General features: G+C 35.6%; 12 protein-coding genes and 2 pseudogenes across 26 annotated transcripts in view; 6 read left to right on the top strand and 8 right to left on the bottom strand.

The window, feature by feature from the left end:
* Positions 1 to 8881: 8881 nt before the first annotated feature.
* On the bottom strand, positions 8882 to 9858 carry LOC141812941 (uncharacterized; annotated as a pseudogene).
* A 6481-nt stretch (positions 9859 to 16339) lies between these two features.
* On the bottom strand, positions 16340 to 18822 carry LOC141813700 (syntaxin-61-like). Of its 2 annotated transcripts, XM_074701674.1 has the most exons (5): positions 18258 to 18821; positions 18043 to 18157; positions 17249 to 17905; positions 16876 to 17059; positions 16340 to 16615 (listed from the first exon to the last, which is right to left on the bottom strand). In XM_074701674.1, exons 1-5 carry the CDS (start codon positions 18338 to 18340, stop codon positions 16590 to 16592), a joined length of 1065 nt encoding a protein of 354 aa, XP_074557775.1. In that variant the 5' UTR covers positions 18341 to 18821; the 3' UTR covers positions 16340 to 16589. The 2 variants fall into 2 exon arrangements, with proteins under 2 accessions (XP_074557775.1, XP_074557774.1); XM_074701673.1 differs by lacking the exon at positions 16340 to 16615 and having other exon boundaries at positions 16623 to 17059; positions 18258 to 18822.
* A 6613-nt stretch (positions 18823 to 25435) lies between these two features.
* Positions 25436 to 35525, top strand: LOC141813368 (protein ROOT INITIATION DEFECTIVE 3-like). 5 transcript variants are annotated; one of them, XM_074701328.1, is made up of 10 exons: positions 25436 to 25628; positions 26606 to 26675; positions 31934 to 32151; positions 32233 to 32346; positions 32559 to 32695; positions 32784 to 32931; positions 33506 to 33705; positions 34016 to 34143; positions 34341 to 34552; positions 35173 to 35525. In XM_074701328.1, the coding sequence occupies exons 3-10, from the start codon at positions 31939 to 31941 to the stop codon at positions 35332 to 35334; spliced, it is 1314 nt and encodes a 437-aa protein (XP_074557429.1). In that variant the 5' UTR covers positions 25436 to 25628; positions 26606 to 26675; positions 31934 to 31938; the 3' UTR covers positions 35335 to 35525. The 5 variants fall into 5 exon arrangements, with proteins under 5 accessions (XP_074557429.1, XP_074557430.1, XP_074557426.1 ...); XM_074701329.1 differs by having other exon boundaries at positions 31924 to 32151; positions 32559 to 32656; positions 32835 to 32931; XM_074701325.1 differs by having other exon boundaries at positions 31924 to 32151.
* Positions 35526 to 37668: 2143 nt separating this feature from the next.
* On the top strand, positions 37669 to 46056 carry LOC141813651 (protein PLASTID TRANSCRIPTIONALLY ACTIVE 12, chloroplastic). 5 transcript variants are annotated; one of them, XM_074701620.1, is made up of 11 exons: positions 37669 to 37702; positions 38650 to 38747; positions 38844 to 38914; positions 39127 to 39804; positions 40033 to 40145; positions 40827 to 41086; positions 42395 to 42516; positions 44025 to 44093; positions 44312 to 44371; positions 44556 to 44663; positions 45746 to 46056. In XM_074701620.1, exons 2-11 carry the CDS (start codon positions 38714 to 38716, stop codon positions 45845 to 45847), a joined length of 1617 nt encoding a protein of 538 aa, XP_074557721.1. In that variant the 5' UTR covers positions 37669 to 37702; positions 38650 to 38713; the 3' UTR covers positions 45848 to 46056. The 5 variants fall into 5 exon arrangements, with proteins under 5 accessions (XP_074557721.1, XP_074557719.1, XP_074557720.1 ...); XM_074701618.1 differs by having other exon boundaries at positions 38844 to 38923; XM_074701619.1 differs by having other exon boundaries at positions 38841 to 38914.
* Positions 46057 to 52017: 5961 nt separating this feature from the next.
* LOC141813612 (putative receptor-like protein kinase At1g80870) lies at positions 52018 to 54613 on the bottom strand. 2 transcript variants are annotated; one of them, XM_074701565.1, is made up of 2 exons: positions 52702 to 54613; positions 52018 to 52381 (listed from the first exon to the last, which is right to left on the bottom strand). In XM_074701565.1, exon 1 carries the CDS (start codon positions 54611 to 54613, stop codon positions 52712 to 52714), a length of 1902 nt encoding a protein of 633 aa, XP_074557666.1. In that variant the 3' UTR covers positions 52018 to 52381; positions 52702 to 52711. The 2 variants fall into 2 exon arrangements, with proteins under 2 accessions (XP_074557666.1, XP_074557667.1); XM_074701566.1 differs by having other exon boundaries at positions 52018 to 52225.
* Positions 54614 to 55796: 1183 nt separating this feature from the next.
* Positions 55797 to 59748, bottom strand: LOC141813220 (transmembrane 9 superfamily member 8-like). The gene is made up of 7 exons (XM_074701148.1): positions 59589 to 59748; positions 58089 to 58253; positions 57899 to 58008; positions 57710 to 57818; positions 57502 to 57614; positions 57270 to 57423; positions 55797 to 57171 (listed from the first exon to the last, which is right to left on the bottom strand). Exons 1-7 carry the CDS (start codon positions 59727 to 59729, stop codon positions 56014 to 56016), a joined length of 1950 nt encoding a protein of 649 aa, XP_074557249.1. The 5' UTR covers positions 59730 to 59748; the 3' UTR covers positions 55797 to 56013.
* A 1048-nt stretch (positions 59749 to 60796) lies between these two features.
* LOC141813312 (transcription initiation factor TFIID subunit 5-like) lies at positions 60797 to 73593 on the bottom strand. Its single transcript, XM_074701253.1, has 20 exons — positions 73377 to 73593; positions 72420 to 72501; positions 71970 to 72048; positions 71737 to 71834; positions 71579 to 71635; positions 70167 to 70254; positions 69910 to 70019; positions 68858 to 68956; positions 67987 to 68138; positions 67398 to 67508; positions 67240 to 67309; positions 67080 to 67118; positions 65929 to 66082; positions 65767 to 65843; positions 64063 to 64179; positions 62535 to 62800; positions 61862 to 61957; positions 61695 to 61770; positions 61533 to 61616; positions 60797 to 61163 (listed from the first exon to the last, which is right to left on the bottom strand). The coding sequence occupies exons 1-19, from the start codon at positions 73505 to 73507 to the stop codon at positions 61566 to 61568; spliced, it is 1953 nt and encodes a 650-aa protein (XP_074557354.1). The 5' UTR covers positions 73508 to 73593; the 3' UTR covers positions 60797 to 61163; positions 61533 to 61565.
* Positions 73594 to 73964: 371 nt separating this feature from the next.
* On the bottom strand, positions 73965 to 78118 carry LOC141813584 (ER membrane protein complex subunit 7 homolog). The gene is made up of 7 exons (XM_074701546.1): positions 77949 to 78118; positions 77819 to 77862; positions 75772 to 75880; positions 75500 to 75563; positions 75293 to 75409; positions 75109 to 75217; positions 73965 to 74264 (listed from the first exon to the last, which is right to left on the bottom strand). The coding sequence occupies exons 1-7, from the start codon at positions 78071 to 78073 to the stop codon at positions 74179 to 74181; spliced, it is 654 nt and encodes a 217-aa protein (XP_074557647.1). The 5' UTR covers positions 78074 to 78118; the 3' UTR covers positions 73965 to 74178.
* A 360-nt stretch (positions 78119 to 78478) lies between these two features.
* LOC141813769 (ubiquitin C-terminal hydrolase 22-like) lies at positions 78479 to 82755 on the top strand. The gene is made up of 3 exons (XM_074701753.1): positions 78479 to 79650; positions 80151 to 80272; positions 81691 to 82755. The coding sequence occupies exons 1-3, from the start codon at positions 78752 to 78754 to the stop codon at positions 82476 to 82478; spliced, it is 1809 nt and encodes a 602-aa protein (XP_074557854.1). The 5' UTR covers positions 78479 to 78751; the 3' UTR covers positions 82479 to 82755.
* A 1742-nt stretch (positions 82756 to 84497) lies between these two features.
* On the bottom strand, positions 84498 to 98186 carry LOC141813211 (flowering time control protein FCA-like). Of its 2 annotated transcripts, XM_074701141.1 has the most exons (20): positions 97823 to 98186; positions 96081 to 96151; positions 95438 to 95516; positions 90963 to 91045; positions 90827 to 90878; positions 90045 to 90115; positions 89465 to 89531; positions 89292 to 89371; positions 89157 to 89221; positions 89008 to 89070; positions 88162 to 88321; positions 88007 to 88084; positions 87801 to 87921; positions 87355 to 87722; positions 87006 to 87176; positions 86619 to 86918; positions 86509 to 86544; positions 85783 to 85845; positions 85662 to 85707; positions 84498 to 84776 (listed from the first exon to the last, which is right to left on the bottom strand). In XM_074701141.1, exons 1-20 carry the CDS (start codon positions 98139 to 98141, stop codon positions 84757 to 84759), a joined length of 2313 nt encoding a protein of 770 aa, XP_074557242.1. In that variant the 5' UTR covers positions 98142 to 98186; the 3' UTR covers positions 84498 to 84756. The 2 variants fall into 2 exon arrangements, with proteins under 2 accessions (XP_074557242.1, XP_074557241.1); XM_074701140.1 differs by having other exon boundaries at positions 87355 to 87921.
* Positions 98187 to 99734: 1548 nt separating this feature from the next.
* Positions 99735 to 100501, top strand: LOC141813806 (ESCRT-related protein CHMP1B). The gene has a single exon (XM_074701790.1). The coding sequence runs from the start codon at positions 99815 to 99817 to the stop codon at positions 100424 to 100426; it is 612 nt and encodes a 203-aa protein (XP_074557891.1). The 5' UTR covers positions 99735 to 99814; the 3' UTR covers positions 100427 to 100501.
* Positions 100502 to 102962: 2461 nt separating this feature from the next.
* On the bottom strand, positions 102963 to 109173 carry LOC141814021 (uncharacterized). 3 transcript variants are annotated; one of them, XM_074702020.1, is made up of 5 exons: positions 108810 to 109173; positions 106091 to 106173; positions 105910 to 106002; positions 104516 to 104934; positions 102963 to 103453 (listed from the first exon to the last, which is right to left on the bottom strand). In XM_074702020.1, exons 1-4 carry the CDS (start codon positions 109126 to 109128, stop codon positions 104869 to 104871), a joined length of 561 nt encoding a protein of 186 aa, XP_074558121.1. In that variant the 5' UTR covers positions 109129 to 109173; the 3' UTR covers positions 102963 to 103453; positions 104516 to 104868. The 3 variants fall into 3 exon arrangements, with proteins under 3 accessions (XP_074558121.1, XP_074558120.1, XP_074558122.1); XM_074702021.1 differs by lacking the exon at positions 104516 to 104934 and having other exon boundaries at positions 102974 to 103453; XM_074702019.1 differs by lacking the exons at positions 104516 to 104934; positions 105910 to 106002; positions 106091 to 106173 and having other exon boundaries at positions 102973 to 103453.
* A 1352-nt stretch (positions 109174 to 110525) lies between these two features.
* Positions 110526 to 117169, top strand: part of LOC141813212 (ESCRT-related protein CHMP1B) — a 10580-nt gene continuing 3936 nt past the window's right edge. Inside the window, exons 1-2 of one of the 2 annotated variants that reach the window (XM_074701142.1) lie at positions 110526 to 111218; positions 113562 to 113806. In XM_074701142.1, the coding sequence (XP_074557243.1) occupies positions 110605 to 111216 (612 nt within the window). In that variant the 5' untranslated portion in view covers positions 110526 to 110604 and the 3' untranslated portion in view covers positions 111217 to 111218; positions 113562 to 113806. Of the gene's footprint in view, positions 111219 to 113561; positions 113807 to 117169 lie in introns of those variants that run through there. The other variant, XM_074701143.1, reaches the window with a different exon arrangement.
* Positions 114882 to 116779, top strand: LOC141813215 (large ribosomal subunit protein eL6-like; annotated as a pseudogene).

The following is a 117169-nucleotide window of genomic DNA, read 5'->3' as shown; positions in this document are numbered from 1 at the left end:
CTTCCAAAGCTTCTTTCATCTTAGATAATTTTTCTGATCGCAACATTTTTCTCTTTGAAGACGAACTTGATACTGAAGCTGAAGTTGTATTAGAAACTTGGTTCTGAGTGGATGTAACAGAAGTGGGGGTAGAAATTTTATTGACATTTAGTTGAAACGCTTTTTCTGCCTCCTCTCTACTCTTAAAGGACTGGTGTATAGCGCCCTTAAAGCCATTAACTTGGTGAGATGCTTCTAGCCAAGTGTCATATACCCCCGGTTGACGTCCAACAAAAACAACATATGTTTTTCCCTAAATCAAAAAATACATTCAAATTATTATATAACCAAGATATTAAGTCAAAATTAAAATGAAATGACTTACCATTCTTACGTGTATAAGTTTGGAGAACACTTATACCTGTGACAACACGTATAAATGAGATTAATGAGGAAAAACATGAATAAGGTTAGCAACATAAATAGAAGTATAAATTACATTGTATCATATTTCTATAAAGAAAAGGAAATGAGCATGCTCCATTGTACCGTTCAGGAAATGCTGTAGAATATTACTACAAAAAAATCTTACAAAACTTATAGAGGGCAAGATTAAACGCTAAGTTGATCCTTCACTAACTTTGCAACCTGGGTCAGATCAAGTGTGTAAACATATTACTACAATGTAATTGCTTATGGATGATTCACATAAACAAGGCAGAAGCATATGTTTATGGAAACAAACTACGTTGCACCCTCATATTCATTTAATAATCAACAGCATTGAATTTTACAAACATGGTTGGATAAATTGTTTATTCGTTTGTTGGATGCAAGCTGCCATATTAAGCGCGTGAATGGAACTTGCCTAAATTGCAGACTGACACGTAGCCACAGTTTTTCAGTGAACACCAGCAATTCGTAAATAAATTCCTAGATTTTATGTTCGGCTTACAAGTTGCAAGTTTCAGCTTTATTCCTATTCAAGCAGTGGTGGGTAGGCAAAGATCAAAGTGATAGCATGAACATCAATGGATACTCTAAAGTCACTAACACAAACAAACCCAGATCTACGAAACTAGTTAATATTGAGATCATGAACATCATCAGAGATATCAAAGAAAAAAAATATAAGAGGAAATGATCGACTTAAAAACAAGGTCTTTCATGGAAAAACAAATAGTTCAAGCTCTAAGACCTGATCGAACTGCTCCTAAACTCATATGTCATGAACGTATATTAAAGCTTAGGCTAATTCTAAGGAGCGTAGCCAACCCAATTGGAACTGATTCAACTCAACTCTTTCCTCCGCCAGTTGCTTCAAGGTGGTTTTCTTTCCCTTCTGCTTCTGGAGAGTTTGAGCGCGTGCAATTTTCCATTCACAACTATCCGTTTGCGTGCCATGACCTGAACTCTCCCCTTACTGCCTTATCCAACCCAACCGAACCTAAGGGCTAAGCCCAAGACAGAAGCAAATTCTTGTTTTCTTCCCTAATCGAATGGAAGGGAGTCCGGAACCAGAACCAGAACCAGAAATGCAAGAAGGCACTGAAACAATAGATCTGATTGATACCTGGAGGGTCCGGGTGGCAGAAAGGATCGGCGAGCAGGGTCGGCGCTCACGGACGCTTCGGCGCGCTCACGGAAGCTTCGGCGAGCAGAGACGGTCGGCGCTCACGGACGCTTCGACGAGCCCAGACTCGTAGCGTCACAGAGCTCGGGGCCAAAGAACGGCGACGGCGGAGTGGACCAGACGAGGAAGAAGAGGGTCGGCGCGGGTCTTCGGCGGTGGTCGAGGAAGAAGAGGGTCGGAGGCGCGTGGAGGGTCCGGAGTCGAGGAGAGGCGGGATTTCTTGGGCGAGGAAGAAGAGGGTCGGGGTGGGATTTCTTCGGCGAGGAAGAAGAGGGTCGGCGCGGGTCTTCGGCGGCGATCGAGGAAGAAGAGTGACGGCGGCGAGAGGAGGGTCCGGAGTCGAGGTTTAGGGCACGCGACGGGCGGCGGTCGAGGAAGAAGAGGGTCGGAGGCGAGAGGAGGGTCCGGAGTCGAGGTTTAGGGCACGCGACGGGAGCTGCGGAGGAAAACCTAGGCGCGATTTCGATTTCTCTATTTTGGGTTTCGGGGTTTCGGGGTTTCGAAATTCCGCCGCGGTTTCTCGCTGCCACGCACGCGAAGACAGCGCCGAAGGCCGAAGACCGCCACGTCCCTCGCGCCACGTCAGCAGGCGCGCACCTGCCGCTCAGGCGCCCATCTTAGCAAAACTGTATATATATATATATTAAAAAGGATATTTTGGAAAAGGAATATATCTGTGAAAAATATAAATATACAGGGCGCTTTAAAAAAAATCTGAATCAAGGTACGTCTACGTCTTTAATGAATTAATTATATAATTTTTTTTTTTTATAATTCTTAAGGAATTATTAGGAGAAGACAAAACTATAACAAGAGGGATGGGGGATGCTTATTCCGGCTCCAAACAGTTCAAACAAAAATTTAATTAAAATGTAAAATTAAATTATTTTTTTTCTCAATTTCCTCTAAATCCAAATCGATATGGAATTAAATTAAACACATATCGTCCCTCCACGGTTAAATCAGTGTTTGAATCATTATTTTAAAATTTAAATTAAGACTAATCGATTCAATTATTTTTAACTAATTGAATTGGTAGATAGATAAAAGCCATAAAAAGGTAAGATCATGACTATTGATGTATTTGTTGTGCGACTCGTTAAAATCCTAATTAGACTGAGATAGTGCAACTTGAGGAGTGGCATAAACCTTCGGAGCATAGTTGAGTTAGTTATGATGAAACAGTGTTGTTGAAGTGGATAAGGATCGAATCTCGAGGAAGCCGAGGCAATGTCCTCCGTTGCAACCAACTATAGCTTCTCGATTTACCTCCTCACATATGGTCATGAAGTCGACCGTGTGAGGCTGTTAGAGTAACAAATTTCATCTTTTGTGGAAGAAGAGTGGCACATGCTTAGTCCTAAGGGTGTCAAATTGGATAGATCGGATTGGATGGATCGGATCGAAATAAAAATATTATTAAAAATCTCAATTAGAATTCAATTCGAATTTGAATTCAATTCAAAAATCCTAAATCGGAATTCATATAATCCAATCAATCCGAATAACTCAAATAACTTTTAAAAAATTATTTTTTATTATTTTCTTTAATAATTCTTTATTTTGATCTTAATACTTCATTGCTATTATACTAATATTATGCTAAAATATCTTAATTTTTAAAATAACATTTAATTTAATTCAAAACAACCTATATATAAACTTTAAATTTAGGTCAACTTAACCCGATTTGAACTCCATTCAACCCAAAAAATTTCAATTCAAATTCGACCTAAACTCAAAAATTCTAACCCATTCTAATAATGTTTAAATCGATTTAAATTAAATTGACAAATCGAATCCATTTTTGTCACTAGTAGCCGATTCAATGCATAAGTACGATTCAAATCATGTGCAATGCATGAACTATTTCTGGTAGGGTTGACTTTGGATCAATTTAGGGTTAAAAAATATTTTAATATAAAAAATTATTAGAAGGACTACAAATTCTTTGATTGACTTTGATTCCACCACCTTTTTTTCCCCTTAGATTCCTTGGAAATTTGATCAAATTTGTTTGTCCATTACAATCAAAATCAATCATTTTCAATCACAAAAAACATTATATTATTCAATATTCAACTTAATGTGTTTTTTCCATTTTGACAAAATGTTGAAATTATTGCCAAAATAATGGACCATTATTCATCATCATCCATTTCTACCCAACTATTCAAAAGATGATTTTAAATATCATTTTGACTTATTACTTTTCTTTAAGAATCTAGAAAATGGGCTACTATTCGAAAAGATTGAAAAAAATGATGGTCATAGTAGTCGACTTGTGACTAAAAGCACAAAGTTAGGTTGAAAATTATATAGATTAGGGTTAGAATTTGTGAGCCATCGATGTTCTTAGTTGGACTACTTGCTTAAGTCTTTAAAATGGTGACGTTAGCCATTGATGAAGGTGAAGGCAAAAATGTATAAAATATAGTTATAGTTGTTAGTTATATAGTTGTCCTTATTTCAAATTTTTTAGGGCAAAAGTAACAAAATGAAGAGCATTATGTTGATTTTTTATCAAAAGGATATCATATTCTTTTATAAATTAACATAATTATTCTATAGTATTATTTTAATTATTATTCTATCTCCTGTCTAAATGGAACGAGTTGTAGTAATTAAGAAATTATAGCTACTATGTAGTTGTATCAACTATGATTTCGTAACTATTACAACTAAATTGCTACACAGTCGTAGTAGCTATAGAATACTATGGTTCGTTCTGTAGCTGCTATATAGTTGTAGTAACTATAGTTTCATAGCTGATATAATATAATTTTTTTAAAAGATTAAAATTATTTGAAGCCTTCAAAAAAGATTTAAATAATATTTTTTGAGTTTGAAATCAGGTCGTAATTATGAGTTTCACCCCATAACTAATTGTAGATCTCTAAACGAGTTTTGATTTGATATATTATGTATTTTATGATTCAACCTGAGTCGAAAGTTATAATATCTTAAAGTTTAAGATTTAAGTTTCACGTGTAGCAGTTACAATTTTGTAGACGCTACAACTGTATAACAGTTATAGTTTCGTAATTACTACATAGTTGTAGTAGTTACGAAACAATTATAGTTTTGTAGTTACTACAACATAAATGTTAAATCATAAATTTTGAGAGACCATAACTTTTGACACGGATTGAATCACGCGATGCATAATATATCAAATTGAAGTTTGCTAAGAGATCTACAACTAATTATTGATGGAATTCATAACAACCAGATTTCAAACCCAAAAAATATCATTTAAAATATTTTTAAAGTCTCCGAATAATTTATCTTAAAAAATTTATATTGTAACAGCTATGATTTCGTAGTTGCTATAACTGTATAATTGTTACAGTTTCGTAGCTGCTATAATGTAACTATACATCGGTGGTTTGAACTGTCAATTCAACTTATTTAATGAAGCTACTCATTCTTCACAATATCTCTCAATTATTATATTTAATTTAAAAAAATATAAATTAAATGAACTTAAATTTATATGTTAATTAGTCTACTATTGATGATTATTTTTTCATATTTATTAATTATACCTATTATGTTTTAAATTTATGTGTGTTGATTAAAAAGTTTAAAAAATCAAAGTAAATCAATTAAAATTATTATTTTTTAAATTTATTATCACATCCTAATATAATAAAATAATAAGATATATAAATTTTATAAAATTAATAAAATAAAATTTACATATTTATAAATGATGCACTAATATATTAGAATTAATATATCAATTATTACAAGATTTATTTCAATATAAAAAATATTAAATTATTTTTATATAAAATAATAATAATACTAATGTATATTTATTTCACACTAATGAAATATATATAATAGTATTTATGAAAATTTAAAAGTATTTAATAATATAACTGAATAGCTCTTTTGTATTTATTATCCTAACTCTCATTTAGTCATGATCAATTTTTATAATATAGTTTTAATTTTAAATGAATATATTACAAATAAATTTAGTTACATTTATTTTAATTTTAATTTCAAATTAGATATTTTATCTAAAATATTATTTATGTATTATATTATGATATTTTAATTCTATTTAAAGATATAAAATATTAGTAATAATTTAAAAGATTTTAATTTAAAATATACATAAAATATTAAGTAGTGAAAGTAATTTAAAATATATAAAAATATAATTTTTATTAAAAGAATGGATAAAATATTTACGAGGATCCCCAAATTTTAAATAGAATTTTGAAAATTATTTTATATTTTTTTTATTTTAGTAAAATAGATAGTGAATCAGATTCTATAATTCAACCATAGTAATAGTAGAAGACATAAAGTTTTTCTATCTTCTCTATCATAACAAAAAAAATTTTAAATTGTTGAGTGTCAATCATTGTTGTAGAATAGTTATTTATTTTTAGAGATAATATATTGTATGAAAAATGGTCTACTTTTGATGATTAAAAAAACTATAAAAAGAATATAAGAAATTAATTTTCAAATGACAAGATAGAAAATTTTAATACCGAAGGAACTAATATTATGGAAACAGAAAATGAAAAAGTGAGTAAAAATGTCACTTTCTAAGATACCTTAAGGAGTACGTAAATAACTTAAATAAATATAAACACTTATATATATATATTTATTATTTTTATAAAATAAAAATTTTTTAAATAAAAAATAATAACTTTGAATGAATCATGAATCGAACAATAACCGATGATTCCGAACCGTAAACTAGAATCACCAATTAGAAAGTTAAGATTAAAAATTGATATTCTTGAAACAGTTGAACTGTCAGCGAACTATCAATTTTGAATTGTCGGATTCTGAATCATAATTGGATCTGACCAAGAGTGTATAAACAGTGAGGTTTTTGACAAATGACGATACCAAGGGCAAGTGTACAAGTGGCCAAATTTTTTATAACCGACCCTAATGAAAACCACAAGTGTGCAAGTGACAAAATTTTCAAGCAAAAGAGGATCTAGCAGTAAGGTTTTCAATGAGCAACCATACAAAGGAGGATTAAGAACACTGACAATGTTGATCAGACACTATCGAAAGGCGCATATCATAGGGGAAGCACAAGTATCACATGTAGAAGAAACTACACTTTCATAGTTCAGTATAAAGATATCAATGTTCTCTTCGTAGTGATCAATTGTAGTTTCTCAATTTACCTCTTCACAGATGGTCGTGAAGTCGATCGTGTGGGGCCATTAAAATGACAGAGTCTACTTTCTATTGAAGTATAAAGATATCATACACAATATACCCACAAATTGAAATAATATACTTGAGTATCAAAATACGACTAGAAGACATGTGATAAATCAAGCTTTAACAACCACATCAATCAAAATTGAAAGCTCTCACATGAATTCATAGGCGTCACAAGAAAAAGAACCACCAGTTTAGAAGAGCAATCAAGTAAAAGCCATGCCATTTTTCAAACACGTGAAAAGAGGATGACTTTGAGATCCAATAGAAAAGAAAAGAAAAAAAGTTAGGTCAGAAATTTCACATGGAAGAGGGGGGGTCACCATCTACTCAAGCTCCATCCCTATTTGTGCTAATCACTTTTGATGTGCAAAATACATTTCTCACTAGTCTCATGTTTTATTATTTTAATCCAATTTGACCACTTTTTTGTTGCTTTATTAGGGTTCTTCCAACCTTTACTTTTTCTCCATGTTTTGTTAACTTAATCAAGTCTACCACCTTGTATTGCTGTATTAGGGTTCTTGCAAGTTCTTCCAACCTTTTCTTTTTAGTATTTATTGTAGTGAGACATAGGATTTCAATCATAAAAACATTCTCTACAATACAAGATAAAGAACTACGCACAATAAATCCTTCTCTAAGACCTCGCATAGACAAAAATTTCATACACCAAACTGTCCTTTGTTTATTGTAAAGAGACAAGTAGGATTGACTGAGTAGAGGAAAACATTGAGACCTATTTTGAAGAGTGCACTAAGTTATGATAGTGTTAATCACAATTTTAGATGTAGAAACTATTCTTTTCTTTATGTAATACTTCATCTATGCCTATCTAAAAGTCAACAACTACAAACATCATAGTATATCGATGAGGAGTATCGTTTATATCCACTCGCTTATCGTTTGCCTCCTCACCTTCTTGTTCTTATTAACAACCATGTTAGCTTGCTTCGCAAACGAACAGAAACCAAAAAACTGGAGCATCTTATATACACACAAACTTTGTACAATTTTTTTTCACCTAACAACACAATTCTCTATCAATGCTGATGAAGTTTTTGACACACAATGGCAAGAATATTAATGAGATTTTGATTCAGTTACAAGAATAACAAACCATAAATCATATGATCCATCACTTGAATGTTTGATAGCCTTCATAGAAAAATAAATAAATAAATCATCAAGAAAAACATACAAAACAACTTGAAATACATTCTAAAAACTAATCATATGTTTTAATGACAAGTATGAGAAGTTGATCCCAAATATTTGAATAAAACATCCAAATTCAGGCATCATCTATATTTTGAACTACAGAAAGATTTGAACCAAATCTTTTGAAGTATCACTCGGAAAGTTGGATGCTTACCCTCTACTTTGAGCAGCATAAAGCGGAAATCTTCATCCGGAGAAGCGAACGAATGATACTGAAAATAATGCGCAAGAACATACTTAGTGTGATTTAAAAAGAAGAGTTGTTTCTTATCGTTAGGTAAAGTTCGAGCTAGATGTTTTTCGGAATACATTAGAATCATTCGGTTTCTTGTCACTTAGATCCAGGTTTGTGCAGGAAAATAAAATAACATTAAGATAAGGCATATCATATTTTCCATAGTTTCACTGGAATTATCTTGTGATAACTAGACATTAGCAATCACTGAAGAGTAGGAATGTGATATCAAACTTACCGACCAAAACAACACTCAACAAGAACAAGAAAGTTATCCATAGATAACGGATAAAATGCATTTGCTGTCGAGATCCACCTATATGTCTGCGGAGTGTGCCAACATTACCAGCAAGATATTGAGAATGAGTTAGTTTAGTCTCTTGGTTACTATTGCTCAAGCAATTTCGGTTTCCATTAATTGCCTGAACAAACACATCAGAAACACAGAATCAGTTAAAGACTTTGCCAATCCAAAATAGAATAGTCACTAAAATTAAAATCCTACAAAGATAACAACCCTAACTGCTCCCTAAATCATCAAAGAAGATTGGAGTGCAGCATAACAAGAAGATACAAATTTGTGATATTACCTGACTGAATCAAGTTATTCCCTTTAGGTCGAGGTAATGAGATAATCTATGCATTCGATGAAGATGGCCATCATCATCATTCTTAGCTTTCCAGATATTGTTCATTAGCTGTTTCCACTTCGATGTAGATACAACATTGCGTAGAGCAACATGTTGACCAGATTTATATCTAAGCCTCTCTGATCTAGCTTCAACTGACCCTTTTTCTATATCATCGTCGTCAATGGCAACTTTACAAGCACCGATACCCGGCGAACCTAACAACCCCTTTTGGCCACAAGACTGCTCTAACTCAGAAGCCGTTGCATAATTTTCCCGTTCATAAGGTTCTTCTGCCTCAGCTTCAATCACATATTGCTTGTCCTTATTTAACATAGCAGAACCTGGACTACTGCTACCATCAACATGGTTTGCTTGGTGTCGATCTCGGGGCACCCCAGAAAGAAAATCAGCAAGATCTTCTCGTTCTTCCTCATTCAATTGAACCCAACGCAGTGGCTGCTTCCCTTCTTCAATCAGTGAATCATTCAGCCCTTTCTCCACTCGCAAAATTTGATTCCCAATAGCAGAAACAAATTGCCTGTGCCTAGTGATTGCATTGCCCTCGGAAGAAAAGCTTCCATGGCTTAATTCGACAGCCTTCAGAGACATAGCAAACAGTATCGAATTACTAGGGAAGAAGCCAACCTGCCATTTAGCAGTTCCAAGGGCAGTTTGAAGCTCCCTAAGCAGTTCATCTGAAGCTTCTAAATCGAACCCATCCCTGCAGTTTCTCATCCACATCTATAGAATGATTCCATCCTGAAAAAAGTACATAGGATGATAAATAGAAGAAAAACCAACAAATTAGGAGACGGCTTGACAATCAGTAAACCCTAACATGCCCGATGAGGTTACATACGTATCGGCCGATTTCCTGGACCTCCTCCGCGGCGGTAAAAAAACACATCTTTCTGCCACTGATCGAAGCTTCCGCCCGCAGCCATGAAGAAGGGTTAACCAACAGCTCCAACACCTCGCTTAATAATCTCCTTCCGTAGCCTAAAAACAAGGACGGCACAGATCGGAGATTCCACTAACAACGGCAAGAACATCCGCAAGATGAAACCTTTGGTATCTCGGTAAGCAGCAATGATCGGAAGAACAAGCAAACAACCAGAGAAACAAAGCAATCCGCGGATTCTATGCGGTTCCTCGCCGCGTAGAGAGAGGGAGAGGGAGGAAGAGGAGTTGGGTTACCAATTGGCGGAATGAAATCTCTAATTTCTTCCGCTGCGCCGCAACAAAAAAAAAACCGCAAGATGAAACCTTTGGTTCCTCAGCAAGCAGCAAAGAAACGCAGCAATCCGCGGATTCTCCGCGCTTCCTCGCGGCGTAGAGAGAGGGGAAGAGGAGTTGGGATGCGATTTCGCGGGATGAGAGCTCTAATTCTTCCGCTGCGCCGCCGCAAGGAAGGAGGCGGATCAACACGGCGTCTGCGGTTGGAATCGACTGCGGAATGGGCGTCTGCGTGTTCTCTTTTACAGAAAGGTACGTAATGTTGTTTACTCAAAAACATCTTCCTCACGTAAAAGATCAGTGGGTCCGGGATTGAAGTCTGGATTATGCATTGATGTCTACGGGAGACCCACGGTTAAGCTTTGTGGAGAAGACAAAACTATAACAAGAGGGATGGGGGATGCTTATTCCGGCTCCAAACAGTTCAAACAAAGATTTAATTAAAATGCAAAATTAAATTATTTTTTTCTCAATTTCTTCTAAATCCAAATCGATATGGAATTAAATTAAACACATATCATCCCTCCATTATTAAATCAGTGTTTGAATCATTATTTTAAAAATTAAATTAAGAGATCAACCGTGTGAGATCGTTGGGGTATAGATTCCAAAGTGTTTGAATCATTTTTTAAAAATTAAATTAAGACTAATTGAATTGGTAGGTAGATAAAGGCGATAAAAAGGTAAGATCTTCTATGACTATTGATGTATTTGTTCATGGGGTGACTCATCCTAATTAGGCTGGGATAGTGCAACTTGAGGAGTGGCATATTAGTTGAGTTGGTTACGATGAAGTAAAGTTGTGAAGTAGGTAAGGATCAACTCGGGAAAGCCAAGATGAGGAGGTTATGGCACAAATCGTTGCGAATTTCATTTTTTGATAAAGAGGAGTGGCACATGTTTAGTCCTAAGGGTGTCAAATTGGATAAATCGGATTGGATGGATCTGATCGAAATAAAAATAATATTAAAAAATCTCAATTAAAATTTAATTCGAATTTGAATTCAATTCGAAAATGCTAAACCCAAAGTCATATAATCCAATTACTCGAATAACTCAAATAACTTTTAAAAAATTATTTTTTTTTATTATTTTTTTTAATAATTTTTTATTTTGATTTTAATATTTCATTATTGTTATATTAATATTATGTTAAAACATCTTAATTTTTAAAATAAAATTTAATTTAATTTAAAAACCCTATAAATCTTAAATTTAGATCAACTAGAACTCGATTTGAACTCCATTCAATTCAAAAAATTTTAATTTGAACTCGACCTGAATTTGAAAATTCTAATTCGAATTCAATAATTTTTAAATCAACTTTGATCAAATTGACATATCATATTCATTTTTGGCATTAGTAGCCGGTTCAATGCATAAGTACGATTCGGATCATGTGCAATGCATGAACTATTTCTGGTAGGATTGACTTTGGATCGATTTAGGGGTATAAAAAATATTTTAATATAAAAAATTATTAGAAGGACTACAAATTCTTTGATTGACTTTGATTCCATCACCTTTTTTTCCCCTTAGATTCCTTGGAAATTTGATCAAATTTGTTTGTCCACTACAATCAAAATCAATCATTTTCAATCACAAAAAACATTATATTATTCAATATTCAACTTAATGTGTTTTTCCTAACCATTTAATACCTTTCCATTTTGACAAAATGTTGAAATTATTGCCAAAATAATGGACCATTATTCATCATCATCCATTTCTACCAAACTATTCAAAAGATTATTTTAAATATCATTTTGACTTATTACTTTTCTTTATGAATCTAGAAAATGGGCTACTATTCGAAACGATTGAAGAAAAACGATGGTCATAGTAGTCGACTTGTGACTAAAAGCACAAAGTTAGGTTGAAAATTATATAGATTAGGGTTAGAATTTGTGAGCCATCGATGTTCTTAGTTGGACTACTTGCTTAATTCTGTAAAATGTGACCTTAGCCATTGATGAAGGTGAAGGCAAAAATGTATAAAATATAGGTATAGTTGTTAGTTATAGTTGTCCTTATTTCAAATTTTTTAGGGCAAGAGTAACGAAATGAAAAGCATCGTATGTTGATTTTTTATCAAAGAATATCATATTCTTTTATAAAATAACACAATTATTCTATAGTATTATTTTAATTATTTTTCAGTCTCCTGTCTAAATTGAACGAGTTGTAGCAATTAAGAAATTATAGCTACTACATAGTTGTATCAACTACGATTTCGTAACTATTACAATTAAGCTGTCACACAGTTGTAATAGCTACAGAATACTATGGTTCGTTCTGTAGCTGCTATATAGTTGTAGTAACTATAGTTTCATATTTGCTATAATAAGATTTTTTTTTAAAGATTAAAATTGTTTGGAGTCTTCAAAAAAGATTTAAATAATATTTTTTTAGTTTGAAATCAAGTCGTTATGAGTTTCACCCCATAACTAATTGTAGACTTCTGAACGAGTTTCGATTTGATATATTGTGCATCCTGTGATTAAACTTGAGTCAAATATAATGTTATAATATCTTAAAGTTTAGAATTTAAGTTTCACGTGTAGCAGTTACGATTTCGTAGACGCTACAACTGTATAGTAGCTATGGTTTCGTAGCTACTACATAGTTGTAGTAGTTACGAAGCAGTCATAGTTTCGTAGTTACTACAACATAAATGTTAAATCCTAGACTTTGAGACACCATAACTGTTGACACAGGTTGAACCACATAATGCATAATATATCAAATTGAAGTTTGCTAAGAGATCTTCAACTAATTATTGATGGAATCCATAACAACCCGATTTCAAGCCTAGAAAATATCATTTAAAATCTTTGTAAAGTCTCCGAATAATTTATCTTAAAAAAATCATATTGTACCAGCTATGATTTCATAGCTGCTATAATTGTATAATTACTACAGTTTCGTAGCTGCTATAATGTGTATGATAATGATTTAAATGAGAGATATACATAAAATAATAATAAAAATATTATTGGAGGATAATTATATTAGAGATTTGTCTTTTAATAAAAAAATAATATAGAAACCCCATTGACTGACGATTTGATAAAAAAAGGAGCACCTTTGACTTTTACCCTTTCTTTTATTTTCTCTAGCAGTGGATTAATTGTTTTTATTGAGATTGTTTGACTACACAACGAAGGTCGTTCAAATGAACTGTCGATTCAACTTATTTAATGAAGCTACACATTGTGAATCACAATGTCTCTCAATTATTATATTTAATTTTAGAAAAATATAAATTAAATGAACTTAAATTTATATGCTAATTAGTCTATTATTGATGATTATTTTTTCATATTTATTATACATATTATGTTTTAAATTTATGTGTGTTGATTAAAAAGTTTAAAAAATCAAAGTAAATCAATTAAGATTATTATTTTTTAAATTTATTATCACATCCTAATATAATAAAATAATAAGATAGATTTTATAAAATAAATAAAATAAAATTTACATATTTATAAATGATGTACTAATATATTAGAATTTAATATATCAATTATTACCAGATTTATTTTAATATAGAAAATATTAAATTATTTTTTATATAAAATAATAATAATACTAATGTATATTTATTATATTTCACACTAATGAAATATATATATATAGTAGTATTTATGAAATTTTAAAAGTATTTAATGATATAACTGAATAACCCTTTTGTATTTATTATCCTAACTCTCATCTAGATGATCAATTTTTATAGTATAGTTTTAATTTTAATCAATACATTATGAATAAATTTAGTTACATTTATTTTAATTTTAAATTTAAATTAGATATTTTATCTAAAATATTATTTATGTATTATATTATGATATTTTAATTCTATTTAAAGATATAAAATATTAGTAATAATTTAAAATATACATAAAATATTAAGTAGTGAAAGTAATTTAAAATATATAAAAATATAATTTTTATTAAAAGAATGGATGAAATATTTTCAAAGATCCTCAAATTTTAAATAGAAATTTAAGAATTATTTTACATGTGTTTTTATTTTAGTAAAATAGATAGCGAATCGGATTCTATAATTCAACGGTAGTAGTAGTAGAACTCTTTAGAAACATAAACATTATTTGATGATTAAAATAAACTATAAAAAGAATACAAAAAATTAATTTTTAGATGACAAGATAGAAGATTTTAATATCGAAGGAACTAATATAATGAAAACAAAAAATAAAAAGTGAATAAAAATGTCACTTTCTGAGATACCTTAATGAGTACGTAAATAACTTAAATAAATATAAACACTTTTATATATATATATATATATATTATTATTATTTGTATAAATTAAAAAAAATTTAAATAAAAAATAATAACCTTGAACAAATAGTGAATCGAACGGTAATCAACGATTCCGAATCGTAAACTAGAATCGCCAATTAGAAAGTTAAGATTAAGAGTTGATATTCTTGAAACAGTCGAACTGTCAGCGAACTATCAATTTTGAATCGTCGGATTTTGAATCATAATCGGATCTGACCAAGAGTGTACAAACAGTGAGGTTTTTGACAAGTGACGATACAAGGGCAAGTGTACCAGTGGCCAGATTTTTGATAACCGATCACAATGAAAACCACAAGTGTGCAAGTGACAATTTTCAAGCAAAAGAGGATCTAGTGGTAAGGTTTTCGATGAGCAACCATACAAAGGAATTAAGAACACCGACGATGTTGATCGAACACTATCGAAAGGTGCATATCACTAGGGAAGAAGCATAAGTATCACAGGCAGAAGAAACTACACTTTCATAGTTTAGTATAAAGATATCAATGCCCTTCCCGTAGTGACCAATTGTAGTTTCCCGATTTACCTCCTCACAGATGGTCGTAAGACCGACCGTGTGAGATCGTTAAGATGACAGATTCTATTTTTTACTGAAGTATAAAGATATCATACACAATATACCCACAAATTGAAATAATCTACTTGAGTATCAAAATACGACTAGAAGACATGTGATAAATCAAGCTTTAACAACCACATCAATCAAAATTGAAAGCTCTCACATGAATTAATAGGCGTGACAAGAAAAAGAACCACTACTTTAGAAGAGCAATCAAGTAAAAGCCATGCCATTTTTCAAACATGTGAAGAGAGGATGACTTTGAGATCCAATAGAAAAGAAAAGAAAAAAAAGTTAGGTCAGAAATTTCACATGGAAGAGGGGGGTCACCATCTACTCAAGCTCCATCCCTATTTGTGCTAATCACTTTTGATGTGCAAAATACATTTCTCACTAGTCTCATGTTTTATTATTTTAATCCAATTTGACCACTTTTTTGTTGCTTTATTAGGGTTCTTCCAACCTTTTCTTTTTCTCCATGTTTTATTAACTTAATCAAGTCGACCACCTTTTATTGCTCTATTAGGGTTCTTGCAAGTTCTTCCAACCTTTTCTTTTTAATATTTATTGTAGTGAGACACACAGGATTCAAATCATAAAAACATTCTTTTACAATACAAGATAAGAACTACGTACGATAAATTCTTCTCTAAAATCTCACATTACGAAAACTTCATGCACCAAACTGTCCTTTATTTATTATAATGAGTAAAATAGGATTGACTGAGTAGAGGAAAACATTGAGACCTATTTTGAAGAGTGCGCTAAGTTATGATAGTGTTAATCACAATTTTCGATATAGAAACTATTCTTTTCTTTATGTAATACTTCATTTATGTCTATCTAAAAGTCGACAACTACAAACATCATAGTATATCGATGAGGAGTATTGTTCACATCCACTCGCTTATCGTTTGCCTTCTCACCTTTTTATTCTTATTAACAACCATGTTAGCTTGCTTCGCAAACGAACAAAAACTATCCCCTACAGAACTGTACTTCATTTACATTCTCATAGATGGTTGTGGGACCAACCATGGAGAACTACTGGAGTGACTTTCACCTTTTACTGAAGCAAACGAATAGAAACAAAAAACTGGAGCATCTTGGGCGGCGATTTTGTATACACACACAAACTTTGTACAATTTTTTCCAGCTAACAACACAATTCTCTATCGATGCTGATGAAGTTTTTGACACACAATGGCAAGAATATTAATGAGATTTTGATTCAGTTACAAGAATAACAAACCATAAATCATATGATCCATCACTTGAATGTTTGATAGCCTTCATAGAAAAATAAATAAATAAATCATCAAGAAAAACATACAAAACAACTTGAAATACATTCTAAAAACTAATCATATGCTTTAATGACAAGTATGAGAAGTTGATCCCAAATATTTGAATAAAACATCGAAATTCAGGCATCATCTGCATCATCTACATTTTGAACTACAGAAAGATTTGAACCAAATCTTTTGAAGTATCACTCGGAGAGTTGGATGCTTACCCCCTACTTTGAGCAGCATAAAGCGGAAATCTTCATCCGGAGAAGCGAACGAATGATACTGAAAATAATGCACAAGAATATATTTAGTGTGATTTATAAAGAAGAGTTGTTTCTTATCGTAGGTAAAGTTCGAACTAGGTGTTTTTCGGAATACATTAGAATCATTCGGTTTCTTGTCACTTAGATCCAGGTTTGTGCAGGAAAATAAAGTAACATTAAGCTAAGGCATATCATATTTTCCATAGTTTCACTGGAATTATCTTGTGATAACTAGACATTAGCAATCACTGAAGAGTAGGAATGTAATATCAAACTTACCGACCAAAACAACACTCAACAAGAACAAGAAAGTTATCCATAGATAACGGATAAAATGCATTTGCTGTCGAGATCCACCTATATGTCTGCGGAGTGTGCCAACATTACCAGCAAGATATTGAGAATGAGTTAGTTTAGTCTCTTGGTTACTATTGCTCGAGCAATTTCGGTTTCCATTAATTGCCTGAACAAACACATCAGAAACACATAATCAGTTAAAGACTTTGCCAATCCAAAATAGCATAGTCACTAAAATTAAAATCCTACAAAGATAACAATCCTAACTGCTCCCCAAATCATCAAAGAAGATTGGAGTGCAGCATAACAAGAAGATACAAATTTGTGATATTATGTACACAATGATATGATTTACCTGAGTGAATTGAGTTATTCCCTTTAGGTCGAGGTAATGAGATAATCTATGCATTCGATGAAGATGGCCATCATCATCATTCTTAGCTTTCCAGATATTGTTCATTAGCTGTTTCCACTTCGATGTAGATACAACATTGCGTAGAGCAACATGTTGACCAGATTTATATCTAAGCCTCTCTGATCTAGCTTCAACTGACCCTTTTTCTATATCATCGTCGTCAACGGCAACTTTACAAGCACCGATACCCGGCGAACCTAACAACCCCTTTTGGCCACAAGACTGCTCTAACTCAGAAGCCGTTGCATAATTTTCCCGTTCATAAGGTTCTTCTGCCTCAGCTTCAATCACATATTGCTTGTCCTTGTTTAACATAGCAGAACCTGGACTACTGCTACCATCAACATGGTTTGCTCGGTGTCGATCTCGGGGCACCCCAGAAAGAAAATCAGCAAGATCTTCTCGTTCTTCCTCATTCAATTGAACCCAACGCAGTGGCTGCTTCCCTTCTTCAATCAGTGAATCATTCAGCCCTTTCTCCACTCGCAAAATTTGATTCCCAATAGCAGAAACAAATTGCCTGTGCCTAGTGATTGCATTGCCCTCGGAAGAAAAGCTTCCATGGCTTAATTCGACAGCCTTCTCAAACTCCTCAAGCTGCACCACACCGAAAACACTATTTACGAAATTGATTGAAATAAGCAACTGAAGGCAAGTTTCGTCATCAAATCATCATAAATTTATCTACAGAGAGACATAGCAAACAGTATCGAATAACTAGGGAAGAAGCCAACCTGCCATTTAGCAGTTCCAAGGGCAGTTTGAAGCTCCCTAAGCAGTTCATCTGAAGCTTCTAAATCAAACCCATCCCTGCAGTTTCTCATCCACATTCTATAGAATGATTCCATCCTGAAAAAAGTACATAGGATGATAAATAAAAAAAAATTCAACAAATTAGGAGACGGATTGACAATCAGTAAACCCTAACATGCCCGATGAGGTTACATACGTATCGGCCGATTCCTGGACCTCCTCCGCGGCGGTAAAAAACACGTCTTTCTGCCACTGATCGAAGCTTCCGCCCGCAGCCATGAGGAAGGGTTAACGAACAGCTCCAACACCTCGCTTAATAATCTCCTTCCGTAGCCTAAAAACAAGGACGGCACAGATCGGAGATTCCAGTGACAACGGCAAGAACATCCGCAAGATGAAACCTTTGGTATCTCAGTAAGCAGCAATGATCGGAAGAACAAGCAAACAACCAGAGAAACAAAGCAATCCGCGGATTCTATGCGGTTCCTCGCCGCGTAGAGAGAGGGAGAGGGAGGAAGAGGAGTTGGGTTACCAATTGGCGGAATGAAATCTCTAATTTCTTCCGCTGCGCCGCAACAAAAAAAAAACCGCAAGACGAAACCTTTGGTTCCTCAGCAAGCAGCAAAGAAACGCAGCAATCCGCGGATTCTCCGCGCTTCCTCGCGGCGCAGAGAGAGGGGAAGAGGAGTTGGGATGCGATTTCGCGGGATGAGAGCTCCAATTCTTCCGCTGCGCCGCCGCAAGGAAGGAGGCGGATCAACACGGCGCCTGCGTTTGGAATCGACTGCGGAATGGGCGTCTGTCTGCGTGTTCTCTTTTACAGAAAGGTACGTAATGTTGTTTACTCAAAAACATCTTCCTCACGTAAAAGATCAGTGGGTCCGGGATTGAAGTCGTGGATTATGCATTGATGTCTACGGGAGACCCACGGTTAAGCTTTGTGTAAGAATTATAGGGGACACATATTTAGGCCTCCAAATTGCTGTTATATGAAATGGAATATACCACGTTGGACGATTAAAAATAATTTTTATATAAATAAATCAAATTAATTAAAAATAAGAAATAATTTATAAATTTTAAATAAATAAATTTATAAATCCCTACCTACCTAATTTTCTTATAATATTTAAAAATTTTAATTAATTTAATTTTTGATATTATTAATTGATATTTTATTGATTTAATTTATTTAATTTTTATTTAAAAACTTGATCGATTTGTTTGAAAAAATTTAATTTGATTTGATTTTAATGGAATTTTCAGCCCTACCTCCGTTAGCTCTAACAATTTTCACCCCTAATCAATTTCCTTCTAAATATTATTATTTATAATAATTATTATAAACATTTATTAGAATTTTTAAACATATTATTATTTCGCTACATAATATAATTCATCGGTCCGGTTTAGGATTTAAGGTTTAGAGTGTCGTTTGTCTATGTTTGTAGGAGTTACAAGGAGTTGAAACCCTTGAAATGAGTTCTCCAACGATGAACGGCGATGGAAGTGATGATCACTTTGTCCGAGTGGATGCGGGAATCAGTTGTTAGGAATTTCATTTTGGTGCTGAGCAGCATTAGTACCGCTGGCACTCCTTTGCTCTGCATGGTCTTCTCTCCGTTTTCAATTGTTAGATTTAGCGATCAATATCTTATTTGGTTGTTAAATTAGTTATCGAATATTCATTTGATCGTTAATTTTAGTGATCGAATATATATTTGATCTCTAATTTAACGACAGATTTATATTCGATTGTTAATTTTAATGACTGAATGAGAGATTGGTTGTTAACCAAGTATATATTGGATCGCTAATTTAGTAATAAAAAATTTTGCCACTAAAAATTATGATCGCTAAATCAATCATTAAATCGATCGTTAATTAGTATTATTCTTGCGGTGGCAGACGGACAAATCGACAACTATAAACTCTAAATATTTAAACTGGATGACGAATTACATTACGTAGCGAAACAATAATATATTTTAAAAATTCTAATAAACTTTTATAATGATTATTTTAATTAATAATAATATTTAAAAGGAGTTAATCGACCGATCTAATTTAACAAACTGTACGGTTCACTTTACTCAATCTGGTTTAGCTTGGATTCGAACATGATTTAGGATCAAATTTCACGTGAAACAAACGTCAAAATCAATTTGGGTCGTCCAATAATGAATTTTTATTGAACTCTACTGCCCCGGGATAATGGTGCAACGGTAAAACATCCGGGTTGTGACTCAGAGACCTGCGGTTTGATTTTCAGCTATGGCATATTTGCAAGAATTTTCTTTCAAATGGAGAATGCAATCAAAGGATGCTGGGCATCTGGATTGGCCGCCGTATGCGTTTTCCGATTTACCCTGATGGTCGGTGGGAAACTTCCGTGGGATCGAACCAGCCACCCCCATGAGACTGACTGAGATTTATTTATTTATTTATTTATTGAACTCTACTAATTAAAGCATGAATAGAGCGACACTATGCATGTTGTGACCACTGCATCCGCTCATTGGCTAGCATACTTTGTGAGTCGTCCTCAAATGCTAATATAGCAGGTCGTCGTCGTCCTTCGATAGAGAGAGCCAGTTAACAGATCAGTAGTGAGCATGCCACTTCTTGAGCAATTTTCCTATAAATACCTAGACAAAAACATAAGGAAAACAACTTCATGGACAGACAAAATGAGCATCATCTTGAGAGAAATCAAGATGAAAGAATGAAACAAACTTAGCAGCTACACATGAATAGTATTCTTCCGGTTGGATGCCACAGATGGTCAAGCCACCAATTAAAGATATGCCATCTCAACTTTCGTTAATCTGTCGGCGAAAGAACCTGAGGAGGAAGAACTAAACGAAGGGGTTAGCGAGGCGCTGAAAATTTCCGACAGGCCATTCCGACGCTCAAGTCAGCAAAGATAAATGAAGAATGAAGAAGAAGCAGCAGTATGTGAAGTTAAAGAGAATTCAAGAGAGAGCCTCTTCTTCATACCTGCGAAGGGTTTATATACTAACCAGCGGGAACATTCCTGCTGCTAAGGGGTCAGGCTGTGATGGTATCTGAGGAGACAGATTCTACAGATTAATGACAAGTAAGCAGGTAATACAGCATCTAAGGGACTGAGTCTGCCAACCTCGTAACTGCTCGATGGATCGGTCGTGCGGATTGTTCTCATCTATTAGCTGTGAACAGAGGCAGAGAAGGATCTAGGGGATCAGACCTGATAACCTAGTAACTGCCCTAATCCTTTGGCAAAGTTCATACGCTTGATTGCCCTTTAATACTGGGGTGGTCGGGAGAGACCAAGACTGAGTGGTCGAGCTAATTGAGGCCAAGACTGAGTGGCCGAGTTGATCAAGGGCGAGATTGAGTGGTCGAGCTTGTATAGACCAAGGAACCGAAGAGACCAACTGGTTGAGAGCGATCAAAGTTGAGTTGGTTGAGGTCGAGCAAGGCCGAGTGCCTGAAGAGCTCGGGTGGGCCGAGTGAGGCTAAGTACGAGATGGAGTGGTCAAGGCTGAGTGATTAAGGAGATCAGATTGGCCGAGTGAGGTCGAGTACGAGTAACTAAGGAGATTGGATTGGCCAAGTGAGACTGAGTATGAGCAACTGAGGAGATTGGATTGGCCAAGTGAGGACGAGTAGTCGAAAGTATGGTCGGGTGGTGGCCGAGGACGAGGTAGAGTAGCCGAGACATTTGAGAATATGGCAGAATGGCCGAGATCGTAGCCAGCTGGTTGAGACGATTCGAGAGCGAGTGTCAGAGTGATCGAGGCGTGTGGCCGAGTGACGTGGCCGAGATGATGAGCGTGAGTAGTCGCAAGACTGAGCCGACTGAGGGTCTTTTTGGAGCCGAGCCAAGTGAGACTGGACTGGGTTGAATGTTATCACGATTGAGCCAATCAAAATGTGGTTTGACCATTGACCTATTGTCTTACTAGGTTGGATCGATCATTGACCTCCCTTTGTCATGTTAGACTAATAAAGATCCGTTGTATCAAGTATCAAAATAATCAAGCCTGAGTAATATAAGCAAAATGATTTTCCAAATAGGAGAGGGCAAAAATCAAACTCGGGAAGGAAATCTATATTAGAAAAGTGAATAGTTACCTCCCACAGATAAATACTTCCTGATGATTGGTAACACCAGTATTTGTCGACGATACGAAATCAAATAAAATTATTAAAATCTCTCTCTATACTAATTTAATATAAGATAATTCAAATCGTCTCTCAAAAATTACAGTCGGTGAATTCTAATCTTTTTGATCAAATTATTCACAACTAGTTTTGGGTTTTAAACTGTAAATATTAAAGATAACCTGACCCAAATTAAACTACAATTGTAATGAACTAAAGAACACAAAACATTCAACGAACTTAATCTACTTTAACTTATGCATCGATTAGAAAATAAAGGAAACTAATGATGAATGCTACTTAACTCATGAAATTGGAAAAACACGCAATTAACCTAATCTAATCTACTGAATTAAATAAAATTAAAATGAATAGTGATAATTCAATTGACTAAGATCAATTAATCAAAGTCTAACTTAATCGAATTCAAATCAAATATAACTAGGAATTGAGACAGAGCATACGTCTAACAATTAGATCAAATGGGAAGGATTACACATCAACAATGAAGAAATTGATAGATCAAAAGAAGCTTACAATGCAATCCAGGGCATCCTCTAACTTTCTCCATCAGATCAGATCTATTCAAGGCTCGATAGTGATGATAGGAGTGTTGATGATGATCGCTGTTGGGGCATAGCTGAATTGGTTACGATGGAGCAGACTTGCAGAAGAAAATAAGGGTTCGAATTTCGGTGAAATTGAGCAATACCCTCATCCGTCGTGATCAATTGTAGTTTTTTGATTTACCTCCCCATATATGGTCGTAAGTTCGGAACTTGATAAGCAAAGGGAATCCCCTTGAACTTCTTAATTAGATCGATGATGCTGATGGGAAAAGGCCGGTGATGGATTGTGGAAGAACATAATCGGATCTTGGTGATGGAATTGGATGAAGACCGTAGATGATTGAGAAAAAAAAAAAAACCTTAAACCTTGGTAGTTGACTAGGGGTGGGAAAAAATACCGAATTTTCGGTATACCGTAGATACCATATCGATATTTACCGTCCATATCGAAAATTTCGGTATACCGAAAATTTCAGTACGGTATAATACCGTACCGAATTTTTCGGTATCGGTATCAGTATGAAATTATTATTTTTCGATATTTCGGTATACCAACATTTTCGATATAATACCATACCGAAATTATCAGTATATCAAAATTTTCAGTATTTTTGATGTAATATATCGAAAATTTGGTATATTCGGTATATCGAAAATTTCGGTATACCGAAATTCTGGTATACCGAATTTTCGGTATGGTAACGGTATAGATTTTTTTATGTCGAAATTTTCGGTACGATATACGGTATCGTATGCAAAATTCGGTATACCGTACCGACCCAGCCCTAGCTACAAAGAAAAGCCTTAAGTTCAGTGTGTTTCCTGGTGGCTAGAGAGAAGGAAAGAAAAATATGTTTAGGCAATCGTTACTGTCTGTTGAGAAAAATACACTAGTGAAATTGCGAATTTACTAAAAATTACCTATGCTTTTCAATTTCGCGGCGAGAGAAGATTTTCAACTAGTTATATTTGTTCGAACAATTTGCTGATCTTTCTCTGACACTCTGTGCCCCACACGCGAACAACCCGCCAAGTTATTATTATTATTATTGATTTTTTTACTAATTTCTAGAAATACTCTCCAAAATTTAAAATTTTAACATACAATTCAGAAATTGCAAACGGTGGCAATTTTCTGCCGGGTGCAATGTGATATTTTTTTATTTAAAATTTATTTAAATATTTATTATATCAGAAATCTATTAAGTAATTTATCAGTGATAGTGAATGATATCAGTTTTCAAATTCAAATGTCTTTTTTATGGCATTTTCACAAATTCTAATATTTATCAATATTATCTACTTATAAAAATTATTTTTAATGTACCACTGAAATATTACGTGGCTAATACTGAAAGTAAGAAGATACATAAGTTAAATATGAGAAAATATAAAACAATGGGTGAATATTTTTAAAACTATAAAAACATTAAAGAGTGCTTGTAAATGGATGATTAAGTTAGCAAGAGGAATATCATAGATTCCTAATAATTTTTACAATTGTAATGATCGATCTACAAAATTTAAATGAAGATATATAAAATAATATTTATGATTTATGTACAAATTTAATCTTTTTTTTATATGAACAAGAAGTAGTCAGTGATTAGTAGAAGAAAAAAATAATTAAGAAGAGATTGTGTTGTACTGTAAAAGTTATTTTATGAAAGTAAATTTAAAAAAGCATCAATACGATAATGGGGTGGTGTTATTTGTAAATATCTTTTATTTTAATAAATAATTTTTGCATTTTTTATAAAAAAATAGAAAAAAATAAACATTTCCGTACGTTTTTAATGGCATGGAGATGTCTTTTACCTCAACCCTACAAAAAAAAAATCAATGAATCAAAATAAATAAAAGGGGTCGATGATAGCGCACTTTAATAGCAATAAATAATAAAAAAAGAAGCATACTAATTTTGGATTTTTTTATAAAAAATAAATCCTTTTATTTTTACCCAATTTTTATTTTTTTAATAATTCAAATATTCAATTTTATAGATGACTAATCCAGTTTCACAAAACTTTCCATAACCATCCAGATAAATCAAAAAGTACAAATGACATATCACTCCACAACTAGGATAGTTAACAAATCAAATTAAATGATATTTAAACTTATAATATAGCCGAGCTTAAATGAATCAAACTTTTGAAATAATTATTTTTTGAACTTAAACTAATTTAATTTCTTTTTATAAGCTTGATTCAAAGTTTACGAGCTTAATTCATTTAAATATTATCAAACGATTAATTGAAACTTATTTAATTATTTTTTAAAAAAAATCTTAAATTTAATAATATAAATTTATTTATTTAAAAACATTCTTAATTTATTTAATATATCAATAAAAATTTTATTAATAAATATGATTCATAAATAATTTTCACGAATATTTTCCATAAATATTGTTCAAACTAAATACATATGTACATTCAAACTTTTTTTATTTAATTTAATAAATTATTTAAATTTATTTATTTAATTAATCTGGTATGTATTAAATAAACATAAACAAACTCATGGGCGGAGCTTACATGGGCCCAGTGTGATTGCCCACACTGGGCCTGAACAAAAAAATTTATTAATATTAATATTATATAATTTTAAGGTTTTTTTTTGCCCTAGTTGCTGTTTCGCCCCTTCTCATCGAACGAAAACTGGACCTCCCTCCTCCCGCTGTTGCAGCCGAAGCCCTCCCCCTGCAAGCCTCGCCGGCGCCGCCTCTGCTCCGCCCTCCTAAAAGACAACTCCGCTCTCGAGGAGCAGAAGGAGAAGCTACTGCAGCAAGCCAGCAACGCCCACGTGAGGTCGCCGCGTCGGCGCTGCTGTTGAAGAAAGGCCTGGTGCGTACCGTGCGTTCTCCCTATTTCTACTAAACCCTAAGCTCCGCCCCTATTTCTACTTTTTTCTGCCACCGTTGCGCGAGTAACTTTTTGATTTCAGCTTTATCTTGATTTATTCCGACGATTTCGATGGGCAACACTGTCTGGAACACTGGATGCTACTACTAGTTGCAATTTTCTTCTACCTATATTACCAGGATATGCTGGTTGATTGTAGAAAGTATTTTTTGTTAACTATGTTTGGAAGGTTAAAAATCTGTTTGCTGATAATTGTTCTTTGTATCTTTATCTTGTGTGGAGGAGATGCCTTTTCGTTCTATAACACAGAGTCATCTTGACCTCTGTTCTTACCACATGATGCTCTTATTTACCTTTTTAAACTGTTCGAGAAGATTTTTTTCCCTTCTTCAAGTTTTCTTCTCTTAGACATCAATTAATTATATTACCAGGATATGCTGGTTGATTGTAGAAAGTATTTTTTGTTAACTATGTTTGGAAGGTTAAAAATCTGTTTGCTGATAATTGTTCTTTGTATCTTTATCTTGTGTGGAGGAGATGCCTTTTCGTTCTATAACACAGAGTCATCTTGACCTCTGTTCTTACCACATGATGCTCTTATTTACCTTTTTAAACTGTTCGAGAAGATTTTTTTCCCTTCTTCAAGTTTTCTTCTCTTAGACATCAATTAATTATGTTGTTAACAGTTTAGTTCATTGCTTACAAATTGCATCTGATTCCCCCCCCCCCTAATATATGCTTTGCTACTGACTTTTTGATGAGACTGATTAATTTTTATTGCATCTGACTTGAGATTTGCAAATTGCTTCCATTTAATTGCATGCATCTCAGCAGCTGCATGGATGTGCACTGTAACTGTTCTTTTTCGTTTATTAAACTGGCTAATTTTTCCTTTGCTTCAATGTTTAATTTTTCTAACTATTTTTTTCTTCTTCTAATTGTGGGTTTATGTTTGCTAGATTGAATCTTGGAGCAACCAATACCGTTAATTGAGTAGCCATATCTTGGGAAGCAAGCTGGCCAATTGAGGTAGACTCTTACCCCTTTTTCTAATTGTTAATTTATTATTTATTTAAGTGTGAATTATTATTTATTTATTTATTTATTGATCTTAGGAAAATATTATGTCAACAATGCATAGATTTTTCAAAAGGAAAGCTCTAGAATTAGAAGAACAAAATATTGGAGATGTCACAGTTAAATTTGATTTTTCACAATTACCGACAGATCCTGGATTAAGGATTCCAATTTGTTCTTATAATGTTAACATTAGAGATCAAGTTCGAAGGATATATTTGCAAAAAGGTCCATATCAACTTTCATGTTATGAATTCCCAAAATAAAAATTTGGAGTGAGTCAATTTAGACGGTTCAATCCTTCTTGGTTTAAGGAATTTGGTGATTGGTTGGAATATACTATAGAAAAAGATGTCGCATATTGTTTATATTGCTATCTTTTCAAAACAACTAAAGGAAAGCAAGCACGAGGGGAGACTTTTGTTAGTGAAGGATTTGAAAGATGCCCACGCTCGATCAATATCCTAGCTCCGCCCCTGAACAAACTCTTATAAAATCGAACATCAAATTTGTTCATAATGTTAAATTATTTACAACCTTATCCACAACTAACATTCCAAGATTATCTTCTCAAATTAATCCATAGTATGTGATGACTGAGAATCAATCCATGATAATTATGGAAGCATTTTATCGTTGCACCTAGCCAGTAGCCCCCGCCATAATCCCTGAGGCCCCAATGTTTAACAATTGACAGTATGATAATTCATTCTGAAACTGATATATAAAATTGAAAACATTATCAGAAATCCAAAAACAAATTTGAAGGATCCCTGTACTGAAGTTGGAAATCGATATATCATACAACATTGTTGCTATCTAAGAAGAACAATTCAAGAGGTAAGCAAGTAAATGGTTGTGTTTTATACATTCTTCAAGAGTTAATTCTATGACACAACACTGTTGCTATCTAAGCAAGTAAATGGTGGGAAAAAATACCGAATTTTCAGTATACCGTAGATACCATATCGATATTTACCGTCCATATCGAAAATTTCGGTACGGTATAATATCGTACCGAATTTTTCGGTATCGGTATGAAATTATTATTTTTCGATATTTCGGTATACCAACATTTTCGGTATAATACCGTACCGAAATTATCAGTATATCAAAATTTTCAGTATTTTCGATGTAATATATCGAAAATTCGGTATACCGAAAATTTTGGTATACCGAAATTCCGGTATATCGAATTTTCGGTATGGTTAACGGTATAGATTTTTTTATGCTGAAATTTTCGGTACGATATACGGTATCGTATGCAAAATTCGGTATACCGTACCGACCCAGCCCTAGCTACAAAGAAAAGCCTTAAGTTCAGTGTGTTTCCTGGTGGCTACAGAGAAGAAAAGAAAAATATGTTTAGGCAATCGTTACTGTCTGTTGAGAAAAATACACTAGTGAAATTGCGAATTTATTAAAAATTACCTATGTTTTTCAGTTTCGCGGCGAGAGGAGATTTTCAACTAGTTATATTTTCGAACAATTTGCTGATCTTTCTCTGACACTCTGTGCCCCACACGCGAACAACCTGCCAAGTTATTATTATTATTATTATTGATTTTTTTACTAATTTCTAGAAATACTCTCCAAATTTTAAAATTTTAACATACAATTCAGAAATTGCAAACGGTGGCAATTTTCTGCCGGTACAATGTGATATTTTTTATTTAAAATTTATTTAAATATTTATTATATCAGCAATCTATTAAGTAATTTATCAGTGATAGTGAATGATATCAGTTTTCAAATTCAAACGTCTTTTTTATGGCATTTTCACAAATTCTAATATTTATCAATATTATCTACTTATAAAAATTATTTTTAATGTACCACTGAAATATTACGTGGCTAATACTGAAAGTAAGAAGATACATAAGTTAAATATGAGAAAATATAAAACAATGGGTGAATATTTTTAAAACTATAAAAACATTAAAGAGTGCTTGTAAATGGATGATTAAGTTAGCAAGAGGAATATCATAGATTCCTAATAATTTTTACAATTGTAATGATCGATCTACAAAATTTAAATGAAGATATATAAAATAATATTTATGATTTATGTACAAATTTAATCTTTTTTTTATATGAACAAGAAGTAGTCAGTGATTTGTAGAAGAAAAAAATAATTAAGAAGAGATTGTACTGTACTGTAAAAATTATTTTATGAAAGTAAATTTAAAAAAGCATCAATACGATAATGGGGTGGTGTTATTTGTAAATATCTTTTATTTTAATAAATAATATTTGCATTTTCTATAAAAAATAGATAAAAATAAACATTTCCGTATGTTTTTAATGGCATGGAGATGTCTTTTACCTCAACCCTACAAAAAAAAAAAAATCAATGAATCAAAATAAATAAAAGGGGTCGATGATAGCGCACTTTAATAGCAATAAATAATAAAAAAAGAAGCATAATGATTTTGATTTTTTTATAAAAAATAAATCCTTTTATTTTTACTCAATTTTTATTTATTTTTAATAATTCAAATATTCAATTTTATAGATCACTAATCCAGTTTCACAAAAACTTTCCATAACCATCAAGATAAATCAAAAAGTACAAATGACATATCACTCCACAACTAGGATAGTAAACAAATCAAATTAAATGATATTTAAACTTATAATATAGCCGAGCTTAAATGAATCAAACTTTTGAAATAATTATTTTTTAAACTTAAACTAATTTAATTTCTTTTTATAAGCTTGATTCAAAGTTAACGAGCTTAATTCATTTAAATATTATCAAACGATTAATTGAAACTTATTTAATTATTTTAAAAAAATTCTTAAATTTAATAATATAAATTTATTTATTTAAAAACATTCTTAATTTATTTAATATATCAATAAAAATTTTATTAATAAATATGATTCATAAATAATTTTCATGAATATTTTCCATAAATATTGTTCAAACTAAACACATATGTACATTCAAACTTATTTATTTAATTTAATAAATTATTTAAATTTATTTATTTAATTAATCTTGTATGTATTAAATAAACATAAACAAACTCTTATAAAATCGAACATCAAATTTGTTCATAATGTTAAATTATTTACAACCTTATCCACAACTAACATTCCAAGATTATCTTCTCAAATTAATCCATAGTATGTGATGACTGAGAATCAATCCATGATAATTATGGAAGCATTTTATCGTTGCACCTAGCCCCCCCGCCATAATCCCTGAGGCCCCAATGTTTAACAATTGACAGTATGATAATTCATTCTAAAACTGATATATAAAATTGAAAACATTATCAGAAATCCAAAAACAAATTTGAAGGATCCCTGTACTGAAGTTGGAAATCGATATATCATACAACACTGTTGCTATCTAAGAAGAACAATTCAAGAGGTAAGCAAGTAAATGGTTGTGTTTTATACATTCTTCAAGAGTTAATTCTATGATACAACACTGTTGCTATCTAAGCAAGTAAATGGTGGGAAAAAATACCAAATTTTTGGTATACCATAGATACCATATCGATATTTACCGTCCATATCGAAAATTTCGGTATACCAAAAATTTCAGTACGGTATAATACTGTACCGAATTTTTCGGTATCGGTATCAGTATGAAATTATTATTTTTCGATATTTCGGTATACCAATATTTTCGGTATAATACCGTACCGAAATTATCAGTATATCAAAATTTTCAGTATTTTCGGTGTAATATATCGAAAATTTTGGTATACCGAAATTCTGGTATACCGAATTTTCGGTATGGTAACGGTATAGATTTTTTTATGCCGAAATTTTCTGTACGATATACGGTATCGTATGTAAAATTCGGTATACCGTACCGACCCAGCCCTATAGTTGACGGTGGCGGCCGGTTGAGCACTCTCAATTCAATCCCAGCCTTTGATTTCCTTTGATCTTAGATCTACGCCAACGGCTATGATTATTTCGGATCTGAATGTGCGAATGAGATGGTTGGATTTGGATGAATGGTTAGGATAGACCGATTTGAATGAAGGGTCTAGGGTCAGTCAGATCTCAATCAACAGCTAAGAATTCTATAAATCTTGATCTAGGGCTGAGATCAATTCAAATCTTAATCCAAGGCTTCAAATCTTTATCAACGGTAGTGAATCTACTCTTCCTTGAGTGGGATGGATCAGATATTTAATGGATGGTTTAGATCGCTCTTGATGTTAGATGAATGGTTCAGATTACTCCATCTCCTTATTTAAACCCATATTTAAAAAAAATCTTAAAACCCTCCCCCAACCTGCGATCCTAACTCTGACCGCCCGCTGCCCTCCCTCTGCCGTCGCCTCTCCCTCTCGTCGCCGCCCCTAGAGAACCCCCATCCCGTCCCCATCTCATCGCCGCCGTCCCCATCTCGTCGGCTCCCCGTCCCGAGGTTACGCGTCGCCGCCCGAGGTTGGGTTTTCTCGCCGTCGCCGTCGCCGTCGCCCTCCCTTTTCAGTCGGCGACACGCCGTGGAGACGCTGTCGTTTGCCGTCATCCGGGCAGAGCTCTCACTTCTGCGCATCAACTACAAGCGCCAAGCTTTGAGGTTGATTTGGCACTATTAAATTTCATTCTTTTGATATATAACCAGACATCCATATAGATTCATATCTAATTGAAATGTGCAGGTTCTAGCAGCCTAGTATTTCCTTCTCTCCCACTTGCTATCAAGTGGCTCAGGGAAAGTCCTCAACAAAGCATATCATTCTGAATTGAGGTATGGTGTTAACACTGCTCTAGGCAAAAGCTAACCTTTCATAATTGTCCTTGTAGTGTCTAAAATCCACAAACCACAAGTTCATTCAGTTAATCTCAGTTCTACCTTCAGAAATACTTGAAGCTACATGAAGATTATACACCGTGCATAGAAGTGCCTGCTTGTATAGGACTACACATCTTTGTTTTTCAGAATATGAATATATTTGTTTTAAGAATTTGACAATTTTACGTAAGCCAATTCAGCACACATAAAAAGGAAAAAATGAACAACCAGCTTTCTTCAAATGCCATCAACGTCTTCAATACTTTAGCTAATTGTATATTATGCTTTTCTAGAATCTTTTGAATTTGTTTTAATCACCGGAAATCTGCCACACTGGCGAGAAATTTTAAGTCGTGTACAGTTGCACTAATTTTTAAAACATATTATTGTTATGCTACATAATGTTATTCATCATCCTACTTTTGTAAGATCTCGCCAGTGGCAATGGAAGTGGTGATAGCGTCATCTGCAGTGGATGCGGGAATCGGTTGTTGGGAACTCTGTTCTGGTGCTGAGCGGCATCGGTACCGTTCATGCTCCTCCGCTCCGCATGGTCTTCTCTCCGTTTCTGGTAGCTTCTTATTTCTAGCTGCCTCGCAAGTTCGAGATGCACCCTCTGCAACTTCAGCCCCTATATTGTTTTGGTCCTGGGATAAGGTAAGTAGTAATGGGAAACTCTTATCTTATTCTGTATATTTCTTTGAGTTTCTGATCCAATATGTTCTCATTGTGTTTCAGCCACAAGTTGAAGTTAGAAGCTTTCCCGCTGAACCAATTGGGCCACTTATTTCCAATGTGGAAGGCACTTACATTATTGGAGGAGGATCATCAGGAAATATTTATCTGTGGGAGGTGACTACTCACTTTTCTAATATTGATTTCCTTTGCAAGTTTGATTTTTGCCTTCTTTGAAAAATCACTTTGCTTACAATACTCAGGCTTGATTATTTTGATACTATTAATGCATGACTACTAAGTTTGTTTCATTCTTTCATCTTGATTTCTCTCAAGATGATGGCCATTTTGTCTGTCTATGAAGTTGCTTTCCTTGTGTTTTTGTGCAGATTTTTACAGGAAAATTGCTCAAGAAGTGGCATGCTCACTACCGCTCTGTTAACTGTCTCACTCTATCGAAGGACGACGAGTCCTTGCTAATATCAGGGTCTGAGGATGGCTCTGTCAAAGTTTGGTCACTTATAATGTATGCAATTTCTAATTAGTTTCGTTGTCTTTCTCCTATATTTCTTTATATTATAAAATGCTAATTTTTTGTCATGCTTCATTCATAGGTTGTTTGATGATATTGCAATGGCTTCTGCTGGCAATCATTATATATATAGCTTCCCTGAGCATTCTCTGGGTGTCACTGATATTGTTTCGGGGCATGGGTTAAGCAACTCCATTATCATCTCATCTTCAAAGGATCGTACATGCAAGGTTCATTTGTTTTTTAGATTATGGTTATTTTTATAGAAATTATCAGTTGCAAGCGATTTTAATTGACACAAATTTAATAATTTTGTGTGTCACTGATATTAATTGTGTGCCAATTAATTTGATCCAGTTGAATTGATATTTATTACTTTTGATTGAGATCAAGGCTATCTAATTCTACTTCTATATGATGCTAAATTTCCTTCTTGTTGTTTGTTATGTCTTTGTGGAGTATAGTGCTAAACCTAGTGGAAGTTATATGTAGCAAAAGAGATTGCATGTGTTTTTTTTTGGTATTTGGATATAGTTATTCCATTATCTGACCTGTACTTCTAGTGCATCCAGAGTAGTTTGACTAAACATATTACAGTTTATTTGTGTTGAAATTTAACTTAATTTATTTGCAAGCCAGATATGTCATTTATAATTCTTTAGGTGTTTTGACCAAAGATTTAGTTTACTCCTTTTGTGTACGACCATGCATAACTAAGTAGCTATAAGCTGCTAGAACAACAAATTATTATGAAGTTTTTTGATCAATTGTAGATTGTTCATATGTCTGATACTTTTGTTCCAGGTATGGAGTTTGTCGAAGGGTGAACTATTGAGGAACATCACATTTCCTTCAGTAATTGATGCTGTTGCAATGGATCCTGGGGAGCATGTCTTTTATGCTGGTGGAAGAGATGGCAAAATATATATTGCGGCTCTAAATGCTGAAGGCAACCCCAATAGCTCTTATGGGGTGTTCATCCTTGATACCTTATATGATCACAGGTCTCAATGCTGTTAGTTTTGATTAGCATGTCTCTTTTATGTATTGTTGTGTCAACATCGTTGTCATGCCCATCATCATCTAGAGGTGAACTCTAGATATTGTCTTTTAATGTCCAATTGGGATCCTATGTAGGATCAGGATTGTTTAAGTTAGTTTGGGTCATAAGATTGTAAGATTATAAGGTCTAGACTGCAATCTTGACAACCATGATTGTCGGTGACAATCTGGCTGGTTTTCTCCTAAGGTAGTTCATCTTTCCGAATTCCTATTCTATTTCATATTTAATTTAAGTTGGTCTTCCTGTTCCAGCAAAGCGATAACAAGCTTAGCCTTAAGCAAGGATGGAGTCACTCTTGTGTCTGGATCTGAAGATGGCTCTGTGCTAGTTTTGAACACAACAACTAAGCGTGTTACTCGTGTATTTAAACACGGGAAAGGTACACAAAGACATTTATTTCAGTACTAAATATAACTTTTGGACCTCTTGTTTTTCAATGAACCTTTTAATTAGGGAACAAATTTACCATGCTTTTTTGGAAGAATAACTAATTACCAGTTCAGTTTTATTAAAAAATCCTAGCGGTCAATATTACATATTATGAAGCATAATATATATCCTTTACATGCCATTCAGGTCCTATTAATAATGTGGTTATAGCTAGACAGTCGCCGTTATGTAGCTCTGCATCGGCGAATAAGCCTCCTCCGTTGAGCAAGTACACAGATTCTGCAGACGGAGAAGTTAAAACCACGGCTGTCACTATGGTTGAATCTCCCTCGCATGGTCATCAAAATTCTAGATTTCTCAGTGCAGATGTGATGGGAAAGCTAATTCAAGAGCTCCAGGTTTGTTATTTATAGCATGTACATCCATCTTCCCTCCTCCATCATTGGAAACACAACCTTAATGAATTTATTTGCTATGGATGCATTCTTAATTGTTCGGTGTATCTTCTTTTCCTTTCTCAATCTGAACCTTGAGTATCTTGCTGTAAACTGAGCCATATAACTTTTCTCTAGTTTCTCATAGAAGAATTGTTATGCTGCAAGAATTATTATTATTATTATTATTATTTATGTTTAGGGTATTCTGAACATTTACTAGTGATGTGCCTTGCTTAGTGCTCCATCTAGTCGACCCCAAATAACTGAGACAAATGCGATTTGGTCGCAATGTATTTCAGACACTTACTGCACGGTTGGTTCTGTAGCAAAATATTCATGTGAGGTTCCGCCATAACTTGTTAAACAAATAAAAGAAGTGCGACATTCTTATTTGGAGCATGGTTTTGTCCATTCCCTTGGAGAATTTATCGCCAGGATAATAATGGCCTCTCAGTAAGAATTTTGTTCTACATGAATGGATAGTTCGACCTAATGACCTAGATCAGATGAAATGCCACATTCTATGACTACAAAATTACTAATCTTTGATGTCTGATTCTTTTATTTCTCCTTCAATTCAGAAGCAAAATACTTCAAGTGCTGCAGAGATGGAACTGGAGAGACTTAGACTTCAATCTGAAAGATCGACACATCTAGTCAGGCAATGGAGGAAACGATACGAGGACATGCAATCTGTCTATGTGAGTGAGCTGTTGGATGGAAAAGAAATGAGTAGTAGCTAGCAAAGGGATATCCTATCTTCTTCTTTCATTTTTTGTTTAAAATAGTTAGAAATAGTTCATGATCCACGTACATTTTCTTATATTGAGTTTTATATATGGTATTTATCTCGTAACATAGATTTTTCATAATGACTACATTATATAATGCTCTGATTCTGGTGTTCTTTGATATTGAATGCTACTTTTGGATATGATGTGGGTTCTTGCTCTCAATGCAAGAGAGTTTATGCATCTCATAGTGACTCAATTGCCAGTAGCAAGGAAGCATAGACCTCAATGATTTTTGGCTCAACATTTGTCAAACAGAGCAAGTACATCGAGAATTTACTCGACGGAGGCTCAACTCTGATGCTCAAGTCTGGTCCATGTAGAATTCGTGAGATATGAAGTAGTGTCGACTCATGCTTAAATTGGCCTTCTATGGTAAGAATCTGTATGATATGAAGTGCTTGGGTTTGATCTTGATGTTCAAATCGACATTTGCAGGACATGGAGGTTGACTAATTTGCAGGACATGGAATTTGCGATACATGAAAGTGTGTAAGTTCGAGTTTGATGTTTAAATCAGCTTCCTAAGGGAAGAGTTCTCAAGAGAAGAATTTGTGGATGCGACTTGTATAAGTGACGAATGCTCAAGTCCACCAAAACTTGGGATACTATCTTTGAGGTTATGTATCATAGAAAGGCTCGATAATAATGCTGAGTTTTGTGAGATGTGGTGGAGTCTAAGAACAAATATGAATTCAAAAGTAAATAAAAAAATATATAAACTTTGATATTTCTATCCCACAATGTTAGATGTCACATTCAAGTTTTCTTTTGTCAGAGATGTGAGCAACGGAATTGGAAATTTGGATTATCCAAAAAGAATAAATTTGTAGTACTTTAGTAAAATTTTGATGTGTGATTAAATAAATTTAAAATTAAATTAAAATTATGTTTAATGCGTATATCTAAGTGTATAGAGATTTAGGAGGATACATGTATTTCAGATGGTGGTTTTTGTGGAAGACATAATTGAGCGAGAAGGATAGCATGGAAAAGGAGTTGATATGCTCGGTGCGTCTAAAGTACGAGAAATTGTAGAAGAGTACTCTAACGGAGTGAAAAGAACGTATGAGAGTGAATTGGGAGGACTCAGTGCATCCGAGGGATGAGAAGTCGGAAGGAAGACAATGCAAGACGATCAAGATAGAACAGAAGAGAAAAATAGTTAACCCAAGGTCGACCATTCTAGATGCTTGGAGTTGTTCTAGGTGCTCGTACTCTAGCCAGACTCCTTGCATCCGGATACCCAATTTAGCTCAGCACGACTGTTGCCGAGACGAATCACTATGGAATCCTTGTTAGTAGAATCCAGATGTCCGGATCGCTTCTAGGCATTCGAATTTCAAAAGTCATCTAGAGTCATTAGTAAGTGGATTGAATTCGATGAATCTAGGCACTCGGAAGTGTCACATTAGCACAACGGTTGTAAATGTTATAAATAGACTAAAGTTCGAAAAAGGAAAAACACATAATCAATTTTAATTATTGCTCAATTTGTTCTTTAATTTTACATTCAACTATTGTACGAGGTTTCTTTGCTTTCGGATCATTTTCGATGAGAAGATTTTTAGATAAATTTTCATAGTTTTTGGATTAACAACTTGAGGGTTGTAACAATATAAATTTGTATGGTGTAATTTTTTTTATGTTATATTTGTGTTCCAATTAGCATGTGTCCTTATTAAAACGTTAGTAAGAGAAATCAATATTATTTTTACAGGTCGTTATTCCCTTTTCCTTTATTGATCTATGAACTACTCCCGTTGCACCAATATAAATAAATAGGAGCCATTCTTGAAGTATTAAATAAATTAATTTATAAATTAGATTATAAAAAAATAAATAAAGTAAATTTGATTTATAAATTAGTAAAAAGTCATAAATATTAGCAAAATTAAATGTAACGAGAATTACTATATAAATATAATTGCATATTTATTTTAATTGTGAATGATATTAGAAATTATTTAAAGGTTGGAATTTTTAAGGGGTGAAATGAAATAATCCACATGACCATCGTCTCGCCCTATCTACTGCTCTGGTAAGACACTCTTGAATCTCTGTCGTTCCTCACTGCTTTCCGCTGCGGTGAGTTCGATCGGCGGGCGCGAGCAATTCTTCCTGTTGATCGGAGGCTCGTCGAGCCTGCAAGACGGCGACAACCATTGCGACCTTCATCTTCTACCGCATCTTCCCACCACCACGTCCTCCACATTCGACATCGTTGCTGGGCCACCACCAGTGGTCCTCCACCTCGTAGACGTTGGGTTACTTCGCGATATTGATCAGAGTAAATTGGGGCTCTTTTGACTTCCGAGTGGTAAACATTTAGCCTCCACAGGTTTTCTTCCTCCGCGTAGTCGCTGGGTTACTTCGCGATAATGATCGTTCCTTCCGTTTATGGGGGAAAAGGCAAACCTTTTCTTTAGGATGTGCACGTGAGCCCAATTTATCGCACAATCTAACTCAATTAGCAATCAATTCTAACTTGTTCTGTTTGCTAGAGATGTGGAGGTACTAGATTGTAGTGTAAAGAAGGCTAAGTTGTGCTAGCGCAGTGAGATTACCATTTATCATTCATTGTACTAAAAGAGCAATAGGATATATTCTGTAGCGTGTGTTGGGGTTAAGGTTGCTTTAGCACCTTTTGTTGGTATCTGCACTATGCAATGATCACCTGTAGCATTAATTCCAACAAGAGAGATTTTCAAATCAATACGAAGCAATTCACTCAACAAAAGAAAAAGAAGAATCACACAATGCAAAAAATGAATATAAATGAACTGATATAAGAAATTTTAGTTTTTTTTTAAAAATGAACAGAATGTTGATATTAAAGAATGGATAAAAAAATAACTGATATAAGAATTTTTCTTTTTGTTTAGTGAACTGAATTCCATAAAATGTCATCTAGATAGGAATCACACGCACAAAAAATATGAATCTCATAGGAGCGAAAAAATGTCCTTAAGCTATGATAACCATTTTAAATATGCAGAAAGTCATAGCCATATCTTGTAGAGAGATTGTCTGAATTGAAATCTTTTTCTTCTGTTTTTTTATTCTCTTCATCTTGTAAAAAATGACCTTGTAGATGAGGTTTACGAACAAAAGGGATGATTGAGATTCTCAAGGCAGAAAAATTATGTCATTGAATGTTTCAATACAATTTTTCAATGCAATGTTAGTGAAGCTGCTACATGAGAAACTCAACAAAACCAAATCTGTGCTAAAAATACTGCTGACGTTTTTGTTTCTTGGCTACAGAAAGGTGAACTGAATATTGATTTGTAAAGATTTTGAGCACTGTAAGCAGGAACATTAACAGAAAATGACATCTTTCTCACATTCATGGCTTTTTCAAGGTACACATTCTCTAACATATAAAAATAATAGCATGTGTTAAATTTGCAAATCTAGACAAACATTTTCAATCACCTTTCTCCTTGTTTCTGCAGCAGATCAGTTTGTCAGGAGGTTGAGATCTGATGATTGTGGTGTGGACGGGAAACTATGTTGTAGAAAGTTCCACGTATGTCAAGTAATGAATAATTGCATGTGCATGTGACTGAGATCATAATCTTCAATATGCTTGAATGCTAATTCTACACTTCTTGATTTGCTGGATGTTGAATTAGTCTATACTGGAAACCTGTTGGAACAAAGGGAAATTTCTTAAATTTATGTACTACTCATAGACACCATGTTAACCTTCTCTCTCTCTCTCTTTTTTGAAAATTCCAGAGACAATTTGTGGGGGTATGCACTTCGAGTAAGCAAAGTGTTTACATTGGATCAAATCGAAGCCCTCAGAAACAGGGCAAATCTTTTTATATAGTTAACTGTACCAAGGAGAGGGATTTTGACCCTTCATCAATTGAACCACCACCATACTCTAGTTACATGGATTCAACTTCTGGTCAGCTTGAACCAGCATCTGGTGCTAGAGCAAGTATACCTGGAAGGGAGTATTGGCCTGAAGGAACAGCTAGTCGGGTTGCTGCTGCCAGAGCTCCTGAGCCTGTTGGCAAATCTGATGGGAAACCTTCATATGGTAAAAGTCCTGGAAGCCGGAGGAGGAAGTACAAGGGGCAGGCAACTACTTCTGAAGTTACAGAAACTAGTGGAGATATGAGCAACCAACCTGTTCTTGTGACTTCAGAATCAGATGATAATGCTGATGGGCCTATAGACCCATCTGATGAATATGTTATATATCAGACAGAACCTGAACCTGATGAAGAGAACATGAGCCAATATGAGTTAGACAAAGCAATGGGACGGCCACATCCATTCGTAGATCCAGCCATAAATAAGCCCATAGAAGAGCCTCATTCAAGTGAAGATCTTTGGTGGAATTGGCGCAAACCAGAAAAGGAGCAGTGGTCAAGGTGGCAAAGGCGGCGCCCAGATGTTGACACGGTTAGTTTTGATAAAAAAAAAATTATGGCTTTGATTTGGGCAAATACTAACCCCAAGAAATGAGTTAAAAAATCTTAGATGGCATTATTTCATTTAGGTATACAGTGTTGACACATTATCTCTTGTGCAGACAATTGTAGCCAAGTTTGGTCGTCAAAATTGATATTGGAAATTCTTCCGTCCAACTTCTATGGCCACATCTTACAATATTTTTTACTGGCATAACAGGTTTTTGCAAAGGCAATGGCAGAAACTGGACAAATAAAATTGTTTGGTGACTACCCAACAAAAACTGAAGCTGCTCTTGCAAGAGCAAGACGACATATCTTCAAGGAGGAAAGGTAGATTTTCTTGCATGCAGGCTTGTGAAATCGGAGGTTGTTGTTTCTATGCTTTTGCATCGAATAAATATTATGTAAAATTTCTTGCTTACAAGTTTCACAAGAAATACTTGTCCTCTCATCATCATCACAGAAGTGCTAAACCTTGCAGAGTTCTTTATTATTTACACACATTGGAAGTTAATAGAAGTTCTGAAATTATATGAAATAATATACTCTTTTGTATCTAATATCTATCAAGTTTCTCCCTGAGAAGATTCTTAGTTTCTTTGCAATGCCAAATATTGAATTATTTCTTTCTCTTAGACAATCTACTGTTGTGTGGATGTTTTAAAATTTTAAAATCCTAGAGTAAGGTCTATTAAAGAGGAATCAGGGTTGTCTGCTAATAAGGTGTGATCTGGTTTGAGATTTGTATTTTTCAGGTGCCAATTAAATCTTTTTGGTACCTAAGTATGAGATATGATCAAACATTTAACTATTTAGTGGTTGATGAAGCTAATTATTGTGAAGCTCAGGTAGAGTAATGTGATGGCATCTGAGATGTTGCTCCTCTTGATTTCTTAGTACTACACTAACTGCTCGTGAAATGATATTTAGTTTCACCAAATTAGGCTTTTTCGAGTGATCTGTTTTTGTCTCTGTGATGTTGGTTTCAGTGTCTATTGTCTGATGTTGTAGGCTACAAGAAGAGCAGAGGAGATTGGAGGAGGTTGGGCCACTAGCATATTATTCAGAGTGGGTCAAATCATGGGATCGGGATACTTCACAAGAGGCTATACAGAGACACTATGAAGAAACTGGCGAGGATGAGATCACTCAACTCATAACAATGTTTGAACATCAAACTGCTGAGGAGTACCGCATCATGATGGGAACCGACATACGAATTAAGCGGGATCCTTTGGCAATGCGAATGCGGGAAGATCTAATCAAAGAGAGTATGACATAATTTTCAGTTTATTTTTGATAATTCACTAACTAATCCTTCTCTCTTGTTAATTGTATGCAACTTGTTTTTCATTCTAGCTGTGTGATGTGACAATATTGTGGCAAAGGTGACCTCACTGGTTGAATGGCATGTTGGTTGGCATGTATGACAGTCTGCATGGTTACCCTTTTAAACCTAAAAGAACATAAAATATTTTTTTTAGATACCACAAGGATTGAAGGAATGCAAATATAAATTTAGATTCAGTTAAGTTTCTGGTGTAAGTGGTGACCTAGTTAATCTTCATATGGTATCTAAGTAGAACACGCTATTTGAATCGCTACACTGAATTATTTGTTTTTTCCCCTGCCAATATTGATATTTTTGATATACATATATAGGCAATAATTAAATCATTCCATGTGTTTCACTTGTAGAATTCCAGCAAAAATAAAAGACCTCTTGCTTTGACAGTGGATTGATTGGGTGCCCTCGTCTAACATTTAAATGGTCACCTATTCAATCACAGGGAAAATAAGGGAACAATTATCTATCATGTCATCATAAGAAAAGAAGCTAGCGAGCAATTAGGATGAACATGAAATTCCTTTAAGAGGTTTAAATATCTTAACCTATTATTCAATAAGGAGATATCATATTTATAAGGAGGTGGTGCTTGAAACAGAGGATTGATATTTCCTCTTAAGCTGTTTGAAATGTGTAGGTTTCTACTGTGCAGAGTTTAATGCTTCAAAAAATATTTTCTAATGATCTGGAAACATAAGCTCATTTAATTGTCAAAACATGTCCAAGTCTGATGCTTCGCAGTTTTTTTTGGATGAGGATCCTTGATGTGTATATAAACAAAGAATTTCCTTACTGTGTTTTGGTGTTATCTAACAATTGATAAGCTGAAGGCACCAACTCACTTCTTCTTGAGCTTACCTTTAAATGTGAAGCATGACATCACCTGTGCAACTTATAAGAAAGGCGCACTTGCAATCACTATATAAAACAATGAATTGAAGCAGAAAATATGCAGCAATAGTTATCTATACAATGTGATATATAAATTACCTTTTTTACAATTTATAAGGAAACTTCTTTTCATTAATCACTACCTGTATTTTTGGAAGTTTTCTAAGGTAAAGGATTGGCAAATTTACAATTTTGCCATTTTGTAATACATTCTATGATGTGAACCTGTTGCTTTCTTTTCTTTGATTCGATGCTTTTCTCTGATTATCTTTCTAGTTTTAGACTTGGAGAAAATTATAGGTTGGCTAATCTCTTCTTTTTTTCTTTTTTCTCCCTGCAGTATGGGGTGGTGATCCTGTTTATCCAACCATCAATTATATTCAAGACCCCAATGAAGTAATTGATTATAGGGGGCCAGATTTTCATGAACCTACACCAAATATGTTGTCTTATCTCATGGAGGTAAAATTCAGTCTTTCTGCAAAGTTACTACAATATCAAAGCTAGTCAATATTCATCTACCTCCTCTTTACACCCATGATGTTAATTATATTTCTTAATTCTTAACTTCATGGTCTTTTGCTCCTAATGAGCATGGGTATAAATTTATTGTGATCTTGAACCCATAACTGATATTTCAATTTTGTATGAATTGAAAGAGAAAATATGACTGCCATTACTGAATAGAGCTCTTCTAGTACAACGTATGAAATGAACAACTTGGTAAACTAGTTTTAACAACTAGCTATAAATTTAATTAGTCTAACAAAAAGGAAGAGTATTTGGTGATCAAACATAACATAAATGTTTCTATCAGCTACATTTTATTTTCTGCTGAGAATATCGTGTATTGTTTGACTTAACTATTTATATTAACCTCATAAATTTCCTAAAAAACTGATCATGTTATAAGAACATATAATATGTCCACGTTTAGGTATAGTATGAGATTATTCTACAGCCTATGTACTGATTTGGAAGAGAAATCGTGGTAAACCAAATAAAAAGTTTCTTTTTTAACTGTCTATTGAGATCATATTTTGTCAACTTGTATTGTCTAGTTTCGAACTGATTCATCTTCTACATCTTATCATGCTAGTGTATTTGCTCTGTTAACATGCTATCATGCTCTAACATGTCGACATGCCATGTCTACAAGTTATCATGCTCCTGTGATGAATTCTGGTGGCAAAATTGCTTGGTGGTAAATAGTATAGTAGTTGTCATCTATGCTTAATGTGACAACACTTATTTACTCAAACTCGGTCATTTTATGCACTTATTTCCAACGTGAATGCACATCTTGAGATGGAAAATCATCGTTTTGATCCTCTTTCTAGTGCACTTAATCTTCTAGCAGTGTACTGTCTTCTGATGTTGTGTTCTTGTCATTTTCTTTTGTGGAAAGATTGTTATTTGTTGTTGGTTGATATTCCTTGAGATGCTGCTACCACGTCAAACACTCTTTAATGGAACTTTAACTTTAGTTGATTGTGACCAAGAAATCATAGATTTCCTTCAGTGGCCAGGAATGTCAAACTTATTAATTTGGCTGGTAAATTATTTGGAGCTCGGATAGTTTATGTTGGATTAGTTGTACTTGGACTGGAGCAACAAACCTATTTGAAGTGACTCTTTTGGTACGAGAGAAACCCATGTATGAATAAAGATTGATTTTATTTCCACACTAGCTATTCTGGACAGTGGCTTGGTTAAGGAAATCCACCATAACTGTAGGGAAAGTGTCTTTGTAGGGTGATTGCCACTACTTATGGACCCGAACATGGGGAGGTCTGAACCTTCTGCTGGACTTTGGTTTATAGCTTAGCAACACGCAAACCTTTTTTGGAACACAATTGGACTTTCTGCGACTTGATTTATTTCATAAAAATGGGGCTGTGAGTCTGGAAAAAATGTATTAACCATATTCTGGTATTCTGTTTAATGGTTTGTTTGTTTGTTTGTTTCAGCATGGCAAAATCATATCAAGGGAGGAGCTTGAGAAAATTTTGGCCAAGGAGAAAAAACAAGAGCTAGAGGTAATCTAACTTTTTAGGTTCGCAATAACAAGGATCTGTATTTGATTAAGCTCACACGATCTTTGAGCTGAACAGATACATAAAGATGCATTTTCTTAATATATTTTTGCTTGTCAAGTATCTCATGATATAGCTGCACATAGAGCTCAATGGTAGGATAACTTCAATTTAATCAACCTCAAAAGTTGCGGCTGATTTATTGTTGTCTCATTTTGCAGATCACTGACATGGATGAAGCTTTGGCAAGTGCTGTTGACATTGGGGATGATGATGATGATGTGAGCGGAACTTTTTAATTCTATGGACTCTCATTTTACTCTCTTTTATGGGTCTTGACTGATAGATTGCTATTTCTCGGGCTACTATCCACGACTGTTTATTAATTCCAAAGCTAAAATATTTTTCTTATGCTCGTCTCTTTTTAGTTTTGGATTGTTTGTGACACTGCTGCTTTTGGGTCAGGATGAAGAAAGTGAGGGGGAAGAAGACAAAGAAGATGATGAAGTCGAGGAGGAAATTACACGCAACTGGAGTGTTCTGAAGTCTACCCCTCAGCTTCGTAAATCCAAGGTACCGTCACTGCAGATTCAATGAGTCATGATATGAATATGAAAACTATTATTTTGTCATAAACCTTTCATATCTCTTTCGTGAACCAAACTAAGAAATAGTTATTTTTATTCCGTTCTCTAAGAATAGCTACTCACTTTCCTGTCTCTTCTGTTTCGTGAATCAAATGCACCATTATTTTAGGTTCATGTTATATTTCCCATAGACTGGAACATGTTTGCGTGCCATGCTAATATGCTCATATTCATTCTTCCTTACTGACTTCCAGTTTCCATTAAAAGTTGATGATAGTTGTAAGTAATTTTGACATTAAGGCTTACCCCTGGAATCCCTGAGAGGAGGACCCCTCTGATTTTGAGGAGCTTTGAATTCCTCTTTGAAACGAGATTTATCTCCAATCTCTACCAAACTCGGGAGATGAGTTACTATAGTGGGGGATTGGTGATTTTATCTTGATTTGCCCACGAGCTTGGGAGATCTTGGGAGTGGTCAGCGGACACTCAGGAGCGTTGTAAGGTCATCAATAGAGTCGAGGAACATTGAGTGGTCGGATGAGGTTACTCTAAGAGGTATGACAAAACACTTAGAACAAGGTTGTGAGGTAACCTTATCAACAAGTAGTCCTGAGGCAAGTCCATGCTTCTAGTTAGGTAGATCAATCCTGGTGTTGAGCTCGGTAGGTGGTGTTGAGGCAGGGCTTGGCTAGTAGTGTTGAGGTAAGGTTCGCGTGAGGGGTGTTGAGGTAGGGTTCAACCGGCAATGTCACGGCGAGTGGAGCTAACCATGGAGGAGACAAGGATACCCCTCATCTTTTTTACACTCTTGTCTCCTCTCTCCCTTCTCTCCTGGTCAACAAAGATGAGGCAAGCGAATTACTCTGAAACTCTCTTCTCCCATCCAGTCTTCTCCTCTTCCACCTTGCATGGATACATATGTTCTAAAGCCTTTGGACATAAAGGAGAAGCTTTGCAATAGATTAGATAATGGCATGGTTTCTTCTTAGGTTTTGCTCAAAGATTTCATTTTCTTGTTAAGTTTTTTTCTTGTAACTTATTATTCTTTTTTTTTTTCGATTACCAAAGGAGCAAAAGCCAAAGAAGAAAGATGCCATGTCTCTGGAAGAGGCTATAGATGATTCAGAGAACATAACTGATTTTCTTTTGGACTTTGATGAAGAAGAGTGAAGACTATGAATCACTGGTGAGTACATAGTTATCATTTCAACATGTTATTATGATGATGTAGCATTTTGCATCTTCAAATCCACTATAAATACTTTCATAGTCAATGAATTATTTTTTTATTTTTGGTAATTCTTTTTTGGTACTTAATGGAGTTGAATAAACCTGCAAATTGAGCCTTTATTCTGAATACATATTGAGGTGAGTTTTAAGTGAATGATATTATGATGGTTGTAAGATGAGATGTTAAGAGTTCAAAACTTTTAAAATGTTTTTTAATAATATTTTTTAAATTCAAAGAGCATTTTGCAAAGGAGATAACTTTGATGGGCAAAATGAAGACTTTGTCTGTGCCCTCTTCCTTTTTTGAGCACATTATTTTTAATTATTATTCATCTGCTTTTTACTTTTTCCATCATTGTGTTGTTGGTTATTTCAATGCATTTCATCATCATTTCTTAGTCTTTACTCCTTCAAAAGGATTACATATCATGATGCATCATGTAATTTTAGTTTTAAATGATGAAAAAAGAATAATCTATCATATAATTATATTTATTCTTTAAAAATTTATTAAAAGACAATTGATCCAAAAAATATGTATTTATGGGTGCCAATTGTGGGCCATTATTTTTCACATGTCACACTCTTACAATTGCTAAATAATGCTTCTGTCAAAATATCTATTTATTTTTTGCTAATATATTTTCTCTAACAACAATGGCCTTATCCATTTGAAAAGGGGAAAAGAGAGGAAAAAACTCATTGGAAGCATAAAAAATTGCTTGGTTCAACTACTAAATAACATCTAATTTGTCTATTTCAAAGGATTAAAAAAAAAAATCTAGTGTTCACTTTCATTTGATTGTTTTTTTGATTTTTGTCCATTTCAATAAGTTTGTTCCGTACTAAACAACTCAATTATGTTCTGAGGGTAATATTTTTTTCTGTAGTGATCAATTGTAACTTTTCAATTTACCTTTTCATATATAGTTGTGAGATCGATCATGTGGGATCGTTGGGATGGTGGATTTTATTTTTTTTTGTTAAAGTAAATTGAATTAAATTCTATATGAGATTTGGTTGTTGACTTATAAAAAAAAAGAAAAATCCCAATCAGTCTCATGGACTCAATCCCTGGGGTGACCGATCCGGTCCCACGGAAGTTTTCCACCGACCACCAGGGTAAATCGGGAAGCGCATACGGCGGCCAATCCAGATGCCCAGCATCCTTTGATTGCGTTCTCCATTTGGAAGAAAATTTTTGCAAATACATCGTAGTTGGGGATCGAACCGCGGATTTCTGTGTCACAACCCGGATGTGCACCATTGCCCCGAGGACGGTTGTGGACATATCAAGAAACTTAAATGTGAAGACATTATTATTCAAATCAATCATGGGCTTTCCAAATGAGGAGGCCATTTGGACCCCTCATGTTTCCATGTTTTCCATTGTTTTTATTATTTGTACAAATTGGTAGCTTATCACTTCTTTGATTGGAAGTTTAGATTAGTCCAATTTACAAAATATAAAAGAATTTTTTTACTAAATCAATTTAGATTTGGTAAAAATATATATTTTGGACAAAATTTTGATATAATATTATTTAAAAATTTTAAAGTATAAATCTTAAATTCATCTTAAATATATTGTAGTAGTTATTAGATAGTTTTTATACTATATAAATTTTAAATACTAAATTCACTCTAAATACGTTGTTAGTAATTATTGAATAATTTTTATATATTGTAATAGTTATTGTATAATTTCTACATGTATAAATTTTAATTCTGAATCATAAATTCACCTTAAATAAATTATAACAATTATTGAATAATTTTTATACATTATAATAGTTATTTGATAACTTTTATAAGTTATAATAGTTAATCCAGAGATATTTTTGAGATAAAATTATTAATAAGATATCCATTTAATTTTTATTTTTTTGAAAAATAAGTGTCTATTTGATGTTTCTCTTTATTTGGGATGTCTCTTTTATTTTTTTTCTCCTAGAATATACTCATCGCTAAATTTAGCGACTAATTATCTATGTTTCGTCGCTAAATTTATATGATTAGCAACGAGGTTTTAAATTATCGTCGCTAAAATTTAGCCTAAAATCCCTTAACATATCCGAAACTTAGCGACGATTTTTCTTAAATCGTCGCTAATATTAGCTACGAGTTTTGTTTTTTCGTCGCTAAGACTTCGCTGGTTAGCGAAAAACCCCAACGGTTAGCGACGAATTTATGTAAATTCGTCGCTAATGTATATAGGTTAGCGACGAATTTTTCATGATTTCGTCGCTAACCTACGTGAACCCCCCAGCCCGCCCCTCCATTAACCTGGACAACGATTAAGCTGTACAACAGAACAACAACCAGAATAACATTCACAAACAAACACAGATTTCACATTCACAAACAAACACAGATTTCACATTCACATTCACAAATCCAATAACATTCACATCCAACATCCAGAATATATGAAACTACAGAAGTTTGATACAGAATATATAAAAGTCAAAACATAAGTCAGAAGTTGTTAGATATTACACATATAGTGCTTGAGATTGCTTGGGATTGCTTCCATAATATATTACACATATATTAAACATAAGTCAGACTTCTGGATCTTCCCCGTTTGCTTGGGATTGCTTCCATAATTTTTCCTTTATGACTGACAAAAGAAAAAAGTTATCAGGGCATCAATGAATTTTAATGATAAGACAAACACAAAAAACATTAGTCAAAAGAAATGCACATAAAAAAATAATGAAGTACAGTCTAATGGCAAACTGAATCCTTGTCATTGGCATTACAAAGAGTCACCTTGGCTTAATGTATCACTAACAATGGGGCCTTAATCCATCATTAACAACCAAGAATTTGTTGTTTGGTTAAACCCTTCAACCATAAATTCTGCCCTACAGATTTTTTTTTTTTAAGATTTAGATATATTATCATGAGAGTAGAAAAGTGACAAATTGACAAACCCCCCAAAATGACCCATCAACTTATGTAGCCGACCATTATCCAAAGATGTTCCCAATATGAAATAGTTCAACAAACTAAACCTATAAACTTCAAACAGCCTACAATTTCGCCGCAAGCGCATGAGGGGGCAGCACAGGAGGCAAAGGGAGCCGGCGGACTCGGGCAGGCGGCGGAGGGGGAAGAGGCGAGCGGGAGAAAGGAGACGGAGGCTCGGAGGGGAGAAAGGGCGCAGAGTTAGGGCACGGGGGGCGATCGGCGGTTTAGACGAAGATTAGCGACGAGATTAATAAATTTCGCCGCAAATATTTATTGTTTAGCGACGTTTTTTAATTTTTTCGTCGCTAAATAATTTTTTTCCAACGAAAATCAAAAAACAACGCGGGATGGGATGGGGCTAGGGCTTTAGGGTTAGCGGCGAAGGTTTAGTTTCGTCGCTAATATTAATGTTTAGCGACGAATTTTAACTATTTCGTCGCTAAATGTTTTTTCCCAACGAAAATTAAAAAACGCCGCGGGATGGGGCTAGGGCTTTAGGGTTAGCGGCGAAAGTTTAATTTCGTCGCTAAGAAAGGGCTAACCACGGTTTTTATTTTTTTTCTCGATAAATGTTAACGACGAAAATCAATTTTCGCCGTAAAAAAAAAGTTAGCGACAAATTAACAACTTTCGTCGCTAATATTTAGGGACGAAATAGTAGTTTCGTCGTAAAATGGTTGTTTTAGCGACGAAAAAGTTTTTTCGTTGCAAATATCTGCATTAGCAACGAAAATAAAATTTGTCGCTAATATTTCGTCGTTATTTTTATAGTTTCTTGTAGTGATTGAAACCCCAAAGAATTCTTTCTTAAATTTTTAGTAAAAAAATTTAAAATATTTAAGACTAAACCAAGAAATTAAAATTCAAACTCGACCCGATATGTGTGCACCCATAGAAGTTGAAGCATGACCCACGAAATAGATAATGTTGAATTAAATATATTCAAACCCTTAAAATAAATTACAAAATCCATCTTGTCTTGGTTTGAAATATTGAAGAAATTGGAAAAATTAAAAATCCTATAAGTTGAAGCATAGCCACACCACAAAGAGAATACCCCACTAAATGGATAATGTTGAGTTCTTTTCTTAATTTTTAAATGACTAGTGGTATATTCAAAAACCTCACGGGCATCCTGCCTTGAGTCCAAAAAGATTGAAACTCTGAACCGCGTAAACAATTTTTTAATATAATATTCAAATCAAATATTATATTTTCAAAATATCTCTTTTTTTATCCATCAATCAATTTCGGACGAAATAATTGATGAATCTGGAGAATTTTAGATCATTTCAAATTAAAATTAATGTACTTTTGACATTTTTAAAAATATATTTATACTTTTAGATTTAAATTTAATAGTATAAATTGAGAAGAATAAATTTTTAAAGCTAGTTGAAATTTATTATAAGACTTAGGATAATGATATTAACTCACCAGTATCAATTCTTAGGATTCCTCTTATTTAAAAAATATTAAATTTTTAAAATTTTAAATGGTGTAAGTCCATTATCAGTTTTGTCTAAAATTGACTAATGGATATAAAATTTTTTTGAATCATTTTAAATTAAAACTAATGTACATTTGAAAATCTCTTTAATATATCTGTTCTCGTTCTAAATTCGATAATATAAATTAAGAGAGTGAATTTTTAAATTGCTAGAGTAAAAATTTAGAGATATACTTTTAATTTAATTTTCTATTGTCAATTTACACTATCAAATTTAGATATGAAAGTATAAATATATTAAAGTGATTTTCATGAATATATTAATTTTAATTTATAATAATTTAGGATTTTATAAATTTAATGGCTTTCATTTAAAATTGATTGATAGACGTTATAAGTAAAAGAGGAAGGATATTTTAAAAATTTCATACATGATTTGAATAATAGTGAAATTTGTTAGATTTATAAGTGGATTTCATTTGTCCTTCGGACATAGTTGGGTTGATTACGATAAAATAAAATTGTAGAAGTAGATAAGAATTCGAATTTCAATGAAGTCGAGATAATAACCTTATTTATCATGATTAATTATAATTTTTTAATTATTTTTTTTTATAGATGATAATAAATTTGATCATTTGGGATAAATAATAATAAAATTTACTGTTTGTTGTTTCTTGTTTATTTTATCAAAGTGGTAAAGCTTCTCTCTCCTCTTGCGCATACGAAGAAAAAGGTTAAAGTAACTAGAATCCCAAGTCCAAAGGCAAAGGTCAAAAGATGTTTCCTTTTTCCAAGGCAACGGTGTTAAAGCAATTGCAAAGTGTTGGGACTCAACAGGAATTAATAATAATAATAATAGACTTGCAAGTAAGGATGATAAAACTTTTATTCAATCGAATTAATTCAGAAATTTAATTCAATTCATTTAAAAGTTTATTTTTTAAATAAAAAATTAATTATTTCGATGAAATCGATTCAATTTTACTTTTAAAATTTAAAATTAATTAAACTAATAAAATTAAAATTTTAATTAAAAAATAAAAAATTAAAAAATATATTAAGATTTTTAAAAAATTTATCAAACGATTAAATTTTTATTATTTAAAAAAATAATTAATTCTATGACCAATCCAATTAATTAATTTTATATTAATTTGATTTTAATATCAAATTTCAATCAATTCTATCAGTTCAAAAAACTAATTAATTCAATTTCAAATAGTTCGATATGATCAGCCTGATTTTAATTTAATTTTAACTAAATATTCAACCGACAAGTAGAACAATGATATTGGTGTTCGCGGGCAAAACGGAATGTTTTACCCATGCCAATCGACCTAGAACAAAATTATAAAACTTGTTCTAGTTTCTAATCGTGAATACTACCCAAAAAACAGACATTTTGATCTTCAACAGGGGCAAACAATATATTAAAAATTACTCTTGGAACCTTAACACAATGATAAAATTGATATAGTGTGATTTAGAAATCATGAGTTTGAATTCACGAGATAAACCTGAAAACTTTATGTACCGAACTACTGTCTTTTTTTTTTTAATTAAAAATTACTATTTCAAATAATTCAAGAATCATTAAATGTAGGACTAATCCCCTACAAATATCTCTTTCTTAAAAAAAAAATCAAGGAATAACTTGGAATTTGCTAATATTATACTGAGTTGATCCAAAAACATTCATGATTCAGACAGCAGAGCTGCTAAACTCCATGTGACACTCTTCCACTCAACGACAGAAACCCCCACCCCCTTTAAGCATGTTGCATGTGGTATCGACCATCAATCAATCAATCAATCTCTATCTTGTTAAATATAAACGCCAGTAAGATCTACTTTTAATCAGGGGCAAGATGAAGCTTGGCATCACCACCCTACCAATTGAATATAATACAATTCCAGAATCAGAATCTGTAGAAAATGAACCATGAGATCGAGAAGTTGGTTTGCCACAGCTGACTAAATTGATGCCTTCAAATTGTTTATGACTGCTTTCTCAATCATGAACAGCTGCTACTTATTGTTTTTATCTGAATTTTGAAGCTGTAGGTCAGCTTCTCATTGCATGTTTAATCAAAAACAAGAACAAGAAGTAGGTTCAAGCTCTACATAGATAAGTATAAAGCAATAACATCATCAGCTTTGAATCAGAAAAAAAAATGGGAAAAGAAGAAGAAATCATATTCACACAGAGGACAAGGATACAGAAACAGTACGAAAAGGCTCAGATCAATGACACTAACCCTCAACCCAATTTAAAGAACTTTAACCAGGAAAAAATTTCTCAACTTTATATTGATTTAATTTTTTTTTCTGAACTGGCAAAGCAGAGTGAAGAAAGAAAACAGACCTTGACCTTCTTAGTCTGCATCCGCTGAAGCTTTCCTTCTTGACTTGATGTAGTGTTTAGCAGTAGGGGGAGAAGGAGAGAATTCACATGGAACAACTGGGAGTTCCATCTCCCCCGTGAGGATCTTGACGATGTCGCCGCTGTCGGGCCTCAGCTCGGGGATCCTCTGCAAGCACAAGAGGGCCAAGTTGATGCAGAGGCTTGCCTGATCCTTGTCGTATGCGCCTTTCAACCTCTCATCCACCAGGTCGAACAGGTTGCCTGCCTGAGCCAACTGCCTGCACCAGCTCACGAGGTTGGCCTTCTCGAGCTTGACCGGCGACGGCAGCACGTGCAATGGCCGCCTTCCCGACACAATAACCAGCATCAGCACCCCAAAGCTGTACACATCAGCCTTCTCCATCAGCTGGTCACCGCCATGGCACTCTGGAGCAACGTAGCAGACTGTTCCTCTGATGCTTGTCGTGCTGCTCAGCTCCTTGCTGAGCAAGTCGCAGCTGAACATCTCGCTGCCCGCCGATCGGCTTCTCTTCTTCCTGCAGCCCTTCCTAAAGCTTACATCCGCATTCAAGTCCCTACTACGGTTGGCATACTCTTCGCCGAGGCTACTAATCGTTCGGAACCACCGTTGTCGATCTTTCTTGCCATGGCCTTTCCTACTAATCTCTGCGAAGTATTCTTCCTTCCACCATTCCCTCATCTTTCTGTCGGAATGGAGAACACATTTCTTCTTCTCATGCTTCTTCTCAGTATGAGCACCAGTGAAGAGGGCATCATCCCCGACTTCTACACGACTCGAGTTCCTGAAGTCAAAACACTTATCGGAGGGATTCCCTGAGGTGCAAATTTGGCTACCAATCCATTCGGTAACATAATCTTTGCTGCTCAACTCCCTGCTTCCATCCTGCTTCCACCACCAATGGTTGTCCCATTGATCAGCGGACTCTGTTCTTAAATCATCCACACTGGCACTCAACTCTTTGCTATGTTCGAAGCTAAAGGTTTCATCTTGGACGGGAAATGACGTGGTGGCCGCCGTCGCGTCCTTCCGGATCGGCGTATTACTGGAACTGAGCTTAATGGAAGAAGAGGAAGGGAAGGTATGGGCGAAATCTACCTGCGGGCTCTCCTGAGCGAGGTCTCGACTCTGGAAGAGATCTTGGCTGAAGAAATCGTAACCGAGATCGGGCTCAGTCTTCATCCGAGACAGCCCGAAATCGGAAATCTTCGCCTGGAAGTCGAAGCCGAGGAGCACGTTGCTGGGCTTGATGTCTCCGTGGACGACAGGCGGATCGCACTCGAGGTGGAGGAAGGCGAGGGCTCGGGCGACGTCGAGGACGATGGAGAAGCGGCGGTCCCAGATGAGAAGCGAGGTGGAGGAGAAGAGGGCTTCCTGGAGGCTCCCATGGGGCATGTACTCGTAGACTAGTAGGCGGCGGCGGCGGCGATGGCTGCCCTCGAGGCAGTATCCGAGGAGGGAGACGACAAAGGGGGAGGGGCGGATACCCGCGAGGACGTGGAGCTCGTTGTGGAACTCGCGATCGGATGAGGAGGACAGGGGGAGGAGGAGGCGCTTGATGGCGACGGACTTGCCGTCGGGGAGGACGCCGCGGAAGACAGCGGCGGAGGCGCCGCGACCGAGGGAGCGGGAGGGGTCGAAGGAGGCGGTGGCTGAGCGGAGGCAGCGGTAGGAGAATCGGCGGAGGCGAGGGCTGGGAGAGGGCGAAGGGGAGGAGAGGGGGAGGGTAGGCGGCCGGCGGTGGGAGAGGTAGAAGTAAAGGAGGAAGAGGAGGAGGGCGAGGAAGATGAGGAGGACGAAGGAGACGGCGGTGGCGGAGGCGAGGAGGATAAGGTGGTGGTGGTGGGCGGAGGCGGCGGCGGAGGCGGAGGAGGAGAGGCGACGCGATGGCATTCGGAAAGCGAGGGTTTTGGGACGAAGAGACGGAGAAAAGAGGCGCCTTTTTAGAAGAGAGAAGAGGAAGAGGACGAAGTGAGGAAGTGGCAGTGGGACTGGTGGTGGTAGTGGTGAGTACCGACGAGTGATAATAAATTAAAATGGGAAAAAAGTGAGATTAATAATAATAAATTTGATTTTTTTTTCTAAAATATTTTTAAAATTTTAAAATTATCAAATACATATATATTTTAATTTTTTTAGACTATTTTCTTTCGACAGTGACAGGAACTTAAAGCGCGTTTTAATAGTTTTAAAAGCCAAAATATTTATGAATAGATATAGAACCGTCAATTTAGATGAAGTTCATCGGATTGATCCATTCTGTCGAATAATTTAAGCGACATTCTCGCTTCCGCTTCGTCCACACCTGCTTGCGCAGGTGCTTCACTCTGAGGCAGAACACTTCCCTACCAATGCATTTTTGACATCCCATAATTTCGGCAGATCGCTTAGCCCGTTCATCTTTGGCGCAAGAGTGCTCGATCAGTGAACTATTACACACTCTTTCAAGGGTGGCTGCTTCTAGGCAAATCTCTTGGCTGTCTCTGCACCTCAAGTTGAGTTGAAATTTTATCAACACATTAGGCCCGTGATCCGTGTGGATCGGGTCTCGATCCACGTGGATCGGGCCACGACCCTTGTGAGTCAGCCTACGACCCTTGTGGATTGGTCCGTGAGTTGAAAAAAATTATTTTTCTTCCAAATTTAAAATTAAATAAGAAAATTCAATGAATTAGTGAACCTGATCCCGTCTAAATTGCAATCCAAATTTAAAAATTTTATTTAAATTACAATTCAAATTTAAAAATTTTAATATTTTCTATTTTTTTAATTTTTAGATAGACATGTAGATTGACTCACCTAATCCACAATCCATCTTAAGTTGGATTAAGTTAAAAATTTTCTAACCTGCCAAATCAGTGGACCGGTCCGCTCCACCCCACTATATGATGGATTTTACGGATTGACTTGCTCCATCATAGATTATCCCGTTTGACAACTCTATATATAGATATATAAGGGCAAACTAAAAATTTCCCTAATAATAATATGATTTTGTTACCTAAATAATTAATTGAAGGGCAAAACTTTGATACAAACAGAGCCACACTGATGCAATTGTTCTACAACAGAGATCTACAAGTAAACATGCCTTTGTATTGACACCAATATTGAAGAAAAAACATAAAGAGGATTCGATATGACAAAAAAAAAGTTGGATTTTTTTTTTCTTCATCCAAGCAACTAAAATGGATAGATAAATGAGGCCTTCTCTTCTCTTGAATCATGTTGATTAGTAGCATCAGAAGATAAGAAAGAGCAAAATCGACTTTGCTACTTTGTTATGTAATCAGTCAATCAATCTTGACTGATGAGTAGATCAACCTTGTGAACCATAAGCAGGCATAGAAGCCGACCGTGCCTGTCAGCACGAAGAAGGCATAGGAGGCAATCAGCATGTAGCCAAAGTACATAATGGCCGATACGAGCTTGGTAATATTCAGCTTTGTGAAGAAGTAAAAGGTTGCATATAGGAAGAGGTAGAGTGCTGATGATCCTGATGTCAAATAGGATCTCCACCACCACTGATAATCCTCACTGCAGAGCTGGAAGTAGCATAGAACGATTGTGATTTCAGCACAGGTCACAATGAGAATGAGAAAGATGAGGAAAAGGAATCCAAAGATGTAGTAGAATTGGTGCAGCCAGATTGAGGTGAGAATGAAGAAGAGCTCCACGAACACAGCTCCGAATGGAAGTATGCCTCCGATCAGTATCGAGAAAACTGGGTTCATGTACCATGGTTGCTCTGGTATCTGTCTGGGAATTTTGTTTGTTTTCACAGGATCCTCGGGTGCAGGCTTCTTGAACCCCATGTAGCTGCCTACAAACACTAGGGGCACTGAGATACCGAACCAGAGTAGCACGAGGGCGAACATTGTGGTGAATGGCACAGCACCAGACGACTTCTCGCCCCAGACGAGAGCATTCAAGATGAAGAATATGGCAAATACAATGCCAGGGAATGTGAATGCTGTCCTCAAGGTAATCATCTTCCATTCTGTCCCCTTGAACATCTTGTAGAGACTAGTGGAGGAGTAACCAGCAAACAAACCCATGAACACCCAAAGTAGGAGCATGGCTGTCATCAGTCCTCCTCGGTTCGATGGAGAAAGGAAGCCAAGGACTGCGAAGAGCATGGTTACGAGTAACATACCAAAGAATTGGATGCCCGTGCCAACATAGACACACAGCAAATCTGAATTAGTTGGAGGCCTGAAGACATCTCCATGGACTAACTTCCATCCTGTCTCTTCTTGAGCTTCTTCTTGAGTTTCAAGCTGGTTGTACTTGGAGATATCTCGGTAAAGAGTCCGCAGCATAATCATGGCTACCATTCCAGAGAGGAAGAGAACAATCATCAAAGAATTAACAATAGAAAACCAGTGTATTTGGTCATCTGTCATTAGGAGATAGGTATCCCACCGAGAAGCCCACTTTACATCACTTTCCTGTGAAGTAGAGCAAACAAAAAAACAAATTGAAACATAATATATAACAGAAAGATTTTTTTTACTCTTCAATCAAGATTGGAGACGACTAGCCTCACCTGAAATTCAACGTCGTATGTGAATATAATATCCTTGTTTACTTCAACCTCTTGTGGGGTGTTGGAGTTTACAACTGTTCGTTTGGCATGAGGGTCACAAGTGGTAAGGCGAGTTTTGTTACCGTTCCACTGACCATCATGCTCGTGTTTAACACTGCAGTATAAATAATAAACAAACTGTAGTATCTTAAAGCTTTGACATACAAGAAGATGGCCCTTAGAGAACTCAAACCTGAATGGTGAGACCTCAAATCCCACAATCCTTGCAAGGTCTAATTGTGCATCCTTGTGATACTTGACTAGAAATGACAGATGATTGTGGATATAGTACTTGACATCCTTATTCTACAAAAAAAAAATTACATGGATGCACACAAGTGTGTTAGTCAAGAAAAGAACAACAAAATGATTTTGTTTTTGCAATGTCAGATATTATTTACTCCAGTAGGTTGGCCTTTGGCGCCGGCGTAAAAGCCAAGTTGATAAAAATTTGGAGTCTCTTGACCCAATCTTTTGATAGGAACAACAAGTGGAAGATTGTCGAGAATCCTGAGAAAGAACTTACCTAGTTATAGACTAATTAGGTGCATAATATTAGATGAGTGTTAATAAATTAAAGGTTGCCTTACATATTGACACGATACTCATCCTCTATCTTCTCCTTGAGTTCTTTAACATCTTTATCATTCAGTGTAATCTTGCAAATGATCCGGCACATTTGGGGTTCCCTCATTTCAAACTGGAACCAAAAAAAGGAACTCTGAGTAAAATATAGAAGGTGCTGACAAAATCAGAAGCTTTAAGTACGCAGATCCTAACCACATAGGGTGAATTTTCAATACGATCACCACGAAGAACCTCTCCAAGATTTTCTGCACTATCAACTACAATATCCGGTCGGCAATATGGAAGAGAATAATAGGAATATGGCAGTTGTGTTTTCGTTGAAGTAAGCTTGTTTACTTTCACTGGAAGTGGATCTTTCTGCAGTCAGCAAGTGCAATTCATTCATATAATGAAGAAAAAATTAGAACAAAGAACAGTCAAAGAAAACAAAATCTAATTTGCACAAAATGTACATAATTTAAATGCACTACTAAAAGTTTCTAAAAGGAAAATAAATAAATTCCAAAAGAACCTCCAAAACTCAATTGGGTAAGTTGCTAATTTATTTGTTTCACTAGAGCACAACTCAATGCATCAAATTAAGTAGCTCATAGTTGCCACAATCCTTATCCACAAAAAAAGTCAGTAAAAGTTAACTAATGATTATATTAGGTTCGACAACATATTGGCCCCAATAGAACAAACTGACTCAAGTACCAATTATTTGAAATTTCTTTTGGATAGTTTTGAATGGTTTTGCATAGTGATGACAGAGGCTATGAACTTATCACCATTAGAGTCTAAAGTAGCATTTGCAGGTGTATTTAAAGGCTGTAAGAGATACAAGATTTATAGAGGGGACAATTTTCCTCTCGGAGAGAGTTCTCTGGTATTCAGGGAGAGTGACGTTTTATGGTGTGGATATTGAGTTGTCCAATTTTCATACTTTTGCTCCCAATTGGTGTAGACTTATGATTAAATTGCTTTTTTCTTTGTTTGTCTATTTGTGTTATTCTACTAAGTTAGACAGATTTTGTCACGTGGATCTGTGGTGGAAGTTATTTAACATTCTAGAGACACTGAATTTGGATGTAAATGTATGTGGTTTGAGACGGTAGATTCTAGAAATTAGTGTTAGAGCAATCTCTAACCTCATCTAGTGATATCAGAACACTTGTGAAACCAAAAAATCATTATATATACACAATTATTTATACAAGCTTAGTACTGAGGACAACCGCAGAATTTTATTACTATCCCATTCCAGTTGCATTTGCAAAATACGAAAAGGAATTGATCCAAAAGCAAAGGTAGTCGTGTTTGCTCGGCTTCTCATCAAGAATCTACTAATCTCTGAACAAATCAAGGAAAGTAGTGAATCATTGAATTTTATAGGAGCTAAATTAACCCAAACTAGATGCTTAAGGTTCAGATTTCCACGAAATTGTAACAAGAGATCCACGGCAATTCTATCAAAAGATGAGCTTTTCTTTACGTATACAGATTTCCATGAGTTCGAATTTTTTCATCTGAAACGAAAAGATTGCCCATTTCCCTCCAGAGAAGAGTACAGAAGTGGTAGAAACAAAACACCGCCATTAAGATCAGTTTTTACATCTCCACAATTCAAAATACCGAACTAAATCGAAACTATAGAAGAGGAATGAAGCCACCGACAGATCAAAACTCACAAAGAAGGGGAAAAAAACTCACCTTTTGGAAATCGGCAGGGGCGACGCCTGGGAGGTAGAAGCCACCCACCCCGGTGGCAGCGGCGAGCAGGAGCACGGCGGAGATCCAGGAGGATACGGCCATGGATCGGAGTAGAACAGAGCACAATGCGAGATCTGGCATCGAGATCTATCAATCACTACTCTCGCACTCGTTCCCAGCTCCCAAATCCACGCTCATTTAATTTCAATGGGAAATTTCATTTAGCCTCCATACTTTACTTATATTTTCAAAAAGGTACACAAAAATTTCAAATTTAACAAAATATGATTTAGAAATTTTTCAAATTCACCCCCACCGAGTATATCCAAAAACGCTCATAATCTTGAAGATGATGGATAGCTCTCCCCTAATTCGTCCATCAAGTATATCACGCTCATAATAACACGTCAAATTCGACATCAATCCACGCCCCAATAGAAGATCGAACTCGGGGGCTCGAATTCACTTCTTGCTTTTATTTTTTATATTTTTGATGATCTTAATATAATATCAAAAAATATTTTTTTAGTTTTCTCAAACGATAGAAATATTTTTACAGGAAACCTTTGATGATTAAAGTCGTTGTTGCAAATATATGAAAAATATTTATTTCTTTATTTTCAACCAATATATTAACATGTAAATGGCTAGAGGGTAAAGTGATATGATTGAAAATTCAAAAAATATTAGGACTAGAAAGAACATTCTTAGAGTGGTAAATAAAATTTTGGAGGCTTCGGACGGATTCAATGGACACGCACCAAACACATTTTTGTTGTTCTTTCGTTATTACCTAACTATACACTCTGTCCTACTCGCGGCCAATCGGGGCCCACACAAATATCAGTAATTACTTGATAGTTGAAACTAACCTACCTGACACGTAGACGCAACTATATTAGTGGAAATGGACACTGAATCCAATAGGGCCCACCTTGATACTGGGCAGTTAGGTAGCGGGAAATTTAGTTAGAGCATAAATTTTAAAAAAAGGACCAAGTCAGCTCTCGATCACTAGGGTTCAATGGTTGGACAAGTAGATCCATCGCGAGTTGACTCGGTCACCTTCGAGAGCCTCCTGTTCTCGTCGCATCCTTGAGCTTCCAAATTGGCCTAACAATGACGATCAACCAACTTGTGTTGTGTCGAAGGGCCTTCCATAAGACGATAAAGCAAGCAACAAGGGCATGAAACTTGAGTGTCTACATCAAAGATGTCCACGTATTGTTGTGAACACAAACTCATCGAGGGAACATCAAATTCAAAACCTAATGATATTCAAGACCTTTAAATACTAGACAAGAAACAACAGCACATTACCCTCCCTACAAATCTAAGGAATGAGATACATCGATCAGTATGAGTCATCGAGAATGGAACCAATCTAAGATTTACCGAATGCGCGGTGACAGATCTCGTTGAAGATTTAGGAGTTCGATATGAACAGCAATGCTTTCGGTACTTGGTGCACTGCAGTGTCAAGGTTTCTTCTGCTGCTCCGCAAAAATGGTGCTGATAGTTCTAATTCTACCATCTTCAAACTCACTGTGGAAGGCAACGGAGGAAGAACTAGCACTGGGCAAACACAAGAAAAAACATGTTAACTGTTGGGATCGATATATTCTATCGTAAGTTTTGCTCGAAACAGTCGCGTTCTAAAAAGAAATCCTAATAAATTCAGGCATTTGAATGCACTTGTACACTGAAAAAAAAATGTTGCAATCCGGTGAGAAATTGTAGACGAAACGAAGAACATAGCATTTTTTGCATAAAACCAGAAATCAGATCCTGAAAACCTTGCAAATATCATAGAAGTTTTCCATCTTGGGTGATTTTTCAACGAAAATGATATCCTTCGAGCAGTTTTAAGACAATGAAGAGTATATTGTCTCCTCTAGACTGCGATAAACTCAATTATCTTCCTAAGGAAGGTCTAGTACTTACCCATCATTTGCAACTATGGAGTAAACATTTCATCTAGCACTTTGATAGCGCTCCAGCAGCAAGCAAAAGGTTCCTTCTCGAGAACTACCAGCAAATATTGAACAATCAGTACAATGAGTGAAATTGGACAATCATGTGCTACCGCAACCAAGCAGGTTGTACCTGTAATGTATATACAGGAGTGGATTTGGTAGGCAGAGCTCTCAATAGCCGTAGGCGATTCGTGGTGCTGGTTTTACTGAACAGAAAATTTAAGACAATTTCAGCTGTACTGAAACCAGTTAGATACAGATCGAGAAAGGTATCAAATGAAATGAAATTAGACTAACCTCTCTTCTACCTTCTGTCCCTTGACACTGGAAGTTACATCCCATAATTTCACTGTACAGTCAGCGGATCCAGAAGCAAGCAGCGAACCTTCACGACTATCATAAGCGTTTATTACTGTCAACAACTCCATTTAGTAAAGAAAAAATTAACTTAACAAACATGTCGGTATCAATGAAACACACTGCCTGAGATCATGTATATTTGTAGTGGTAGTAAGTGTATGGACTATAAATTCGAACTGCCTAACCGCTTGAGTTTTAAGTTGTTATAGTCAAGTTCTTGAATCTGAAAAAGTATCGATTTTCCAACTACCTACTTCTGTTTTTTCTTTATGGCCCAAAATTCTGGCCTAAACAATAATTTCTATCGAAGGAGCATATGACAATTATGGAAACTCCAAACTCTTTTCTTTGTTATTTTAACCATCATACTGTACCTTGTGGATACTATGTTCATCAATATACCGTAAACTCAAGACATTCAACTATCCCTTCACTTTTTCTTTGCTCAAAACAGCTTTTAAAGCCATGTGATAATCAACAAATGCACCATATTCGATATATGATCTGGATTATCATAACAAAGATAATACTAAGAACAGAATGGCACAAGTTTTTCTCCACTCATCAATATAAGGAAACGCAAATTGGAAGAATTAAGCTCACAAATCACCTGAAAGCAAGAGACCAAACACAAGAATTGTGCCCCATAAGTGGTGAGATGCAACGGCTAGTTGAGAGATCCCATATCATGATTGCGCCATCTTCATCACCGGAAGCCATAAACCGCCCATCTGGAGACATTGCCAATGACAATATTGTGCTCCTATGACCAATGAAAATCCGTGCACATTCCCCAGTTTGTACATCCCACAGTCTAACAGTTTTGTCACTCGAGCCGGTCGCAATGTAATTACAATTGGTATGCCATTGTACACACTAGACAACACATATCGTCATCCATTAGTCCGCCTAATAAGGGAATTTCAAAAACCATAGACTACGGAACAAAGTAAGGATGGAAAAAAGTTGCATAGAAAGATCTATTAATGGTAAAAGAAGTATAAATTGGCAAATCGAAGGGAAAAAAATTGCATCAACTTAAAATGAGATTTTGAAGTATCAGTATTGTTAACAATAAGAGCCCCCAGTAGACAAGGCTTAAACAGACCGTCGCAATCTACTAGATTCTTTCATGAGGTGAAGTTAAAATTGGTTCATCTGGAACGACGAATCCATAAAATTGACCTGGGCTTATGCCCAGGGGCTCTTACAAACTTGTTAAGTTAGTGTTGGGCAATATTTGAAGAAGCAGGTTTCTCTGAGTAAGCAAACAAAGGTAGAGCAAGTAGCAGGCATGACAACTTAAATTTTCAGAAATTGGCAGTTTTTACTACAGCGCAGTGTATCAGCATAAGAGAATGAACATTAAGACGAGATTAGTGGTATCAATGGGCCGTGCCCGTGATGAGCAGTGTTGGGCCTAGGCTAGCACCATGAGAAGCCATGTCAAGCTAGGGCGTGACCAAAAGCAATTCAGTCCGTGCTGCCCAGTAAGAACCAAGCCAGGATGGAGTTGTGTCATGCCTGGCACAGCAGGGCCTGCCTGACTCATTTTTTATATTTATTTTTTTAAAAATACTAATATCTAAAAAAATTTAATCAATAATACTAAAAATGATATTTTTATTAAATATTATTAGAAATTTTAATATTAAAAATCAATATTAATATTATTGTAGAAAAATATGGCAAGATGGATTCAACCTACGAACCATGTTGAGCTTCAGCCAGTGTCATATCAGGTCTGACACAACACTGTGCTTAGGAGTGGGCCTAACACTACCAATCATATGCATCCGAACTGTGTCATGTTAGACCAGACCACATGATCGACCAATTGACACCTCTATGTGGAAAATGGATAAGTAAAATTTCAAGACAATTTCAATGATATATCAATATAGTGTAAGAGAAAACTAAAAGGAGAAAAGTGAAAAATTAAAACAAGAATTAGGAGGAGATTTTCTAGAATAACTTTTGATCAACAAGATTTTGATTGAAGCACTTCAAGTTCAAGTGATCTGATTGCTGGATGAAAAACAAAGATGACTATATCATTTGATAATATAACAGAATCTAGGAACCAAGAAGACCAAGATGAGGGCATCCAACCTATAAGATAATTATAACGTACTTACATCAACATCAGAAAGATGTCCAGCCATTATCCTCAGAGGTTGTATTCTGTCCATCGACCAAATTCTAGCTGTCCGATCATGTGAAGAACTAGCAAAATAATGGCCAAAAGGACTAAACTGCAGAGTATAATAGCAAAACACTATCAACTTTCTAGACAAGGAAATTTAGTATACAAGAACGAAATAGAAAAATAGCATATATCCCAGCAAGTATACACTATCCCCATGGGAGAAAAACTGAAATAGTAACCATGACGCTCATGATGCAGAAAATAGCCAGTGCAAAGACTTACCGCACCGAAAATCTAATAGGTAAGGATGAGTTGTCATAAAAGCTAAGCCTTCCTAGTTCCAAATAAATGATTGTTATGCTGAATCATGTATTAAAGAAAATCAAAGATCATAGTGTCCAACAATACCAATAAATAAAATTATACTACCTGAGTAAAGGTCATTGGTCACTAAACTAAATGAGCAATCAAGTGATTTCCTGTTGCTTACACTAGAAGTGTGAATAGGCTGTACTTGGACTGGGCATGGTACAGGCCTGTTTGGCGCAGTTTTTTCAATGTTGTGCCAAAAGCCTGATACGGCTTCAAATTGGTCGTGTTGCATGACAGCAAATACTGGTTTTGTCCCACCTAGTCTGAGCCCGAGCACGGCATCGTGCCTGTGTCGGCCTAAAGAATTATTAAATTAAATTTAAAATATGAAAATTAATTTATAAATAAAAAATAAAACCCCAATATTCTAGAATATTTTATTGATTAAAATCTTAACATTTACGTATTACATCTTAACTTTGGTAATAGGAATAATTGATAGAACATCTTGATCTTTTAAAAAAATTGAGGTAAAATTGATAATTAATTTGACCAAAATAGCTTCTAAACTAGTTAGTCAAATTGATGAATTTTGACCGCTTGAAAAAGCGAGTCGTACCAAACTCAAATAACAGGGAGAATGATGGGCCAACCTAACTCGTGGGATAGGTCAGGCCAAGTTGCAAGCAGCTCAGCTCATTTGCCACATCTAGGTCACACAAATTCACCTTCAGCACTTACTTGGTAGAGAAGTCAAAACCAGAATAAAGAGAGTTTTAATGAATATCCTATAATTATAATTAATTGAAGATAAATTTCTTGCAGTGTAGAGTTTCCCTACCAAATCTTTAAATGGGACTTTGATTTGTGAGAATTTAAGAACAATGACAAATAATAGATTACATCGGTTGCTTAAAATCCATATAGTTGCAACAGTCAATTAATCTGATTCCTTAAGTTCATATTCTACACTGAAATCAAATCCATGCAATATAGAAACTCTTGGCATATAGCCGTCAACATGGATAAAGCTCATGAAGGCAATTGATTTCAAGAAGCATAAGTGTAAGATGCATATACAACAACAACAACCAAGCTTTATCCCATTAGGTGGGGTCAGCTATATGAATCCTCCTACGCCATTGAGCTATATCCCCTACTATATCATCATCCATATTTAAATCAATTTTATCTTATTTTATTATTACTAATCAAGTCTTCTTTAGTCTTCCTCATTTAATGTATGTATTTATCATATGCAATACAAAAACTCTTGAGATATAACTCTCAAATGGACAGAGCTCTTGAAAATGATCGAATCTATCTTTTACTTGGCAAACAAAGTTCACAAACATACGAGAATAACAGGAATTAATATTACCTGCACGTCCCATACGGGGTAATTGTGCCCTTTGTAACTGACAAGATTTGCATTCAACTTGGGGCTCCATAATCGAACTAAAAAGAAATAAAAGCAAAACAAAATGTTTAAATGTAGACAACCTATATGGCAAAAATTGTGTGATTTCAAAACTAAGCTTACTCGTAGAATCTGATGATGAAGACAGCAGAAAATCACCAAGAGGACTGAAGGTGGCTGAATAGATAGGACCAGAGTGACCATGGAATACAGTACAAGAACTTTGGCCCTCCTCTGTTCCCACTAGATGCTCATTAAACGTGGACTGATCTTCTCCCTGCAAAAAATATAGAACTTACCAATAAATTATAACCTGTAAACAGAAATATCAAATATAGAACATCCAGACAAAAAACAGTCAGCCTTGTTGTAACAAGACCAACATGCAAGGGATAAACTCTCAATTCTCAAATAACAGATACATTTTGCATAACCAAAAATATATATATTAAAGAACAAGATGCAGCTGCTTAGTAGGAATTTAAAGGAAAAAACAAGACTGTTGTTAATTCTAGATGCACGCCCATGAAGGCAGATATAAGATTTCAAATATCACAAAAAAATTGGCTAGATATATTCACTAAATTAATTAATGTTATAGACAGCTATTTGAATCAACCAACCAAGAATAATTTATACCATACATAGAGAAGTTACTTTCAGCGTTTCAGTACCATACTATAAATCTTCCTCATCTCCGCCACCTGGTTTATATCCAAGGACTCAAAAGTACACCCAATTTAAAGTTAGTAGAAAAATCAAATGTGGGTGTACTTTTGATTTTCCACAATCAAAACAAAAGAAAGTCAACCAATTCCTGCAATTGAAATCAGCAATAGTGGGCTTTTCGTTTTCTCATTTTGTTCCGTCCTTGGTTGGCTACCCTAGTAGGTCCTTTGGCATCAGTTGTAGCCTAGGCACAAAAAGTTGGAGGATCCAGCGAGGACGGATGCAGCATCTTTGGAGGTCTGATCGGACCACAGTTGAGACTTTGGATATCGGAAGTTAAAGCAGGTAAAGGCTATTTATGATCTACGTTAAAAGGTGATCTGAGGCTTAGTCTGTGTCAACAAGATCGTTGATGCACATTAGAGAACAGAATATGCTGGTATATCATTGCATATAAGTAACATAAATCAACGAAGTAATTACAAGGGCACTTAGCTCATCATTGCGAGATTCAAATTATTATATAATATACATGTCCATACACAAAAGTAGGCAAACAGAAAGATAATATAAATGATCTAACAAACATTTTAAGCAGTACTTACAAGTTTTGTTGATTGGCCAATCTTTGACATGTCCCAGACCTGCAGAGGTCGAATCCTAGTTACTATAGTAGAGTATTTATTAATTTACAATTATATTTTGCTATAGTAAAATAAAAATAATAATAATGAAAACTTTCCCAGTAGTTAACTATAAAACAACCTTTAGAGATGAATCAGAAAACCCGCCAACCACGAAAGATCCATCTTGAGATATAGCTGAACAATTTAATCTGGCAAACATCCGAGCTAAATCAGTTACAATCACAGGCAACTTTTCTGAAAACATTTAGTTGTAAAAGCACAATGGAAGTCCATTACCCATTGTGTGTGTTGATGAAAGTATAGAAGCATACAGACGGCAGTGCCATGCTACTCAATTGCACACGATTCCGTAGATCATTAATAATCATTTTTTCTACTTCCATGGGGCTGGAATAATAAATAAACAAAATCTTTAAGAACAATAAACTGCAAATATTGATATTTGTTTTATAAGCTACTATTTATCCAATCAATTAAACAAGCAAACAGACTACATAAAAGATTAATATAACTTATTAACACTAGAACTGTGAAAAATTTTGGAGAAATATCAATGTTTTTGGCTATCATATTGCATTTGATACTTCAAACATAATGAATTATGTGCCTAGCAGTTGATGATTTTCCACTAAGATTCTCCCTCTTTGAAGTATGAACATAATACATTATATATATCTAGACAAGTAACATACAGAAATTAAACGCCCACAAAATGGAAAGCTTGTAAGCTTCGGCAAGTAATTTAAATAAATAAACACAGTATTCAGTGTATTAAGTAATGAAAGAAAGATATACATAATAAGAACTAGGATAAATGAACATAAAAAGTGATGAAAAATAAGAACATAAAGCAATATGTTAATACATTACGGGTAGTGTAAGCTCTGGTTTTACACGTGGAGCCACAGCAACAGTGCTTGTTTCTGAGCGAACATTTTTCCCTGTAGCACCAACAAGCTTGTCCTTTTTTGGCTTTTTTGAAGGAGCAGTTTGCTTTCCTCCGCCAGAAGATCTTTTCTGTTAAAAGAAAATATTGAAGATGCATTCTCACGTTGTTATAGAGCATAGCGGCTAGTGTCATCATGTTGTTTCCAGATTAATTGCAGAGGACTGTGTTCAAACCAAAATTTCAAAAAAAAAAAAAAATCATGGTAACTAAAAAAGCAATAATTTAGTAACTAATATCTAAGAGAAAAATCAAGGATGATCCAATTTTTATAGAGTTCCCATGAAGACATTTAAGAGAAAATTATGCAATGGTGTGATGACATTGAAAGTCGGTGATTCCATATTGATAGTCAAAAGATCTCTTTTACAAAGAAATTCATATTTAGTGTGTACACGCATAATAACTTCCATATAGCTACAATTTGATAGCCAAGTTATCGTATAGGTCAAATGCATTAAATGATGATATAATTGTTGGTGAATCTTAAGCTCCTTTCTCTGAAATGCATGAAAAAGAAATAAAGATCATTTGAGATGGTGATAGTGCTGATCACTACAAACAGTTCCATGTCAACATTGAATCACATTCATGAGAAAGGCATCAAGGAAAACAATGATGTGATAGTGCAAGTGTAACCATTATGACTAATTCATAATGAATTTAATACTATATAATTCAAGGATCCTTTTACCAAAGCGATGCAAATTGTGTACACATGTGCATCATAAATTCTAGTGTAGCTCCATGTAGGCACTAAATCATGGTACAAACAAATTTAAATACTTGCCTTGTTCTCTTCTGGTTCAATCTCCTTGTTTTCATCCTCAGCCTTTTCAGAATCTGAATTTCCCTTCTCCAGACGTTCTTCAACAGAATCTTCAAGTAACTGCAGCAACTACCTATTAGAAAGATTTGTGGAATGCAACTGAGCAACTAAAGCAATATAATGTACTATCTTGGGTTTGTTATGAATGCATAAACATTTATGATGCAACACATAAAAGGATTGCATTAATCCAACAACCAAAAAAAGAGAAAAATATCAATGATAACATTAAAGAATATAAACTCCAGATATTGCCATTTTGCAGTATATTGCTATTTGGTGATTTAAGCTAGATTGAGATATTGTGGGGATCAAACTTGACAAAGAACCAAACAACTAGTCTGTGATAATTCATCAAAAGTATCACAATAGATGAAAACTTTTATATCTCGACCGAATTGATTTGGTAGGTCCATAAAAAAAACTTGAAATTCCTAAAAATCCACCTCACAGACACAATCTACTCTTGTGCTTCTTGCCACCGCCTGCATCTACACCAACTTTCACCAGACCTAGCCACATTGAATTGATCCACTATCATACCTTCCCTTTGCTAGAATAAAAAATAGGATGAAACCTAATTCTAGTCATAATGCATTTATCTCTACCCTATAAAAAGAAGATAAAAAATAAATATGATTTTTAATTTCATAAAGGGTGTTATTTCAACATCAAGCAAGAATCAGAATCATGTTCCATTTAAATAATTGTAGGCTGATAATTCATGTTAATCACAATGGATCAAATGCAAAGAGGCAACATGGTGATCAAAGCAATCAAATAAAAAGTATAGAACTAACCAAATTATTTTATCTTCAACGGGTTCATGAAATATTTACAAATGGGAATCCAGAAGACCAAAGATATGGACTGAGTACAGGCATATAATTATAAATGTGGTCTCCAACTCACAGTGCATACATATACACACACATATATTGTAGATATCTACAATATCTATATATAATGACTACAAAATAGGAACAGATTAACATCTGACCACTAGAACTCACCCCCCAGCGTACTTCCTTCTGGTTTATGTGTTTAGCTAGATCATGACTACTTCCAACTAGAGCTACAACTTCTGCATCATCAGAAATTGAGATTGGCTGTCCTGGTGAAACTGAAAAATTACAATTCAAGATGCCTAGTCAGAAAATTTGCAATATAAGAGCGCATCAATATATCATCCATGAAAATATTGCCTATATTTCCTAGCATGACTATTCAAACTAATGTTCAGTGTCTTGGTACTGAAGGGAACTAGTACCTTCGAAATTGATGCGTTCATTAACTATCCCAAGGATTGTAAAAGATTGTGTCTTTTGAAGGTACTGTAAGAGGAGATCATAGGAGTACTGCATACCCCAAAAAAAAAATAAAGAAAAAAGAGAAGAGGTGAGAGCTCTGGTTATACCAGTTAACACATACTATCACAGTAAAAGGAAACATGCGCTATTCTGTTAACTAAAAAACATTCAAAACAAAGAGTACAATTAAAGAACGTGATTAAATCATCTAATAATAGCTACCTCATAGAATAACATCTGTAATAAATATCCCAAATTTATCTTTTGAGAAAAAAAATCAAAACATCCAAATATCTATCAAGCATGACTTCTCATTTAAAATTGGACAAAAGTAACCAAGAATTACGCTGTGGCAGCCAAAATTAGAGTTGGCATGCCATTATGGATAATACAACTCTGCAAAATGAAGAAGATGCAATATACAAAAGATCCAATAAAAAGAAGCATGATATCAATAATTGTTTCATATTTTACAAGAATAAGCATTTTCCAAGAAAAATATAAACAAGCTCGCACTCATTTTCAATCAACATATGCATACATCCTGTACAGTTTACAAAACAGCGGGGAAAAAAACTTGAACATCCTCCCTAAAAATACAAAAAAACTAACGGAAGTGTAGTAAAAAAAAAAACAAAGATACAAAAATGAGCTTCTATCATTCAGTATCACATGCATAACCAACATACAACCCAACAGCCTAGACAGAGATGAAATTTATACATTTATTTTAAAGGTGCACTGTAGGAATTTAACATTATTTGTTAATTATTATTAGAAGTTAGACAATATATGTGTACACTCTCACAATGTTATCTCTTGATTCATGGCTAATGCACAGCCCCCATATGTGTTTATCAAGTATTTTTCTTCGTGAAAATTTCAGGAGAAGATATAACTTTCAAATAAATTATATTTTTCTGTGTTTAAGTTTGCATATAGACAAAGATAGTCTTTTCTTCTTCATTGTTGATAAAAAAAACATGTAAACACAAGCGAAGAGTCACCCAACATGTGAACTAATTAGATTAGTCCTGAAATTTAATTACAAAATCTGTGTGCAAATTAGATGAACATAATGATTATATTTCTAAGAAGATCCATTTTGACATTTTTTAAGATTCTTATAAGCACTTCATGTTTTATCTATATACAGATACAACTAAAGTGAATAATTTCATATAAGCACACAGCTGTATAAGCAAACTGCATATGCACCATGTGGTGACCTGAGAGCATGTGCTTTTACTCTCAACCTTGCAACAAATCAACAAGCTACACACAGACTCACTTCACCATGATAGCCTGTTCCTAACTTAAGTACAGAATAAAAAAAACCAAAAGACAAAATCCTAATATAGAAAAGATTTACCTCACATATTTTTATCCGGACTTTGTTCTGCCTCAGGGAACGAGCTAGTTCCATTTCCTAAAGGGAAATCAGGGATGGTTGGGAAAAAGTTTTCGTCCGAATATTTGGTTTCATACATAATCAGAATGTGGGAGACAAAAGAAGAAAAAAATTGTAACCTCCAAATGTGAGGGAGAAAGGATGCCTTCCAATTTCTGCAGATCCCTTAAATGCATAAGTTCATGATCTTCACGGAAAGTTTGGAAAAATTCCCGAGCTGCAAACTCATCATAATGTTAAAGCATAACAAGTCAAAAGATAATTTTAGAAAACATAGTGAAAAATTGTACCAATTTGACACAAACTTGAATAACTAAGAAAATTGATAAAAATGAAAGTATATAAGATTTACCATCTTGCATATGACCTTCTGCCACAAGATCCATGAAGCAGTGGATATACACTGGATAGAGTACACGAAGGAGCTCATGCTAAAGAATGCAAGCAAAAAAAAGGTTACAAAACGATAGGTACTCATAGCCTAGACAAGCAGCAATAAGTACCATAAGTTATCTAACATTAGCCAGTGTAATTTTTTTAATTTTGACCAAAAAGTAAGAATATGGCATCAAGCAAACAAATAAGCACTGTGGCAGTATAAGTAGCAATATTCAACAATTCCTTCTAGTAAGAAATGAATAACCATAAGTACACAATTTTGATTTTTAAACCATCAAGAGAAAATTTTAAATACAAGCTTTGAAGTAGTAAAAATGCACTTCAAGTGTAAAATTAATCACTTTATACAGGTAATTGCAAAGTATATAATTCTCAAAGATAAGTGCAACAAATCTTGCAGTACCTTGTATAGATCCAGTGAACTATGGGCCCATGATCTTAGCTTGCTATAACCATTTTTATATCGTTCCGGACTATTTTCCAATCTGTCAGACAAGAAGCAATGATAAGTACGTGAAATAAACTGGCCATTTTTAAACAAAAAGAAAATTAACACAATCCAGCAATCATATTCATACTACAACTGTAGCAACAGTGAAGGTTATATATAACATGCATAGGTCTCTTCGTATGACAAGATAGATGGAGTAACAAAGAGGTTGAAGAATGTGACCACAGGATATGTTGGAAGTAAAATCTGAAAGCTTTGATGTTTGTTTAAGTGGTAGAATATACACAGAATTGTCAACCACTTTTCCTGGCCTATGCAAGGTTCATAAACTATGAAAATCCAACAAAATTATAGATGAAAATTTGAGTGCTAAGTAAAAAAAAAGAGAGATACAATGCTAAAATTAAATTGTTAATCAAGTGGATCAATTTGCTTCCCTTTATAAACTTGTTTGCAGTGAAATTGTCACATGAAATGTTCTATCAATGATTATGCACAATATCGAAGCTCAACTACTCCTACATGACAGAACTATTGTTTTATGAAAGTAACCAGAATCTTGGTTTCACGAATATATGCAGGATATGTATTGCAACTATAAAATCATGTCAATAATGAGTTTACCCTCCTCTTACTTAAGATTGGTGATCATTGCAGAGAAATCTACTATTATTAAGCACCTTCACCAATTAACAGTACGCTTGTGCTCAAAATGCTAAGAGTGAAATCAAATAAAAACTTGTAGTTGAGGAACATAATGTATCAACTAAACAAAGAAACAAAGCCACTCTGCATGAAATTCTATTTCCGTATATAGAGCAACGAAGATGGAACGACCATTCGCGTTCTCAAAATTTCGTAGGGAGGCGGAGTGCGCTCGGAGCGCGAAGGGGAGTGGGATCTCCGTACCTGGACAACGGGAGATCGGAGTGCGAAGGGAGGCCCTTCTGCTGCTCTTCCTGAAGAGCGAGCTCGGTCTTGGTGAAACCCTTCTTCCTCAGGTACGCGAGCACCGCCTTCTGAAGCTCCTCCTCCTCCATTGCAGCACCGGAAGCCGGATCGCGTTGGAGATCGTATAAAAGGGACGAGCTTATTCCACTCCGGGCTCCTCCGCTGGCTCCTAGGGTTTCGTTCGAAGACTGAAGCGGAGGAGATCGTCGAGTCGAGTCCGCCAACCGGTGAGCCGATCCTGTGGTCACCGCCTGCATCGTGTGCTGGGTTACGGGAGTAGAGTCCAATAAAAGCCCATTGTTTGATGGCCCAATTGGTTTTAACGGCCCAATTAATCTTAACGGTTGTTCAAGAAAAGCTCATTATTGGTCGGTCCATTTAAACCAGACCGGTCGGGGTTAAGTTTTCGTTGTTAATGGTATACGAAGGGTTGATATGGATCGCATACGAACATGGATTTATGAACGTGAATATACGTGAATATTGAAACATAACTGAGTTGGTTATGACAGAACAAAATTACAGAAGAAGACAAGAATTCGAATCTCGAAGAAACCGATACAATAGCCTCCAATAACTAAGAACACAATAACAAAAGAGTTCATAATATAAGAAACGACTGCTAAACACTGCTTCATGGTACAACCACAAAGCCTTCCCAAGAACAGCAAATTCAACCCTAAAAATAGTTAAAGCACAAGATGAGAAGTTATTTCATTGCACAAGTTTCAGGTGCATTTCCAATTCCTGGGTCTGAAGTTCAAGTGCCCCTCGCCAACATGTTCGAAATCGAAGGAATCCCTTGTGCCCTCATTTCCTCTTGAGCCCGTTTCATTTCCTCTGGATCTGAAGCAGAAAGTGAACGGATTGAAAAAGACAGTATAAATGCTACATATTTATAGTTTACATAGAGAAGACCATAATGCATTTGCAAACTAAGATGATGATGCTGATACTTGTACAATTTACATAGAGATATATCGGTCCACAAATTTGAAAAGGCGATAGAACATAGAGATACGGGGTGAAGTACTGAATAAACACACAAACAAGCACCCCTATCCGATGACGATGCTAGAGATACAGAAGTAATGAAAAAATCACCATTAAATCGACAAATCAAAAGGATGGTGGAGCATGTAACACATAGCAAAGGAATACCAATTGAAACTGAAGCACAGTACACTTGTAGAGCATGAACACCTTTGGGAAGTCAAATTTAAAGCTAGAGTGGATTGCAACGGCGTATTTTTTTACACAGGTATTCTCAATCATTAAACTTAGCTCAAATGTGCGTTAGTAGATATTGATTGGTCACAATATATTAACACTTTCACATACCGTTATTCTTTGTAAAATAAAATACATAACTGCTACAAGTGCACTTTGCATGGAAACATAGCATGAAGTAGTGAATGAACATGATATGGAGACAATTTGTTATATAATTATCTCAAAAGTTCATTTGTATTGATGTTGTCCAAACAACGGATATTGCTCAGTCACTTGTGATGTTCATGTAGAAGCATGGTGAAATGAACAAATACCATTTAGATTGGATTGGAACAACTTTAATTTAGAATACACTAGCTTTCTTATTTATCTGTTTTTGTTCTAAATTCAAGATGCACGGTTGTAGATGTGTTGTTCAAATTGCATATGACGAATATCAAACATAGTAAAAGCTTACCAATACTATCCATCAATTTTGGCATGACAAATATCACCAAAAGCGTGAAACCCAACATTAAACCCATTGGACTTTTCACTACTGACCAAATGGAAAAAGGTTCCCTTATCTGTAAACAAGTAGCAAAAAAATCAATAACATTTTGTAAAACTAGTATTCATGATCACAAGTAGCTAATTCTCACCTCATAGTAATGCTCCTCTCTTAGTGGCTCGAGGATCAGCTCATAGAGAACTCTACGATTCTCTGTGAGTGCTGCATGGATGTTACCAGGGTTTCTAGCACTGATATCAACACGAACCTGAGAATATGTGCATGTGTTTTGATAAAGAGGAAATAAGCTCATGGTTTCATCGTGTTTGAACATGTAATAGGAGAGAAGATAAATTACCGGGGAAAAGAAATGACCTAGTGCAGCTACTTCAATCAGATGTGTTCCAGCTGGCACATTGTGACTTTGAGCATATAAGTTAAGATCATAACTATGATGCATTCACTTATATAATCAAAATGCCAAAAGGAAACCTTTCCAAAAATAAAAAGATCTATCCTTCGACCTTTTCAAGGACACTGCAAAAGTATGTTTAAACATGAACCTACAGCAAAAACTAACAACAAAATTTGAGGCTAACAGAAGAAGGTGTATAATGCCCAAGAGGATACAATGAGAAATAACCATCTGCTCTTGTAAAAGTGATGCTTTGACCACCATTAAGTATGACTTTGGCATTTGTAAGCTTTGGCAAAAGGCCAAACTCTTTGGGAGTTTTACCTAACAAAAAAAAAAAAAAGACGTGACAATCAAAATCTTTAGCAAAGTCCAAAAAGAAAAACAACAATCAGGACACTAGGAGATGTAAAACCAGTTTTTAGCAAATCATTTGCTGCATGTTCAGATGAAAGCAAGATCCTATATTCATACTAATAGCAACAATAAGCAGAAGCTGTAGATCAGTACATCACAATTACTTGTTTTGGACCATACCATGAGATAGAATTGGAAATCAAACACAAGATCTACTATATATGTGAGATCCCTGACAGCATGGTGAAACAATGTTGTTATATGATTATCATTGTGGAAGCAAAGAGGAAATAACAGACAGGAATAAGTATATAACTAAATCATAATAAAATTAACAAACAATTTTAACACTGATCACTTGTTGCAAACCCAAACAAATAAACTGATCAAAACTTTGTTCATCGTGTTAGTCAACCTCCACAGTAAAACTTGAGGTCCTGAACTACTACTCCCATGTAGGATTCACAGTAACTTAGATTGTGCATATGTAGTACCCTGAAGTGCTCACTAACAAAATGAAAGGAATTTTCAATTGTATGCTATCATATGTTTCCTTAGCATGATCAAGCATAGCTAGTGTTTCAAGGAATAGTATTTTACAAAATCTTTTAAGTCAATACAATCAGACAACAGATGATAAGACTTTGCTGACTTTCATAATCTTATCTCTTCAAACTTTAAAACACTAAAAAATTATCATACACATGGCACTTGGATAAATTGCTGCATCAACATTTAAGAAACCCAATAAAAAGGTCTATGGAACATACATTTGGCATATTGGTGCCAAGATTTAATGGAAGAATTTTAGTTCGCGGATAAGTACAAGCATAACATAATGTTAGTATGTAGTCAGTAGCATTTCATAGTGTACTAAAGCTTTCCCATTGTGTTATAAAGTAATAAGAATTCCATGATTGTCATTGGTGAATTCACAATAGTAGATATGGGAGTTAGCTCAACCTAGGGGTGAGTGCAGACTTAGCTGTGAGATTGTACCTAAAAGAGGTATAAGTCAGGTGGCAACTTGGATGAGAACTAATTCCAATTGAGATGAGTCAGCCAGGCGGGGATGAGATCAGATCATTCAATGTGTGGCTAGATTGGCAGAAGTGGTCTAGCTCAGACAAAGTGAAAACTAACTCAACCCAGGTGAACCGGACTCAGCAGTGGTGATCCAAATTCTTGGTGTGGATTATGAAGACCCAGATTGAATGCAAAAGTTGACTTCCCTGAATTGCCAAGAAATAATGTACTGAGTCTCTTGTGGTTACTGCACACCCTTCTACTCTACTTGGCCCATTTTATAGCTTCAGGGAGTACATGTGGTCTTCTCCTTGACAACACTCCTCAAAGCCCTTTCTCAAGCCAACAAGCTTCTCAACATGCTAGGTTCCCTTTGATCTCCCTTAACCACTCAGATTCAGATCACATCCTTCCCCTCTTTGCGATGCGGTTTTTAATCATACAACAATCAAGTTATGTGGGAAAAATTTTCTGTATCAATAGTGATCAGATATTCGTCTTAAAATATTTGACTGAGGTTTCTACATATGAACCTCTTGATGTTAAAATGCTGAAATACAACAGAAACTCATGCTGAAGCTCTGATATACTTCGAGGAGTCAAGGACTGCCTAGATTAAATACTATTTCATTCACACACCAACGTTTAGGAGGACAGCCTACGACCATATCAAACCTAGCTTAGCATCTGATACCAAACTTTAACCCCGTATGAAAAGTCTAGTGACAAGGTCATCAAACAAAAAATAGAATGGAAACAAATTTCATATTAAAGATCCCAACGTCCAGTTTCATAACGTCCAAATCAAATTACAGTACTTTGTCTTCCCTCTGGATTGCTCCAAAGACCTAATCAAATAGAATGAAGGAAAACACTAACCTCCCAGTTTCACCCGACCCGCAATCGTGTACCCGTCGTCGGAGCTGCAAATTGAGCGATAGCAAAATCAAAAGAGGAAATTCCCAGATAGGGTTCGGCTAAAGCAATTGAAATCGATTGAGAAGGGCACCTAGCGCCTGCAGCGAGGGCCAAAGCGAGGAGATGCGAATAAAACAGAACTAAAACAAGGATCGCCACCGGTGAACCGGCGAAAGCTGCCGCCATTGCTGCCGCCGATCTCATCGCCTCCGCCATGGCGACGACGATCTCCCTTTATCGTCGCGATATTTGCACAAAACCCCACGTAAACTCCAAAATCACATAACGACTTTCAGCCAGTCATAGAATTCAAGCACCACGTTTCTATACCCAAACATACTGTTTTCTCATTGGATGGAGCCATGGATCGCACCGTAGGTAGGCAATTGATCAAATACTTCTTAAATACAGAAGCAACAACGTAAATCCATCCGTAAAATGACGCGTGTCATACTAACACACGTAGCGGATATCTATTGGCTATAAAGAACAAATGTTTCGATATAGCAAGCAGCTAATCATATGAAGACTTTGCTTAACTCTGCATGTTCGTATAAATGAATCCTATGCTCCTCCTCGTTCGACGAACCTGCCACCGTCGCCGATTCCGTCTCCGAGTCGACTCACTCGTCTTCCTCACTCGTTCCATTTTTTTGAACCATTACATACAATTATCACTATTGATCTTATTTTCTGGTTTTTTTTTCTTTATTTAGTATCTTCTCTGTTATTTTCTTTCCATTTATCGTAATTTTTAAAAAAAATATTATAGTTTAGTTGTTGTTAATTTGATTGACTCAGTGAGTCCGGCACCGAGTCAAGTCGCCTCCGTCCGATCCATGAGGTTTTATCTCCCCGTTGCAGCACACGAATCAGCGCGCAGATCCACCTACAATGGCTTCCAACTCCACCCTCCGCCTCCCGCCGCCTTGCCCTCATCTCGCCGCCTACCTCTCAGGCGGCGGCGGTTCAGGGCTCCGATCGCTCCACCGCTGCCTCCGCCGGCGGCCTCCGCTCGGTCGGCCTGAGGTCCGCCGCGACACAGGGGAGGTGCCCCGCTGCGGCGCCTGCCGCGGTGGGGGCGCCCGGTTGTACGCTTGCGTGGCCTGCGCCGCCGTATCCTGCATCCGCCACGCGCCTGACCACGCGGCGGCGCGCCAGGGGCACGAGATCGGCGTCGACGTGGACCGGGCGGAGTTGTTCTGCGCCGCTTGCAGCGATCAGGTGTACGATCCCGATTTCGACGCCGCCGTCGTGATCGCGCTCACCACGCCCGCCGCCTGCCGGGCCCCGCGGACGCAGACGGGTAGACGGGCGAAGCGGACTCGGAGAGTGGAATATCGCCGCTGGGCCCCCAGTACGGACGAGCGTGCGGTGATCGGGCGGAGTTCTAGCCCTTTGCTCGTCCGGGAGGGCAATGCCTCCTCTTGTTCCACCACCAACACAGTGAATTCGACGGCTAACGCCGCCGCCACTTCCTGCGCTACCTCTTCCGTGCCGTTGCCTTGGGGATTGAGGGGTTTGAACAATCTGGGCAATACCTGCTTCATGAACTCTGTTCTACAAGCGCTGCTACACACGCCATTGCTGACGAATTATTTCTTGAGCGATCGGCACAACCACCTCGTTTGTCAGCAGAAGGTCAGGAAGAAAGCTGCCACCAAGGAGAGGAGGAACGGTTGGGATGCAACTGCCGGTTTGCAAATCTGTTTGGCCTGTGATTTGGACGCGATGTACTCGGCTGTCTTCTCCGGCGATCGGAAGCCCTACAGTCCTGCCAAATTCCTTTACAAGTTCGTTTGTTTCCCCCTTCAAAAGATGTGATTTTTCATTCTGCAAGCTAATAATTTTTGCCAGTCTGGATGAAAGCAGTCCGAAATTCCCTAAATCGATGGATGGCTAATGCCTTTACTAAGACAAAGCTATGAATCACTTTTGTTGCTTGTTTTGCTTTGAAGATATAGAAAAAAGAGCAAGCAGCAATTGGATTTTTTGCTCTAGACATGATATTGTTTTTCTAACCTCTTTTTTCTCTAATTGAAGTTTATTTATGTTCATCTAACTGACATTTGCCAAGGAATAGCAGAAAAGATGCCAACTTGTAAAGAAAAATTTAGAATTGGCTTCTAATGAAAGCTATGCGAGCACAGTATCTAATTAGTGATAAACAATGTTTTCGACGGCTTGTTTCTTAAATGGATATATTGTCCATGTTCATTTATTTTATTGGAATCTCTGGTAACTTAATGTGCCTTGTTTTCAAGCAACAAGTAACTTTTTTTTCATGCCGCAGCTGGTGGCGATATGCGTCAAACCTTGCAAATTATCAGCAGCATGATGCACATGAATTTTTCATTTGTATGCTTGATGGAATCCATGAAAAGGAGCAGGAGCCATGCAAACCTTCCACCCATGGTAAGATTCTTCTCTTGGCAACTATGGCATTCACTCTCAGCCATGTTGTTTTATATTGTTCTCATTTTCCTCCATATCTATTTCAGTTTTAATGTGATCACTGAACATACTTAGAGAAACTCATGGCTAGAGTTTCCAAAAGATTTGCCCTTGGCAAAATCTTTGAGCAATCTTGTATCTGCTGTTGTCTATTTGTTCTTTGTTACTGATGATGATCCTTTATTCATCAAATTTGCTGACTAAAGGCAAAAGATGTTTTGCTGATTTTTATGACTATTGTCAGTTCTCTGAAATGCTATAAAATTCCATTTAATTGGAAAGCATTTACTTTATAATAAACCCATTTTATGTAAATCACCAAACTTGCAATAGTTTGTATCTACATCCGTATCCTTTTATTTTACTTTATTGATTTATTACTTGTGATAATAAAATAGAAGATTTCAGTATGGACATAATGGTAGATGATCACAAACTCTGCTATTTCATTGAGATAAAAATTTTACTAGCAAAAGAAAATCTACCATGTGATGCAGTTTCTGTTGCCATTGGCATAATACTTTGTTTGTCTTTATACTTCGACTGTGAGCCTCAGAGCTCTCAGCTTAGCTTTTTTCACCTATAGTCAACTATATTTTACAGGAATAGGCTTTGACAATAAACTGAACAATGCCAGAGGTTGCTACTGCAAACAAGCATTTAGGAATATCATCTTTGTTAATTAGATGAAAACATGATGGACCTCACTTGTGCCTATTTATCATTCACCTGAAAATTTTTGCAAGATACAGGGATCTTGATTTCATTTTTGTTGATTATTTGAGATCACCAATTCTTACCTCAGAATAATTTTGATTACCATTTATGGAAGTTATATCTTTGTAGTTGTGCATCTTGTAATTGGCTCACTCTTGATTGTCATCGTCATTTCTAGGCTGCATTTCCAAAATTGATACTTTTTTTAGGGTTGAAGTGGACAATGAATACTCACTGGTGAAGCACTCACATGAAAATGATAATTTGCATTAGCACTTGATGCGCATATGACTTTGTAAGCAGTTATTCATTTTGGCCTTAGTTATAGAATTTGTTCTTGTATGCATCACAGCTCTGCAATTTTTATAAAGAAGCTGCTTAGTCGCGGCTGATACTCGATAAACAGTGTCGGCTTTAATCGACCCAGGATCTTAGTCCTCATTCAGCAGCAGAAGTTATTTCTGTTATTTACTTTTGTGGTATGTGCAGCCTGATACATTGTTTTCTTCTTTTCGGTTATCTGATATCATCGTGATAAAGATTTTAACCTAGATAACGCCATTGTGTCATGCAATTAAGTCTTACAAATGTTTGTGTAACAAAGTTTCATTCCATAATCTAATGGTGGGTTTTCTACCTTTGCTTTCTTCCCTGTTGTCCAGTAAGCAGTGGAGAATGTTGCATTGCTCATAGGGTTTTTTCTGGTACCTTGAGATCAGATGTCACTTGCACCATTTGTGGGTTTACATCGACAACATATGATCCTTGTGTCGACATCTCCTTGGACTTAGACTCAAAGCAGAATTCTACTAAGACAATAGGCCCCAAACACCTTATCAATGGCGACTTTATAAAGTCAACAATAGGCCAAAAATCTCAAACTTCTACCATCATGGAATGCCTGGATCGTTTCACAAGGCCAGAAAAATTGGGTGCTGACCAGAAACTCTTCTGCCAACAGTGTCAGGTGAGGCAGGAATCCTTAAAACAGATGTCAATAAGAAAGATTCCACTGGTAACTTGCTTCCACATCAAGCGTTTCGAGCATTCGTCGACGAGGAAAACATTGCGGAAGGTGGATCAATATCTGGACTTTCCATTTTCCCTTGACCTGGCCCCCTATCTTTCATCCTCCATTCTCAGGGCTAGATATGGCAACCGGGTTCTGGCTTCTGAGGATTATGACTCAGATTCAGATGCATCAGTCGAGTCAGTGTCGAACTTGGAGCTGTTCGCGGTGGTCACGCACAGTGGTAACTTAGATGCTGGCCATTACCTGACATACCTGCGTCTCAACAGCCAATGGTACCGGTGCGACGATGCATGGATCACTCATGTCAACGAGAGCATGGTGAGGTCTTCTCAGGCATACATGCTCTTCTATGTACAGAAAATTCTTTACTACAAAGCGAGTGAGAATGTGGTCAGCTCTTCGAGTGTTTGTCGATAACAAGCTCCAGTTTTGACACAGGAAAGCCTATTTACGACCAGCTGATTGCAGGTTTACAGTCTTTTTTCCTTGAAAGTCTCCTACAGGCAACAACCCTGATACAAGATAAACAAATTGGTTGATATCAGAGTGCTTTTTTTTTCCTGGCCCCAATGAGTTGTCAGTTTTTGGTACAACTTAACAGCCCTAATAGGTGTGTACTTCAGATCTTCCACACCTTCAGGATTGAAGAGAGCCCTCCTTAGTATTAATGCTACTAATGAAGGTTGTTTTTTTATTAACGGACTCATCTTATTGCTACTAATGACTAACTTTACAGAGGCATCCTAATCTGTAGAGGTTTTGAAGGATCATGTATGTTAGGACACTGCAAGCAAACTAAGGAACACGAGCTAGTGGAAGTGAGGCATTTGTTGTCACATTTATTAAATCGTTTGGGGTGGTTTAGTGTTCATTGTCGATCCTGGTTGTCTTGCCTCAATGGTCTTGAGCCTGGCATATTGTATTTCGAGTGTTTGTCATCATGTTTCGCTTTGTCAAAAGAACAATGTGATACATTTCTCCTCCATATAGAGAAATTATAACACGATGCCATAATTCACTACTATGATTTTTTTTTTTTTTTTTGCTCATAAAGTTTAATGGGGTGGTAAGAGACGAGATGCATTCCTAATCAATCCAAGTTTAATTCTCACAAAGGACACGATTATGACAATTGAACTATTAATGATATTAGATCGTAATATCAAAAACTATCACACTTTCTGAATTTACTGAGTGATTGGATCGTTCATCTCAAGATTAGTCAGTTCGTAAAAATTGAATATCCAATTATAAATACTATGATGTATTTTTTGTGATAAAAAATTGTTATGTTTCTTACCTAAGATGTTATGTGATCTACCTCAGATTAAAAATAAAAATAACACCTTTATTTAATAAATGAGACTCGCTACAAAAGATATACTTTTACAAACAACAAAGTTAAGAACACAAGCCATGATCCCCTACAAAAAGATCTCTTACCAACAACAAAATATCAGGCATAAACCATGATGCGCTATGGCAAACACAAACACAAATAAGCAATACTTTATTTTGTTAATTTCTAAAACTATTTTTTTATTAATTTAATTATTTATTTCTTGCGTTCCGAATATACTCATCAATTTGAATTATACTTGTTAGATTGATCTACCAAACAATTTAAATGGATTAGATTTAAATTTTATCAATATATTTTAAAATAGATTCAAATGGACCGATCCACCTAGATCCGTGAGCCATATGAATCAACCTATGATGGACTTAACTTAACTTGGCTTGTGAATTAAGAAAACTTTTTTTTCTTTCAAATTTAAAATTAAAATAAAAAAACTTTTATCACAATTTAAATTTAAAATTTCGAATTTAATCCATTTAATTATAATTCAAATTTAAAAATTTTAATATTTTTTAACATATTCATAAATTAATCCGTCTAATTCACAACTCATCCTCAATTGAAAATTTCCACCCACGATGTTGATGACCGACCCATCCCACCCAATAATAGGATGAATTTTTGATAGATTAACTCACGTCATAAATTAACCGTTTGACAACTCTAGTTCTGACTAAGCTTGAAAGCATTCAATCCAACTCCACATAAAATTTTTATCAACCATCAAAATAAATTAAGAAACACAGATAAATTCTGACAAATAACTCAACATCACAAATTTTCTAAACTGCTAAAATATAATATACCCTAAGTGTGATTTAAATTCCATTATCTGAGAAGCTCGTCCCAGTACCACGAAGCTTGCTTGAATGCATGAAATCCAGAACACAAACCAGGCTCTTCGACCGAGAAAAGGGGTATAAATAAGCAATGCTCATTTTGCAAAAAATAACTAATAGCAGAAAACTTGCAAAGAAATATACGCATGAAAACTAATGCTGTAAAAGCAACGGTTGACTACAACCTTGCAAACAGCAAAACTTGGAACACAAACCATGACCCTTAAAGAACACAGATATAAATAAGCAATACTCATGTTGCTAAATGCTAATAGTAGAAATATATGCATCAAAGACTCACTAAAAAACATCCAAGGGCAATTACAGCCCTTACGAACAACAAAATTTATAACACAAGCCATGATCTGATACGACAAACAAAGGATATAAATAAGGGCTAATCGTTTTGCTAAATGCTAGCAGTACAAAGTTCGAATGGATCGAACAGCTACAACAGCTATTTTCTAGCAACTTTACGCTTCTCCTACAGTTGGCATCAAGGCTGGATCCAAGTACCTGAACAAGACATCAAAGTAGGTACACAAGTCAGAGAAATACCATGAGTAGAAACTTATCGAGCTCTATCAAAGAAAAGACACAAAATATTGAATTTCTTCTGATTTGCATGAAATGAATATCAGCATCACAACGAAGACAAAATGGCATAAGCCCTGAGCATTTGAGTAAAGAAGATTCAGCTCAGTAAGTTTGTTGATGTGATTTACTACTGTGTGCTTGCAGTATTAGTTTATTTTGATCGGAATGGACCATATGAATAATTATTTAGCTGACATGGAATAAACAACACATCTTTTTGTGGCAAAACCATACAAAACAAAAGCGATACACAAGAATATTAAACGCATTAAGTAGCATGGGCGATAGGAGAGAACTGCACTGTGCATAAGATTGCTATAGCCGTGGAATCAGGACAAGGCATGTTCGTCTCATTTATTCAGGGGCAGCTACTAAATAGGGTGCTAGTGAACTAAGTAATTTGAATGAAAAGAAACAAACGGCAAATTATGAAAAGTTCCTGATTTAACAGAAGCTGGTAAGTGTGAAAAAAAGGAAGACATTATCATGCATGAGGATATATTTCATGCTGAAGGGTAGACATGACAAGCTTTAGCATGCGAGGCCAGGATTGTGATGTGAGGAAGTTATAACAGGCGAAGACAGAGATTTGCCTTAAGATTAAAGAGGTATAAAAAGGTGATAAAGGTATGACAGTCGATAAATATCGGCTTAGCCAATGGAACCAAGATATTTTATAGACCAACTAGTATTCACTAAGTTTTAGCACGTTAAGGATTCAAGATGGATCAATGTCATTCAGCCAACAGCAATTAGCTAAAAAAACATATACAAAATTGCAGAGATAAGTGAGAATTTAAGGACCTGAAGGTTTGCTTTTCAAAGCCCAAGCTTGTGCTGTTGGAATCCCCTACATGAAATGCCAAAGCACAAAAGTAAAATAAATGTAGCTCCAAAAACTGAAATTCAAGCACTAATCCAATACCTGTTGGACTTTTGCAGGATCAGTCACAGACCCACCAGCTTTCAGTTGTCCAGAACTCAAGTCCTACAAAAAAAAATAGTGGTTAATGTATGCTAATTAGCAATTACAATCTCCTAAGTTATGACATACATAGAGATAAATCAAGGGAAAGATTGCTAGTTCTTAAAGTCAAAATACACATCTATAGCCATCACTACCAAGCAAACAATTTCCTAGAAACCATCTCCATGTTATGATTGGACAACAGAGATATAATAGACCCTTGATAACAGGCACTGAATCTCAACAAAAGGCGTGGAATAATTGGACATTGTTGGGTGCTGCAAAGAAAGCTCTAACTAGACCAAAGAAGGAAATAGAATAAGGCACTGTCCTGTAAATTATTATGCTTGATAAAATATCCCAATTTACAAAGAAAGAGAATTGGTAACACCGTTGTCTCACAAGGAGAATACATAAACAGTAAGATGATTTCTTAAGATGTATAAACAAAAGAATATTTGGTCATTTTTCTTCTCATATTCTTTTAACACTATTTTGACCATTTCTTAAACAAGACAATTATTTTCCATATATATATATATATATATGTCGTTTTTCCTATTCTACCCAAGATATATTTCAAAATATTTCCACTAAATGTGCTGCAAAGATAGTAAAGAAAATGATTAAAATATTCTGTGTTAATCAACATAACCATCAGACTTAAATGAATGCGGAACTTACTTGCCCATGTGGTTGGGCTCCACCAGGAGCTTGATACTAAAATAGCAAAAATGAAGTGTGAGTTATAGGAAATAAAGAATCTGGATGAACAGACAAAAATATTAACTAACCAATTGCATAGGTTGAAGTTGTAACTGTGCTTGTTGCCTCATCATCTGAGGTTGCACTTGTGCAGGCAAAATTTGCTGGTTTGGCGGAATGTGCAAGTGTGACTTGGTATCGAGTTGTGAAGGGTGCTGCTGGAAAGAAAGCTTTTGTTGTTGCTGCTGCTGATGCTGTTGCTGTTGTTGTTGCTGCTGCTGCTGCTGTTGCTGTTGCTGCTGCAGCAAAAGCAACTTCTGTTGTTGTTGCTGTTGTTGCTGCTGCTGCTGCTGCTGCTCAAATAGTGTCAATTCTTCAGGCTTCTCCCACTGGAATGGCAACAGTTTAGTTATTTGCATCTAAAGGAACTAAAAATTCGAGCATACCATTAGGTAATAGGTCACATGAGCAATTACCTTGCTCTCTTGAGTAATGCTATTATAGTAGTACTTGAATCCATCTGGAGAGGTATGCTCTGTCCAGTTGGAAGTCATAGAAACAGCAGGTGAAGAATTTACTGGAACTGGAATAGATGGCACGCTCGTAGGTACTACTGAAGCAGGTGTGCTAGTGGCTGTACTAGTGGCCTGGATGGTAAACAAAAAAATGTAACATTGTAGTATTTCATCAGAATGAGGAAAGATTTAACAGTTTCTATGAAGATTTTAAAGAAATTTAGACAGGACATTTGTCGTTGAAAGATCTTCCAAGTTACAAATGTGACGAAAGTTAGACAAGCACACGGTCCATCTAGAATTTATTTACCTGCAATTTAGAGGCCTCAGGAAGTGTCTGATGCTGTTGCATTTGCTGCAGTTGCTGTTGTAACTGGAAAATTGCCTGTTGAGATGATTGGAAGCTAGATTGTAAGGATTGTGCCTGTTGCTGGAGCAGCATCTGAGGTAGCTGTGATGGAAACTGTTGAATAGGCTGCTGAAGCATCTGAGGCGTGACATTGGATGTGCCAAACTGGGGAAGATTAGCAGTAGCAGGCATAGCTTGTGCTTGTAGGGTTGAGGGGGCTTGCTGGGCAATAGAAGGGGCAATTTGCTGAGCCAAAGGCTGCGAGGATGCTTGCCCACTCAGTCCAGGTAACTGTTGTGAGGGCATGTTTTGGTTTAAGGTTGGACCACCTGAGTGAGGAAGTTGATGGCCAAGATGATGCTGTAAAGGTGCCTGCAAATTCAGTGGGTGAAGGTGGGACATAGGACCTTGTTGGGCATGAAGTTTTGAAGGTGGAGGAAAGTTTTGCTGGTGCACCATTGGCTTTTGCAATGCTGATATTTGCTGGCCGCCAAAAGGAGGGACTGCAGCCATTGAAGAGTTGAATCCCTGCATTATACAACCTATTGTAAATTAAAAGTTCTAAAGTTTCATAAGAGTGAACTAGAATCACAAGAATACGATGATTTAAGACCTGTTGTGATGAAGGTAGCACTGAAGGACTTGAGACTGGACCAGCATTTGAACCAACAGTTGGTCCAAAATGGCCAGGCTACACAGCCAGATAAATTTCATTCAGAAAAGAGAGAGAATGCAACTACTAGCAAACTAGAGAGCTTTGAAACGTACATCTGATGGCGTTCCAGGGGGACCACCTTTGACTGGAAAGGTGCTTCCAGATCCATGTGAATTGGAATGAGAAGCTGGACCATTCAAATCAGGACTCAATGGGTTCCAAGCATCAGCTGACTTTGGCCCATTTCTTGGCTCATCAATATTAGCTGTTGGCCTGGAAACAACAATGTTTGGAATCAGAAACATACAAAGGATACACTATCGGCAAATTTAAAAATCTGGCTGCAATTTTTAGCAAACACAGTTGTGAGTAAGAAATCATTTGGGACATTCTCTTTGCATTTTCTTATTTGGCATGAACTGACATCAAAGTTGAAGTAATATTTGTACATTAAAAAAAAGAGGGGAAAACAGCTCTACAGCTAAAGTTCAGTGATGATGGCGAATAGTGTTAATTTATTGGAAAAGGGAACATCGGTACTTAGCCATACTTGATGTCAGCATAAGCAGTCATATAAGCATGCTCAAGAAATTTAGTAATATCTTATTTTTAAATTAAGCCTTAATTTACTTTTGTCTGATAAATGAAATTATTTTTTGAACTAGCCTGTTCAGAACCACCATTGCTGTGCTATAACCCTAGAACCATTCTGGCTAGCCTTTGGGAAAACATGCTCATGCAGATTATTTTGACGGTTATACCATCCCCTTCCAGCCAGAAAATTTTGTAAAATTACAGCAGATAAACTTGAAACATTAACATGCTAGCATCTACAGCTCTTTAAAAAATAAGTGCTAAAACATGGGTATCAGAATCATCTCAGTCAGCTATACCTTTACTATTTACTGAATTTCCAACATAGCACTTGCATATGCAGATACTAAAGAGATACACCATACCTGATGACTAATGCTGCATCAGATCGAGGACTGACACCAGGTCCACCAAATGCAGGTCCATTCCTGTAACAATCAGAAGTGCTCCTATTAAAGTAAAGAGATGATGAACTTATTGTGGAAATGATTTAACATTGAATACAAGTGAAAACCTCTGATCAGAATTCCTTGGTCGCTTCGGATCAGCAAATCGAACCACCAATGGTTGTTCACATCCCTACCAGCGGAGAAAAGAAAAAGTCATCGTTAAGTTTAGCAAATGAAGGACTAATTAATGCAAAAAATACCCTCATCACAAAAGTTCCATCAAGAGCATTCATAGCTGCTGCAGCCATCTCTCTATTTGCAAATTTAACAAAACCACAACCTTCACAAATCATATAGAAAATCAATTATTACCAGTGATTCTATTAACTGAGCATGCAGGAAAAAAAAATTCCACAAATGTGCATAGACATACCACGATTGTGACCCCATGAATCTCTCATTATGTAGACATCTACAACTTGCCCATATGGAGTGAAAACCTGTCACATATCTTGTCAAATTTTAACAGGTAACATAGATATCTTAAGAGACACCACCAATTTGAAAACGTAGAATATTTCAACTACATATGTTTTCCAGTTCATGTTTCAGTTTGATATAAGATCAGAAGGTCATTTGAGTAGGAAGAGTTATATTTGAGTGGCCAAACACATCCCAAAACCTCAAGATCTTAAGACCGAATCACCCTAGACATTTATGTTCTCAGCGGTCATTCATGTGTGGGGTAACGCCAAACTGGACTAGTCTAGATTCAACTGGCCCAAAATCAGCATGTGAATGCATCTAACTTAAGTGAATATATATCTTGCTGGCTAAGCAGGAATTGAACTCAGTCTCTGATACCATGTAAAATTTCAATTGGCTGACCAAGTAACCCAAAAAACTAGAGCAGTTGAGCTGTCAGAAAAGGGATTAATCTATATGATTGTATTGTATACAAAATCAAGTTTACATAAAAGAGATATCAGACAAAGCAAGCTATTCAAACTTACTTCCTCAATCTCCTTTGCAGTGGCTTGCTTGCTGAGTGATGCTACAAACAGTTTGTCTTCAGCAGCAGCACCTAGAACACAAATCAGTGCACAATCAACACTAATCAGGACATGCAGAACAAACACTTCAAAATTAGCAACAACGCGTTTATATCATCCACAAGAAACAAATCTACACAAGTGTAGAAAAATAGAAGCAAAATAGCACATATCAACATAAGCAACTGCGTCCAGATTCATAGAAGAATTTAAACAAAGAATGCAATTATATGCGGGAGCATATTCATTGCTGTAGCATGGTATAACTTAAATAGAGCAACTTGAGACAAACTGAATGTCTTCGAATTCGATTCAGCAAACAAAGAAGCTGCAATAGTATGAAAAGCCAAGAGCCAAAGTGTAAGAGTTGGTTCACCAGATTTGTTGAAAAAACAAAATGTAGTTGTGTGACAAATTGAGTATTGGTAAACGAACATAGTATTAGAAATTGCATCTGCAATGACATGCAAGCATAGAAAGCCTTCTGTAATTGTGCAAGATCAAAGAAATTTGAGAAGCAAGGTGCAATAGCACAATGTATCCCCTTATAGTTCTAACTGACTAAAAGCCATAGTAATCTGTGCAAAATTATATGTAGATTGACAAATTTAACAAAATTACAGTGTCAGACATAATTTAAAATGATAGGGCCATAGATGTACACTCCTCCAGATGTAATCAGAAAATAACAAATATATGTTATGAAATTTGTGAATGATGAGATAATGGTAACAAAGTAATACCAGGATGGTTTCTGTCTCCATCAGCATATCTTACTTGAATAGGTCCTGAACCCTGAGAAAATGGATATAAAGTCAAGCCACAATGTATAAAAGAGAAAGCTCCATTAAAATAATTGGCAGTGTAAAAAGCACTCACTCCAGGCAAAGTATATTGATTATGTAAAGCCCTGATGGCTCTATCAGCATCATCAGAAGTGGCATATTTTACAAAACAACATCCTGCAAAATAAAGGTTTCCTTTCTTGACCAAGATGAACAGAAAGAATAATTAATGGATATGATAAACATAACATATGCACAGCAGGAATCAGGAAAACAAAATAAGTATTTAATAAACTAATTCATCTAAATCAATGAGGCAAAGGTGACTAAATGATTCAATCTTTTGTAGGTTAGGAAAGGTAGATGCAACTGAATAGGAATCATAACTCATTTGCACAGATAGAATTATAAGCAGGTAAGGAAGTTCAGATTACTAACAAGAGAGTTTCTTGAGATAGCATTTCGTTGTGTTATCAAGATCATTATTCTTTTATGACAAGATAAGCAGGAAATAATTAATCAGGAAAAAAATCCCATTACTTCAAATGCCAACACAGACAATTAGACACTTGATAATATCAATATTACTTGGTGGCCTACCATAGCTTGAACTTCTCATACATTACTTGTGATAATACTATTGCATAGGTCTTAACATCACATTAAAATTGATGCAGTCAAACCCAAATAGTTGGGCCAATCGAAAAACAAGGATTTTATAATTGTTGCTTTCTCACATATTCCGGAAGGAATCAATTTTCAACTAAACAACTGTCAGGTGATTTGAAGCTCTAATGGGAACAAGCATGCAAATCAAGACCACATTACACAAAGACTGCAAAAGACTGATCAACACAATGTACCACACAAACAACTGCCATTTTGATGTATGGGACTGCAATATCTTCTCTTTGTCAAGGAACTATAATGAACGTGTAAATATTCCTAATTTCCATTCAAATTGCATGCATAGAGTGATCACCAATCAACAGAAGAATAAGAATATCAGAGATTCAATTTAAATAACACAGATCTGATGTCTCAAACAACTTCACAAGTCGAAAATAAGAATGTCCTCTGTGAAGCTATATTTTCAAGGCACTTTCGATAATAATTTACAGAATTCGTAGGACAGTGAAATGATGCACTAACATCCCTTGAGCAAGATTCATGCTGAAGATTGAGGGCACATCTCTATATACATCAATTAGGAACGTTGTGTGTCAAACTACATACCAAGTGCTTACAACATAAGCTCACAACTCCAGTCACTACTGCCATGCAACATAAGTTCCCAAATACAGACACAATTGCATGGTTTGTTTTCCATGTGTAAAAATAAATGGCACATACTATATATGTGTATCGCCTTCTCAATGGCAACATTTGCACACTAATGGTCTACTTTAATTTCCCCATGAATCGAATGCTAGTGATGACTGATGAAACAAAAGTTCTCCATAACATTGCAACTAAATTCAGATATGGCCAAGGACCAGCATTGCACAAAGAAATGAGTACGTTGCACCCTATCCAGCGAATTGCTTAAAGATAACTCATCTCTAAGCACTAAAAATTATCCAATATTAATTGTCTATATGTTTATGGATATAGTTTGCACTCATAATTATCCACTACATCTCTATATGTTAAATAAAGCTTTATTTGATCTTCTCCAACCATTCACACCCTAAAGTCTAATGAACTATATAATCAATTGTCCATCATCAGCAAGTCTATCCAAAAAATAAACCATTTCTCACAGCATGATAACAGTTTTAAGTACAACAACATAAGTTAATAATACCTACATTTGCATTATTTAGTCCAGGGAAATAAAATCTTACAAGAAATCACATAACAGACATGTTTACAAGCATACCTCCATTACACAAATGACTAAGAAAATTCCTAATCTTTCTGCAATTTTTTTCTTATGAAGCAGCTGATACAGAGAAACAACAAAACAAAACACAAGATTCCAGCCATCACATGGTAAATAGTCACAATCGTTTCTCATCAAGGGATTTGGATTTTTCACAAACACAACACACAACCAAAGTACAGCAAAAAGGAAGGCGTAAAGCATCTAAGACACAATAATGTTCTTAAAAGAACAAAGAAACTAAGAGCTCTCAAAGTCACACCAGTAACAAATTCAGGTTTTAGTTGGGATAAATAAGATCATAGGCAGATGATAAGTAACAAGAGGTTATCAAGACGAACACGCTAGTTCTGAGATTCAAGGATTCAAATGTAGAACTAGACAAGCTCTCCTATTTTATTGAACATTTAAAAATACTGTAGCACCTTCAATGATTTCAATGGGAAAAGGGAAAGAAAACTGTAAACCATCTTAAGCCTTTTTCTCAGAAGAATTAACACAACATTAATAACAGAATAACAGGACTTTGTACTAGCAGTTGGCACTACATAAGTAACAGACTGTCAAAAACATCCCCTGTCAAATCAGACTGCGAACTAAACAATCCAGAGAAGTAACAGATTCATTAAGTGAAAAGGACCATCTCATACACATCAACTATAATCCACAAGTATGTACCTTGTAGAATATCTTGCTCATTCAATAATGTTGATAGAATTTAGGTTGGAGAATTGAACACAGGGCGCACGACATAAGATATTTAACATCAATCAAAGTTTCCTTAATAAACAAACTACAACACAATAAATAGAATGAAATTAACAAACAGATCTCAACTAATTATGAATGAACAATAGCAAATCAATTTTTTTAACCTGTGTGATGTAGGCATACACTTCAGTGGATGAAGATTTGAAACACCACAATGCACATACTATAATCAATATGAGCAAAAGCAGAGGTATGAGGAAAAAACAAAAGAACATACAAGCATATCACTATCCTTTATAAAATTTGTGAGACAACCACTGCTGCCAAAGTAAAACTGCAAAATAGCTAAACAAGAATAACTAAGCACCACATGAATCGAGAAGCCACCAGATGAGTCACGGTTCATCGGGGAAGGAATATAGCATATAGAAGAACAAATAGGAGTAATAGACTTTGGACATGGAAGAACTGATTCTGAAAGTTATGCAAAATTGCAGCGTGTAATACTCGCAAACAACAAAACCCTTTTTGTCAATGGCAATCAATTCCAAGAACTATCTAAAGTACTTTTTGGCATCCAGGATGGAACTCAACTTTAGCAATTTGAATTGCATCAACAAAAGATCATGCCCGTCTACCACAACAAAGATGAACAATGTACCACATGATCTTCTTTACATCAGCACTTGACATCACAAATTTTTCTGACATCAACAAAGCTCTCAAGAGGCCATATGATATACAAATATTACAATGCAAAAACTCAGAATTATGAAAATCTGAGCAACATGTATTAAGAGTGAAAGACCACCAGGCAAACACATATATCAAAATCTTAGTCCAATTTATTAAAATGGTGCCATAGAAACAACCATTGCCCATATTATCAACACATGCAATTTAAACGAAGTTAACAAACATCACTCATCAAAATTGAAATTGCAGCTTGATTACACGAACAGAGACAAACCACAAGTCATACTTCAATAAAATTGATTTTGCTTGTAATTCAGTGTGTGTTAAGAATCAATTCATTTGCAAACTAAGAAACACAACCACATTCTGCACCACCAGAAATATGAATCTCAAAAGATAAAATCCTGAAGAAGACTCCATTTACTCGCAAGGAAGAATGAGAAAAAGAAAAGAAAAGAAATCAAGCATCCATGAGTTGACCAAGATCAATTATTCGCTTCAGAATCATGACCATTCCACAACCACTGATGGCAAGGTGAAAGTTACAAATTCACACAGCATGCACTAGGATGAAAGTTTGGAATCCCATGCCACTCATTTCTTTTGCTCATGCTAGTAATCAGCCAATAGGGGAGAAACATCTTCCAAGAATTGCAGGATGGCTTCTGCTTTCACATGAGAGTGAACAATAAAGTCAAAAATCCAAGCTTCCAACCCAATCCAACAGACCATATCAAGCAGGTGGTCAAAGTGCATCTAGACATATATCGAACGACAGAGGTACAACTTCAAAATGGTCAATTCACAAAGCATGAATTTTTTTCAAATGAATAGGTCATAATGGATATGAATATCTTAGCACAGTTTGAAAGCACACATAAGCTGCATAATTGCATCATGTCACTTGTAGTACAGCAATTCCAGAACCAAACACTGACATCATCCAGAACCTAAACTTAAATGGACCACATATGATGTCTTGTTTATCACAATTCACACAATGCTGCAGCATCAAGGCATCAACTGATACTGCAGTATCACAGTACTTGATAGCAAAACTTAAAAGTCAATAAACCATCAATGATCTTGGTATTTTCTTCATCTTGTACTAGAAAAATAACAAAGGAAGGAATCATGCCAAAAAAAAGGATAACAAGTGGCAACAGTTCCCAAAAAAATGATAGGAGAGATGGCCAGATTGTTCACAGCTTATTCTCAGGAACCTGGAAAAGAATGAGTTGATAATAAATACAAAGACAAAAGAAATTTGAAAATACCTTGTTGCTCTCCAGTTTTCCTATCCTTTATAAATGCCACTTCGATAACATATCCATGCTCCTCGAACAATGGACGAATCTAAAAAACAAATATTTTATATTAAAATTATCACGCTATTAAAAGTTCTGAAACCATGTTACCATGCAAAATAGAGCAAATGTCAAATATTAGTCAGAAACTATGATTAATATGGTCTAATAGCTCATTGAAAATCCATAGAAACTATCATCTGGTACCTGATGAAAGCCCCACAAAAAGAAATCGACAAACACAGTTTCATGTCTCAAGTCTATCTCAGTTATTTTATACCATTGAGATAACAGTTTTGCACAGATATTGGAACTTATTTGGAAAACTAAATTGCACATTTCAAATGAGCTAGATTTTCAATGTAATATCCAGCTAGTTAATATTGCTGTTATTAATGTTTGATTCTAAATCTAAGAAAAGGGACTATCTAAACAAGACACTGAAACTTACAAATCATTGACAAATGAGAAAACCATCAAGTGCAAGTGTTACCGAAATATAGATAACAACTGTTTTAAAAATGGGGATGATAAGAGATAAAATGACGACAAATGCAAAGAGTAAAGATAGTAAAAAAAAAAACAACCAGTAAATGTAGCAATAGTCACTTACATCTTCTTCAGTTGCTGTCCTTGGAACTGCTCCAATAAAAAGCTTGGCAAATTTATTTCCACCAGTGTGATCTACATAGTGATTATAAAATGATAAGAAGTTATGCAAGAATCAAACTGTGCAACTAGGAAGGGCAGGCAGAATATATTACTCTCATAGCAATTGAAAGGGGAAAAAATCAACATCGCAAGATCATTCAAGGTTAAACCTATCAATACCGTCATGCTATGGTATTTATAGGAAGATCTAAAATTTCATGATTAACAAAGTTGTAGAACACATACACAACGGAACATATGAAAAGTATGTGAAAATCAATCCAACTTCAATTTTAAACTCAACTTGTGAGTCATAACAACTTGTACATGATACCAATTCCAATTTAAACTCAATTCATGACTCATAACAATTTGTACATGGTACAAATTCACCACTGCATTATTGAATTACTAAACTAAATTTTTGCAAGAAATATTTATGCAAAATATATCATCTAACAGCTAAGGCAAGCCCTTCAATAGTGAAAGTTCGATGTGGGTGTAACAAACAGATACATATGTAATAAAACTGATGGAATTCATATACATGTTACAATGATAAAATATGATAACTGATTACAGAATTGGCCTAATGGAGAACATGAGTAGAAACTCTCAAACATTTTATATCCCATAGATAAAAGATATAAGAAATGCTTCAAACGAACAGATATTTAAACACCATGGGAGGATAAAACCATGTACTTCTATACATTCACATGAACCTGGAAGAAATAGTATGCATTGGAATGAAGATCATCAGGGTTAATTCACTAAGCATGCTAGCTTGTTTTGATATTCTGACATCAATTAAAGTGATATATAACCGATTAGCAATATCTTAGTAAGCATATGCAAGTCTCAAAAAAAATGTTCTAGAACAAAACAAAATCCAGCTCAGTCTCAACTTTATCACATAGAATATCAACACAGTACAAGAAGCTCTAAAACAAAAATCTACAGCTCGATTTCCCTGTTGTAGCAGTAGGATATCAACAAAAATAAGTCAGATGGGAAACTTAGAATTCATTTCTGATGAGCTATAGTGTCAGATGGTTTCTAAACATTGATGAGTGACAAACTAAGTGGTGCCACCCCATTCCTAAGACATGCAAACAAATTTTGAAGTACTAGACATGTGATTGACTAAATTAGTATTAACCAGCTACTGAATTTGTGGCTCAGTAATTCCCTGCCGAGCAGGATTTGGAGGTGGGATGAACATAAACTGAAAATACAAAGTCATTGAACTTATTATTCCACAACCAGAGTGATTCTTCTGTATATGCAGGAACACAAGACAATTCTCGTCAGGTTAAATAACAAGGACCGAAATAGCCCTTCACTATGTAGAAAAAGGCATAGCAAGTAAAAGTGGTATATTCATTTATAGACTAGAGCCATGATCGCATCATCGTCTTCCCCACACTCGTTCCTGCAGTATAAAAGAAACCCAGGAGCTGGAGCTACAAGTTCAACTTTAGGGATCTATGTTGAGGTACCGTCGGGAGACGACTTATTAGCTCCGCAGTTAGATATAAAAAGGAGGGGGAAGTCTGACGAAGGAACATAATGATCAGATAAAGTTGGAAACCGCCGATGAGTCCCTAAGAAAAAACCCCTAAAACCATTGAACCAAACGTTCTCATGAACCTTAACTCGTAAACAGCGAGAACTAACTGCGAAATTAAGATTTTAGTTTACCTGGAGAACCACCTCGAGCGGAGAATCCGCGTCTAGGGCCACTGACCGGCGGCGCCGGGCCGAAGCCCCCGGGATCTCCGCCAGGGAATCCAGCAGCAGCTGGAGGCGGAGGGAGGTCTTGCATTGCACGGTAGGGATGGTAGCGTCCTCCTGCACCGCTATTTCCTCCGGCGAATCCCTCACCGCCGGATCCGGTGCCGCTCCTGGTATAGCGGGGTTGGCGCTCTGTGGGACTGCCGGAGGACCAGCGAGAAGGCGGCCGCCTCCCACCGCCGTCGCCGAAGCGGTCGTCGAAGCGCTCGTTGCGGTGCCTGTCCATGGAGGTCGACGACTAGGGTTTGCTCCGGTTCCTCGTGCGTCCGTGGGCAACAGAACAAAGATTAATCGACCGTGCCTGCAGAATTTAAAAGTTGATTGGATTATTCCAAAAATTCAATTTTTTTATAAAAAAATATTAATTATTTTAAATAATTCGGTTGGATTTTAAAATTTTGAATTCGATTAAATAAAATACCGAATTAAAACTATTGATGTGGTGTGAATACGATGCTAATGTGAAAATCATTATGAATGATATTTATTTTTAAAAATCAATTTAAGAATTTCAATTATTTATATTTTTCTATTTTTTTATTTTTTATTAAATGTATTATTTTTTATATTATTTTTAGTCGGTATTATTTTTTATAATTTTTTATAATTGATGTAATAATGATTATTTTATAGATTAATTTGAATAGAAAATTTTTAAAAAGGACAATAGAAAACCGCCAAACATAAAGAAGATCATGATTTACTATCAATTGAATAAATATTTAAATAATTTTAAAAATATGAAAATAATTTTAATTAAAAAAATTAAATTTTTTTTAGAACTTTCAAAAAAAATTAAAATATATTTTTTAACTAGTTATATTCAATAACAAATGTAAATCTATGAATCGCGCTATTTGAAAATCAATACCATAATTATATGAATTCAATCAAAAATTAAATTAATTGATTTTTTATTATTTTAATTTATTTAATTTTTTTTAAAATTGATCGGTTTGATTAATTAAAAAAATTAATTTATTTGATTTTAATTTAATCGATTCGATTGGTTATATTTGACTCAATTCCTCTATACTAAAAAATGACTTTTTAAATTAATTTATTTATTTATTAATTTATTAATAAATAAATTAATAAAGACTTCATTTACAATAGAAAAACGGAATGAATGAAAGATAATCAAGAGAAGGAAAAATACATAAGATGAAAAATTTAATTATATTTTTCTAATGTTATGAAGCTATGGATCATTATATATGACAAGGAATAAGGTTCATATTTCTTATAATGTATTTTTTAAAATACAATTATCCACACAAAGCTATGATTTAACTAAATTACTTTTAAGATTTTAACAAAACAGAACAATAATTTAGCCAAATCAATCTTAAACTATTAAATTCAAATATATTTTATTTTATAATTTTTAAAAATAAATATCCTCTTCAATAAAAAGTAAATCCGCCGTTCTAACGGCTCTTTAATGACTCCATGAGCTGACACTACGGAAGATGGCATTACCTCGGTTTAATCGAAATTTGATCCTTTTCCTATTTCAACAAATTAGTTACGTAGTAACCAACTCAATTACACCACGAGACGAAAAAAAAAAACCTTTTGTACTCGTATTATAATGTAAACATACATGATATTAAATTGTAATTAACTTTTTTTATTGCACTTTTAATATTTTAAATATTAATTAAATAATAAAAATCAAATTTGTTGCCACCTCCGAGTTTATCCTCTTTCTCAAATATCCTTTTAAATTAAGAATTTATCGAAACACCCCTGAGTTTTTTTATTAAATTCGTTGTCATTTTTTTTTCTCTCTGGATTTATATTTTGAGAACTTCTTTTCCCTTCGATACGCAACTTTTCAATTCTCAAATCTACGGAACCCTAACCTCGATCCAATCCCCCCCGTTCGGCGACACCATGGGAAGCACGGGGAAGCTGATGAACCAGATCATGGAGCTCAAGTTCACGTCGAAGAGCCTGCAGCGGCAGTCGCGCAAGTGCGAGAAGGAGGAGAAGTCGGAGAAGCTCAAGGTGAAGAAGGCCATCGAGAAGGGAAACATGGACGGCGCCCGAATCTATGCCGAGAACGCGATCCGGAAGCGCACCGAGCAGATGAACTACCTCCGTCTCGCCTCTCGCCTCGACGCCGTCGTCGCGCGCCTCGACACACAGGCAAAGATGCAGGTGATTGGGAAGTCTATGGGATCCATCGTCAAGTCCCTTGAGTCTGCTCTCGCCAGCGGTAATCTTCAGAAGATGTCCGAGACCATGGATCAGTTCGAGCGCCAGTTCGTCAACATGGAGGTGCAGGCGGAGTTCATGGAGGGCGCCATGGCCGGATCCACCAGCCTATCAACCCCGGAGGGTGAGGTTAACAGCCTTATGCAGCAAGTGGCGGATGATTATGGTCTTGAAGTCTCCGTCGGGCTGCCACAGGCTGCGGGTCATGCAGTCCCCGCGAAGGAACAAGAGAAAGTGGACGAGGACGATCTCTCCAGACGTCTGGCTGATCTCAAGGCCAGAGGTTAAAGGTAACGCCTTCTTCCATCCTTAGAATTTTCTGTCCTCACTGCTTGCTTTGGACATGAATACAAGGGAACCGTAGACGGGGCATATTCTGATCTTTGGACATTCATTGATCATTTACTCAACATCTCGTTGATTATTTTGGTTAATATTTGGTCAATCCGAGGATATATTGTTACTTTCTATGACGGACAAAAAAAAAAAAAGATTGGACCTTCTCTTCTTTGGCCAAACTTGGAGTGAATGACACATATCTTGAACCTGAAAGATACTTGGAGTGAACTTTTAAACGATTTGTTAAATTTCAGGACCAATTTGTTTAACAATGATGATAGTTAATTAACAATAGTTATGATTTTTAAACATGAACTCTATCCTGAGAGGTGTGTGCTTTGCATCCTTACTCGACCTAATATGTAGATGATGACCCACTGAGTAGTGAGTGCTCAAAAACTTTTTATTTTATAAATCTCACTTGAAAGGTTTGTCGTGGTGGTTGGCTAGGACCCAAGTCATCACATTTGTTCATACAAGTATTTAGTTATTATTTTCCTCACTGTGCTTAAGGGGGGGATGCAGAAGTAGGCAGTGAATTTGAACCAACTAGATTTTGGTTGTGATAGAAACAAACAGAAAATGCCATTATGATTTATGGTAAACACGTCAACTTTTAAAAAGAAATGATGCTTCAGGTTTAGAAGCGAGATAAGAAATGTTGATTGACTTTATCCACTTCCAAACAAATGATGTAAAATGCCATATTGCAGATTTCAGAAATGAGATATTTGTTAGACTATGTTGTTCTAGTACCAAAAGTTTTTCAGGTCAGTTAGACTGCAAGATAACAGTTTTGAATTAGAATTTTGCTACTATAGGCAACATTTCAGCTTCTGTCACCTACTCGACTCACACTTAGTTTCGTTGTCTTATCATATAAGATTAATGCACACAATACGTGTTTAATGTTGAACTGTTACATGAGTATAATCTTGCAGTGAGGGCTTTCACTCAAAAGATTGATCCAACATACCTTAGAATGGGGAAGACAATAGCTCAATTGCGTACATGAAGTCATACCACACCAACCAACGCAATCGAACAATATCTGTTATATGATTATTTTTAATGGAAACTGAAGGGATCCACTAGAAGATAATTTAAGTAAATGATGGTTTGCGAAATCTTAACATGTTTTAGATATTGTATCATAGGCACCTTTACATTTTGGCCTTTTTACATGTTAAAACTCTTAAATTTATAAAAAAAACACAAACTTGGCTAGTTTCAATGATATAGGAGTTGATTAAAAGATACCTTTCAATTAGACTAGGATTTGTTACGTGGATGACTACTGTCATTGTGGACCACATGCGAGTTCAAGATAATACATTCTTTCTGCTGCTAAAGAATTATTTGCTCGCCAAGAACATATCGTCTATGGGCAAATTTTAGTACATGAATAAGTCTAAGTTGGCACGCTCAAACCTTAGTTGAGGGGAGTTTGTTATAAGTTAGCTGAGGTGAGTTGAGTTCGATCACGTACATGAAAGGAAGCTGGATTTGTTTTACTGTACTGCATGGAGTTTGGTTGAAGTGAGCGTGGTTTAGTGGAGGAAGATCTAGCTTGGCTGAGATCTAAATGTCATAGAAATATGCTCAGAGTTTGGTTGTGCAGAATTAGGGATGAGGAAGGTATTAGGCTTATGCTTGTAATGGTTGATCTGGATAGGTTAAGGTGGGAAGGAGTCTTTGCCTGGGATAGCCCTGACGTGGAACTCCATCAGATTGCTTATATAACCCAGGATGTAGTATCCAAGCTCTCTCTTATAGGGCTCAGAGTGAGCGCCCGCCCAATAGTAATGTTCCACGTGGCTAAGTTCTTCAAGCTTGACCATGTGTCACTTCCCAATTCGCTGCAACATTAATACACTAATTCAGCCCCATTCATACTGCTAGTTCCAATCATGGATGTGCCAACTTCCTNGGTGCGTTTGGTTGGGGGTCATCCGTGATTACCTTGGTTATGTGATTACCAAGTAATCACATAACCAAGGTTATAGGGAATAAAACATAACTTAATGGTGTTTGGTTTAATCCTAGGTAATGAGACAAAACCTTGTTTGTTTGAAGGTTTTAATACATTGCTTACTTTAACATTTACTATATTATCCCTAGTTCAATTATAATATTTTTTACAACTAAATTAATTTAATATTTAATTATTTTTAAAATTAAATTAAATTATTAATTATAATATTAATAATATAATATATATTATAAATTTTAAAATTTTAAATTATCTTACGAGAGACTCTAACAAATAGAAGTAAGTATTTGAGCAAAATCGAATCGACCGAATTGAATAAATCGAAAATCGATTAGAAATTGAAAATGCCAATTAAAAATTTACATTTCAAACTAGGAATACATGAAAATAAATATTGTCTATGACAAAATATTATTTGACATACGCTACTCTTTCGCAAAACTAATTTCATACAAACACAAAATGAAAAATTCACACAAACATAAGTCCACAAGAACACAAAGGTCTACATGGAATCTTCGAAAAGAAATTGTATTGCACCCAACAACTATGATATAACAAGCAACTAAGTTAAATTTTATTGTCAAAAATAAAACAACAACTATGATACAGCAAGCAACTATTGTACAGATTTAATATCATCTTACTATAATACTAATGTCAGGCAATTGAAGTAGAGACTAAATTTCTATTTGTCTTGATGCAATATTGAGAAGGCACTACACTAAGAAATTCCTCTGAATTGTAGCCTTGGTTTGGGTTATACGCCTCTTGGAATGGCTCAACATGCAAATAATCAAATTTTTCTGAAGGGCATGTATACTTTTTTCTGGATGTCGGACAATATTCTCCAAGCAACCCAATTGATCCCAAGAAGAAAGAGTCCCTTGCAGACATAAGATGCTCTACACTTAACATACTCCACTTTGGCAGGTGATAGAGGTTGGAAGTGACGTTTGTCTTCAGTCGAAATTCAAGAAATTCTGTTTAACAGAAGATAAAGTGACTGAGGTTGTACATATGGTAATTTGCAGGTTCCATTGCAAGAAAAGACAGTCCATAGAACCAATCCAGATATAGTTGGCAGAAAAAATAACTTGCTAATTAGTAAATGACACACTCAGGTTATACTTAAATAGATTAGAAATAACACAAAAAATAGTAATTAAGCTCCCACTTACTTTTTAGATTATTTAATAGATTGATATTAATCCATTTTGACCACTAGTTTAAAGATTCTACCATTCTAGCCAAATTATCTTAGCTGATTCAATTGTGATACCCTTGTTTTTAAAGAGCTTATGCAGTGTTAACATTCGATCGGAACAGTTACAATTGTCTTTGTTAACAACAAATAGCCAACCTTACCTTAAGTGAATTGGTAAAACTACATCATTGCATCCCCTTTATATTCAATCAGTAGCAATAGGTAACAATATAAGAAAGAAACATCTCAAAAAATAAATGCTAAATAATCAAAAGCTGGACTTGCAAAGAATAATTGTTATAATAGAAAACCCTTAAACAAATACTGTGGCATTTCTTACTATCTTGAATAACTAAAGCAGAAAGCCAAAGCATCATCTTCAAAACTTTAGACGAACAATTACAGAAACCAATGCAGCATATTGTAGAAAGCAAAGAGAGTTAAATTACAGTAGCCAACTAATAGATATTTAAAATGAACCATCTCAATCAACTAATATTGTCGAGGATATGTATTTAAATCGTAATAATTTCGTTGAGTTGAATTAGTATCACAAATTGGTGAACTAGGGAAAATAAGTGCATCTTGCTGTTTTCTCAAGCATCAGTAAATCAAAGTAAAAAAATTACAGTCTCAGATCGATTCATGACCACAAAATCCAGGTCGACAATAAAGAAAACAAAATCAGATTTGAATCTTAATACCAATGTCTTAGATGAGCACGATCGAGCACAAAAACTAAATCCGACGAACAAGAAGCAAACTCAATCGAAAATTAATTGAACAATGGGATCAAATAAAGAAAGAGGAGAAGGGAAGAAGGTAGGAAGCCGGTTACCTGAACACCGCCGAAGATCTCAACTACGCAAGGCTGATTGGAAAGGACAGGAACGAAGGGAAAGAGAGGAGATGAATATATTAGAGAGTAGGGAAGAAGGAAGGCCCTCAAGGAATCGCCGTCGCCGCTAGGGTTTTGCTCGCGCGATCAGGGACCGGAGTTGGGTTTCGCTCGCGGAGGAATTCGCTCACAGAGGGATTCGCTCGCGGGGTAATTTTGTAAAGAAAAATATCTTAACCCCGGAATCAAGAAAAACCTACGTTTTCCTTGGTTTTTCAATTCCGGGTTGGATGCCTCTTTTTGCTGATGTAGGCTGATGTGTCGGGCATGAAGCATTACTTGGGAATCGCCGATTACCTAAACCAAACAAGGTTTTGATTGATAACTTTAGATGGATAACCAAAGTAATCATGGATTCCCTGCAACCAAACGCACCCTTAAGATTTTAACAAAACAGAACAACAATTTAGCCAAATCAATCTTAAACTATTAAATTCAAATATATTTTATTTTATAATTTTTAAAAAATAAATATCCTCTTCAATAAAAAGTGAAATCCACCATTTCACCGGCTCTTTTACGGGTTGACTCCATGACTATTTGTGAGAAGATAATTCAGGAACATGCAGCTGACACTAAGGAAGAGGACATTATCTCGGTTTAATCGAAATTTGATACTTTCCTATTTTAATAAATTTATCATGTAGTAGTAACCAACTCAATTACACCTCCGGACGTAGAAAAAAAAACCTTTTGTACTCATATTATAATGTAAACATACATGATATTAAATTGTAATTAACTTATTTATTACACTTTTAATATTTTAAATATTAATTAAATAATAAAATCAAATTTGTTGCCACCTCCGAGTTTATCCTCTTTCTCAAATATCCTTTTAAATTAAGAATTTATCCAAACACCCCTGAGTTTTTTTATTAAATTCGTTGTCATTTTTTTTTCTCTCTGGATTTATATTTTGAGAACTTCTTTTCTCTGGGTCTTCCCTTCGATACGCAACTTTTCAATTCTCAAATCTACGGAACCCTAACCTCGATCCAATCCCCCCTGGCGGCGACACCATGGGAAGCACGGGGGAAGCTGATGAACCAGACTCTGAATGACTAGAACAATCAATAAACATATTTTCAATTCACTGAAATTACCCAAGATTATCTAGGAGCACATCACAAAATGACTCAAAATGATCAGATCAACCGACCCTACCGTTCTCTGGGTTGGTAGAATTTAACACTGAATCACCACTAGAAACTCCTTCTAAGTAGCTTTAATTTTACTTATTGACTGATTTGTCAGACTATGCACTTTTTAATTATCGTAACCAAAGAATACATACTGGCATTTCACTTGGCGATTAAAAGAAAAAGAATTACCTTTGGAATTGTAGTACTGATTCTCAATATCAACATCCTGCTCCTCAGGCTCGTCATCAGAGTACTCAAATCCATAATCTTCCATATCCGCATCTGAAAGAATCAACCAGTGTAACTTTATGTTTCAAAGTACATAGAACTAAAATAAATCACAGAGGCGTCAATCCACAGGATCGCTCACCGGAACCCATTGCTTCCGACCAACAATCGACGACAAACAGTGATTATTCCGCGCAGCTTTGGATTTACCGAAGGGACGGATACCTGAGGCGAAACGTGTAAGAACGACGCAGATTCAAGCGAATCCACTCCTACCGTTGGGAATCTTCGAATGAATTGCAAACCCTATTTCGAATGAATTGCAAACCCTATTGTTGCTTTCTAATTTGCTCTGGGCCGCTTGATGAGTAGCGGTAACCATTTCTACTGCGGCTGGGCTGGGCATGAATTGCGAACCCGTTTCTCGAACCTTCGGTTCTCAACCCATAAAACCTGACCCAGTGACCCTCCTCCGATCATAGCGATCCGTCATGGCTGGGCGATTCATTCTTGCCGTTCTCTCTTCTTCCCTACGCAAGGCTTCTCCTTCGCCTCGACCCCTCGCCGTTCCCCCTTCTCCTTCGCCTCGACCCCTTCCCCCTCGTCAATACTTTGCGACTGCGTCGCCGTCGCCGCCCTCCTTCAGCTTCGAGCAGCACTGGTCAGACTATGATTTCTGGATGGTCTTCCTGCATCCACTCGATCCTTCCCTCTCACGCCAAGAGATTACTGAGATATGCATTAAAATATTAGCAAAAGTTGTTGAGAGGTAAGTTTTTAGTTGTTTTTTTTAATTTCTCTTAGCAGCTAAATACTGACTGTAACAACAGTGAAGAGAAAGCCAACGAATCTATATATTGCGTCTACACGAAGTATAGATTTGGTTTTTGTTGTGGGATTTCTAGAAGAAATCTCAAAACAGACGATCGAATGTTTGCCAGAAGTTTGCGAGGTTTGTTATGATGCGCCCACGTCGATTAAGGTTTTAAGAGGTGAGAGCAATTCTGGTTTGTTCTTATTATTGATATTTTACGTTACTGTTACAAATTTGGTGGTGTTTAGGTATTGAAGATGAGAGGAATAAGCCATTTCCATACTCTCGAAACCGTCCATACTTTCGACCGTCGAGCAAAACTGCCTTTAACTGGTCGGTTGTGAAAGTATGGACGATTTCGAGAGTATGGAAATGGCCTCTCATCTTCAATACCTAAACACCACCAAATTTGTAACAGTAACGTAAAATATCAATAATAAGAACAAACCAGAATTGCTCTCACCTCTTAAAACCTTAATCGACGTGGGCGCAAACCTCGCAAACTTCTGGCAAACATTCGATCGTCTGTTTTGAGATTTCTTGAGAAATCCCACAACAAAAACCAAATTTATATTTCGTGTAGACGCAATATATAGATTCGTTGGCTTTCTCTTCACTGTTGTTACAGTCAGTATTTAGCTGCTAAGAGAAATTAAAAAAAAACAACTAAAAACTTACCTCTCAACAACTTTTGCTAATATTTTAATGCATATCTCAGTAATCTCTTGGCGTGAGAGGGAAGGATCGAGTGGATGCAGGAAGACCATCCAGAAATCATAGTCTGACCAGTGCTGCTCGAAGCTGAAGGAGGGCGGCGACGACGACGCAGTCGCAAAGTATTGACGAGGGGGAAGGGGTCGAGGCGAAGGAGAAGGGGAAACGGCGAGGGGTCGAGGCGAAGGAGATGCCTTGCGTAGGGAAGAAGAGAGAACGGCAAGAACGAATCGCCCAGCCATGACGGATCGCTATGATCGGAGGAGGGTCACTGGGTCAGGTTTTATGGGTTGAGAACCGAAGGTTCGAGAAACGGGAGGATAAAACCATGTACTTCTATACATTCACATGAACCTGGAAGAAATAGTATGCATTGGAATGAAGATCATCAGGGTTAATTCACTAAGCATGCTAGCTTGTTTTGATATTCTGACATCAATTAAAGTGATATATAACCGATTAGCAATATCATAGTAAGCATATGCAAGTCTCAAAAAAAATGTTCTAGAACAAAACAAAATCCAGCTCAGTCTCAACTTTATCACATAGAATATCAACACAGTACAAGAAGCTCTAAAACAAAAATCTACAGCACGATTTCCCTGTTGTAGCAGTAGGATATCAACAAAAATAAGTCAGATGGAAAACTTAGAATTCATTTCTGATGAGCTATAGTGTCAGAGGGTTTCTAAACATTGATGAGTGACAAACTAAGTGGTGCCACCCCATTCCTAAGACATGCAAACAAATTTCGAAGTACTAGACATGTGATTGACTAAATTAGTATTAACCAGCTACTGAATTTGTGGCTCAGTAATTCCCTGCCGAGAAGGATTTGGAGGTGGGATGAACATAAACTGAAAATACAAAGTCATTGAACTTATTATTCCACAACCAGAGTGATTCTTCTGTATATGCAGGAACACAAGACAATTCTCGTCAGGTTAAATAACAAGGACCGAAATAGCCCTTCACTATGTAGAAAAAGGCATAGCAAGTAAAAGTGGTATATTCATTTATAGACTAGAGCCGTGATCGCATCATCGTCTTCCCCACACTCGTTCCTGCAGTATAAAAGAAACCCAGGAGCTGGAGCTACAAGTTCAACTTTAGGGATCTATGTTGAGGTACCGTCGGGAGACGACTTATTAGCTCCGCAGTTAGATATAAAAAGGAGGGGGAAGTCTGACGAAGGAACATAATGATCAGATAAAGTTGGAAACCGCCGATGAGTCCCTAAGAAAAAACCCCTAAAACCATTGAACCAAACGTTCTCATGAACCTTAACTCGTAAACAGCGAGAACTAACTGCGAAATTAAGATTTTAGTTTACCTGGAGAACCACCTCGAGCGGAGAATCCGCGTCTAGGGCCACTGACCGGCGGCGCCGGGCCGAAGCCCCCGGGATCTCCGCCAGGGAATCCAGCAGCAGCTGGAGGCGGAGGGAGGTCTTGCATTGCACGGTAGGGATGGTAGCGTCCTCCTGCACCGCTATTTCCTCCGGCGAATCCCTCACCGCCGGATCCGGTGCCGCTCCTGGTATAGCGGGGTTGGCGCTCTGTGGGACTGCCGGAGGACCAGCGAGAAGGCGGCCGCCTCCCACCGCCGTCGCCGAAGCGGTCGTCGAAGCGCTCGTTGCGGTGCCTGTCCATGGAGGTCGACGACTAGGGTTTGCTCCGGTTCCTCGTGCGTCCGTGGGCAACAGAACAAAGATTAATCGAATTAATCGACGTGCCTGCAGAATTTAAAAGTTGATTGGATTATTCCAAAAATTCAATTTTTTTATAAAAAAATATTAATTATTTTAAATAATTCGGTTGGATTTTAAAATTTTGAATTCGATTAAATAAAATACCGAATTAAAACTATTGATGTGGTGTGAATACGATGCTAATGTGAAAATCATTATGAATGATATTTATTTTTAAAAATCAATTTAAGAATTTCAATTATTTATATTTTTCTATTTTTTTATTTTTTATTAAATGTATTATTTTTTATATTATTTTTAGTCGGTATTATTTTTTATAATTTTTTATAATTGATGTAATAATGATTATTTTATAGATTAATTTGAATAGAAAATTTTTAAGAAGGACAATAGAAAACCGCCAAACATAAAGAAGATCATGATTTACTATCAATTGAATAAATATTTAAATAATTTTAAAAATATGAAAATAATTTTAATTAAAAAAATTAAATTTTTTTAGAACTTTCAAAAAAAATTAAAATATATTTTTTAACTAGTTATATTCAATAACAAATGTAAATCTATGAATCGTGCTATTTGAAAATCAATACCATAATTATATGAATTCAATCAAAAATTAAATTAATTGATTTTTTATTATTTTAATTTATTTAATTTTTTTTTAAATTGATCGGTTTGATTAATTAAAAAAATTAATTTATTTGATTTTAATTTAATCGATTCGATTGGTTATATTTGACTCAATTCCTCTATACTAAAAAATGACTTTTTAAATTAATTTATTTATTAATTTATTAATAAATAAATTAATAAATTCATTACAATAGAAAAACGGAATGAATGAAAGATAATCAAGAGAAGGAAAAATACATAAGATGAAAAATTTAATTATATTTTTCTAATGTTATGAAGCTATGGATCATTATATATGACAAGGAATAAGGTTCATATTTCTTATAATGTATTTTTTAAAATACAATTATCCACACAAAGCTATGATTTAACTAAATTACTTTTAAGATTTTAACAAAACAGAACAATAATTTAGCCAAATCAATCTTAAACTATTAAATTCAAATATATTTTATTTTATAATTTTTAAAAATTATAATGTAAACATACATGATATTAAATTGTAATTAACTTTTTTTATTGCACTTTTAATATTTTAAATATTAATTAAATAATAAAATCAAATTTGTTGCCACCTCCGAGTTTATCCTCTTTCTCAAATATCCTTTTAAATTAAGAATTTATCGAAACACCCCTGAGTTTTTTTTATTAAATTCGTTGTCATTTTTTTTTCTCTCTGGATTTATATTTTGAGAACTTCTTTTCCCTTCGATACGCAACTTTTCAATTCTCAAATCTACGGAACCCTAACCTCGATCCAATCCCCCCGTTCGGCGACACCATGGGAAGCACGGGGAAGCTGATGAACCAGATCATGGAGCTCAAGTTCACGTCGAAGAGCCTGCAGCGGCAGTCGCGCAAGTGCGAGAAGGAGGAGAAGTCGGAGAAGCTCAAGGTGAAGAAGGCCATCGAGAAGGGAAACATGGACGGCGCCCGAATCTATGCCGAGAACGCGATCCGGAAGCGCACCGAGCAGATGAACTACCTCCGTCTCGCCTCTCGCCTCGACGCCGTCGTCGCGCGCCTCGACACACAGGCAAAGATGCAGGTGATTGGGAAGTCTATGGGATCCATCGTCAAGTCCCTTGAGTCTGCTCTCGCCAGCGGTAATCTTCAGAAGATGTCCGAGACCATGGATCAGTTCGAGCGCCAGTTCGTCAACATGGAGGTGCAGGCGGAGTTCATGGAGGGCGCCATGGCCGGATCCACCAGCCTATCAACCCCGGAGGGTGAGGTTAACAGCCTTATGCAGCAAGTGGCGGATGATTATGGTCTTGAAGTCTCCGTCGGGCTGCCACAGGCTGCGGGTCATGCAGTCCCCGCGAAGGAACAAGAGAAAGTGGACGAGGACGATCTCTCCAGACGTCTGGCTGATCTCAAGGCCAGAGGTTAAAGGTAACGCCTTCTTCCATCCTTAGAATTTTCTGTCCTCACTGCTTGCTTTGGACATGAATACAAGGGAACCGTAGACGGGGCATATTCTGATCTTTGGGCATTCATTGATCATTTACTCAACATCTCGTTGATTATTTTGGCTAATATTTGGTCGATCCGAGGACATATTGTTACTTTCTATGACGAAAAAAAAAAAAAGATTGGACCTTCTGTTCTTTGGCCAAATTTGGAGTGAATGGCACATATCTTGAACCTGAAAGATACTTGGAGTGGACTTTTAGACGATTTGTTAAATTTCAGGACCAATTTGTTTAACAATGATGATAGTTGTTTAACAAAAGTTATGATTTTTAAACATTAACTCTATCCTGAGAGGTGAGTGCTTTGCATCCTTACTCAGCCTAACATGTAGATGATGACCCACTGAGTAGTGAGTGCTCAAAAACTTTTTATTTTATAAATCTCACTTGAAAGGTTTGTCGTGGTGGTTGGCTAGGACCCAAGTCATCACATTTGTTCATACAAGTATTTATTTATTATTTTCCTCACTGTGCTTAAGGGGGATGCAGAAGTAGACAGTGAATTTGAACCAACTTGATTTTGGTTGTGATAGAAACATACAGAAAATGCCATTATGATTTATGGTAAACACGTCAACTTTTAAAAAGAAATGATGCTTCAGGTTTAGAAGTGAGATAAGAAATGTTGATTGACTTTATCCACTTCCAAACAAATGATATAAAATGCCATATTGCAAATTTCAGAAATGAGAATTTTGTTAGACTATATTGTTCTAGTACCAAAAGTTTTTCAGGTCAGTTAGACTGCAAGATAACAGTTTTGAATTAGAATTTTGCTACTATAGGCAACATTTCAGCTTCTGTCACCTACTTGACTCACACTTAGTTTGGATGTCTTATCATATAAGATTAATGCACACAATACATGTTTAATGTTGGACTGTTACATGAGTATAATCTTGCAGTGAGGGTTTTCACTCAAAAGATTGATCCAACACACCTTAGAATGGGGAAGACAATAGCTCAATTGCATACATGAAGTCATACCATGCCAACCAACGCAATCGAACAATATCTGTTATATGATTATTTTTAATGGAAACTGAAGGGATCCATTAGAAGATAATTTAAGTAAATGATGGTTTGCGAAATCTTAACATGTTTTAGATATTGTATCATAGGCACCTTTACATTTTGGCCTTTTTTACATGTTAAAACTCTTAAACTTATAAAAAAAACACAAACTTGGCTAGTTTCAATGATATAGGAGTTGATTAAAAGATACCTTCAATTGACTAGGATTTGTGACGTGGATGACTACTGTCATTATGGACCACATGCGAGTTCAAGATAATACATTCTTTCTGCTGCTAAAGAATTCTTTTTTCGCCAAGAACATATTGTCTATGGGCAAATTTTAGTACATGAATAAGTCTAAGTTGGCACGCTCAAACCTTAGTTGAGGGGAGTTTGTTATAAGTTAGCTGAGGTGAGTTGAGTCCGATCATGTACATGAAAGGAAGCTGGATTTGTTTTACTGTACTGCATGGAGTTTGGTTGAAGTGAGCGTGGTTTAGTGGAGGAAGATCTAGCTTGGCTGAGATCTAAATGCCATAGAAATATGCTCAGAGTTTGGTTGTGCAGAATTAGGGATGAGGAAGGTATTAGGCTTATGCTTGTAATGGTTGATCTGGATAGGGTAAGGTGGGAAGGAGTCTTTGCCTGGGATAGCCCTGACGTGGAACTCCATCAGATTGCTTATATAACCCAGGGTGTAGTATCCAGCTCTCTCTTATAGGGCTCAGAGTGAGCGCCCGCCCAATAGTAATGTTCCACGTGGCTAAGTTCTTCAAGCTTGACCATACATGTGTCACTTCCCAATTCGCTGCAACATTAATACACTAATTCAGCCCCATTCATACTGCTAGTTCCAATCATGGATGTGCCAACTTCCTGCAACATTAGCACACTAACTCAGACTGATTCATACTGCTAGTTCCAATCATGGATGTGTCGATGATTTTACCTATATCATCTCTCTCAATGTATTCCTAAAAAAACTACTTTATTATTGATTCCCCCCTAACTAATCAAGAGTTTTAGCTGAACCTCCACATGAAATTGAACACAAATAGACAAAAAAAACACTACTCGATTCTTTAGTAGAGATCGAAAACCTTTTGGTTCTATATGACTGAAAACCTTTTGGTTTAATTTATTGCATTTTTTTCAAGGTTTCCCAAGTTCAACTAGTAATACTTTGTATTGCAGGTAGAAGCTAACTGAACTCTTTATCTTTTTGTTTTTAAATTTACTATTTCAGGCATTGATACTACTTGCTCTCGAAACTGCTACTCGTTCAAATCTGGCGACAAATACTTATCTTATTATGCTGGAAAACTGGTTGATTATGAATGTACCTATGAATACAATTATCTGGCGATTTAACTGCATTGTTACCCAAACAGATATTTGCAATATGTTTCAGATTGTGGGAGCCATTAATTTGCAGCAACCATGTGTCTGTGTGTTTTTCATTCATCTTAAAATATTAGAAACTATTTAACACCTTCAAGTTGCAGCAATGGTAAAGAGAACAATGTGTTGGTATCAATATTTGTGTGATTTCCTGTTCATCCAACTGCCTGCCAATGCCATGATCTATAAAAGTGATTATGGATGTAACATTTTTTGTTCTAAGAATTTGTAGTTTAAATTCATTCATTCGTATCTTAGTAGATTATTATGAATATCCAAATGGCACTGAATATTTCTTTGCCTTTTGTTCTACGAGCAGGGTTTTTAATCTTAATTTGTGCATGCTATGTCTTTCTTATCACAGTTTAACTAATATTAAAACACGATTTAAGATCTTCATTAACACGAGCAAAATAAAATGGGTATCTTAAATAAAGGTTATTTTGATAACAATATAACAATTTTAAAGGGATGTTTTAACATTAATTAAAATTTAAATCTATTAAAAAAATCCATTGATTGCAGGATTGCATTGGAAAGGATCTTTAAACATGTAAAAGAAACTTATTTATATGATCTACATTTATTGTCTGGTGGAGGATTCCAATGATACTGTCTGATTTTCTATTTGTTTAGATATTAAATCACTTCTGCCTGCCTATTTCAATCAATTAAATAATCTTATTGTTGGCGGTACGTAGAAATTAAAAACTTCTTAGTTGAGCAGTTAAATTTGTAAGAGTTTCAATCTAAAATTGTTTTTTTATAATAATTTTAATCTTCAATAGTGCGAATATTCACCTTGGAGTCTACACATAGAAATTGAAATTGAAATTAAATGACTTTAATTTATCTTGAAGCCCATATAATAATTGATATTTGAAATTGACTTTTTTCCATTGCTCTGCCTTCGGTGTGAAGACAAAGTAAAGAAGGTCGAGAGATTTTCCCCTCTCTTTCATAACTCTCAAAGGCTGGCCCAATTGATTTATCAAGTTGATTTTATGGGCCCAAGCCCAAACCAGATTTTCCTAGGCCCATTATAGCCAGTTTATCTCTTTTGATCGTTAGATCTCACGAACGGCTTCGATGAACCCTAGGATTTCCTCACCTCCTTATAAAGAGCTTAGGGTTACTTATCAGGTCTTCCGTGGTCTGTTATCGTTCGACGCCGTCGCCGTCGTCGTCGCCGTCTGCTCCTTCTCTCTCTGTTCCTTCCCTTCGCGATGGCGCCGCAGAAGCCGAGGACCAAGAGCCGGAACCCTTTACTTTATCCCTGGGATCGGGAAGTTTTCCCCGGTCGAAGATGTACCACAAGCGTGGCATCTGGGCGATTAAGACCAAGCGCGGCGGAACCTTCCCCCGCCACGACCCCAAGCCCACTGCCCCCGAGCCGGCGTCCAAGAAGCCCCCAAGTTTTACCCTGCCGACGAGCATCAAGACCCCCGTGCCTAATCGCCGCAAGCCCAAGCCCGCCAAGCTCCGGTTCCGTTCCTCCCCTAGTTTGATGCTGGATATTATCACTCTATCATGCAATCATTTTAAACTGATTTGGTTTGTTTTGGTTATATCGGGCCAGCATTCCCGGGGACTGTTCTCATCCTCTTGGCTGGTAGGTTTATGGGGAGAAGAGTGGTTTTTCTAAAACAGCTTTCATCTGGGTTACTACTTATCACTGGTAAGCCATCTTTTCATTTTTGAAAAAGTAAGTTTGGAATATTTATCACCAGTTGAATAATCTAGGATATATAGTTTGATTTCACCAACTATGTCTATTATTTGGTACTCTGATTTTTAACATAGAACTAAGAATAACGATACTATCGAATGGTAAATGTTATTTAGTTATTTGTGTTGTCGGAATAGAAGCCAATTATAACTTTGATGACATTTTTTTAACTTTAGTCTTTGGGTCATGATTATCATACCATATAAGTTTTGACTGATTATTGTTTGATATCATAATATGTTGTCACTTTTCTTGTATTTTGGAAATTTTTTGCTTGCTTTAATTCTCATGGCTGATGATCATATTATATTGTTATTTTGCTTATGTAAAGTATAAACTGATAACACTAAAGATTGTATGATACAATATTATTGCTTCATTTTGATCAAGCAAGTCATCCATGATGTAAAAATGAACGAGTGAATCCAATATTGCTGATTGCTACTTTTAGATACCCTGGCGACCATTTGACTGTAGGTTCTGATCATATCATTTTAAATTCTTTGTTGAATGAATTTGTTTTTCTAACATTGACCGTGTGGTTTCTGGATGAGTCGGTTTTGGAACAAATTCTTTTTAGATCGACCATCTAGGCGTACAGAATCTTCTCAACTTGATCAATCCTTCTATACATTGTGCAATTTGTAGTTTTGTTTGCATCCGGAAGGTAGAATTTTGAATGATCTCTTTTGATTAACCAGTTTGACTACGGATTATTTTTTTCCTTTGATATGATCACGTCATGGTGTATCAACATTTCAATTAATCTTATCATTAATTTCTTTTGAAATGCTAAATGTCATAGGCCCTTTCACTGTTAACGGGGTACCTCTTAGAAGGGTTAACCAATCTTATGTGGTTGCCACTTCCACCAAAATTGACATATCCGGAGTAAACGTCGACAAGTTTGACGATAAGTACTTCAAAAAAGAACAAAAGAAGAGGTATAAGAAGAGCGAAAGCTCATTCTTTGAGGCTGAACAGGTATTGCGATAGTTAATTCTGCGGTTGCCTGCATTTTAATATTTTCAGTAATCTTTGAGCATATTCATGCTTGATTCAGGAAACAAAGAAGCTGCCACAAGAGAGGAAGGAAGATCAGAAGGCCGTGGACACTCCGCTAATAAAAGCAATTGAAGCAGTGGAGAATATGAGGGGTTATCTTGGGACGAAATTCACCCTTAGGTCTGGAACGAAACCTCATGAACTAGTCTTCTAAACGGTAGTTTCTTTGAGCTGGCATGTTTCTATTCATTCGAGATTTTGTTCTGAACACTTGGTTATCAACTGGACTTTTATTCGTAAATTTGTTTCTTATATAGTTGAATATTCAATCCGGTGTCGTTTTAATTAGTTTACAAAAATCTCTATGCACTATTTAACCATGAAGAGATAGAAGAAATATGGTTCTTTATACCTGTTTGTACGTATCGTCATGCTCAGCTTGCTTTGCTTGTTAGTCTGTTGGAGTCATGCTTCTCTCCACTTGGTATTATTTGTCTGCTCGTTCAATTCATCAGATTGTTAGATTGTGGGCTTAGCTTTATTTAGAATATATAATTATTTAAAATTTTAATATAACAAACTGTATGTGTAATATTATAATGTAATAAAAAAAGGAAATAATGTGTTTTCGCAGCAATTTTTTGTTTTTTGAGAATAGCTTTTATGGAATCATATTGAATTTTTCTTTAAGATTTGAATTCGTATTTATATGAATTATA

Source organism: Curcuma longa, chromosome 20 (genome assembly GCF_044706935.1).
Source record: "Curcuma longa cultivar G26 ecotype Majalengka, Jawa Barat chromosome 20, ITB_CL_G26_1.1, whole genome shotgun sequence".
In the NCBI taxonomy this organism is placed as follows: domain Eukaryota; kingdom Viridiplantae; phylum Streptophyta; class Magnoliopsida; order Zingiberales; family Zingiberaceae; genus Curcuma; species Curcuma longa.
Note: the sequence above shows the minus strand (reverse complement) of the source record. Positions and strands in the feature narration are given on the sequence as shown.

Bases quoted from the DNA above. Each gene is read 5' to 3' on its own strand.
- LOC141813584 (XM_074701546.1), bottom strand. From the start codon at position 78,073: ATGGCGGAGGCGATGAGATCGGCGGCAGCAATGGCGGCAGCTTTCGCC. The intron at 75,410-75,499 runs GTAATTTATCTT...ACATATTCTCAG, and splicing joins TAGGTCATTTCTTTTCCCCG to GTTCGTGTTGATATCAGTGC. The intron at 75,218-75,292 runs GTGAGAATTAGC...ACTTGTTTACAG, and splicing joins GAGAGGAGCATTACTATGAG to ATAAGGGAACCTTTTTCCAT.
- LOC141813769 (XM_074701753.1), top strand. From the start codon at position 78,752: ATGGCTTCCAACTCCACCCTCCGCCTCCCGCCGCCTTGCCCTCATCTC. The intron at 79,651-80,150 runs GTTCGTTTGTTT...TTCATGCCGCAG, and splicing joins CCTGCCAAATTCCTTTACAA to CTGGTGGCGATATGCGTCAA. The intron at 80,273-81,690 runs GTAAGATTCTTC...CCTGTTGTCCAG, and splicing joins ATGCAAACCTTCCACCCATG to TAAGCAGTGGAGAATGTTGC.
- LOC141814021 (XM_074702019.1), bottom strand. From the start codon at position 109,128: ATGGACAGGCACCGCAACGAGCGCTTCGACGACCGCTTCGGCGACGGC. The intron at 103,454-108,809 runs GTAAACTAAAAT...TCTGTTAAACAG, and splicing joins CGCTCGAGGTGGTTCTCCAG to AATTTCTTGAATTTCGACTG.
- LOC141813312 (XM_074701253.1), bottom strand. From the start codon at position 73,507: ATGGAGGAGGAGGAGCTTCAGAAGGCGGTGCTCGCGTACCTGAGGAAG. The intron at 72,502-73,376 runs GTACGGAGATCC...CTTGTCTGACAG, and splicing joins TCCGATCTCCCGTTGTCCAG to ATTGGAAAATAGTCCGGAAC. The intron at 68,957-69,909 runs GTGAGTTCTAGT...TAGTTGCTGCAG, and splicing joins AGAAGGAAGTACGCTGGGGG to TTACTTGAAGATTCTGTTGA.
- LOC141813612 (XM_074701565.1), bottom strand. From the start codon at position 54,613: ATGCCATCGCGTCGCCTCTCCTCCTCCGCCTCCGCCGCCGCCTCCGCC.
- LOC141813806 (XM_074701790.1), top strand. From the start codon at position 99,815: ATGGGAAGCACGGGGAAGCTGATGAACCAGATCATGGAGCTCAAGTTC.
- LOC141813220 (XM_074701148.1), bottom strand. From the start codon at position 59,729: ATGCCAGATCTCGCATTGTGCTCTGTTCTACTCCGATCCATGGCCGTA. The intron at 58,009-58,088 runs GTTAGGATCTGC...TTTTGGTTCCAG, and splicing joins TTGAAAATTCACCCTATGTG to TTTGAAATGAGGGAACCCCA. The intron at 57,819-57,898 runs GTAAGGCAACCT...GTTCTTTCTCAG, and splicing joins GATGAGTATCGTGTCAATAT to GATTCTCGACAATCTTCCAC.
- LOC141813211 (XM_074701140.1), bottom strand. From the start codon at position 98,141: ATGGACAGGCACCGCAACGAGCGCTTCGACGACCGCTTCGGCGACGGC. The intron at 89,532-90,044 runs GTAAGTTTGAAT...GATATGTGACAG, and splicing joins CTGCAAAGGAGATTGAGGAA to GTTTTCACTCCATATGGGCA. The intron at 86,919-87,005 runs GTAATTGCTCAT...TTGCCATTCCAG, and splicing joins GCATTACTCAAGAGAGCAAG to TGGGAGAAGCCTGAAGAATT.
- LOC141813368 (XM_074701328.1), top strand. From the start codon at position 31,939: ATGGAAGTGGTGATAGCGTCATCTGCAGTGGATGCGGGAATCGGTTGT. The intron at 32,696-32,783 runs GTATGCAATTTC...CTTCATTCATAG, and splicing joins AAAGTTTGGTCACTTATAAT to GTTGTTTGATGATATTGCAA. The intron at 32,932-33,505 runs GTTCATTTGTTT...CTTTTGTTCCAG, and splicing joins CAAAGGATCGTACATGCAAG to GTATGGAGTTTGTCGAAGGG.
- LOC141813651 (XM_074701615.1), top strand. From the start codon at position 38,714: ATGACATCTTTCTCACATTCATGGCTTTTTCAAG. The intron at 40,146-40,826 runs GTAGATTTTCTT...CTGATGTTGTAG, and splicing joins CATATCTTCAAGGAGGAAAG to GCTACAAGAAGAGCAGAGGA. The intron at 44,664-45,745 runs GTACCGTCACTG...CGATTACCAAAG, and splicing joins CTCAGCTTCGTAAATCCAAG to GAGCAAAAGCCAAAGAAGAA.
- LOC141813700 (XM_074701673.1), bottom strand. From the start codon at position 18,340: ATGGCTGCGGGCGGAAGCTTCGATCAGTGGCAGAAAGACGTGTTTTTT. The intron at 18,158-18,257 runs GTATGTAACCTC...TACTTTTTTCAG, and splicing joins GTCCAGGAATCGGCCGATAC to GATGGAATCATTCTATAGAA. The intron at 17,906-18,042 runs GTTGGCTTCTTC...GGTGTGGTGCAG, and splicing joins TTGGAACTGCTAAATGGCAG to CTTGAGGAGTTTGAGAAGGC.